The sequence below is a fragment of the Zootoca vivipara genome, chromosome 11, assembly GCF_965207765.1.
Source record: "Zootoca vivipara chromosome 11, rZooViv2.hap1.1, whole genome shotgun sequence".
NCBI classification, from domain to species: Eukaryota; Metazoa; Chordata; class Lepidosauria; order Squamata; family Lacertidae; genus Zootoca; species Zootoca vivipara.
The window spans coordinates 12,500,412-12,644,590 of record NC_142594.1 but is presented as its reverse complement, the minus strand read 5'-3'; the positions used below and the strand labels follow the sequence as shown (position 1 = coordinate 12,644,590).

Below are 144,179 nucleotides of genomic sequence, written 5' to 3'. Positions count from 1 at the left end.
ATAATGGTTTATTCTTATTAGCCATATTAGGGGGCTCTGTTTCCTTTTTCTTATTAGGGGGCCCTGTCTCCTTTCCAATTCCATCCAAACTGTGATTCTCACGTGCTTGCATTTTCTTTGGAAATAAATAATATGATTGAACTTGGTCAGTGTGTGAGCAAAACACGGCTTTGCCCTTTCCCTGGGCTTGCACAATGCTTCGCACAATGGGGTTCAAGGTGCTGCCGGAAAAAAACATAATGAATGTTTCATGATGAAGTATTATTCCTGCCAGATGGCAAAGACATTGCAAAAGGGAACACATAAGGCAGATTTTCATATCAAGGTCCAGTTTATCATATTTAATTTCTCAAGTAAATTGGGATTTGACCACAGAGGCTTTAAAAGGGAAAAAGAACAACTTCAGTTTTTAATTAAGCTTTGTTTTACATACTGTTTGCAACTTCACCTGTAAACGGTCTAATTGCTTCTTGCAAGCTCTGATAGGTGGATTTTCTAAAGGATATCATCTCTGCGATTGTTCCCAAGGCTTTCCAAGTTTATCTTTTAAATAATAGTTTAAATTATTCCCCACCAAATGAAACAATGCCTATGAACTGAGGCACCTGTTGTATATTCTCCTTAGCAATATGGGAAGGGGTGTTTCTGGTTGGCTGATTCATGCAATATATTCCCTGTACAAGGCTACTTTCCTTCATTCATTTTGCATTTCATAGAATGCTGTTCAAACTGGGTCAAAACTCAATTAAGATTGGTCTGTGTTCATAATGTGCCATGTGCCGGTGTATGTCTGCAGCACAGTTTTATATTACCACACAACCAAATCCCCCACTTTTTTTTCATAGAATCATAGAGTAAATCACCAACTCTCTGCTCAGAGTTGAGAATCCAAAGATAAAATCCAGAGCATTCTCAATTACTGTCTATTCATCCAAAGGCTGGTGTGGATTAACTGGTCTGGATTAAGCCTTGGTCTCTGAAAATCCAGAGCATCCTCAATAGTCTCTGATTGAAAACCTCCAGGGAGAGTTTCATCGTCTAACTTTCCTTACCATTGCGCAGTCAGGCGGAGTCCCCCCAGCCCCCCAGGGCAGCCCGGAGTGGAATAATGACACAGGACCACGTATTTATGGGATTAAAAATTGGCCACAACTTTATTAAAATTCAGATGTAGGAAGACCTTGGCGCAGGCATTGGGCGTATATCCCTCCCAGCCCCCAGCAGGGGGTGGGGTGATCTTCAGGGTTGTCCAGCATGAGTGGGGGTTGGGCTAACTCTGGAGAACATATGTTCAAGCAGATAGCCCGCCCCCCCGATCGCCGCCGCTGGAAGGGGGGGGCAATAACCAGCCAAGTGGCATCGCCAAATGCCCCCCCTTGATGCCCGATTACGGGAACCCTGTTATCGCCGCCGCCATAGGGCGGGGGGTCACCGCCCCCACGCCCCTCCCCTTTATGTAAATGACTAAAGGATTCCGCCCAAGGCCTGCATCCGCCAAAGTTGTGACGAATTGCTACGGGAAAGGCGAAACCTGCCAATGCAGGGAAAGTCCTTTCCAGCCCTTTAACAGCGACCGGTCGTAGCAGCGCCTGCGTGCGTGTACGCCTGTGGAAGAAAAACCTGAAACGCAAGAAGCCTGTGGAAGAAAACCTGAAAAGCAAGAAGCCTGTGGAAGTAAATATTTTTATTTTTATTTTTCTTACTTTATTTTTATTTATTTTTTATGTTTTTTTATTTTTTATTTATTTTATTTTCTATGGACCTGAAAAGCAAGCAAAAGGTTAGGGAGTGGAGGGTGGGAAAGCTCTGAATCCGTCGGCTGCTTCCCAAGAATGGCTCCTCTTCTTTGTGTGCAGGTAAGCCTACCTGATCCTACCTGGCCAATCCCCCTGGCACGCCCCCTTCGGCCGGATTGGTCGGCTGATGGAGTGGGCGGTGACTCCAGCCTCCAGCCTCAGGTAGGCAGTGCCAGCCTCCAAACTTCCAGGTCTGCCCTAGGGTTCCCAAGGGGGCTGCACGCGACTGCGCAAAATGCGCCTCCCCTTTATGTTGGGGAAGCGGTCATTATGAATTTCCTCCTAAAGGTTGCTCCAAAAATTTACCTTCCTGTAATTTAAGCACTTGAAACCAAGCCCTGCCTTGTGGGCTGTTATGGGACAGCCTTTCAGAGATCTGTACAATGTACCCCTTCAGTCTGCTCTTCTACAGGCAAAACGTACCAGTTTCTTCAACGTTTCCTGCTACAACTTGTTTTCCATACTGCTTGGCCCTCCTTGGAACTTATTCCAGTTTGTCTACAATATTCTTCAAAAGCCCATCCTACTGTATATTCAAAGCAGTATTGTACCACTTTGAACAGTCAGGGCTTTCCCTCAAAAAATCCAGGGAAGTGTAGTTTGCTAAGGGTGCTGAGAATTGTTAGGAGACACCCCCCCCTATTCCCCTAAGAGAGCTACAATTAACAGTAGATCCCTCTTCCCAGTGAGTTCTGGGAATTGTAGCTCCGCAAGGACAGAGGGCAACACATTAGCTCTCGTTGTAGAAGCAGGAGGAGAATCCCAATTTCTCCCCAACTGAAAAACAATAAAAATTTGTAAAATGACTTATTAGCCACAGTTTGGGAACTCAATTGTGTCACCACGTTAGTAATGTTGACCCGAGTTGGGGAGGATGGGTATCTTTGAAGGAAATAAGACTATTTGTGGATAAAATACCACCTACGGCGAAAAATATAACAAGCACTGATGATGACTGACATTTCTGAGGCAGCAAAAGCTCTTCTTGGAATGTCAGTGCAACAAGGAAACCGATAGCAACAGCATGAAATAGGAAGGCTGATTACATGTCAGTTTTGAACGTCACATTTCATTTTGCTATTTAAATAGTGGGCTGGATCAGTCCTCCAAAAGTCATCAAAAGTTTAGGCAAGAGTGACTGTGCTAATACTTCATTCTGACAATATTTTTACAGCATAAAGTCATTTAGCACTATGGCTGCAGCACCTGGGGGCTGTCAATACTCCCAGGAAGGCAATTAACCCTGTAGATTTGTCTCTGTTACTGCCAGTGATACAATGAAGATTGGGACATTACAGCTATAATCCAGCAATGGAGCTCACAAACACCAATGCCAGCCTTCGCTTTCTTGCTATGGCAGGAGAAGGTAGCCTGCATGCTTGGCCAACATGCCACATAGATGAAGTCAGAGGAAGCATGTTGCTTCTTTGGGGCTCCAGATCTGAACCAAGGTGCACAAATGTTCTGGACCTCATAACAAAGAGCTTTCAATAGCCTTCAGAACTATAATGCCATTACTGGCATCTGATAAAGAGCAAATGAGATGGTTTTCCATCCATGATGCAAGTGTTCTAGCTTAGATGCCTAGAAATTCTGATTTAGGTCCAGGTCCAGGTCCATTTCAGTACACCTCTTCTTTAAAGACATCACTTTACTAAGCAAAGTCAATACAGACAATAGAATAATAGAATTGTAGAGTTGGAAGGGACCCCCCAAGGATCATGTAGTCCAACCCCCTGCAATGTAGGAATAGGAGTATAATAATTTGGCACACGCCTTGTGTCTGTTTTTAATTTGTTAGTATCCTTCCTATATTCAGGATATAGGATCCTAAGGGAATTATACCCAGCCATTTCAGAATTACCCTCCGTTAGGGATGGGGCACAAACTTGCTTTGATTTGCATCTTAATATGAGCTTCCCTGATTTGTAGTTGCCCAAATACATTTTAATATACATTTTAATAATTGTGCCATGAGAAACTGCTCAAGTGCACTTTGCAGATGAAAATACTTTGCATTACAGTGCTAGTCTATATTGCTCCCAAAACAACATGTGAACCAAAATGGACTTTTTCCAAATTGTGGAAGGCTGTTCCTCAATTTATTTATTTATTTATTTTTAAAAAAATAACTGTCCAAAATGTGTATATCAGGGGAGGGTATGTCTAAAAATGCATTTATTAGCCAAAACAGCATACAGGAATGCATTGTATTAAGAGAAATTGATTGCAACAATGTGCATATTAGGAGACAAGGACACTAAAAATGCAGATGACTTTTCATGAGGACTTATTGAAAAAGAATCGCAACTTGATGTGGAAATGTGATGAGCTTGAAGTAGACCAACTGGAAAAAAACACAGAGTTGACAGATTTATCCATCTCTACCCTCAGTGGACTGCCAATCACATTAAAGACATACCATATGCCTACTCTTCAGTTATTTTTCCCTTCTGGAGGGAGAAGGGAACTCTGATTCATCCACAAATTACTCTACATGGCTCTGAGAATATTTGCACCAACTTTCATATATATATTATTATTTTGAAGTGATGGGGTTAAGGAAGCTTTCGTATGAACCAGTACGATTTTATTTCTAGGACTGTATGCCCAGTTGGACTCAGCTCATAGCTCAGACATATTCCCACATACTATTTACTTGCAACGTAGGTCTTCCTTAAGGGAGTCTGATGCGGGAGAACCGGAATGCTATAGTGGGCTTCCCCTAGGCATCCAGTTGACCACTGTGAGAGCAGAACGATGTGCAAAAGACAGAATGGCACACGCCATAGATGAAATGTCAGAGCATTAAGCACGACTAACCCAAAATTAACATTTCTAAAATGCTTGCTGAAATCAAAACGTCTTCACAGCACGCCAAAATCCGCACAGTGTTGGCATCTGCCTCACCGCTGCTGGGAGAGTGTTTCATAATGCAGGGACTACTGTGCTGAATCCTCTCTTCTGACTACAGAGAGGTTTGGTGTAACATTCATGTTTTACTGAGCGGTATATGTTCTGTCCAGATGCCATTTTTTTTCTAATTCTGGATGTTTCCTATAGCTCACCTGTCAATGAACTTCAGAGGTGTACTATTAAAATTTGCTATATCTACACACACACACACACACACACACACACACACACACACACACAGAGAGAGAGAGAGAGAGAGAGAGAGAGAGAGAGAGAGAGAGAGAGAGAGAGAGAGAGAATCCAGCAGTTATGAGTTCGTTGAACAAGAGCATCATTCAAATATACAGAAAGCTATTGACAGGCTGCCACCAAGTGGCAACAACATGAACTTTGCTTTTCTCACCACCACCACCACCACCATCATTAAGAACTGGTTGAGGTGGAACAATTCCAAACCACCCTTTTGAAATCGGATTGCATTTGTAGGATTCTTGCCAAGATACTATGAAATAAGTTGAGCAGAACCAAAATCCAGGTCACAGGCTAGGTGTACAAATGTCCCCCAGGCTTGAGGTTTCCCAACCCTTTGAAAGGTAAGGAGGAGGTTTAGTTATTTTATTTGTTTTTTGAATGATTCCACCAGGCCCCCTGTAATTTGAGCATCACTGCACAAGCCAGGTTGATACTGGAGTCAATCGGAAAGCTTTCATTGTCAGCCAAGGCACCATGCACGCATCACACCGATTCAATGAGCTCTGGGATCAAGCAGTATGTCACCTGCCCACTCAACGTATTTGTGATGAGAAAGCATATCCAGATCTGTATCTATTCATGAAGCTGCCAGAGCCAGACAGGGAAAAGGTAAGTAGATTATTTACTATGCATAGTTATCTAAGATCTAATTAAAATGCCTTCTCCTTCTCTATAGTATTGAGGCCCTTTAACCGAATATAGACAACATTATACCAGTAGTTGGGATTCAGGTAGTCTGGATGCATTCAGACATCCAAGGGCCTCACACCATCTCTCGCCTAGGGCAGTTGTCGAGCCAGCAGGAAATCACACCGTGCAAGTTGGAGTTAAACTCTTTATTAGCAAGAACATGATCTGTACAGACTTGGTGGAATGTCAGGCCTAAGGAGCACGGCAGCTCATTCCCCATGGATTAGTTGCCAAGATGGAAAGCTCCCACCTCCCCACAGCCATCTAAGTTCCCTCTTCTCCAGGGCTTTCCCCAAGTAATCAGAGAGTGTGCCTGTGTGATGCCAACCTCTTCCTCTGCCCTTTTCATGCCACTTCTGGTTCTGAGAAACCAAAGGGGGGCGGTCACCAACCAGACCCAGCTCTGCCTCTTGGCCTCCCTCCTCTCCTGCTTCAGCTTCTGATTCTGAACATCTCTCTGCCACAGACTCTTCCTGCTCACTAAACCCTGTCCCCTCTCCAGCTTCTGACACATCCTCTCCCCAGTCTCACCCCTCTTCCCCCTCTGACCACCCATCGTTTCCCACCACCAATTCCCAGGCTCTGAGCCTTCTTCTTTTGGTGGTTCCCCAGCTGGTTCCTCCCACCATTCCTCTGCATCCAACCAGTCCATGTCAGTAGTGCAGACAATCCACCCTGGTTCTCATCCAGAAGGGCCTTCCGCCCACAGTTATCATGGGCTCTCACACCCCACATGGTGGCCAGTAACGTTCCTTCCACATCACCCCCCCCCAACCAATCAACATATATTCATCCAGGCCAGGGGGCAGGGTAAAACAAAGACTATGGAATTAGTGTCTATGCCCGCATGGGGGGACCCCATGGAGACCCCTCCCCCAATATATATGAGATGTATGCAGCAACCAAAAGGTTCGCTTTGAATCGTATTTGTAGCATTTGGAATCTGCTCTCTCTTGTTCTAATTTCATTTGTTGTTCAGGTCTGACTGCTCAGTTTCGCCCCCATTGGCTATAACAATTGTAACTAAAAACTGGTAGTATAACCAGTGGGGGGTTTTCAGCCGAAACTCACCAGAACTTACTTCCAGCTCCTCTCAGGTGTACCATGATAAAGAACAAGAGAGGAGTTAGTGGCGAGTTCCGGCACCTCTTTTTCTAGAAAAATAGCACTGGGTATAACTATTTTCCTTTTCACATATATGGATGACGTTTGCAGGCAAAGGAGGCCTTCAAGAGTGGATTAAGTCTGCAAGTGTCAGCCAGCTCCATTCAGTTTTTGTACCGGGAACCTTTTAAGTTTTGTTCTGTTTTCAAAGAAGAGGTTTCTAGCTTCTTCTTCTTTGTCTGCCAGAAGTGGATACAAATTGTCAGCATGGTCACCCCTTCTGAGAGGCTGAAACCAACCTGCCAAATTTCAGAAAGATAGGTGCTGTAGTTCTCCCACAAGGGCAGACTTTACCATTTGGGGTAGGTAAAGAGAAATCACATGCCCTCCCTAGGGTTTGTTTTTTGTTTTTTGTCAAAACTGATTGGTTTGAAAACTAGGAACATGGGGGAGTGGCCTCAGAGTAAGAAATCTGCCAAAGTCCAGACAAAAAAAACCCAGGAGCTATAGTGGTGATTTTACCTTTGATATAAAAAAAATTGGGGGGCTCACCTTTTTTTATCTTGCCACCCTATCAGGAAAAATAATTATTGGGAAAGAAGTCTACAACTAACACTCTGATAGCCTGAAAATCAGAGGAGAGTGACTCAAACAAAGAACAACTTTGTTTATTTACTTCAACCTCTGTCACCAAATCACTGTTCCTGGAGTGACCTCAGAAAACAATCCACTGTGACTGAAAGCTAGACCTTCCCCCACCTTCCCCCCTCTCCTGTTGGATTCTGGGCACTTCCTCAGGCAGATTTGTTTTCAGTTCCTCTGAAAAGGAAAGGAAAAAAAGCTTGTGCATGTAAGATTGTGCTCGGAAACCACAACTAATCCAGAATGTGGCAGCTGGAATAATGACTGCGAGTAACACTGGTCCTAAAGGATCTACATTGGCTATCAGTACATTTCTGAGCATACTGACACGGGTGGTGCTGTGGGTTAAACCACAGAGCCTAGGGCTTGCCGATCAGAAGGTCGGCAGTTCAAATCCCCGCGATGGGTTGAGCTCCCGTTGCTCGGTCACAGCTCCTGCCCACCTAGCAGTTAAAAAGCACATCAAAGTGCAAGTAGATAAATAGGTACCACTCGGTCGGGAAGGTAAACGGCATTTGCGTGCACTGCTCTGGTTCGCCAGAAGTGGCTTAGTCATGCTGGCCACATGACCTGGAAGCTATACGCCGGCTCCCTTGGCCAATAGAGTGAGATGAGTGTCGCAACCCCAGAGTCAGTCACGACTGGACCTAATGGTCGGGGGTCCCTTTACCTTTACCTTTACGTTTCTGAGCACAATTCAAAATGTTGGTGCTGACCTTTTTAAAGCCCTAAACGGCTGAGGTCCAGCTGAGGTCCAGCTCCAAGGGGTTTTTGGCAGTTCCCTCACTGAGAAAAGTGAAGTTATAGGGAAACAGGCAGAAGGCTTTCTTAGACCCACCAAGTGTCCCTATTTTCCAGGGATGTCCCTGATTTAGAGAAGCCATCCCGGTTTCTGATTTGATCCCACTTTTCCTTAGGATGTCCCTATTTTCACTGGAGAAATGTTGGAGGGTATGCGTTATCTGACCCCCAAAGTTTCTGAAGGCAATCCTGTATAGGGAAGCTTTTTTAATGTTTAATCTTTTATTATGTTTTTATATATGTTTTAGATATTATTTATTATGGTTTTTATATATGTTTTTATATATGTGTTATATATAGCTGCCCAGAGTCCCCCAAAGCCCCCCAGGCAGCCCCCCAGCGGAATGATGACACAAAACCACGTTCTATGGGATTAAAATTGGCCACAACTTTATTAAGAATTTGGCTCAGGCATTGGGCGTATATCCTTCCCAGCCCCCAGCTGGGGATCTGGGTAATTTCAGGGTTATCCAGCATGTGGGGGGGTTGGGCTAGCTCTGGAGAACATATGTTCAAGCAGATAGCCCGCCCCCCTTCGATCGCAGCCACTGGAGATGGAGGACAATGACAGCCTATTGCGTATGGTCAATGTCTCCCCCTTAGCCCCATTTACAGGAACCCTGTTATCGCCGCCACAATGGGGGTGGGGGGTAACCGCCCCAGGCCCCCTTATTTATGTAGATGACTAAAGGATTCCGTCCAAGGCCTGCATTCGCCAAAGTTGTGACGAATTGCTATGGGAAAGGCGAAACCTGCCACTGCAGGGAAAATTCCTTTCCGGCCCTTCAACAGCAGCCTTGCCGTAGCAGCGCCTGCGTGCGTGTACGCCAGTGGAAGAAAATAACCTGTAATGCAATCATTAATTGATTTTTTATTTTTGGGAGTGGAGGGTGGGAAAGCTTCTGGAGCTGTCGGCTGCTTCCCAGGAATGACTCTGCTTCAGCCGTGTTCAAGGTAAGGTTACCTCCTCCTACCTGGCCAATCCCCCCCCCCCGGCAACGCCTCCCCGAGCTGGATTGGACAGGTAACTGCATGAGCGGAGATCACCAGTATCCAGCCCAGGAAGGCAGTGCCGGCCTCCAAACTTCCAGGGCTGCCCCAGGGATCCCAGGGGGCTGCGCGCAACCGCGCAAAATGCACCTCCCCTTTTATGTTGGGAACATTCATTATGGAATGGGATGTCCCTATTTTCATCAGAGAAATGTTGGAGGTATGCCTTCTCGGTGGTGGCACCCTCCCTGTGGAATGCCCTCCCAGCAGATATTAAGGAGATAAATAACTATACAACTTTTAGAAGACATCTGAAGGCTGCCATGTATTGGGAGGTTTTTCATGTTTGCTGTTGTATCATGTTTTTATATGTGTTGGAAGCCGCTCAGAGTGGCTGGGGCAACCCAGCCAGATGGATGGGGTATAAATAATAAAGTTGTTGTTGTTGTTGTTGTTGTTGTTGTTGTTGTTGTTATGTTTTGAGGGGGATCAATGCAAAGGGTTCCCCAGTCTTCTGACCTAAATGTTCTCACACTGCTCACACTCTTTAAATGGCAATGCATATTATTTTGTTGCCAGACTGAGGGACCCTTCTGCTCATATTTTTTTGGGGGGGGATCCCGGATATCTGTCTCCAAGTCCTGCCTTCTTGCACCACTATCTTCCCCCCTCCAAATGGCTATAATACATTAGCCTACATATTAAATGTCTGAAAAACCTCCTGGGTTATAGTGTGCTTCAAACAAAGGACTGGCAGATCCTTTGACAACATTGTGCAGTGCAAAGATTGCCCAGTGACAGTCAGGTTGGAAACAATTCCACAGATATAAAAATAGAAAGGCGCGTGAAAATGAAAACCCTCCCTTTCCTCTCATGTCATTGCATTCAACAGTTCAGGAGCTGCGGCTAAGTTAGAACAGTTATTGCTGGCCCTGGAATGTCGATATTTGACATTCAAGAATTTGAATTGATTCTTAAAGCGCCGGGTTGAAGGACAAATGCAATGAAAAACCTCTGAACAAAAAAACCGGTCAGAAAGGCATCGCTCACATCCTTCTGAACTCCTGGAGAATCTTTTCATAGCTAATGCTTTTATTTTGCACTGAATTTCCGAGACCTACAACAGTTTTCCTCGCTCTTTTCTTTGGGCACATGTTCAGGGTAGTTTGATGTAGATGAGCGGAAGCCTAAACCGTCTTTGATCATCATAGAGGCAAACAGTTGCAATCAAACTGCGTTTGTGGAGGCATGAATGTACTGTCCTGTTTGTGCTGCGTTTTATAACGTATGATCAACCGTTTTCCCCACGGGTGGCTAGCCAGATAGCTTTGTAGTAAACTGACCTCCACAGAAATGGGTCTAATATCAATCAAGAAGGATTGCTAGAGTCCTCAGAAATATGATGGATGACAGCCAGGTGTGTGGAGGACATTCATGGTGGCAGGGACCTACTCTGGGGGTCATTTTGGCTTTAGGCAAATAACATTATAATTCTCTCAGGTATTTTAACAGTTGCATAGGAAGTCAGATCACTGGCCCATCTTGTTGAGTACTGTCTACACTGACTGACAGTCGCTCTTCAGGATTTCAGACAGTTAACCTGTCCCAACCCTAGCTAGAGATATTGAGGATTGAACCTAGGACCTTCTGCATGCAAAGCAGATGTTCTATCACTGAGCTATGGCTTGTCCTGTTTTACCTCCTCTCCAGTTGCTGGATTTGCTCTGCCACCTGCTGTTTTAGACTCCTAGATCTGATGGCTGTTGTTGTACTATATAGATTTTTTTTGTTTCTGTTGCATTGTTGTATTTTTGGGTTTTTATTGTAAACTCTACTATCTAAACCAGGCATCCCCAAACTGCGGCCCTCCAGATGTTTTGGCCTACAACTTCCATGATCCTTACCTAAGAGGACCAGTGGTCAGGGATGATGGGAATTGTAGTCCAAAACATCTGGTGGGCCGAAGTTTGGGGGTGCCTGATCTAAACTTACCCCAGAAACCTTTCTTAGAAGAACATTGAATAAATAAATAGTCTTGTGGAAGGCCCTATTTGAGGGGGGGAGGCTCCTTTTTCACAAGAGTTCTTAAAAATACTGATATATGGATGTGTCATTAATATTACAGATTTTGGATGTTTGCTACCTTTTCATAGAATCAGTTGGAGGGTACCCTGAGGATCATCTAGTGATCCTACCCTCTGCAAAGCAGGAATATGCAGCTGTCGAACCAGCAACATTGGCATTATCAAAACCACGCTCCAACCAACTGAGCCATCCAGCCCTACCTGAAGAGCTTGATACAATTACCAGCAGTGGGAAATTGCAGGCTTTATGCCACAGTTGTGAATTCATTCATTCATTTATTCATTCAGTTATGTTGATTATGGCATTTATAGCCCACCTTTCCTCCAAGGAGCTCCAGGCAGTGTGCATGGCTCTCCCAACTCATATGATCCTCACAAGAACCCTGTGAGGTAGGTTAGACCAGTGTTTCTCAACCTGTGTGCCTCCAGATGTTTTGGGACTACAACTCCCATCATCCCTAGCTAGCAAGACCAGTGGTCAGGAATGATGGGAGTTGTAGTCCCAAAACATCTGGAGGCACACTGGTTGAGAAACACTGGGTTAGACTGACAATTGATGACAGGCCCAAGGTCACCTACTGAGCTACAAGACCAAGTGGAGATTTCAACCCTGGTCTCCCAGGTCTTGGTCCCAACATTCTAGCCACTCCATCACACTACTAACATGCAAATGACTTGTAAATACTACAGAGACTACAGTAATTCACATTTGGTTGGGCTCCAGAAGCCAGCCATTATTGACATTAGACATCACTGAATTTTCTGGACTTCCAAAATTGAATTGTTATTAGTCAAGAACTGAAATATCTGTGGGTTATCAGGCAGGCTAAATGGTTCTTAGCTATCCTGTGCACTACATCTTCGTATTATTATTATTATTATTATTATTATTATTATTATTATTATAAAAACGATTCTTCTAATTTTGTATTGCACTTAAATCCTTAATCCAAGTGGTTGCTGTCTTTGGTGTTTCTCCCCTTTGGGGGTTTCATTTCTTCCGCTGCAACAAGGCTTCCTCCATAACAGCCATGTTTGTAGGGGGTTGGACTAGAAGACCCTTGGGTCCCTTCCAGCTCTATGATTCTATGGTGTCATAAATAAATTATATCTGAGGTTAGGCTTCAGATGTCTTGGATAAATTATGTCTTGGGTTAGAATTCAGTAGTAGGAATCCTTGAGGGGAGGTAGTATTTGTTTGTGTCAAATAAATATAGAAAGGCGAGAGAGGTGCTGAATAACTTTTCAGGAATACGTTAATCACGAACAGTACTTTTCGCTCAGCATTGGCTGTTCCTTAAAAGACTCCGGAGAGCTTGTAGGCATCTCACATTCATCTTTCATTTTTTGCAGGCTTTGTGTTTTATCTTCAGCTATTTGCTGTCTAGCATGCGGTGCAATTCTTCTCTCCACCCACCTCCAACTCCCAAATCTAAACACCATGTTCACTCTGAGGAGGATTACAGTTTTATAACTGCAATTATAGGCGCCATTGCACAGGATCCAGCTGACGAGAAAGAGAAATGCTGTTTTGTGAAAATGTTTAAGAAACACAGGTTTACAGTCTGTCTCCCTATGGTGGCAACATGCAACATCTGAACAAGCCAGTTTGAAAAACCTTCCTTCTTTTCAAATGTAATAAGTAGCACTGGTCCCATCAGTGGGCAGAGTGAGACAGTAGCCTGGGGCAACAGACTCTGGGTGCTCTGCAAAGGCACCAAATTGCCAGTTATAACTTGCCACTGTATTTTTACTGCTGGGAGGAGAGGTTTGTGGGCTTTTCTGCCTCAGGTGCCAAAATACCATGGCTGGCCTGGGACTCTATGCACCTTGAAGAGGAGGAGTGAGGGGGTCATTTGTTGCTCGAGTATGCATGATCATTTTGCATCAGCAATCATGAACACTCAACACAGAAGCAACAGGTAGCAGACAGCTGAAGCGAGAGGAGAATAATGAGCAATCGGTTTTTTCAACAACAAAAAAAGGACCAGGATTGCTCTGCTCACTATCTCCAGCAGTTTTCAGACTTTCCTTTTATGACAAGGTGGGGCAGGCCTGGTGGGAGCATATGTGGCCCTCTAGACCTCTCTCTCTCTCTCTCTCTCTCTCTCTCTCTCTCTCTCTCTCTCTCTCTCTCTCTCTCTGGCCTTTGGGAAGAGACCCCGGGCACATTCCTTAGCCACCCTATATCCCTCCAGGCCACACCCCTCACCAGCATTGCTTCATCTCTTCTTGAGCATTTCTCCCCCCCCCCCCGACTGACATGTGTCCTTGAACTCTGATAATGGCTCTTCCTTGCCTGGATGGAGGGCAGAGAGGGCTGCAGAGAGTAGCCTACCATACAAAGGTAAAATTTACATCCATTGCTCTGCTCGCTTTTGTCTCTGGCTCCACCCACCCGCCATGGACTGGTCGAACGCAAAGGAATGGGGGAAGAAACAAGCTGGGGAACCCATAAGGGAAGAAGGCTCAGAGCCCGGGGATTGGTGGTGGAATGACGGTGAGGGAGAAGAGGGAGCAAACTGGGAGGAGGAAGTCTTGGAAACTGAAGAGGTGACAGGGCTTAGTGAGCTGAGAGAGCTTGTGGCAGAGAGAAGCCCAGAAGCAGAAGCAGGAGAGTGGGAGGAGGGAGGCCAAGAGGCAGAGATGAGTCAGGCTGGTGAAGAGTCACAGGTGTCTCCCCTCCCCCTGGTCTCCCAGAACCAGGAGAGGCATGAAGCAGGAGGAGCAAAGGCAGGCATGCGGGCACAGTCTCTGGTTGCTTGGGAAACACACTTGAAAGGAGGGGACTTAGGCAGTTGGGGGAGGCAGGGACCTTCAGTCTCAACAGCTGCTTCATGGGGGCAAGAACTGATCTGCTGTGCTTGTCAGGCCTGATCTATAGCCCATCATGACCAGCATCCTGTATCTCGCAGTGTCTAACTATGTTAAAGCAGGGTGTGAAGACAATTTCCCTCACCCACACTTTATAATGGCAATTGCTATTTTCTAATCCCTCCCCCTCCCATTCTGACTCTTCTGTTGGAGGCAAAGGGGCAGCTTTCAAGGTTGCTACCTGTTTAGTCATTTCATAGCAACAGTGGCATCTGCTTGGAAGAGTGTGCATCTTCCAGCCAGAAGCCGCGATTGAAGTGATCCATAACTGGGTTCAGGGTCACAGTCTGACGACACTTTAGCAGTCTCTCCTCCCAGGAAAACCACAGCCATAACAGTTTGTCCTTATTTGCCTAGCAAAAGGAAACCGCATCACTTCAACTGCATCATGCAAGCACATGCATATTGCTGAAAAGCAGGGAATAAGAAAGGGAAGCTCTGTCGTCGAATTGAAGCGACACAAACTCAAGGAACAATAGTAAAGAATATTGGCAATCAGATACATATGGTAGTATTTGATAACTATTGAGAAATGGTTTGTAATGTTCCCACAGGGTGTCTTTAAGCACCTCTCCACTACTCAGTGATTAAAGCAGTTCATCTTCTCCAATAGAGAAGGCTTAACACTGCAGTCCTACACAGTTACTCAAAAGGACAGATGGCTTAATCTGTAAATTTTAGTTTTTCCACTTTTTACGCTTAGGTTCAGCCCTCCACATGTCCACATCAGTAGTGATTTGTTTATTTTTAACATTCTTGTGAAAATGAATCAATGGATTTCTCCTAATAAATGCTTGCTTGCATAGAATATTGCCTAATATGCCTCTTTTGCAAGGCAATGTTCCCAAACGGGATAGCTCAGTTGGTAAATTGGTAGAGCATGAGATTCTTAATCACACGGTTGTAGGTTCAAGCCTCGCGTTGGGCAAAAGTTTCCTGCATTGCAGGGGTAGAACTAGATGTCCCTTGGGGTCTCTTCCAACTCTATGATTCTATAATGCACTTTGGTATGTTATTTTCACCCATACGTGCAACTTTACCCTAGCGCATGCATTTTTGCACCCATTACTTTGCTGGAGAACTGCCTTGCCAAAATTGGAAGTGCAAATTTTGAAGAAGGGCTGTGTATTGTTTCAGAAACTGAAAATAAGATGGGTTCACCTTTAAAAGTGGTCTGAATTGAATCTCTCCCCCATCCCTGCTCTAAGGTAAATCCCACTGAATCCAATGGGATTTACAGGTAAGTGTGATTCAGATTACAGCTTTAAGCATTCAGCACAGAAACAGTCTTTCTTTGGTGGTTCCATTGCAAGTGTACCCTTCAACAATTACAATTATCTGGCAACACAGTAATTGCAGATTAAGGTATCCTATTCCTAGGGTAATGGAGATGAGCATAGGACCCGTGTTTCTTCAGTGGAACAGCTGAAAGGGGGAAAGTTTTCCCTCCCTCCCTTACACACACTCTCTTTCTCTCATCCATCAGTTAAATTATACCTTTGTGCGAAGTGTTCCTGCTCTCTACTTTTTTCTTTGTTTGGAGATATCTATTCAACAGTGTTTGTAGAACCATCCCTGAGTCAATTGCATTTGAGAGCTGCCAAGGGCACAATTGGGATCTCAAGCAGAGAGAATGGGAGGGCATGCTTGCTTTTTAAGCATCTGAAATATGAACAGCTTAATCATGCATCTGGTAATTAATTTGTAATTAGGCACAAGGAGAATGTTAAGATTTGCATGGTGGGAAGCATGGGATGTGGAGAGAGTTCGTGTTTCGTATTCCCAGGAAGCTTCCTTATACTGAGTCAGATCATTGATCCCCTAGTTCAGCATTTTCCACACTGACTGGCAGCAGCTGTCAAATGTTTCAGGCAGGCTGGAGATGCTGGGGACTGACCCTTTCTGCATGCAATGCGGATGCTCTGCTACTTTGCCTCAATCCTTCCCCAAAGGCCTTTCATTGGGGTCTGAGGGCCAAACGCACCTGAGAAACTTCCTTCTTTCATCCAACAGTCTCTACAATTCTGATTCTTTGAGAAGATGGCTATGTTTTAGTGCGCGTATTGTTTCAGAATGTGCAGTTCAAGTAGATTTGCCCTTTATGTGGGAACCGAGGTGAATTTCTCTCTTCCCTTCCATAATGCTGACTAAATGGCACATATTATGCAAGAAGATTCCCCTTTACAGTCCCTTTTATTTTCAGTGACTTAAAAGCTTGAGTGACTTAGTTGCTGTGGTAGTCTTCCCTGAACCCGAGAGAGAGAAAGCAACATCTTGTCTCCTTCATTCATTTTTTATATGGGAATATGATGTTGGAGTCTCATGAAAGCTGACCTGATTAAGAATTAGCATGCCTTAAGTGCAGTTGCGTACGGAAAAGCAGCTTCCTTAAAAGAAGATTAAAATGGGACATGGTATTATTCATTAACAAGGGGCTCATTGTTCAATGCCGAAAATCTTGCAGTTGCTTTTCTCCCACCCGTTCAGTCAAAGAGTGTCTGCAGATAGTGTGGCTAAATGTGGTTTAGTCTAGGGATGGGGGGACCTGTGACCCTTCAGACATTGGATTCCAACTCCCATCATCCCTGACTATTTGCCATTCTGGCTGGGGCTGATTTAAGTTGTAGCCCCGTAATATCATCTTCCTAGCTTGTGTGCCCTCCAAGCCTTCCATGGTATGGGTTAAATTTACCTCCCTGCAATGCCAGCTGCTTTACGTACTAGATGAATGAGCAGCCCACATCCTTCATCATTCGATGCTGAACCTGGTAGCGTGACCTTTTCCTGCATATTGGCAATATGGCCTAAGAAAACTAGATTGTTTTGAATAGTCGTAGATATACCCACGATACACAGTAAAGCTGGTGGGTGGATAAAATGTGGTTGAGACTGCTGGAATAGTTTTACTTGACTTGGTGACTCCTGAGAGCAATTGCCACCGGGGATTTAACCAATAGTTGGTTCAATGTCAAGAAGGCAGATTCTGCACATGTAGAGGGAAGCGAGGGGCAGGTAGGAGAGAAGGAAAACTGTGATCTGAAACCTCCGCTGCCTTGCAGGGTATCTTCAGGAGAAGAAATGGCTAATGACTTACTAAATGCTACACAAATCCGGAGTGGAGTCTCTAGGATGGTTGGGTGGCAACTTGTACTCCTCCTTCTGACAACTCCTGCAACCAAGCTGGTGCCAAATTCCTTGCTCTGCTTTCCATCAGCACATCACATGATCTCCATACACACTGCCCAGGCTTGTGCCCAGGGCTGTCTCAAGCAGGTCGGGCGCCCTGGCACCATGGCGCGGAGATCGCTCCGGCGCCCCCGCCCTGGTGGGCGGGCGCAGTGCGCAGCACGGCTTTGCCACACAGCGCCCCCTGCCGGCCCGGCACCCTGGCGCCCCGCGCCACCGAGACTACCCCTAGAGCCAGGCCTGCTTGTGCCCCAAGGAGGTCACTTTGGTCCTGCTAACATAGTGGCTTGACTTCATCCCCAGAGGCACAAACCATTGTCTCTCAAGACAGAACTGAAGCCAACAATTCATATTCTAAGCAGCAATGCCCCAAATGGGGGGATAAACCTTTAAGATCTTGAAAGAAGCTTTGACTTGAAGAGCCACAAAAACATGTTGTAGCTTGAATCAAGAGCTATGAAGAAAACAGTGTATTGAACCCGGGACCGTCTGCATGCAAAGCAAATTCTCTGCCACTGAGCTACAGCTCTTCCCCAGTAAGCTGTAGGAAGCCTTTGAACTAGATTCCCTGGATGTGGCTTTGCTTTCATCCCATGATCTCATTGTGTGTGGATGGCGTCCTTGGTGAATGGAAGCCTTCCACAGGCAAGAACACTTGAGGAGACAGATTCCGTTTTGCAAGAGCTTTGGGTGAGCTGAGAGGCAGAAAATGGCACTAACCGAGCACTTAAATTTAGCACCAGCCGTTTTCATGTGCGATGTTGAACAATTGCTTACACATGAAAGTATAAGCTATGTTTCAGAAGCCCAGGGTTTCTCTCTTTAAAGAGATGATTGATCAGGGAACTCAGTATCTAACTGGAGAAAAGAAAAATAACGATATGTTTTCTACCTACCTAACAGAGCTGCAGTAGTGCAGTGTGGGTTCAAACATCATCTCAAACAGAAACTCAGTCACAGGACAAGGCTATGTCTGCTCAGAAGTAACTTCTTACTCCCAGGTAGGAAGGTATCAGATTGCAGCCTAAGTAGTTGTAAGAAAGACACTGGTTATACCCATGCTATGCTATGCAACAATCCTATACCACTTTATTAATTATTATTATTATTATTATTATTATTATTATTATTATTATTATTTTATTTATACCCCGCCCATCTGGCTGGGTATCCCCCACTACACTGGGCAGCTTCCAACAAATACCAAAATACATTAAAATGTCAGATTAAAAACTTCCCTAAACAGGGCTGCCTTTAGGTGTTTTCTAAATGTCAGGTAGTTGTTTATCTCCTTGACCTCCTACTGCATAATGCAGTGGCCGTTGGCATCTCTGAAGCGTAATTGCATCTTTGGTCGGTATTTCTCAAGGTAGAGCAGTTGTTTAGAATTGAAAGCTCATGACAGTCATGGCTTTTCAAAATGAATTCCGGAATCTATAGTTTGTAAAAGGTGCTGAGAGTTGTTAGGAGGCGTCTCACAGTGCTACGATTCCCAGAGTGATTTAATTATCAATCCCTCATTCTTAGGAACCCTGGGAATTGTACCTTTGTGAGGGTGAACTGCTTTCAATAATGTATTTCAGGTGAGAGCAACCTTTATTCTGTTTTTAATCTGCTGGGAGCCGCCCAGAGTGGCTGGGGAAACCCAGCCGGATGGGCAGGGTATAAATTATCCTCCTCCTCCTCCTCCTCCTCCTCCTCCTCCTCCTCCTCCTCCTCCTTGTGGCGGGTGCACAGTCCCTTGGGGTAATTTGGAAGCACCACAAACTGGTGATGCCAGAGTCAAAAGTGTGAAGCCCAGTGCCAAATATGGGTAGGTCCATTTTGTTTCTCTCTCGCCCACTTTCCCCATATTATTCCATCCTTAACACCAAATGGAATCGGACCAAAGGTCACATGAGGCCATAGAGCAGCCAGCTGCTTGTCTCTGTTTTATCCCTACAACTTTTAACTTCAAATGCCCTTGGCTTTTAACTTCAAACGCCCTTGGCATTTATTTCAAAAATGAGTATCAGGCTCCAAAACTTGAATTATACACTAGCAGCTACATTACTAGAGAATTTGAGTTCAAAGATACCCAATAAGCAGTGTAGTTTTGCCATCGAGCAGTGCATTTTTGAAATATTCAGTCTGCCATCTGGATTCAAAATTGTGTCCAGATGTAGCCAAGACTAGATGAAAACTTGCTCCTTGATCTCAGGAACCATCACACAAAATTTGGTGATGATATCTTAAAAGAGGTGTCCAAATGCATAATGAACAAACAACTTTTCAAAATAGATTTAGTAGATTAAGCTAAAGATGACAATTTCCCATCTGTATCAATCTGTGTCACTTTACAAAGCCTCTCTAGATAACTGGGATTTCAGCTGCACACTCACATCGCCTACACACCCACAATATAGTGGTTCTCTTCTCTTTACCTAGTTTATGACCTTATAACACTTCAGAACCTCCCAGGTTATAAATGTCATTCCTCTAATTCACCTTAGTACAATGGCAAAGTTAGATCTATGCTTCTTGCAGTGCCTTAATAAAAAAAATATATATATTCACCAACAGATCAAACACAGCTAAGCCTGCCAGCACACCATGAAATACTGCTTGCAGGAAATTAAAATTTCTACGCTATCTTCCATACCTCCTTATAGGCAGAGATACTGTATTCTTTTCCAGGTGATAAGAGAAAAAGAAAAGGTCTTGAAACTAATTACTTTAGTACACTTCTTAGGGGGGAAGGATGGAGAAAATAAAATGAAACCTGTCTGGAGAAGTCATTCAAAAGACTGAGACGCTGTGGTTGTTTTAGGAAGATTAGTCAAAGAGCCAAGTTATATAGCCCATTGTCCAAAAAAATGACTGGCAGAAGAAGTAAAAAAGAACACCAGTAGAAAATCCATTCTTATTTCTAAACAATGTTTCCCTGTAACTTTTCCCTGAGGTTCAGTTTGCTGCTATATATTAAAAGGTCTTGCCTTAACTTGGAACATTTACCGAAAAATGAAATCCCTAATTTCCTGTAAATATCACAACAAGGCTACATCTTTCTCAGGATGTTTTATTATGTTTTTATAAACACAATAAGCCGCCAAGAGTGCCTGGGGCAACCAAGCCAGATGGGCAGGGTATAAATATTACTACTACTACAACAACAACAACAACAATAATAATAATAATAATAATTTATTATTTATACCCCCCGCATCTGGCTGGGTTTCCCCAGCCACTCTGGGCGGCATCCAACCGAATATTAAAAACAGTACAGCATCAAACATTAAAAACTTCCCTAAACAGGGCCGCCTTCAGTTGTCTTCTAAAAGTAAAATAGTTTTTTTTTAATTTATTTATTTATTTATATAACAGAAAATAACAAAAAATAGTCGAAAAGTAATAATACACTTACATTCTTGCATGTCCATCATTTACATCGTACAAACAAATCTATATCGTTATTGTTCCTAATAGCAATTTTCCAAAATTAAAATCCCAAAAAAGCTAATACTTGGCGGTTGTATCGAGAAGGAGAAAAGCGATGAAGAGAGAGGAGAAAGAAAGGGAGAGGGAAAAAAAGAATGATAATAATAATAATAATACTATTATTAGTAATAATGTTGATAATTATCATAGACAAAAAGAAAATCAGCAAAAAAAAAGGAAAAAAGAAGAAGAAGGAACAGACAAAGGGAAGAGGGAGGTAGAACCTAATTGACTGATTCAACAGTCATACCTTACTTAGTTACATTTTCATCTTCTGTCGCTTCCACCACACTTTGCACAGAATTTCACTCTTCTATATTTCTATATCTTGTCCTCTTGATGTTTGTTGCACTGACTTCTGTTAACAAGACAGAAGCCTTCCCATTCCTACACAGTTATTGTAAGCACAGCCATGTTCTATTGCCCATTCCTATTTTCTTTAAATAGTCATTTAGACACTCCCACTGTTCCTTAATTTTATCTCTAGGTTTATTTCGAATCAGATCAGTTAATTTTGCTAACTCTAAATATTCGCAGAGTTTATCAACCCATTCACCTCTCGTTAGTGTCCTAGGTTCCTTCCATGTTTTAGCAATAATCATCCTTGCTGCTGTTGATGCATAGAGGTATACATTAGTCTTATCTGGAGGTATTTCATTATTAAGAATTCCTAATAGATAGGCTTCTGCTTTTTTTTTAAACAGAACTTTAATTAATTCTTGGATTTCCCGGTGGATCATTTCCCAAAATGTTTTAATTTTAATTTTTTTTAAATAGTTGCTTATTGCCTTGACATCTGCTGGGAGGGCGTTCCACAGGGCAGGTGCCACTACCAAGAAGGCCCTCTGTCTGGTTCCCTGTAACCTCACTTTTCACAATGAGGGAACCACCAGAAGGCCCTCGGTGCTGGATCTCAGTGCCCAGGCTGAACGATGGGGGGGGGGGGATATGCTCCTTCAGGTATACAGGACTGAGGCCATTTAGGGCTTTAAAGGTCAGTACCAACACTTTGAATTGTGCTTGGAAACGTACTGGGAGCCAGTGTAGATCTCTCAGGACCGGTGTTATGTGGTCCCGGCGGCCACTCCCAGTCACTACTACTACTACTACTACTACTGGCATTATTGCAATTTTCTGTACTCAACGTGCTGTTGCTTGTTGCTTATCTGGACCAGGGTGTAACGTTTCAAAGAATCATATAATTGTAGAGCTGGAAGGTACCCCAAGGGTCATCTAGTCCAACCCCCTGCAATGCATATAAAAATAGATCATCTCTGGATTAAAATATGGGGATCCAAAACACACACACACACACACACACACACACACACACACACACACACACACACCTATCCCTAAGATGCATTAAAGCTTTAACCCAGCTATGATCGCCTAGATGTTGTTGGCCTCCAACTCCCATCATGCTTCACCAATGGCCCTGCTGGTTGACGTTCATGGGAGTTGGAGTCCAACAGCATCTGAAGGGCCACAGCTGCCTTATTGCTGCAGTTACCCGTAAGAGCCATTCAAGGACTATGGGGTAGTACAAACTCTGGCTAGGATATATCCTCATTCAATAAAATGTCCACAGGAAGTTCCTGCATGTACACATGGAAGCAATAACCCTTCAAATGATGTTCCCACCATGCACACTAATTGAAAGAGCTTTTGATTGACGGGGGGGGGGGGGCATTGTTGAAATGTTTATGATCAACCACAAGGTGTCACTCAAGTGCTGCGGGGAACACAATGCACACAGCAACTCACAGAAGGGACAGAGAAACCTCCCAACACTTGAGCCGTTTCCTCTGGTATTTGGTTGGGGGGTGGAATTATCCAGGTCTGTGGTATGACATGCATGAAACTACACTTTTCGTACACGAAGAAGCAAAAACAGGAAAGGGCCAGGTTGACAGACTGACTACAGACATTTTCAGATAGATAGATAGATAGATAGATAGATAGATAGATAGATAGATAGATAGATAGATAGATAGAAGAAAGAAAGAAAGATTGACAGACACAGACATTTTCCAGAATGATCTGGAATGTCCACATTGGAAACAGGATGATGAACTATATGAAACTTTGACATCATTCAGGCAGGATTTGCTTATGCTCTGAACATGAAGACCTTTGACAAGGTGCCCCATGATATTCTTGTAAAGAAGGTGGTAAAATGCGGGCTAGACAATGCTACCATTCAGTAGATTTGTAACTGGCTGGCTGCCCGAACCCAAAGGGTGCTCATCAATGGCTCCTCCTCATCCTGGAGAGTAGTGACTAGTGGGGTGCCACAGGGTTCTGTCTTGGGACCAGTCTTATTCAACATCTTTATCAATGACTTGGATGATGAGCTTGAGGGCATCCTGAGCAAGTTTGCAGATGACACCAAATTGGGAGGGGTGGCTAATACCCCAGAGGACAGGATCACACTTCAAAATGACCTTAACAGAGTATACAACTGGGCCAAAGCAAACAAGATGAATTTTAACAAGGAGAAATGTAAAGTACTACACTTGGGGGGGGGGGAATGAAAGGCACAAATACAGGATGGGATACACCTGGCTTGAGAGCAGTACATGTGAAAAGGATCTAGGAGTCTTGGTAGACCACAAACTTGACATGAGTCAACAGTGTGATGCAGCAGTTAAAAAAGCCAATGCAATTCTGGGCTGCATCAATAGGAGTATAGCATCTACAAAAAGGGAAGTAATAATACCATTGTGTTCTGCTCTGGTCAGACCTCACCTGGAGTACTGTGTCCAGTTCTGGGCACCACAGTTCAAAAAGGATACTGACAAGCTGGAACGTGTCCAGAAGAGGGCAACCAAAATGGTCAAAGGCCTGGAAACGATGCCTTATGAGGAATGGCTTAGGGAGCTGGGTATGTTTAGCCTGGAGAAGAGAAGGTTAAGGGTTGATATGATAGCCATGTTCAAATAGATAAAAGGATGTCATATAGAGGAGGGAGAAAGGTTGCTTCCTGCTGCTCCAGAGAAGCGGACACGGAGGAATGGATTCAAACTACAAGAAAGAAGATTCCACCTAAACATTAGAAAGAACTTCCTGACAGTAAGAGCTGTTCGGCAGTGGAATTTGCTGCCAAGGAGTGTGGTGGAGTCTCCTTCTTTGGAGGTCTTTAAGCAGAGACTTGACAGGCATATGTCAAGAAGGCTTTGATGGTGTTTCCTGCTTGGCAGGGGGTTGGACTGGATGGCCCTTGTGGTCTCTTCCAACTCTATGATTCTATGATTCTATCAGAAGTACTTTAAATTGAATTTGATGGGGCTTATTCAGTGGGATTAAGACTGCAGCTTTACAATGCAATCCTAGTGCCAAAATATGGAGGTTGGGAGAGGGTAGATTGTGGGATCTCTCCCTCCCCACCCCCGTTAAAATGACCTTAAACCAATAATAATAATAATAATAATAATAATAATAATAATAATTTATTATTTATACTCTGCCCATCTGGCTGGGTTTCCCCAGCCACTCTGGGTGGCTTCCAACAAAGATTTTAAATACATTAAAGTTGGATAGTTACAATGGAATGGTCTCGGTGGCGAGGCGCGCATTTTTCTTCCTATTTACATATGATTATTACTTTGTCAAAATATTTTTTAAAAAATTAAAAAGAATGTATAAAATGTAAATAAATGTATAAAATATAAATAAAGGAATGAAAAAATAATAAATAAATATTAAAAAGATGACCTTAAGCCAGCACAATTTTCTTACCACGGTGTATCGACTTACCCCAACTGAGGGAAGGCTGAAGAAGTTGGCAGAAGTTATCTCAGTGCGAAGGGCAGAAAAGGTTTGTGTCGGGGCAGCGAAAGAGTGGGTTGGGTTTGGGGAGGAGGATAAAACAGCTCCCTGTACCAGTGGCGGACCTACATTTTGGGGGGCCCTGAAGCTTGAAGAGTTTGGGGGGGGGCTTTGCAACCAGCAACAAGATCTGGGTAACCCCTGTTGTCTTCTTCAACAAGGTTGTTCCTCGGCATTTCGCCACACCTGTGCTACCGACTCTCAAACTTTGGGATTGTTGAAATAGATACAACAACAACAACAACAACAACAATAAACAATTTGAGCCGTGACACTCAGATTGGGTCTACTAGGCCTAAAAAAAGAAAAAGGAAGCAATGTGGACTAAAGTTGCTTCTGTGATTAGCAGCCCTGAAACTTAAGCTTCCTTAGTTTCATAGTAGATCCGCCCCTGGCCCTTTGTTAATTGATCCTGCCTACAAAGCAATTAACACACACACACACCAAAAATGCAGGTGTGACCAGTGCTATTTTTTTTTTCTAGAAAAAGAGGTGCCGGAAGTCACCATGAATGCCTCCCATGTTCTCTTTGTAATGGCAATGGCGCCCACCTGAGAGGTGCCGGAACAGAGTTCCGGCAAGTTCCGGCTGAAAAAAAAATGCCCTGGGTGTAACAAAAATTCACCCCACAGGGGTTGATGGAAGGACACAAAATGAAAGTTTCCACCATCCTGGTCTCACACAGCTATGTTGGTGGAGGATCGCCCTGCTAAACCCTCAATTTACAGTGAATTCAAAAGTCTTGCAGGCCATGTGGTGCGGTCTGCGAATCTCCTCAGATTTGCACACTGGGCTGACTCCAGTTTTATCATCATGCAGACACAGCACTCGCCCTCCCATAGCAGCCCTCCGACCTTTGTGGCTGGTGGGCATTTTATTTGGGAAGGGTTGCCACAGGGAGGATCGCAGTGGCAAGAGAAACAGCGGTCTTATCAGGAAAGTGCTGGTTGCGGCCTACAGCCGCCATTTTACTTCCCCTCACAACGTCCCAGGGACCTGATGTTTGAGTCTCATTTTCAAAAGAGGGTTTCTTGCTATTAGATGCATAAAACCACCTACAATTTCACTGGAACCCGCTCATTTCCACACTCAGTTGAAGTCATTTATGGCAGACATTTATTATTATTATTATTATTATTATTATTATTATTATTATTATTTACAGCAAAGTAGTCCCACTGGCAACAGTGAGCTGGTTCTTGTTAAATCTGAGGAAGGGAGCATTAATTCTTTCACATCCTCAGTAGTCTGTTGCCGTTCAATGTCAAATCTTTAAAAATAAATATCATCATGCGGGTTAGAAAGCTTAGATTTTGCTGCTATTTATTTTGGTTCCTTTCCTATCAAAAAGTAATCAAAAATTCCTGAAGTTTCATTTGTCCACATCACACCCATTGTGCCTTCCTGCTGAAGTTGCAACAAATATTCTGCTGAAAGACAAAAGTGCATATCCTGTGGGATCTGTGCAACGGTTTCTTTTTGAGTTTATCCTCTCCATTTCTCCCTGCTTGCAAAAATAAAAGTTGAAGGCACTGAGTATTTTCCTTGATCTAACAGCCGCCTTCTAGCAAAGGCAAGATCAAACAGTAGGAAATTTGTATCACTCTGTGAACACAGCAGTGAGTATGGCAGACATCAGAACCAGGGAAACAGGAGAGATAGAAAACCTAAATGCAAGTGAAAGGAGGAGAGAAAATGAGCTGGATCTCAGCACCTGCTATTCCAAACTGAGAGGAGATATTTTGATTTTCTTAGATATTGGCAAAGATTGGCTCAGACGTCCTGAAATCTCCTTGACATACGTGAAAAATGGACAATTAATATTGTTCTCACAAAGCTGTAGGCTTTGCCACTTGGACAAGAGGACCTTCAGGGCACATTCAAAACCTATGATTCTAGGGTTGTAAACTAAAAGAGTAGATTAATGGATTTGGAGAATGTCACATATCCTCAATCATTGTAACTCTGCTTTCTAGAGATATTGAAACTTCCCAGCTTTGCATTGCATTGCACTGTAGTTTTACGAAACTGTGTGTGTTTGTAGAACAATGTTGCAACTCAGAAGACAGTACAGCATGTTCGTGGTTTTTATGGTTGTGGTTTGTAGCCATTCAGTAAATGCTATGACACTTACTGAAATGATGACACTCATGCATCCCTTCTGTATAACCATTTGGGAGGATCCCTTGACTCATCAACATACAGTGGTGCCTCGACTTACAGCTAGTACTTGTATATGTGGCTGTCCCTTAAGCTACTGCCGTATTAGGCTTTTAAACCCAGCTGCATGAGTTATGCACCGGGCTCAATCAGTTATAAATGTTATGGTGATTTTATTCTGCTCAGATTCTGAGACAGCCAAAGGCCCGATAATTGCTTGGGGAGAAAGCGCCTGGAACAAGTAACCTGTTTGTTGATTTCAGTGAGATATAAATATGTAGCGATAGTTTTAATATAGAGGACATGCTGGATGTCTATTACCGCGACCTGGCATGCTCCATTATTTCACTTGTACAAACAAGACGGGCTTTTCATCAGCAGTTGTGTTGGAGGTGGAACGGCGTTTCATTGCTGCAGTTTGGAGATATTGGGGAGTCCTATCTACATGTTGTTATATCCATGCTAACATATGGTTACCAGATTTTTTCCTCAATGAATCTGGGGACACTTTTCTTTCTTTCTTTCTTTCTTTCTCTTTCTTTCTTTCTTTCTTTCTTTTGAAGCTGAGTAGCAACAGGGAATCTGTAGTGGGGATGGTAAGGCAAAAGACCCTGGACCCAAGCACACATGCATATTGTATAAAGGTGCAAAGCCCTTCTTTCGCACCCTGTGAAACATAAATGCACAGAGTGTTTTTTTTAAAAAAACCTGGGCAACAGTTGCCTGCCCACAACTCCCGAGCCTCCCCTGATCAGTCAAAACAAAGGGGGAAGGGGGCAGGAGATCTGTACCACCAGACGTCCCCGGTTCCCCTTCGGCAGTGGCGGCGGCAGCAGCAGCCTCGGCTCTGGCTGGCTTCAGGAGCTGCTCGCTGCTCACTGCCCGCTGCCGTGGCACCCACCATTTTTCCTCTCTAGAAGTCCCCATATGAAGTGTTGCGCTCTGGGCTGCTGAGGCTGCCGCTGCCATGTTTCCCAGGGACAGATTAGCAAATCTGGGGACATTCCGGGGACGGAATTTGTCCGGGGACAGATTTGCAAATCCGGTGACTGTCCCCGATAACCGGGGACATCTGGTAACCCTATGCTAACAAGAGCAATTCCCAAGGCATTAAGGGAGAGAATTAGGGCAGGATGTGGAGGGCAGACACGGAACTCCCCTTCATGCTAACATTTGGTTGTGCTGACAACTGTTGCCATAACTACTCTGATACGGAGCTCATTTGCTAGGAGAATTTCAGATCAGCCGGAGCTGGCGATTGTGTCCATTCCACAGCAGGTATGTGTGTGTTCTTTTCCTTGTCACGTCACCGGAGTGTTTCGAAACAAGTTGGAATTGTCAGGGGTTTTATGTGCCCACTTAAATTCCGCCCTGAAGCAGAGAGAGGGAATATGCAACCTCCTGCAAATCTAGGATGCTGTGGAGGTGACATTAAATCAACCTTGCAAATAAGTCCATTAAAAGCACGAGCTGCAACATGTTCTTGGCACAAGTGTATTGTGTGTTTGTAGTGGTTTTGTTCTGTGTTATGAATGGTCCTGCAATGGGTCCGCAATACCACCACATCACTGCTGTCAGCCATGAATGCACTACTGTTGTGCCAAGAACTTGGGTGACCTGGCTCCATAATAAAATACTTAGGGATACAACGTGATGGATGCAAAGGTGCTGGAGGATTGCATACAGAACCCAAGAGAAAGACTTGATCAGCCTTAGATGTTTTACCAACGAAGTGTGTCACAGTGACCGGATAGGGCTACTTCAGAGTAACGACTCTACACCGCTCTGCATTTTATCTTTTTATTTGTGCTGTGTATTTACAGTGCTAAAGGTGGAGCTATTTACAGAGACACAACTTCTCAGCTTGAATCAGTACCTCCGAATGGCGTTTGGCGCGTCTTGCGCCAGCATAACAACTTGGGGAGACCCATCCTCTTCCCCCGACGCTTTCTGCGAAGTTCCGGAGTTGGGGGGATGGGTCTGCCCCCCTTTCTTCCTCCTTCCTGTCCCACCTGGGACGATGGCTCTTCTACCCTGCCAGAGCCTTGGACCCCACTTCCTGTTTCCCCACTTGAGCTGGAGCTTTCCCTGCTTTCAGTCGTGCTCTGGGCTGGGCTGGAACTCAGGAGGGGAGGGGCTTCGCGATATCCCTTGCCCCTCACAAAGTGCACTCTCTTCTAGGAAACAGAGACATGGCCGCTATGACACACACCTTTGCAATATCTTGCTGGACTATTGTAATGTGCTTAGGCATAGAGCTACCCTTGATAACAATCTAGAAATTCCAGTTGATCTGATTTTTGTTGTTTAGACGTTTAGTCGTGTCCGACTCTTCGTGACCCTATGGACCATATTGTTAACTGGCACCAGAGGCTAGGACCAAATTTTGCCACTTTTAAGAGAGCTTTACTATTCATTATACATTTGTTTTCTGGACTGAATTCACAGGACTTGTTTTGACCATTAACTCCCTAGGAAAAGTGAGTCCAGGGTTACCCAGCGAGCACATTTTCCAATCAGATTCTCCACAGACATTAAGACCTCCAGGCAGTCATAAATTATCTTCCATAAGGTTGGCTCTTTTTCTGATTTATTTATTTTTTGTCATGATACCTCTTTTCTGGCATACCTCCTCCTATGAAGTCTTGCAGAGTTTGATCACTACTGTTCTTCCAAAAGTAGGTCAAGGCCATTTGTCTCAGCAAGCCTTCAGAGAACAACATTAATCTATGTGCTCTTTTTGGGTTTGGGGGTTTGTTTTGTTTTGTTTTGGGCAATACTTTTAAATACTTGTGATTTGGGGGGGTTGTTATGTCAAAAAGAATGTTGGTTTTAAACATGAATCAGGGTTACGTATTCCAATTTCATTGTTTGTCATTGTAAGCAGTCTTGTGGGAAACTGAAAGGGAACAATCGCAACTACAGTCATACCTCGGGTTACAGCCGCTTCAGGTTGTGTCTTTTCGGTTGCACTCCGTGCCGAACCCGGAAGTACTGGAACGGGTCACTTTCGGGTTTCGGTGCGCACGCATGTGCAGAAACGCTAATTCGTGCTTTGTGCATGCGCAGAAGTGCCGAATTGCAACCTGCGTGTGCGCAGACGTGCCTCCCGCATGGATCACGTTCGCAACCCAAGCGTCCACTACAATTAACTAACTAAAGATGGCTAGCATCCTTTGACTTCCTCTGGCTCTTCTTGAGCTAGTTAGTGGCATCTCACCCCCGCAAGAAAATGTCTTTACCTACAAAAACCCATGGCTGAGTGACACAAAGTACTCCCAGTGCAAAAGGAATAAGGGAACTGCTTCCTTGAAGTGGAACTTTGTCAAAGAGCGCACAGATTAGAAGCTGTGTCCTAGGATCCTCGCTGTTCCAACAGTGAATTTTGATCTTGAAGCCAGCCTTCTATGGCCCTTCAGATATCTATTTCTCCATTATATAAAAACTAAATATAGTTCTGAAAAAAGCCTCCACACCGAAAGTCTTTGTTGCTAAGGGTTTCTTTCTATTTTTACACAGATCATATGCTGCCTCCCATGAGAAAAGGGAATTCCTGGCCAAGAGTCTAAAGTTTCTACTTTTTTTAAAAAAAAAGAAAAGGCCACAGGGTATCAAACTTGCAGATATGACCACTTAGACCTCATTTTCAGAAAGAGTTGCCACTAAGCAATTGAGCATCTGACTGTTCTCTGCTTCTACCAGGTCCCCCACCCACGCACCCACATACATTGCATTTGTTATTCATTAGCTGAAGAGGATTCTAACATTGTCCTTCTAATTTAGGGAAATTGCATTTTCCCAACCCACATTATTTTAGGGAAATGGGATTGTGTGCCACCACCTGGAATTGTTCTTGCACAGGGACAGAGAAGCAAGTTCAGTCTGAGGCCCACATTCCCATCAAGGCAATGGTGGGCGGGGCTAGAAGCAGAAGTGGGTGAGGCAACTTTGGAGCTTCCCCTAGGCACCTGATCGGCCACTGTAGAGACAGATGTTGGACTAGGATGATGAACCCCCTCTATCCTGTATCCTAGCATGATCAGAATTGAAGGGCACATTTCAGCCAGGGCAAAACACTCAGTGAGGATACAAAGTAAAGATTGCCAGCTGACTAAAAAACCTGGCCTAGCCTGTATCTTGGGCTACAGAAACTGGTAGATAAATCTTTTCATCACACCGTGATAATATTTATCACAGCCAATAAATGTTGCTGCAGCCTCTGTTGAAGACCCAGTGGCAGGAGGTAGTTCAAAAGTTGGCAATCCAACAATTCTATGATTCCACTATTTTCCTCCAGATGCAAGCATTAGCCAGTGCCACTGGGATAAGAGAATTTGAAAGTATACCTTGGAGGGAATATGAATGGGCTGACTTTGGCTTTCCCTGAAAGTTTGAAGGGATATGATGAAAGGATTGCCAAAATGAGACCCATTTACATCTATTGCACAAGTAAACAATATACAAACTGAAGCCTCAGCAAAGAGAGGCAAGATAAATGTTCCTCTTCTTCCCTCTCAGGACGACAAAACATTCTGTGGGGAGTGCCAAAATCATTTCCACCTTTGTGCTGAATTGTAGTTCTGAGGCCATTAGTCCTTTTGACTGAGCGGGAGAAATTACTTAGCCATTCTGTCAAACCCTTCCTTCTTATATCTCCCCACCCCACCCCACCCCCGATGGCTCTTTCCATCAGCTGGCAATCAAATGTGATAGATGGAGTCAAGCTTCTTAGCTTTTGCATCTGTGCATATTAGCAGATTCATGGAACCATAGCTTCATCCATCATTTTTTAAAAAAATCTCCTTTCAATGGCTCCTTATTAACAGCTTTTTCCACAGTGAACCTCCCCGAATCAAGGACGAAATTACTTGAGCGCCCCCAAGCGTAAAAGATAAAGATGGTTAACTGGGCAGAGCTTGCTCTCACTTAAACCTCAGAAGCAGCTGGATCGTGGAATCGTAGAATTGAAAGGGGCTATGAGTGTCATCTAGTCCCCCCGTAATGCAGGAATCTTTCATCCAATGTGGGACTCAAACCCATGACCCTGGGATTAAGAGTCTTGTGTTCTACCGACTGACCTGTCAATAGGAAAGGGAAGGTGCTTGGCCATTTGAGGCAGGAGGGTCATTCATTCATTCATTCATTCACTGGGCATAAGAAGAGCCTGCTGGATTAAGCCAATAGCCCATCTAGTACCACATCATCTGCCACCACTGCCTTCTGTGGGTGTGAGTTCCAAAGCTTCACCATGTACTGCATGAAAGAGTAGTTTCTTTTATCTGTTCTGAATCTTCCAACATTCATTGGAATTCCACAAGCTCTAGTGTTGTGACAGAGGTCTGTCTAGTGTTATTGGATAGGACACAAGTGAAGGTTATCTGATAGGAACCCGGGTGCAACGTTACACAAATGCTATGGCTTCCAAACTACTGTGACCAGGATCATTGTTTTTTCTATGTCAACATTTAGCTCTCCCCCCCCCACATGAATCTACTCTTTCCACACGACTTCCCATTTGACTAAGTGTTGGATCAGATGCTCAGCAGCACATCGGGGCCTATTAGACCCATTGAAAATAATGGTTATGGTTGCTGGGTCCATTAAGTTGAATGGGCGTACACTGAACAAAACTTAGTTTGATACAACCCTAATTCTCCAAGTCTATTGGTAGGATAGTATTTATTCCTGTGTGCAGGTAACCCTGCCTTAGGCTAGGCAGGGACAGTAGGTAATCATCACATTCTATGTGTTTTACAATCAGTTGTAATCTGAATCAGGATATCAGTTCATCCCTCTTGCCTCCACCTCAACACAGAAGTAATTTTATTAGCCAAAATATCATGCCACCTATTTCTCACGCAACTAGTCCATTTCTAGAACTGATTCATCCATCCCCTCTTATTTGAGAAATGTCATCTTTATATTTTAAGAAACGGCGCACAATGCCCTGCTTGTTTAATTTGCTCTTTGCTCATGACATGACAAGCTGCATGAGAATAGTAACTAGAAGTTAACTAGTGCACAAACATTTCAAAATACAGATTTTTGTTTCCCTTGCTCTCTCAGTAACTCTGCAAGAATATAATTACTTGTCGGCTAAGTGCCCAGAATTTACCAGAGGCAAAGGATGGCAGTTTCCAGGGAGATGAGTTTTGTTTTTCCCCCATGGGAAACGAGTTTGGTTGATAGTTAAAAATATTCATAATCTGAGAACTGAACGAACTTCAGTGCTTGGATAAAAGACGTAATTCAAAGGACAAGATCACCCAGTCTATGGATACTGCCCTAGGTGGAAAAGCTGTCTGAGTTGACTTTTTGATCACTACTTTCTTTACAAGAAAGAGAGATTCTAACTACAAGCAAAATGACACTCCACTTCATCTGAACAGTTGGATACCTGAAAATGGTTGCAGGGCGAATCTGGGTTTGAGGGGAGCATTCAGCATTGCACCCTCTGGTGGACACCCTTCTACAGCAGTGACCCCAAAAGTCCTAAATACACTTCAGTGGTGCCTCAACTTATGAATTTAATCCGTTCCGAAGGCACCTTCATAAGTCGAAAAATTCGTAAGTCAAAAAACGCCTTTGGAAACGCGATTTCCCATAGGAATGCATTGGAAACGGGAAAATTCGTAAGTCGAAGCAACCCTATCTAAAAATTCGTAAGTCGAACAATCCCTATCTAAAACCGCCTCGGTTTTCTTTCGGATGTCGAGACATTCATAATCGCGCGGCCATTACCCCCATTCGTAATTCAAAAAAGTCGGTTGTTGAGTCGTTCATAAGTCGAGGTACCACTGTATTTAGTTTTCATTTGCATTGGCTTCTGAACCATTTCCAGGCACAACTCAAAGTGCTTGATTTTACCTATAAAGTCCTAGACACCTTAGGACCAAGTTAGCTGAAGGACCATCTCTTCTCAGGTGAACTTGCATGAGTACTACCTTCAACATCTGAAGACCTGCTCCATGTTTTGTCACCTCCAGAGATTCTCTTGGTGGGGAGGTGAGGTTGGGCCTTCTCAGTTGTTGTTGTTGTTGTTGTTGAGTCGTCTTAGTCGTGTTCGACTCTCCGTGACCCCATGAACCAGAGCATGGAAACTCTCACTTTCTTCTCAAAGCTTCTCCTTTTTTATGTCCATGGAGTTTTCTTGGTAAAAATACTGGAGTGGTTTGCTAGTTCCTTCTCCAGGTGGATCAGATTTAGTCTAAACTCTTGGCTATGACCTGTCCATCTTGGGTGGCCCTGCACACCATAGCTCATAGCTTCTTGTAGTTATTCAAGCCCCTTCGCCATGACAAGGCAGTGATCCATGAATGGGACCTTCTCAGTAGCAGCACCCAAATTATGGAACTCATTCCCAAAAGAGGTTTAGCATGCACACCTTCCCCTAAGCCACCCAGGAAATTATAGTGGTACCTTGGTTCTCAAACTTAATCTGTTCTAGAAGTCTGTTCCAAAACCAAAGGATTCCAAAACCAAGGCATGCTTTCCCATAGAAAGTAATGCAAAATAAATTAGTCTGTTCCAGACTTTTACAAACAACCTCTAAAACAGCAATTTAACACGAATTTTACTATCTAACGAACCATTGATCCATAAAATGAAAGCAATAAACAATGTACTGCAGTCACACAATCCATCAATCAGTAACTGAATTGGGTTCCACCCAGTCACAAAAACAAAAAGAGCCTCAAAAACAAAAATGCAAATAAATAGCAAAAACAGACAGACCTCAGCATAATACTCAAAACAGAAGTGTGGCATTCAAATCGGAAGCATAACACTCAAAACAGAGCATGTTCGGCTTCCGTAAAAAGTTCGCAAATCAGAACACTTATTTCTGGTTTTGTGTTTGGGCTCCAAGTTGTTTGAGTAGCAATGCATTTGAGAACCAAGGAACCACTGTACTCCGGTGAGAGACTTACTTGGAAATCTAAAGGAAAAGACTCTTGAGTTTGGTTGGGAGGACATCAAAAAAACATTATCAATGGAAGTGACGCTGCATAGAAGCAGAAAGCCACTAGAGGTCATCCTCTCCCTTCATTTGAGTGTATGTGAGACATTCACATCCTTTACCTTACATTTTTATTTTGCAGTTAACAATCTGGCCATTTCAGCCTCTCTGAAGGCCCATCCTCTGTGAAAGATTGCCTCCCCCCCACCATCAGTCAAGATTAATAGTTCAAATCATGTGATTTGATGCAGCTGCTTTTGTTGCCTTGGATGTAGAATGGAGTTTCAGGAGTTTCTTGCACTGAAATTCACCAAGAATTATTTGAGATATCGAAAGCATTTAATAGGGCAATAAAAAATTTTTTTAAAAAAATAAAATAAGTGTGTCTTCTCTTTGTTTCTTTTTTCATTACTGAGTCAGGATGAGGCATCTGTGGCTTTCCAGATGTTAACTGTTATCAGCCCCAACCAGCATGGCCAAAGGGCAGGGATGATGTGAGCTAGAGTCCAACAAGAGCTGGAGCACCAGAAATTGCTCATCCTTGTTACAAAGGAAATAAAATTTCATTGCATCTTTCCTTCCCCTTCCTGGTTATGCAAACAGAAACACACTGCATACGGGAAAGATTAAAGGTGTGTGTGTCTCATCCCAGCTCTGCACTGCAAGGACGTCCATGTGTTGGTAGCTGTCAATTATAAGGAGAAAACCTCAGAAAGGTCAGGAACACACCACCCACATATATAGCAGGAGATGTAGCAGAGAGTGCCACGCTCAGTTTTCAGCCAGGATGACGTATAATTTGTTACTGCCTGCTGTTTGCAAACCAGTGAGCTCGAATGGCCAGGTTTCTGTCAATAGCAATGTTTCCAGCTTGTCATAGGCAGATACTGTTGTTTCTAGGAAAAGAAGTAGATGAATGGAATGCACATAATGAATAGGTGGTTGTCTGCAATCTGGCAGCAAAGAGGGAGAGATAGGAAACAGCAGCATCCCATCAGCTTTGCGGAAAGCCCAGCTCCAACTGACTTATCCTCTGCATGAAACTGTTCCTTTGCCAGCTGATAATTTCTTTCCCCCTCTTTGTCCATTCCCCTTTTATTACATCCTGTATTTTGGACTGTAAACCTGTGGGTATTTTTAAATTATTTTTGTTGATCTCATACAACCTGTTTGGGGAGCCATTTTGCTGAAGGGTAGGGTGAAGAAGGTGAAGAAGAAGGTGAAGAAGAAGAAGAAGGTGAAGAAGAAGAAGAAGGTGAAGAAGAAGAAGGTGAAGAAGAAGAAGAAGCAGAAGAAGCAGAAGAAGCAGCAGAAGAAGAAGCAGAAGAAGCAGAAGCAGAAGCAGAAGCAGAAGCAGAAGCAGAAGAAGAAGAAGAAGAAGAAGAAGAAGAAGAAGAAGAAGAGCCACGAGTTTGACATTGGTTCAACACCTGAGCAAGTTGGAGGTATGCTAGGTTACAGTGGGTGCTCTGCATTTGTAGCCCTTTCCCAATTAAACCAAAAACAAAAAAAAACAAAAAAAAAAACCCCAAACCATCAGAAAGTATAATTCCATAAAAGGAAATAAAAGGTCACAAGCCCACACTAGACTGGAAGTGGGGGAAATCTTGTTCAAATAAGATCAGTCACAACGTGGCATATGACGTGCAGATGAATTACATGCCCAACTGGCCTCACGCAAATTAACTTTCAGTTATGAATGGGAGTAATGGGTCCAGATGTTGAGTGTAAAGAGTTACATCAAATGTTCAAAGGCATGTTAGGCTTTAGCATTACAGTAGAGTAATCATGGTTCCAGCAACCACACTGCCCTAATTCAGGAATGAGATGGCATATTAATAATAACACAAGTGTATTTATGTAGCATTACCCCTAAGTGTTCAAAACACTTAATATAGATAGATATACAGTGGGGTTTGTTTGTTTAAAAAGAAGCATTGGTATTAATATCTAGATTGGGGCTTGTCAACCTGGTCCCTACCACCTGCTATTGGGCGTTCCAGATTTCTAGGTAGGGGGTTCTACGGCACAAGCTGAATCCTCCTTCCATTGAGCACTGGTGGGCGGTAAGGAAATTTTACCGTCAAGAAAGATGCATTAGGGGGCGGTAGGTATATAGTGGAAGACAGGAGTGCCTGGCGTGCTCTGGTCCATGGGGTCACGAAGAGTCGGACACAACTAAACGACTAAACAACAACAACAACAAGGTATGTTTAGCCTGGAGAAGAGAAGGTAAGGGGTGATATGATAGCCATGTTCAAATATATGAAAGGATGTCATATGGAGGAGGGAGAAAGATTGTTTTCTGCTGCTCCAGAGAAGCGGACACGGAGCAATGGATTCAAACTTCAAGAAAGAAGATTCCACCTAAACATTAGGAAGAACTTCCTGACAGTAAGAGCTGTTCGACAGTAAGAGCTGTTCGTCTCCTTGCTACCAAGGAGTGTGGTGGGCTCTCCTTCTTTGGAGGTGTTTAAGCAGAGGCTTGACAGCCATATGTCAAGAATGCTTTGATGGTGTTTCCTGCTTGGCAGGGGGTTGGACTGGATGGCCCTTGTGGTCTCTTCCAACTCTATGATTCTATGTATAAAAAGGTTGACTACCCCTGATTTAAATTAAAGTGTCATGGGTGCCAGCAACAGCAACATCACATGACAAAAAAATCTCTGTCTCTCTCCCTCTTTAGCAAGGGTGCCTAACTCCTGATATACCCCCACATGCAAGTGTTTCTGGCCCCTGATATCTGACCAGCCCTCCCTCCTCCTTCAAAGCTGACACAGCACAGGAAGATTTAAACCTCTCCACCCAGCCAATGTCCTCCCCAGTCATCAGGTTGTTCATTTGATGAGCAGGGAGCAATGATTTTTTTATTTAAAAAAACCACCACCCAACCCATGGAGGGGAGGGCAACCAAGATGATCAAGGGTCAGGAAACCAAGCCTTCTGAGGAACAGTTGAAGGAGCTGGTTATGTTTAGGAGACTGAGAGGAGAATTCTGAGCATTCTGTTTCCATGTCAATCTGCAACCAAATACATACTGCTAAGCCATTCCTAGGGTAGTAAAATGAGATCGGCCTAGTGAATTCTGGTTTCAGACAAGGGGTATTTCTAGCCCTACCTGTAGAGCTCAGGGATTGAACCTGGAGCCTCCTGCCTGCAAGGTGATACTCTGCTACTTCCTTCCTCATGGCAGCCTCCACACCCACATCCTCAAGGAGAGTCCAGTCTATTACGACAGTCACAAAACAGTGAGCTACTAAAGGGCGGTGTAGTGGTTGGCACATTAGCTGGGAAGACCTGTCTGAGCCTAGTCTACATAAGAAGAAGATCATGTGCCAGGCCATATCTGTCCCCCTATTGTCCACCCTCCTATTGTATTCACAAATCCCACATCCGGCAAATGATGTCATCACTCATGCTATTATGGGGTGAGGGAGAGTTCTGTGCTCTCTGACTTTCCTGATCCACTTTGCTCCCAAGGAATTAAATTCAGAAGACTAGTCAAATATATTATGGAGCAATGGAAGAGTTCCCTAAGTAGGTATAACTTTGCATGCGTTTAGATAAGAATCAGACCAGGTGTTTAGTCAAATCAAGCCTCTGTACTTTCTGAGTCACAGCCTTGAAAGGCAGCAACAAAGTCTTGTGGGAGGAAGGAAATTCCTTAACTCTAGTTCCTTGTTCCCAGATAATATGGCAAGGCCTAGCTGTGTCCCAGATTTTTATGTTTACTAACAGAAACACTGTTTGTGCCGTGTTGGATGTTACAAAAGCACCATGAACACTGCTAGAACCAGTGCTATTTTTATAGAAAAAGATGTGCTGAAACTCAACATAAACACCTTACTTGTTCTCTTACAATGGCAATGGCAGCTGCCTGAGAGGTTCCAGAACTGATTTTTGCTGAGTTCCAGCTGAAAAAAAAGCCCTGGCTAGAACAATATGGGATTTTGCTATCCACTTCTTAATCAGATTAGGCTGCACCACTATGCCTGCTTAACCAGGGGAACATCCTATGGAACTGAACTAGACGTAGTTTTGAATATAGATGTATAGGATTTGTTTGTTCATAATCCACACTTTTTTATATGCCTGTTGTCTTTGTCCATGGAGTTTTCTTGGCAGGGATACTGGAGTGGCTTGCCAGTTCCTTCTCCAGGTGGATCACGTTTAGTCAAAACTCTCCACTATGACCTGTCCATCTTGGGTGGCCCTGCATGGCATAGCTCATAGCTTCTCTGAGTTATTCAAGCCCCTTCGCCACGACAAGGCATTGATCCATGAAGGATCAATGACAAACCTAGACAGCATCTTAAAAAGCAGAGACAAAGGTCCGTATAGTTAAAGCTATGGTTTTCCCAGTGGTGATGTATGGAAGTGAGAGCTGGACCATAAAGAAGGCTGATCGCCGAAGAATTGATGCTTTTGAATTATGGTGCTGGAGGAGACTCTTGAGAGTCCCATGGACTGCAAGAAGATCAAACCTATCCATTCTTAAGGAAATCAGCCCTGAGTGCTCCCTGGAAGGACAGATCGTGAAGCTGAGGCTCCAATACTTTGGCCACCTCAAGAGAAGAGAAGAATCCTTGGAAAAGACCCTGATGTTGGGAAAGATTGAGGGCACTAGGAGAAGGGGACGACAGAGGACAAGATGGTTGGACAGTGTTCTCGAAGCTACGAACATGAGTTTGACCAAACTGCGGGAGGCAGTGCAAGACAGGAGTGCCTGGCATGCTATGGTCCATGGGGTCACGAAGAGTGACCCCATGGACCATAGCGACTAAACGACTAAACAACAACAATCCACACTTCCATAAAGTATAACAAGGTGTCTGACAACATACATTATGTAATAAAATCAGTCTATAAATAGCAATACAACATCATTTGAAACATCAATAAAACATCAGTAGGTACTGGCTGGTTTAAAAGAGAAATTCATCTTACGAAGGCCTTGTAAAGGCTTCAGACACAGATTTCTATACCACACCATGGTAGGGACATGGGTGGCTCTGTGGTCTAAACCACTGGACTTCTTGGGCTTGCCGATCGAAAAGTCGACAGTTCGAATCCACGTGACGGGGTGAGCTCCCGTCACTCTGTCCCAGCTCTTGCCAACCTAGCAATTCGGAAGCACGCCAGTGCAAGTAGATAAATAGGTATCGCTGCGGCGGGAAGGTAAACGGCATTTCCGTGCACTCTGGTTTCCATCATGGTGTCCCGTTGTGCCAGAAGCGGTTTAGTCCTGCTGTCCACATGACTTGGAAAGCTGTCTGCAGACAAACACCAGCTCCTTCGGCCTGAAAGCGAGATGAGCGCCACAACCCCATAGTCGCCTTTGACTGGACTTAACCATCCAGGGGTCCTTTACCTTTTTTACCACACCATAAAATATTGTTATGTAATAACACATTATTAACGTTACAAACAAGATATAATGTGCCCATTACGTTATGAAAATCATTCCTTAACCCTACCTTAGTGTTATAAACCATGAGTGTAGATCCTTCCCAGGTCTTTTTTAACACAAAGAGAAGTCTCACTCCTTTGATCCTTCCTTGTGCTAACACCCCATAACCCCAGGCTACTACCTCAAAGGAAAACAGACTGACTCAATTAACCCAGTTTAGGAAGTTTGCCCAACTTAATTAGCTCTTCATATGTGCCAATACCAGATGCTTGGAAGCGGGTTGAACACACATCCTAATGCACACGGGTTTAGCTTACATTCTGACACTTGGTAGTCTGATATACAGTTTTATCGCACCAGCGCCCTAATTAAATTCTAACATTTACTGAACCCAGGAACTTAGCACCTACAAACCCATAGGTAGCATTGTTTCTAAGTACTGATCTTTCCAAAAATCCAAAGAAAGACAAGCCTTTGCTGATTTTTAAACAGAATCTGGTATAAGAGTCATTGCTTGGTGGTTCAATAGCTGTCATCCACACAGCCATGACTCAAAGAGCCAACAGCAGCAGCGACTGTTCCTGCTCAAGGAAAATCTCACCTAACCCGGAAGTATTTAGTCTTCTTAGGTCACGGACAAGGTGGATGGGGTCCTGATCCCAGTAACATTCCTGATCCACTGATAGCTATGTTACAGCGTCAAAACATTCCCAGGCTGTGTCAAGATTCTTTTTCTGTCAATATTATTCTTTGGGGGGGGGGGGAATGGAGTCTCACAGTGACGTTGGTTGCAGATCCACAAGGCACAAGGAAGCAAGGAAGCAAAATGCACGATCTTGGATTTAAAAAGGGGCCACAAGTTTACAATCTCCAATTGTACAAGGTCTTTTTAATTGCTTACTCCATTCTTCGGTATTCATATTCACAAGAAGGTAGATGCTGTCTCCTGGTTCGTCATTCGCCCCAAGTGACCCCAAACTGTCTCAGAGCTCAGAAGCAGTTGAAAGCACCATTCCTGATTCCTCACAGCCCCCACACATTAAATGATGCGCCAAGAGAGGCCTCCCAAGGCCCATTAGCTTTGGGTGAGTAATGCCGTCCAGCCCTCAATTCTCTCTGAGACTAGTAGTCCTGATAAGTACATCTATGGAAGCCCATTTCAACTTTCAACTCATGTGTCTGCAAAGGGTGCTCACGCCTTGTCTCTCTCTCTCTCCACCTGAACTGACCCCAACATCTATGACCTCATAATAATAAACATCACTTGCCACAAGGAGTGAGATGTGCAGGGCAGAGTAGGCAAGAAGGAGATGGGATCCCTGAGTAAGAAAACAATTATTAAGTCATAAAGAGGAATGAATGCATAAATGTCAAACAATTTGAGAACTGTTAGAAAGCTGGGTTACCTTATATACAGTGGTGGAGGAAGCCGAAAGGGGTGGGGCGCGCCTCGGGGCCTCCAGAGTCTGCCTGCCTCCTCCCACTCAGCCGCCATACAGCTGGCGGGGAGGCAGCGGGTTTGGGCAGCAGAGACGCGTGGCTTGGGCGCGCTGCAGGCCCCGCGATGAGTGCCACCCGGCATTTTGTTACGCCCCTTAGTGGTGACACCCGGGACGGCCCTCACCTACCGCACCCAATTCCTCTGCCCCTGCTTATATAGGCAGCATATTTCCACTTTGGGATGGCCAACCTGCATGGGGCAGTTGTGGCCTGCTCAGATATATCCTTCATCTTCTGCTCTGTACCATATACAAATCCACACCCACCCCTACATGATGTGAGGGGAGGAGAAAGGTGTGGGATTCTGCCTTTGGCAGCACAATATAGAAATACCCTCTTGAACCAAATGATTCTAGGTGGGGAAAAGTTTTTGCCTCTCCTCCCTTGTTTATCCTCATTGCCTGGGACTCACACTGCAGCTTTTCAAAAGAAGCTCGATGAAGAAATACGTCTGTTGTCATCTTGTTGCCACATCCTCCTGCAAATTTCAGTTATGTGTCCACCCATTTGAGTCCTATAAAAAGCAGGCGTAGGAAAGGCAAACCTTTTGCCTGTCTGCTGCCAGGATGGGAGAAACAAATCCAGCGAGAAACTCCAAGTGTTTCTACTTCTTCCTGCTTGGCTTCATTTCATCCCTCCTCCTTCAGTCTGCATCGGGTCGGGAGCTGCACTTTGTGCTCTTAGTAAGTAAAGGAAAGCAACTATTTCGTTACTACTGTGCATTTGGTTTGTGGGTTCTTCGAGACAAAATTCCTGGGGCTGTGTCCAATTTTAGTTCTACTCAGAGAAGACCCATTGAAAGTAATTGATATGACAAACTTGGGTCCATTCATTTCAGTGGGTCTACTCTGAGTAAACTTAGTTGGAGCCCACCCTTGGTGTGCAGCTCTCCAAAGGTTTCGTGAATTATCTAGACTTTCATGGTTTTCCTCACACCTATATTTACAGGAGTGGGGAACCTGTGGCTCTCCAGATGTTGCAGGATTCCAACTTCCATCATTCTTGACCAGTGGCCATGCTGCCTGGGGCTGATGGGAGTTGAAGTCCAACAACAGCTAGAGGGCCACACTTCAGTAAGACTGTACACTATAAATTAAAAACTGATGCTAACACAATCCGTCGGTCGCTTGAATTATTTTAAGATGCACATGTGTTTAATGGGGGAGCCTATGCCTCTTTAATAATAATAATAATAATAATAATAATAATAATAATAATAATAATAATAATAAGTAAAGGTAAAGGGGCCCCTGACCATCAGGTCTAGTCGTGTCCGACTCTGGGGTTGCGGCACTCATCTCGCTCTATAGGCCGAGGGCAGACAGCTTCCGGGTCATGTGGCCAGCATGACAAAGCTGCTTCTGGCGAACCAGAGCAGCGCACGGAAACGCCGTTTACCTTCCCGCCGGAGTGGTCCCTATTTTTCTACTTGAACTTTGATGTGCTTTCGAACTGCTAGGTGGGCAGGAGCTGGGACCGAGCAATGGGAGCTCACCCCATTGCAGGGATTCGAACCACCAACCTTCTCATCAGCAAGCCCTAGACTCTGTGGTTTAACCCACAGTGCCACCTGGGTCCCCCAATAATAATAATAATAATAATAATAATAATAATAATAATAAATTTTTATTTATACCCCGCCCTCCCCAGTGGGAGCTGGGCTCAGGGTGGCTGACATCAATAAAATTACAATTAAACATAAAAGAAAGAAAAACAATTGATTTAAATGCAGATTAAAATACAATTTAGATTTAAAAATTGTTTTAAAATGCAGCCTCATTTTAAAATGGCCCAAATCAAAACCCAAAGGCCAGGCAGAACAGCTCCATCTTGCAGGCCCTGCGGAAAGATGTCAAATCCCGCAGGGCCCTGGTCTCCTGTGAGAGAGTGTTCCACCAAGTCGGGGCCCATACTGAAAAGGCCCTGGACCTAGTTGAGGCCAGTCTAGCCACCTTTATAGTAAAGAACATGCAATTTGCCTATAGCTTTTAGAGATGTAACACGCATCAGAATGTTAAAGAATATAAAGATAACAATTGAAATGCTTCCTTGCCTTCAAGTGTAATGAGCTCCTCTATAAACAAACTCCAAAAAGCAGCCATTTTAGATTGCTGCCATTAAGATGCTGCTTTATCAGATACATGAGGTTCAAAGGGAAGATAATCACAGCCTACATGTAAATAGATATACAGTTTTACAAGGTGAGCATAGGACGGCATCCTGATAGAAGGGATAAAACAGACTATTGAACCAGCTGAAGTCATGAGGACATAAGAGGCTTGCTGGACAGGACCAAAGGCCAGCCTAGTGTGTCACCACAATGACCAACCTGATGCCATGGAAGGTGGGAGATGACAGCAATAGCCCTCATAATTCAGTTCAGACCCCAGTTTAATGCTTTGGGAAACAATTTGCTTAGGTCTGATTAAAAACAAAGCTTTCTGCTTTCCCCAGGATTCACATAACATCCCTTATTATTTCATGGGCAATGCATACAATAGAGGTAATAGTAAGAAATCTCTGAAATTGCACAGTAAAGGTACCCCTGACCATTAGGTCCAGTTGTGACCGACTCTGGGGTTGCGCGCTCATCTCGCATTATTGGCCGAGGGAGCCGGCGTATAGTTTCCAGGTCATGTGGCCAGCATGACAAAGCCGCTTCTGGCAAACCAGAGCAGCACATGGAAATGCCGTTTACCTTCCCGCTGTAGCGGTTCCTATTTATCTACTTGCATTTTGACGTGCTTTCGAACTGCTAGGTTGGCAGGAGCTGGGACCAAGCAACGGGAGCTCACCCCGTCACAGGAATTCGAACCGCCGACCTTCTGATCAGCAAGCCCTAGGCTCAGTGGCTTAACCACAGCGCCACAGTGCTGGTGCCTTTAAAGCTGGTTTGAAGTGCAAGGCGGATTTGACCGGAGTGGATACATAGGCGTGTTGCATGGAAGCAGAAGAACTTGAATGCCCAGCATTTTACAAACAAACCCCATTAACAGAACTAGCAAATAGCAGATAAGGACAAGGTGATGTATTACTTCCACATCCCTTCCAAAGCAGGACCAGCCCAAGGCGTTTTGCTGTCTGAGAAAAAGAACAAGTCAGTCCCGTCCCGCCCCCGCATTCCACAGGCAGAAGCTGCCTGGCTTGGAAGTTTATTTTTATTTAATACTAGCGTTGGGACAGTATTCTTCACCACATCTAAGGACAGCAGGCCAACTCAAGGGTAGCACAGCAAGCTGCAGTACATACACAACTCCATCCTCCAATAGAGGGGAATGGTTAAGTGGCTCAGGAGGAAGGGGGTGGGCTACCACTGGTGACTCCCACCTACATGCCCCAGGATCTGAGTATTGTATATAATATATATATGATAAGAATAATATTGGAAAAAACTATTTTGAAACCTGCTTAACCTAAATCATATATCCCAGTTTCCAGTGGCCCTTTAAAGTACGCTTCACGCAGAGTATACACAGTCAGAAGTTGACCTGGCTAAGAAAACTCCACCAAGAGCGTAGGGTATTATTTCCCTTATATGAAACCCCTTACTAGCTGCACACTTGTAAAAGTATGCAGATGAAAATACAAACGGTTGGGTTTCTTTAACTGAAAAACAAACTGACTCTAAAGAGACTTTAAACTAAAGATAAATGCTTTCTCCCACTTTCCAAACCTCCCACAAAACTCCCATTAAACTACCCGAGAATTAACAGCAAACTAGCATTATAACTAAGCAACTCTCATACTAAGATTCAACTAAGGAATCTCTTAAACTGAGAACAACTGAGAGAATGATTTATTTAGAGATGAATCAAACTGAAAGATCTAACTAAGAGATGCAGAAGGCCTTCTGACAGAGCCTTATATACAAGAAGCAGAGCCCACGCCTGTGGGCAATTAACAGAAACACCTGTTTCTCTTAAACAGACAGTATTTACATTAGACCGGCTCTAAAGTAACTTGACTATTCAAAAAATCCAACACTGAGTTCTGTGGAAGAAGGCAGGTGGCGGGGGGGACACCCACTAATATTGGCTTTGTAGAGATCAATGATCACTGCTCAGAGCAGCTTTTGAGGCAACTTCGATTGCCTGGAGATGTTTGTTTTCTTTCTCTCATTTTACCCACTCCCCATAACTGCTTTACAGTAGTGGTCAGCGGTGTGGTAGCACTCACCTGATCTCCTGCCGCCCATGTTGCTTCTGCTTACCTGCAAGTAGATCAAAAGGGGAAAGGTGGCAACACAGGAACCAGGGTGCAAACGCGCTGGCAGGAGGCCCGGAATGGCTCTGCTGGTGTGTTTGCATCGCACCAACTTCTCCTCCTCTACCTCCCAGTGAGCTGTAGAAACATGGGCAAAGTGAGGTCAGGTGAGCGATGCCACCTTACCACCTGACTGCTACTGCTGCATATCACTGCTATTACAAAGGAGCTTGCGAGCCATCCAAGTTAAATTCTGGTGATCCTTCTCATCAAGTTGCTGAAACTACAGTAAATTGGAAGGCTAAAATTGTCTTGGCTGAACAGACTTGGATAAATTATTTCAACTTTTCCCCATCGTTACCTCACAGCCTTTCCTAGTTTTCCACTGGCATAATATATTATTAATATTTAGCCCTAAAGTGAAGTTACGTTTTGGTGCTTGCTGAGTCCCGTCCCCCCCCCCCAAAAAAAATTTCTATAATAATTATTAGACTACATAATAATTATTAAACTGCAGTGTGATGCAGCAGCTAAAAAAGCCAATGCAATTCTGGGATGCATCAATAGGAGTATAGCATCTAGATCTAGGGAAGTAATAGTACCACTGTATTCTGCTCTGGTCAGACCTCACCTGGAGTACTGTGTCCAGTTCTGGGCACCACAGTTCAAAAAGGATACTGACAAGCTGGAGGGCAACCAAAATGGTCAAAGGCCTGGAAACGATGCCTTATGAGGAACGGCTTAGGGAGCTGGGTATGTTTAGCCTGGAGAAGAGAAGGTTAAGGCGTGATATGATAGCCATGTTCAAATATATGAAAGGATGTCATATGGAGGAGGGAGAAAGATTGTTTTCTGCTGCTCCAGAGAAGCGGACACGGAGCAATGGATTCAAACTTCAAGAAAGAAGATTCCACCTAAACATTAGGAAGAACTTCCTGACAGTAAGAGCTGTTCGGCAGTGGAATTTGCTACCAAGGAGTGTGGTGGAGTCTCCTTCTTTGGAGGTCTTTAAGCAGAGGCTTGACAGCCACATGTCAAGAATGCTTTGATGGTGTTTCCTGCTTGGCAGGGGGTTGGACTGGATGGCCCTTGTGGTCTCTTCCAACTCTATGATTCTATGATACTATGATACTTTAACATTATTTGCCCTCTTTTACTAGATTTATAGGCATGGTGACAGAAGCCCTATTGAAGTCTATCCTAACAGCCTACACAATGAAAGCGCCTGGTCACAGGGATTTGGACAACTGACTAAGGTTGGTTGGCTTTTCATAAAGTTTGGTTTGGAAATTTTTCAAGAATTAGACTTCTGGAATTTGTACAAAATTTCATTCCTGCTCTAAGAGACATGATACCCCACCCACTGATAGTCACAGACTGCTGTGGGCCATCTAGCCTGACCTGTAGTGATCAGTGCCTGACTTATCCAACACCCAAATCCCTCTGAATGTGCCTGATTTGGCTCAGGACTTGGAACTCAGGTGAATATGGTGCACGACCCTAATAAAAGGGGCAATGGGTCTGTGATATAGCAGTCAAGAACCTTCCAGCTATGGGCTTGATTAGGCCTGCTGGGCCATTCTATTTGGCCTGCAAGACCATTTCACCCAAACTGTCGATCACCTCATGCCGTGTTTTGGGCAGGGATCAGATGCACACAGGAAACCCCATTCACTCTCAAGTGTATCAAATCCCTTTCAAATTCAACCCAACAGAGAAAGGCACCATATTCAAACAGTGCCAAAGGTTGTGCCATGGTTGCAAAGGAACCATAGCTGCCAAGTACCCCGTATTCCCCAGGAAACCCCCGTTTTTCCTTACCATTTCCCAGCGGTCTCCCGTTTGAGCTCCTCTCCCGTAAATCTCCCTTAAATCCGCTCCTGCCGGCAGCCATTTTTCTGGTGTCGGTTTGCCCATCTATGGCGCCGGAAATAGCCGGAAATAGCTTCTAAGCATGTCTGGCAGCCATCTTGGGGGTGGCCACATGGCAGCGGCCATCTTGGAGGTGGCCACATGGCCACCCCTAAGATGGCCACTGCCATGTGGCCACCCCCAAGATGGCCGTCGGACAACTTCCGGTGCAACTTCCAGTGCCGCTGCTGCTGCTGATCCTGTATTTTTCTGCGGGAGACTTGGCAGGTATGAAAGGAACCATCAGGAGCACAGTCCTGACCAATCCTTTGCAGCCAAGTCCCATGTGAAGTTGAGCCAAAGAACCATCAGGAGTGAACTGCCAACTGTCCATTTCCAGCCACAGCTTTACTTTGGGTGCTGTTTGTACTCGGCATCTTACCTTGTCATGCTGCTTTCAACTGGAATCAGATACTCGGGAGCTCTTGCTCACTCCAAGCATATCCAGTTCCCGCCAACCACAGTGCAACAGGGGGAGGCACCAAATTCAAATGGCACCAAAGGTTCAACTGTGGCTCCAAAGGAACAATCAAGAGCAGATTCCCAATGGTGCATCTGCAGCTGTGGCTTTAACTTTTTCACATCTGACATCATACGATGTCAGGTGCTTGACAGGTGGGCAGCCCTACCATTTGCCAACCTGGCCCATTGTTTCCCAAACTTAGGTCTCCAGCTGTTTTTGGACTACAACTCCCATCATCCCTAGCTAGCAAGACCGTTGGTCAGAGATGATGGGAATTGTAGTCAAGAAAGTTTGGGAAACACTGGAGGAATTGCTATGTTTGGATCTGACACTCTGGCAGAAATAAAAGCAGTTCCCTACCCCTGCTCTGAAATGTTTATTATTAAGAGCAAAAGGGTCACATGGTGGTTCTACCTGCATGGGAAACTGATCCCCTCCAGCCTCTGATCCTTTTTGTCACATTTCCTGCAATCGTCCCCTAGGAAAGCAGGAGGGGTGGGTAATGCTTGGCTCTCCACAAGGGCTGGAAAAGCCATAAGACTGGCTTCGAGAGGAAATCATGTATCTATTGTTGCTCCCACAGATTGGAATGCAGCAGCATTATGAACTTGGACAATACATAAAGAAGAGATACTCAAACTTCCTGAGTGCTGAATATAAACGAGAAGAGGTGGGTTCAGGAACTTTCAAGAAAGAGATTGGTGTGGTTCATAAGAACATCAGATTCTGAGAAAACCCAAGGGGTGCTTTGACATTATTCAACAAACATTCCAGCGGTGTTAATAAGTCTCCTCTGGCAATGGTTGCCACTACGGTATGCGTGTAGCATAGAGGAAATTTCTGGAGTAAAGCTTCTGGTAAGGTAAAGGTAAAGGGACCCCTGACCATTAGGTCCAGTCGTGACCGACTCTGGGGTTGCGCTCTCATCTCGCATTATTGGCCGAGGGAGCCGGCGTATAGCTTCCAGGTCATGTGGCCAGCATGACAAAGCCGCTTCTGGCAAACCAGAGCAGCACATGGAAACGCCGTTTACCTTCCCGCTGTAGCGGTTCCTATTTATCTACTTGCATTTTGACGTGCTTTCGAACTGCTAGGTTGGCAGGAGCTGGGACCAAGCAACGGGAGCTCACCCCGTCACAGGGATTCGAACCGCCGACCTTCTGATCAGCAAGCCCTAGGCTCAGTGGTTTAACCACAGCGCCACCTGGGTCCCTGATGATATTCAAAGGGAGGCATTCCTTTGGGTTGGCAGCAGACAAAGCACGGCCCTTGGATACTCTTATTCCTCTTCATCAGTGGAGGGCTCTGCTAGAGAGGATCCCTCAAAGGCAACCAAGAAGATGCCCTCAGATCCCAAGGCACCCTCCCATGTCTAATTAAGAGGTTTCTGAGTCCAGATCCTGGGTCTTGACACACTCCCTTAATCCTTTCTAGATTTTGATCCAGAGTACCGAAACTGATCGAACCATTATGAGTGCCCAAGCAAACCTTGCTGGTATGTATCCTCCTACTGGTGATCAAATCTGGAATCCTAAAATCCTGTGGCAACCTATCCCGGTGCATGTTGTACCAAAGGAAAGCAATCCGGTGAGTACCAGAGTCACAACCAATTTTGTCTGCCTTCCAGGCTCTTCCTCAGAAACCTAATATACTGAAAAGTGTGTGCAAATGTTTGTTTAAAATAAACATTTTCCTTAATCAGAGATTCTGCAGCAGATAGAAGAAGCACATTGCCATTTGTAGCTCATTTATTTGTAGCCCTGCCTTACTTTCTGCTGAAGGAAACAGCATTTGAATTTAGGATTTGGGTGCCAAGCTCCCTTTGAGGATGAGTTAATTTCTTGACTGACATAGCGAACTGTCTGGTCCTTGTGCAGGGACAGTGAACAGCTAGCTGTTGGCTGTGTTGCAGCTGGTGTGATGTTGCAGGGCCAATACCAACAGTGATTTAAATGTGTACATCAAAACCAGACAACTCTGCATCCACTGTACCGCTTTCATCAAAGGATAATGCTGCAGTTTGTACATGTATATAAAGCTATAAACAACTTTCTGCCTATTACTATCATATTTTTTCATACAACAGTAGTACCGACTGGACTTTCACAAGCACCAAAATATATCGAGCTGTTTCAGAGCTGCAAGGAGCTTTGGCAAAGATCCAAGCAGTACCTTACGCCACACTGTACGGTGCTACAGAAAGCATGCAGTATCTTTTCTTGCTTTGAGGTTTTTGTAGCTTTGGAGACTAAAGGACATTTGGGAAGAGTTTTTCTTAAAGGCACAATGGAGACACATGTCTCCCTTGCAAGTCTTGAATTGTTTTGAGGAAACAATTTGAGGTTCTCCCTTACAACCCATTCCCAGCACTATCCTGATAGGCAGGTTATTTCCCAGGGCGAACTAAGAGAGTTTCATCAGTCATCATCACCATCGCCTGTCAAGTAACAGGAGAGCCAGGAATAATTAGCTTTCATTTTGATGCCTGTTGGTTGCATGCTGCTGCAATTCAATTGGGCAAGAGCTACTACACCAGTCATGCCATCAGCAGGAAGGCGGGGGTGGGGTGGACGGGACTCTTCGATAGCATATAGATCAGGGGTAGGCAACCTAAGGCCCAGGGGGGCCGGATGCGGCCCAATCGCCTTCTCAATCCGGCCTGTGTGTGGACGGTCTGGGAATCAGTGTGTTTTTACATGAGTAGAATGTGTCCTTTTATTTAAAATGCATCTCTGGGTTATTTCTGGGGCATAGGAATTCATTCCCCCCCCCCCAAAAAAATATAGTCCAGCCCACCACATGGTCTGAGGGATGGTGGATGGGCCCACACCTGAAAAAGGTTGCTGACCCCTGGTATAGATTGTGACATGGCTCTGCTACGATTCCTAGAGTTTCCTGGGAAGAGGGATTGACTCTGGGAATTGTAGTTTTGTAAGGTGAATAGGGGTCTCCTAACAAATCTCAATACCTGTAAGGGGGGAAAAGTACAGAGAACCGCCCCCTTGCATCAGAAGTAGCTCCTCCCCAAGCAGCGATGGAAGCGAGGGCTCTGAGGAGGCTAGACAGGAAGTGGAGAGAGAGGGCCAGGGCTCCAGTAACATGAGAGAGCCCCGGCCACACAGGAGTGAGGAGAGGGAGGGGGAGAAGGGAGAAAATGAAAGCCTGGAGCGTAGACCCTTTCCTCCGGTTCCGGAATCACGCAGGAGAAAGAGAGGGAGGAGATTCACTGTCCCGAGGCCACTATGTTGGAGAAGATCACGTGGGGGGGGGGGCAGTGCCGGATTCTGCATCGGACTGAGCAGACATGTTTTACATACCCAGCTCACTGTAAATAGACTGCACTAATAAAAACTGTTTAAAGACAAGCATGCGGAGCGTCGTTACTCTAGAGTAGTCGCAAGAACCTCTGACAATACCCTTAACAAACTACAGTTCCCAGAATTCTTTGGGGGAAGCCATGGCTTTTAAAGTTGTGTAATTGTGCTTTAAATGCATGGTGCAGGTAGGGCCTGCCTTACTTCCTCCTTCTCTCCTTCCCTCTCACTCACCCTATACAGAAAAGGGCCCATATGCTATACAGTACCCACAGTCCAAGAGAGGATCATTTTCATATGATATTTTTTTTTAAGCATATGATGAGTGGAAGAAAATTCATTCCAAGCCTCTGCTCCTGAACTACTAGCTATTTATCTAGAACAGGCATCCCCAAACTGTGGCCCTCCAGATGTTTTGGCCTACAACTCCCATGATCCCTAGCTAACAGGACCAGTGATTGGGGGAGATGGGAATTGTAGTCCAAAACATCTGGAGGGGCGAAGTTTGGGGATGCCTGATCTAGCATGCGGTGACAACAGCACCAGTTTTTCTAAAGGATGCGGAGAGCGGTGTAGGGATGGGTGAACTTGCATATTTTGCTTTCTCTCAGTTTCTCATTTTTCCTTTTTTTTAAGATTTAAAAATACCTTTATTTCAAATAAAAATTTAAAAATTATTTACATCAGGTCTTTACAAATGTAAACAAATAAAATATATAACAAAATACATCAAACCAAATTCTCCAAACTGAAATTATACATACCAAAATCATGTCTCGAGATGTATTCCATTTCCACAAATAAACAAAGCTTCCAACCCTTCTCCATCATATCTAGTTTCTTTTTTGTTGTTGTTGTTGTTTCCCACAGGTTAGTTTATGTCGGCTTTACGCTAGAATTTTTCCTCTCTACTCTTGATTTCATTTTTTATATTTTACAGATATCGTTCAAGTTCTGCCAGTAGAATGTTGTTGTTGTTATATGTTTTTAGATACTCTCTGAAAATTTTCCATTCCTTTGATACCTTTTGATATTCTATGTCCCGCACCCAGCCCGTTAATTTTGCTAACTGTAAGTATTCAATCAGCAGGGCTTGCCACTCTGTTATGGTAGGGGGCAATTTGTCTTTCCATTTCCTTGCAATCAGGATTCTAGCGGCTGTCAGGCTGTACATCATTAGCGTTCTGTCTTCCCTTTTAAAGTTATTGGGTAAAATGCCTAGGAGGAATATTACAGGTTGTTTCTTAAAGGTTGTCTTGAATAGTTTTTTGATTTCATTATAGATTTTATCCCAATAATCTTTAATTAGATCACATGTCCACCACATGTGGAAGTACGATCCAGATTCTTTCCCGCACCTCCAACATTCAGGACTCCTCCCTTTATACATCTTTGCTAGCTTCTGTGGGGAGAGGTGCCACCTATATAGCATTTTCATGCTATGTTCTCTCAATGAATAGCATGCCGTGAATTTCAGATCTTTGGTCCACAGCCGTTCCCATTGCTCTGTTGTTATATTATGTCCACAGTCCTGCGCCCATTTAATCATGACCGTTTTGGTCAATTCCTCTTTAGTCTCCCACTCTAATAGGAGGTCATATATCCCTGAAATATTTTTCTTTCTCTTTATTAATAATTCTTTATTAATAATCTCGATGTTTCTTTAGCCAATCCATTTCTAATGTCTACAGCTAATTTTTGGCACAGCTGAAAGTACTGGAGCCAGTCCGTCATCCTTCCTTTGATGTCCTCATAATTTTTTAGAGTTATTTCTCCATTCTCTATTTCCGTAACCTCTCTATATGAGGGCCAGCTCCAATCCATGTTCCTTCGTTTGACAGCAATGGCCTCTGTTGGGCAGGCCCATAATGGAATTTTAGGTTCTAAAATTCCTCTGAACTTAATCCAAATGTTATACAGGGATTTCCTTATGGTATGGTCTAGAAATCCTCTGTGTGATTTTATTTTCCCGTATAACAGATATGCGGATAGATATGCATATCTGTCAGTTTCTCATTTTTCCAATCTTAAGCTCAGTTCTCCACCCTTGCACATCAGTTTGCCATTTATTTATTTATTTAAAAAATTCTCTTTAAAATGTATCAGATAAATTCTCCATATTTTCCCATTTTTCTATGCCATTTTGTCTAAGATAACATTTTTAAATGCATTTTCCACTGATACCATGAGTTTTTATGCTCAGCATGCTAGTAAATGTCTTTTTGTACGCATTACTTGGCTGGAGAACTATATTGCAAAATTCAGAAAAGTGTTACTTTCTGAGGCCAATTGTCTTTCAATTTATGTATTTAAGTGCAAACTGAGCCAAATTTCTTCCCCATCCCTAAAAGAGGAAGTAGGCAAACTAAATAAATAAAAGACCTAGGAGTTATTTAGGAGAGGTGAAGGGGAGAAAGGGAGAGGAACAGCTCAAGTAATTTGTGTTGTGTCAGGTAGATTCAGAATTTTAAATTTTTTTGTGCTTTTATTCAGTCAGGTTTTTAACACAATTTCCTCAGTTTTGTGCAAATTCATTTTGCTCCTGTTAACATGGGAACATTTCTAAAGGGAAGTGTTGTGATATGCCAATGAAATTCAAAATTTCAAGTGTTTTTATGTTGTATGTAGTTTGATTTGATGGTCTGATGACAAGATACAAATAAACAAACCTACCAAACTATGGTTTATATGACATTTGGGAATCTAAATTCAACAAAAACAGAAAGGGGTGGAGTCTAATAATTGGCAGTTATCCACAAGTGAATCTCTTAGACCTATTCCTGGTCATATAATCTGTGCTGCGATGAACTGTAGGCCTCAATCAGGTTTCCTCAACCTCGGCCCTCCAGATATTTTTGGCCTACAACTCCCATGATCCCTAGCTAGCAGGACCAGTGGTCAGGGATGCTGGGAATTGTAGTCTCAAAACATCTGTAGGGCTGAGGTTGAGGAAGCCTGGCCTCAATTGCTGCTCCTCAGGAAATGTGATGCTGTCGGCGCCGCCATTTTCTGGTGCCCATAGAAGGGCAAAGCGGCACCAGAAAAATGGCCGCCGGGCAGAAGCCAATTTAAGGGACAATACCGGGATTTTCCACCAAACGGGAGACCGCCGGGAAACGGTAAGAAAAAAGGGGTTTTTGTGATGAGTAACAAGTAACTAAAGAGTTAACTGTGTACTGTAGCACCTGACCACTGAGGAAGATCATGTTACAGAATGTACCAGAAGTGTTTCTGTATGTTGCAGTTGGTTTCGTTTCTGCCTGGGAGACGGTTGCAAGATGTCTGCGCTCTCACCAGGTTGTTTGTTATTTTCTCTCTAGAATAAGCTTAAGTAGTTATTAGAACACTTTGGACTCTGTGTGTTCTTAAGAGGCTTTTTATCCAACGGCTATACAAGCTTTCGCTGTGTGAGAAGAAGAACTCTGCTGTGTGTGTTTTACTGCCAGCCCGGTTCTACGGAAGCAGAGAAGCGGAGAGGAAGCGCGCCGGGCGATAATCAGAGGCTCCTAATTGAGTCATAAACAACTCAACGGAGCCCTATACCCGTCACAGGTTATGGGAGATAACAGGTCATGGACTCACCTGTCACAAGTTCTGGGTGACAGGTTATGGGTCATAGAACCTAATCAATCACCAAAGCAATAAAAGGTGATTGCAGCTGTAAAAGCCTTGGAGAAAGCCGGTGTAAAGAGCTAGCTGGGAGAAACCTGTTGTTTTGCAGTCGGCAATCAATAGATGCACTCGCTAGCAGAAAGACCCTGTACCAGAAGGCTGGGATCCGCAGTCTACCCGGAGGAGCAACGTGAGCTATTCTGAGTGAGTACACAGACACGGAGCCCGGGGGTGGACAAGATGGCGGAGCAGCTACAGGAGTCATTTGTCGTGCCGTTCCAGAGGTTGAATGGCGACAACTATGCAGAGTGGAGAGAAAGGGCCAGAATGTGGTTGCTAGGAAAGGATTTGTGGACTTGTGTGTTAAATCCTCCAACCCCTGTCGCTGATAATTCAGCAGCTGAAGCACAGAGGTTTGCAGCAGAAACCAGGAAAGACAATAAGGCTCTATGTGCCATTGCCATGAGCTGCGATACTACGCAACTGCCCTATGTGCAAAATGCTGAGAATGCCAAGCAAGCCTGGGACAGTTTGGCAGATGAGGAACTGAGACGCCAGAAAGAATCGGCTGAGAAGGGGGGCCGTGGGCGCAGAGAAGCCAGTGGGGGTGCAGTAAAAAGCACTGAGGAATCCACTGTGAGTGCGTGCGCAACAAGGCTTTGCTATCGGTGCCAGCAGCCTGGGCACGTAGCGAGATTCTGCCCAGCTCCGGAAGCAGCCAAGGTCACTCAGCCAGGTGCCAGGCAACCCAGCGGACGTGGTCGTGGGACCAGCCAGCAGCGCCGAGGCAGAGGACGTGGGAAAACTCCAGATAAGCCTGTCAGCCGTCTTTCTGCTGCCTTAGCAACGATTCGAAACAAAGGACAGGACAGTTTCACTTTTATTATCGACTCAGGCAGCACCCATCATCTTGTACCGCCTTCAGGACAGATCCTGAACTGCAGGCCACTTGAAGATGAAAAGAGCCTGCATCTTGCTGATGGTTCTTCTGGAACAATTAAAAGCAAGGGTGTTTTTTATATGCAATGCTTAGACACTAACCTTGATGTTTATGTTGTACCAGGCATGGAGAATGGTCTTTTAAGTGTGTCTTGCTTATTGCGTGAGGGCTTTGAAATAAGTTTTGCTAATGGTGTTTGCAAAATTGCCAGAGATGGGGCTGAGCTGGTAAGCGTTACTGTTGGGTCTGATGGTCTGTTTGTCCTAGATGGGAGGGGGCAAGCAGGTGGAAGTAACACTGGTGATGCTCAGGCTAAAAGTGCCAATACCCCAAAGGGCACAGAGGGCGCCATCCATAAGGATTGTATTCATGCTTGGCACAGAAAATATTGTCATATGTCTTTTCCTTATGTGCAAAAAGCCCCTGATTTTGTCAAAGGTTGCAGGTTCAAGCCATGTCAAAAACACCTGCAATGCCGCGCATGTGCGAAAGCGAAGACGAAGAGATGCTCTTATCCTAGGTCTGAGAGGAAGAGCACAAAGCCATTTCAGTTAGTGCACTTGGATATTTCTGGGCCTATGTCAACGTTAAGTTTAGGTGGTTCAAAATATGTTTTGTGTCTTTTGGATGATTTCAGTCATTTTTCCTGGGTCATAACACTGAAAGAGAAGGGGGAGGCTGCCAGAGTGATACAGGAGTGGGTAGCCGAAGTAGAACTACAGTTCTCCGTCACTGTCCAGTGTTTTCAGAGTGACAGGGCGGGAGAGTTTTTGAGTGCAGAACTACAAGGGTTTTTCCGTAGCAAGGGAATTAGGCACAGAAAAACCGCTCCTTTTAGTCCACAGGAGAATGGTTTAGCTGAAAGGAAATTTAGAACGCTGTCTGAACTGGTGGAGGCAACGTTGTTTGATGCAGGACTACCCCAGAAGTTTTGGGGGGAATGCTATAAATTTGTGAATTATTGTTCAAATCGCGCTTTTAATTCAGTTGTGGACAACACACCCTACTACATGTTGTATGGCAAAGTTCCGAAGGTGCACTATTTCAGAACTTTTGGGTGTGAGGCTTGGGTTCTAATTCCAAAGCAGAAGCGCAGAAAGGGAGGATCAAGATCCAGGAAAATGATCTTCTGTGGTTACGAACCAAACTCAAAGGCTTGGAGGTTTGTACCAGCAGAGGGGGACCAAACCCGCGTTCACATTAGCAGGAGTGCTACGTTCTGTGAACAAGAGGGCTGGAGACGCATTCATGCTAACCCCGAAGTTCTTCTTGACTGGTCTTCAGGTTTTGACCAGGAAGAGGAAACTCAGGTAGCTGATGCTGGAGTTCCAGGTGCTGCAGGACCAGATCCAGGTCAGGCAGCTGGTCCAAGTGGTGTAGCTCCTAAGGAAGTGAAGCAAGAAGTCAGAAGCGCACCGACTTCACCCCAGGTCAAGCCTGGGAAGTACAGCAAACGTGGTAGGTCACCCACTTCACCCAAAGCAAGCCCAGAGGGGGCTGCAAAGCGTAGTAGGTCTCTTGACAGTGCTGCTAGTCCGAGAGAGCCACAGTCAGAGACAAGCAGTTCAGATTTAGAGGGGGAAGATGTGGGACCAAGGCGTTCAAAACGCACCACGAAAGGTAAACCACCTGAAAGGTTTACAGCTGTCAGTGTATGGGCGAACCTAGCAGTGTGTGAGCCTGAAAGCTTTGAAGAGGTGCAACAGTTGTCAGTGGAGGAAGCTAGTAAGTGGAAAGTTGCAATGGAGAAAGAGTTGAACTCCATGCAATCTCTTGGTGTGTATAGCCTAACACAGTTGCCAGAAGGCAAGAAAGCAGTCAGTTGTAGGTGGGTCTACAGGCTGAAACCCACAGTGACTGGAGAGCCTCAGTACAAGGCTAGATTAGTGGCTAGAGGTTTTACTCAGAAGAAAGGAATCCACTACACAGATGTCTTTAGTCCAACTTCGAGAGCGGAATCTTTCAGGATGCTTTTAGCGACTGCAGCGCAGAGAGGCCTAGTGGTCAACCACTTTGATGTGGACACCGCTTATTTGAACTCTGACCTCCAGGAGGAGTTGTACATGTTGCCTCCTCCAGGGTTTGAGAGTGACGTGCCAGGTCAGGTGTGGAAGCTGCACAAGTCGATCTACGGTCTGAAGCAATCCGCTAAAAATTGGAATTCATGTCTTGATTCTGTTTTGAAGAGCCTAGGTTTCAGGAAGAGTCTAGCTGACAGTTGTCTGTATCTCAGAGGTGAAGGAGAACAGCAAGAACTGTTGCTTGTCTATGTTGATGACTTGATCTGCTTAGCAAAGAGCCAGATGCAAGTGCAGAAGTTTGCAAAAGAGCTAGGCAAGAGGTTCAAACTCAAGAATCTAGGTGCAGTGAATGTTTATCTAGGTGTGCAGATAGACAGAACTGAGGATGGAAGTTTTTTGCTCAGTCAGAAAGGCAAGATTGAACATTTGCTTGAGAAGTTCAGAATGTCTGACTGTAAAGGGGTCAGAACACCCATGGAGACAAACTTTGTGAAAGATTCACAAGTGAAGGACAAAGTAGCGTTTGAGAGTCCTGAAGTGTTTCAGTCAGCGCTAGGGAGTCTGTTGTATTTGTCACAATGGAGCAGACCAGATATTGCTTTTGCAGTCAATTTGCTCAGTAGAGAAGCATCGAACCCTAGCGTGCATGCCTGGAATGGCATTAAGAGAGTGCTTAGGTATTTGCAGGAGACCAAAGAGTATTGTTTGGAGATGTCAGCGCAAGGTGAGCCACAACTCACTTGTTTTGCAGATGCTGATTGGGCCAATCAGGAGGACAGGAAGTCAGTGACTGGTTTGGTAGTCAAGTTTGGAAATGCCCTGATTGGTTGGCGGTCGCGCAGGCAAAGCCTAATAGCAATGTCTTCCACGGAAGCCGAATTCTGTGCGTTGTCTGCGACATGCACTGAATTGGAGTACTACAGATGTTTGGTCCAGGAAATCTGGGGTGATTGTAGCCAGCCCATCACTGTTTGGGGCGACAATCAACCATCTTTGAGACTGGCGGAGTCTGGACAGTTCAAGGCCAGAACCAAACACTTAGACATCCGCTTCCGAAACGTATGTCAGAGCATACAGGTAGGCTTGGTGAAGTTGAGGTATTGTCCAAGCCAAAAGAACCTAGCAGATGGGTTCACAAAACCCTTGAGTTTCCAACGGCATGGGGAATTCTGTGAAGGGTTGGTTTTGGGGTAAGTTTGGATACCCGCTATCTCCAGTGTTCAGGTGAGAGGGGGTGTGATGAGTAACAAGTAACTAAAGAGTTAACTGTGTACTGTAGCACCTGACCACTGAGGAAGATCATGTTACAGAATGTACCAGAAGTGTTTCTGTATGTTGCAGTTGGTTTCGTTTCTGCCTGGGAGACGGTCGCAAGATGTCTGCGCTCTCACCAGGTTGTTTGTTATTTTCTCTCTAGAATAAGCTTAAGTAGTTATTAGAACACTTTGGACTCTGTGTGTTCTTAAGAGGCTTTTTATCCAACGGCTATACAAGCTTTCGCTGTGTGAGAAGAAGAACTCTGTTGTGTGTGTTTTACTGCCAGCCCGGTTCTACGGAAGCAGAGAAGCGGAGAGGAAGCGCGCCGGGCGATAATCAGAGGCTCCTAATTGAGTCATAAACAACTCAACGGAGCCCTATACCCGTCACAGTTTTCCCGGCGGATACGGGATACTTGGCAGCTATGCACTGGGGTGCCAAGCCCATGGGACGTACTTGCATTTATGGTGGGAATGCTCAGAGGTTAAATGCTTTGGGGATATAGTATTCCATGAAACTGGAACTATTATAAGGTGCCAAGTGACACCTTCTCCACAACTGGCAATATCTCCTTTATTCACTGAGGATTACACTGCTTATGTACATTAAGGAATTAGTTGGGCACTTTCTTATTTGCAATTCACAATTGCAAAACTCTGGAGGGACTTGATATGAGCGAACCTGGACATATTGTTACCGGGGGTGTTTTTTTGGGGGGGGGGGTGACATTCAAATTAAGAGTGCTTAGAGGCCAAAGTAAGAAAGATAGATTTATTTTGGTATGGCATGGTTGTGCAATGTATGTTAATATACAGGAACATGGAAAGTCTCCATATGCAGCTTCTAAACAGATTTGGATTATTTTGAGTTCCATAGGGGTTCAAATCCACTTTATAGTGTTTTCAGTTTTGGCAACCCTATGCCCGCTGATGAAAAATGGAAAAATAAAAATAAAATAATTGCTCAGGTGTTTATTTGACGTATTTACCTGAGTATGTCCCCCAATGAAGTTGTTTAGTACGTGCCTGCCCAGGGAGATAACTCTATTCCAAACTGTATTTGTTGTAGTTATATTTTGCTTTCCTTTTTATGTGGTTCATGACAAAACGTATCTTATTTTCCTGCATGTTAAAAATAAGTTAACATTTATTTTAGGGAAAAAAATTATTAGGCTAAGCAAAAAAAAAAACCCAAGTCAGTTCTCAAAGTAAGACCAATGTTGCAATATGTCATTCTGACAACCAGAAAATATCTCAGTGATCATCTTCACTTTATTCTGTTAGTATATTAACAGCATGCCTATTCTGAAGCAGGTCCCATTCAGTTCAGTGGGGCTTACTGTATGTGTATGGATGGCAGGATCACGAAATCCTATGACTTCTAGCCAATGAACCGCTACAGGTTATGAGACAGGTATAATTCAGAAATGGCATCATTGTGACAAACATCAATCCTACATAGAGATAAGCACTCTACAAAAACCTAGCCGAGAAGCTTGAAGTGAGACAGAAGGCAGTTAAAAGTTGTGTTGTTGTTTTTGTTTCAGAAATTACGCTATCCAATTTTTAATTGTCCACGCTATAAGGAACTTCTGAGGGAAACGATGGAATCAAGTGAATTCAAAGCCAAAATTCACCCATACAAGGTACACTGTGCAGGATTGGGGATGGATATTGTGTCAGCAATATTTCCACTACAGCCTAGACCCAGACATTTCGAACTCTAGTGGGTAATTGCATTGCTGTTAGATTAGACCTCAATTTATCAAAACCTGCTTACTCAAAACAAGAGTGATATTTCTATATGTAAAGACCTATGCATGTCAAATAAACACAGACCCAGTTCAGATGATCAGTTCAGATGAGCAATTTGCCCGCACATTCTGTACTAACGCCGCCACCTCTTCCTTCCTGTGTTAGCCAGGAAATCTTCAGTCAACCATAATCTCTAATTATGTCCAAACTGAGAAATTAATGGTTACCAGGTTCGGAACAAGCCAGGGTCTTAAACTAAGGTTGCCATACATCCAGAATCTCCCAGACATACCCAGAATACAGTCTCACCTTGGTTGTCGAATTTAACCCATTCAATTGGAAGCCGCATCAGACGTTCGGCTTCCAAAAAACCTTCGCAAACCGGAACACTCACTTCTGGGTTTGTGGCATTCAGGAGTCAAAACATCCCAGTACCAAGGCATTTGACAACAAGGTACGACTGTACTGGTTGGAAGCAGTGTCCGGGCGGCAAAATGTCCGGGAAAATCTGTACATATCTTAAACCATGCTTTGATGTTGGTTTATATTGCATTTTGGGGCCTGTTTATCTCCTTTGGATGGAATGAGAAACTATGGTTAATTAAACTATTGTTAATTCTGGGGTAAATTGTGGTGCACTAAAAAGGGGGTAAGGAAGGTGCTGTGTGCCCAGGTTTATATCTCAGATATATAGATATATATATATATATATATATATATATATATATATATATATATATGTTTATATCTCAACTAGTTATTAAGCCAAGATATGATCAACTGAAACAAGCCACAGTATTAGTGCAGAGCCTATGGCTGAAATCCTCCACACAGCCTGCAATAATATATAAGGTGGATATGAATGTGACTTACCTATATGGAGAACTGCAGCCTATGAAAACTTGAGTGGCAAGTGACTACATTCTACAGATGTATCCATGCTTAACAGTGTGCAGAATCATAAACTATGCGATGAAAATATTAGAAAATCTTGGTGTCTGATTTGCAACTGAAGTATTCGTGTTCTCATTTCTTTTCAGGATTTTATGGAAACAATAGGTTTATATTCAGGATATGACCCTCAAGTTCTCATGTATTTGGCCAATTTCAAAATGTGGCACGTACAGGATACTTTATTCTGTGAGGTATTTTTCTCAGTTTTTTTTTTAAAATCTTTACAGTTTTATTAAGTTCTCCCATCAGAAAAGGTAAAACCCCTGACTTATAATTAAATTATTCTGTGGCACCTAAGAAAATTAAAAGGAGTGAAGGGGTTCCTCTACAAGTGCATAATAGTTAAAGAAAATATGGAATGTTTTGTCTACATGTAAATTTTATATGGCTTAGAAAAGTGATGGGAAGGTGGATATTTTTGCAACTCATTAGAATATTTTGTCAGATAAGGGTAGGATTTCCAGAAAATGGTAGCAGGTACTGGGGCTGTTCAGATGTAACAGTAAACCATGGTTTGGAACAGGATAATCTGTGCACACACCCCCATGTGTTGCTGGTCTACATCTTCCCCTGCTTTCCTAATGGGAGCTGGAGTTCAGCCGTATCTGGTAGGTCACAGATTGCCCATCTCTGATTTAGCAGACAAGCACAAACCATAGTTTGCCTTTTCAGAGAATGGCAAGCTATGGTTTGACATTGAACCAAGATGTGAAGTTCAGAGAGCAACGGGAGAAAAGACAGCAGGGAGGTGAAGGGAGAGATTGTATGAGCTTGAGTCTTATTATAAGGGCATTACATCTCAACAGACATTTGGGGTTACATCTCAACAGATCCAGTCTATGGGACCTCAATCTGAACTGAATGAAAACTTGCTCAGACTTAAAAGCAAGGCCAGAGACGGCAAAAATATAAAGCCAGATAGAGCTTTATTGGCTCTTCAAATCACCTGATCCTGCCTGAATGCTTCTGATCATCAGCACTGATCATCACCATTCTCTCTGCCTTCAAGTTTCCTTGGTAGCTGCAGAGAATAAAGCTGCCAGGCCTTGTTTGCAGACTCCCAAATTTGAGCCCTCCAAAGCCTTACTAGTTTTTATTCCATCGAAGAACAAGGACTATATCAGGGGTCCCCAAACTAAGGCCCGAGGGCCAGATGCAGCCCAATCGCCTTCTAAATCTGGCCCGCCGACGGTCCAGGAATCAGCATGTTTTACATGAGTAGAATGTGTCCTTTTATTTAAAATGCATCTCTAGGTTATTTGTGGGGTCTGCCTGGTATTTTTACATGAGTAGAATGTGTGCTTTTATTTAAAATGCATCTCTGGGTTATTTGTGGGACATAGAAATTCGTTCTTTTTTCCCCCCTTCAAAATATAGTCCGGCCCCCCACAAGGTCTGAGGGACAGTGGACTGCCCCCCTGTTGAAAAAGTTTGCTGACCCCTGGACTATATCAACCATGTAGTTTGCAACAGTTTTTTGTGGTATGGTTTTTGTGTGCAGGAGAGCAAGGTAGAATCCATACTGTGATTTACTACTTAGAGGGATCCTGGGATCCTGCCAGAGTCAGAAAGCAAATCCAAGTGTGACATTGATGGCCGGAGCCCTGAGGTTAGGGATGGGTGAGAAAATAGTTCAGTCTGCATTTTAATCTGAATTTACGGAATTTGCACTTCCTGAAACAATACACACACACACCCCAAAAAAAGAAACAACAGCCCAACATGGCAATAAAAATGGAGCTGCAAAGGGAGGTATTTCAAAAATAAGAGTAATGTGCTTCTTTCTATTGCAGTCTGTTCACAATTTGACACTTCCTGTGTGGGCTACTAAAGAGGTAAGGGCAAAACTAGCTGAGCTGACCGTGTTATCCTTGTCGTCGTTCTTTGGGATTTACAAAAGAGAAGAGAAGGCGCGGCTGCAAGGAGGTAAACAAGGCCCTTTCATTGAGGCACTGTCATTGACTTCTCTTGCTGTGCAGCACACTGTAGCTGAAGCAAGACAAGCCTTAGGGCAGTGATGGGCAACCTTTTGAGCTTGGTGTGTCAAAATTCACCAAAAAAACAAGCATAACTCAGGTGGTGTGTCACTTCGATAAAAAAACCATAATTTCACGATATTTATAGTTTAAATAACAAAAATGTATAATTGTAATATATAACTGTATTTAATAAACCAAAAACTAATTATTTAACCAAACCAAACCAAAAAACCCTTATTTATCACAAAGTGCCCAAAGTTGTTGAGCTTTTTGGGGGGAGCTGCTGACCAAAGTTTTGGAGTTGTTTTTTGGGGGTGCAAAAGTTGTTTTGCTTTTTGGGGGGGGGTGGCCCAAAGCTGCTGCACTTTTTGGGGGGAAAGATAACAGAAATAAATGACAAATAATACTTTTCGCTAGAACTAACACGCAGCACTGACATAGTCTGCCAAAGCACAAAAAAACCCCAGCACAGAACAGGTTAAAAAACGAACGCTGTTACACCCAATCATAGTCTGCCAAAGCACCAGAAAAACAGCACAGAAAGGGTTAAAAACCAATCTCTGGCTACCAGCAACAACAAAAGCGGAGACAAGCTGTAGGAGGAGCGGGAGAACAAATGGGGGGAAAACAACAAAAACAGCATGAATGGGCCGAAGGGGCGCGTGCCAGCAGTGAGGGCTCTGTGTGTCATGTTTGACACGCGTGTCATAGGTTCGCCATCACTGCCTTAGGGCTTGGATGCTCTTAATTGATGTAACTGCTTAATCGATATATATAACTTAATTAACAAACAAAAAAAGTCTTAGTGGGTTGATCAGTGCAAGCCAATTTTAATCCGTGAGGGAGAATCTTAATTGAGGGAGCAGTATATTGGGGGGCACATGTTCATTTTGTTTCTGCTGTTTTATTGTGGAGTTTGCTGGGCTTACAACTCATCCTTGCCTCTCCAGTTGAAGGATGCAGGCTCTGGACAGGGGTGGCTAACTGGTGCCCCCCCCCCAGATGTTGTTGCACTCCACTCCAAATGCAAGAAGCATCTCCTGCAACACTAACATATATAGGATAAAGCAATCTCTCAGGTATCCTGGTCCCGGCTGTTAAGGACCAGTACGAAAACATTAAACCTGGCCCAGTACCATGGTAGATCCCTCAGTGTAGATCCCTCAGCACAGGTGTTATGTGCTGATGATAGGTCCAACAGCTGCTCACCTGGTGAGGCGGGGACACAGCAATAACCTCCTAGCAGTAACAAGAATGTATGGGTTAGGGTATTTTTTCGTATATATTCATATATACTTTTCTACACATTTTTGTGTCTATTTATTTTTCTTCTTCTCTTTTTCTTTGTATTGCTTTATTTCTTTATCATTGAAACCTTTTAAAGAAAATTTTCAAGAAAATATTCACACACACACACACACACACACACAAAAGAGTCAGCAACAACGTTTGGGCTGTGTGGTGCACCAGCAGAGAGACAAACTGGCACTCCCACCAGGGACCCAGCATCAAACTGGCACTGTGTCACTGCTGCCGGGAAGTTATTGCTGTGGCTCCGCCCCACCTGGTGAACCACTCCTGTACAAGTTGCCCCAGTTAGCATCCTAACTACCATATTCTGCACCGGATGCACCTTCCAAGGCAAGCCCTGGGGCACCCCCATAGAATGCATTGCAGTTTTTAGAAAGCCTGGAAGTTTTTAAAACAACTGAATGGGCAAATTATTAAGTGTCTTTTAACTGCAGCTAAAACAAACCATTTGGAACTTGGAAACAGCTTTCCCAGTTTTGCGGATCCATCACCTATATGCCCAGTAGATTGTGCAAGCTGATAATACCTCAATGCAAACAACATGGTTATGATGTAGTATCCAACGCCCACACAACCTGAGGCACGGAAGGAAACGCTCAGGTGTTGCTTGACCTGAATTTCATCTCACTGTATTAGACGAGCGTTCCCATCACTGCACTGACATTTCACGTGGCCTCCTAATTCAAATTATTGGCTGCGTTCCTAGATTCCTAAAGTGCTTACCTTTGGCTGGATCATGCCCCTTACTTCTAGCTTTGCCTTAGCTGCATTGCAGTACTTGTGTTTATATTATTTCAGCACACTCGTGATGCTGCAGTAAATGTATTTATTTCTAAGTATCTCATTATCATTTTTTTTCTAAATCTGTAGTTGGCTCAGGAAAGATAAATATGTTGTAGTGATGAAAACTAAACAGTCTGCGATTGTTTACATTTGATATATAATTTTCTTGAAATGGGAAATTTCAAGTCGCATCTTATTGGGGTTTTTTTGGGGGGGGGGTTGTATATAAAAGTATTTCTATATGCCCTTATCCTAAAATATCCGGCTGGTGTACCGCATTGAAACATGAACACCATTTTAAAAAAAATTAAAAATGCAGATAATCGCTAAGGTGACCGGCTAAAAATAAAAATTAAACAGCTACAAAGACCTGTCAGCATTAAAAGATCTTCATGAGAAGCCTGAAACTCAAAAGTGAGGGTGCCTTCTGAGTCAGCATTGGACCAGCTTTGATAAATGCCCTGACTTCTAGTTGAGCCCAGTTGAGTTTCTGTAATGTAAGGGACCGTTAGCAGTGGTCCTCTAAATGATCTTAATCATCTTGCTGGGATATAAGGGCTGGAATTAAACTTACTAAACTTTACATTTGCAGCTGGATTTGAGCACCAGGGTCCGTGTGAGTTGTAGAGAGTCCATTTAAGTACACACTGAATTATCATGATCTCTGGGCATAACTATTTTCCAATGAGAATCGCAGTTGAAAATAGCATCAGTATTGGACTCACAACTCACCCAGGGCACTTACTAATTGCATGCTATCAGTGATAGATGATTGGATTTGGAATTATATCATTTTGAGTGCTTGTATCCCATGCTATAAGGACATAGCTGCCGCTCTTGGCGATTTTTCATTTCAAATAGAAAGAGGCAACAGGAAGACAATCTAGCAAAACTATTCTAGTAACTATTGACAGTTTTTAATTCAAAGCTATAAAACACATCAGACTTGGAGTTAAGTACTGTACTGATAAATTCTGTTTATTTCAATTTAGAGAAACAGGCTGCATCCCTGTATGCACTTACCTGGGAGTGAGTCCACAGATCTCAATGGGACTTACTTCTTGAGTAGACATGTATAGGAATGTGCTTTTAAACATCTGCTTGACCCTCCTGTTGACCAATGAATAACAAGTATTAATTGATTAAACTTGTACACTGCCCTTCATCCAAAGAGCGCAAGGCAGCTCACAACAAGAAAATACAAAGCAACAACACAAAATACATAATACAACAAAAACAAACCAATATAACCCCCCCCTGAAAACACATTATAAAGGACATAGAATGTTTAATCATCCAAAGGCCTGGTTATAGAGAGACCCATGCCAATTTTGGTGGTGCCCTTGTTAATTGGTGGAGATTGCATAATTGGCTAGGATATTATTGCCATTCTTTATGATATTGAATCAATTATTTATTTATTTTGCTCCTTTCTATGCTATCCTATATAGAAACCTCACACATTACAGCACAATCCTAACTTTGACTACTCAAAAGGTCATTCCTCTTTAAATTCAATGGGCTTACTGCCAGATCAGTGAGATTCAGACTGTAGGTTTAGTAATTTTGCAATCCCCCCCCCCAACAATCAATATCAACACTATCTCATTTATACTAAGGTCTCCTCGTGAAAAATATTCTAGAAAAACTCTCCAGGGCTGCCAAAGGTTCAGAAAAGAGGAAAATGCTAGTCTATTCTGCAGTAAGTATATTTCTCCCAAAAACTTTGATTGAAGTTGTGGTCATAGTTAGGCTGATCAATCTCAATTGGAATTTACAGTGTAATCCTAGACAAGCCCACTCTGAAGCAAATCCCATTGAGTTCAATGGGCCTTGCTCCCAGGTACGTGGGTATAAGATTAAAGCATTAAGCAGTTTAAGTCTGTGCAGGATTCAGCACTGCATCAAATTGGCTTTGATGTTTAAAACCCCGAGATCCTATTCACTCTCTAGCAAGCCTAAGACCAAATGTGCTTGTCAGAAGCTGGAAATGAGAAAATGGGCCTATCTCTCTGTCTCTGTGGATTCAGCTAGAGCAGGGGTGGCCAACTCCCAAGAAACTGTGATCTACTCACAGAGTTAAAAACTGGCAGTGATCTACCCCCCTTTTTGGGGTTCAGGTCAAAGTTGAGTTTTTTCAGGGAGGAGGTAAAATGTTGAGTTTTTCTTAGGGGAGCCACAATTGTTCAGCTTCTTTGGGGGGAGCCAATGATCTACCAGTGATCTACTGCAGACATCCAGTGATCTACCGGTAGATCACGATCTACCTGTTGGACATGCCTGAGCTACAGTATACAGCTTCAAATTAATCGTTTTAAGTGTGCTGTAAAGTGCATTATACAAATGTGACACTAGATGGTGATGGTGAGCTGTGGCAAATTCTATATATTTTTCAAACTTTTAAAAAAAGGATTTTCACAACTTTTTAATATGTGTCTAGATTCTCTCTGTGTGTGTGTGTGTGTGCGTGTGTGTGTGTGTGTGAGAGAGAGAGAGAGAGATGGAGAATGGGTGAAGGAAGAAGATATGCTACACATTCTCAAGTTTGCTGAACAGTGTTCTGCATCTAGCAATTAATAAAAAGGTTTCAAATTACCGTAGCAATATCACCAATAGTTACCTTTAGAAGCTACCTTCATTCACAATACTTTACAGATGTATGTTTGGGTTTATTTTTCACAGCACGACACTACACTTGGTGCCTTGCAGATGGCACTCAATATCTACAACGAAAAGCTGCCACCATATGCAGCTTGCCAGTTTTTTGAACTGTATCAAGAAGATAACGGGCAAGTATTCTATTGTTTCCTCAACAATTGCAACTTTTTCCGTTGCAAATTTGGGAGGGGGGGTGAATATGTGTGCATTCAAATTCTTAAATTACATCCATGCATGGACAGTTCCCCCAAAATGCATGAAGCTTAAAGGTAGGGCCAAAAATCACAATGGCGTTTTGTCTACCTAGCTTTTTAAATTTATTTATTTTTAAATCTCTTAGTGACTAATGTGGTTAAAACATGGACAGCAATATAGATAAATAAGCATAGCCTAAAATATCAGCAACCAAGCTCAGCACCAAACAAGAGTCCTTAGGAGTGTGTGTCAATGTCAGGGCATCTCAGCCAAAAAGGGCCTGTCAGAGAAGCATAGAATTGTAGAGTTCGAAGGGACACTGAGGATCATCTAGTCCAACCCCCTGCAATGCAGAAATATGCAGCTGTCCCATATGGGGTTCGAACCTGCAACTTTGGCTTTATCAGCACCATGCTCTAACCATACCTGCCAAGTCTCCCACTGAAAAATGCGGGATCAGCAGGGGCGCGGCACCGGAAGTTGCGTAGAAGCAACTTCTGGGGCCGCTCTTCCCATATGTGGACACCGGAAATCAGGTAGAGCAGCACCGGAAGTCGCTTCTACGCATGCCCGGCAGCCATCTTGGTGGTGGCTGCATGGTGGTGGCCATCTTGGTGACGGCCGTCGCCATGCGGCCACCACCAAGATGACCGCCGGGCATGCGTAGAAGCAACTTCTGGTGCCGCTCTGTCCGATTTCCGGTGCCCACACATGGGAAGAGTGGCACCCAAAATGGAGGCTCCCTGGCAGGTAGCAAATCCGGGGGATTTCCGGGATTTTTCTCCATTCGGGAGAACAGTGGGAAACAGATTAAAATCCGGGGGTTTCCCGCGAACAACGGGATACTTGGAAGCTAAGGCTCTAACCAACTGAGCTATCCATGCACATCTCGCTCACCTCACTTCGGAAGCTGGGGAGAGCAGGAGCTGAAAATGTATTTCTATAAGGATCTTAATAGCTGGGTACCCCCCAAAACCCATTTAGTTTAAGCCCAGACTATTGTAATAACTGAGAGTTTTTACGTAATTGCCATACATTGCCATACATTGCCCAGGTCAAGACTTGAGATCTGCTTTTGCCCATGTGGTATTACAGACTCTGGGTTTAGTTGTTCTCGAATAATTGTGGCTGTCAAGGCCTTTTCATTTCATTCCTGAATAGCTCTCCTCATATTGTTATAATTTAATTTATGCTACATTTTCCTTCTTCTTTTTTGGTTCTGCAAACCAGAGAGCAAACCGTTGAAATGTATTTTCGGAATCACACTATGAAGGACCCCTATCAACAAACCCTTCCAGGTTGCTCATCTGCGTGTCCACTGCCAAAGTTTGCTGAACTGGTTTCCCCCATCCTAGTAGACGACTGGGCCAATGCATGTGGGAAGGTAAAAGGAAGAAAAGGTATTGTAATTTCCTTAGCTAGCCCACATGGTCATCAGTACAGATATGGCTGAGAGCTGTATATTGGCTACCAATATGAAAGCAGGGCTGGATCTACACTGACCTTTTAAACGTTATTAGAACAATATTAGATGTACCTTTCTAAAATGTCACAGGGCACACTGATGAATTAAAAACGTTCCTACCTTGTTTCCTCCATAACAATGCAGTTTCCATTACTGCTGGTTCCTGGTTTCTCTGCAGCACTCTTTGGTGTCACATTTGAATAGCACATTATTAATGTTACAAGCAAAATGTAATGTGACCATTACGTTATGAAAAGCATTCCTTAATCCTTCCTTAATGTTAACCATGAGTGTAGATCTGCCCAGATGTGAGCAATTGATTACTCAAGGCAAAAGTGTCCACAATTTGGGCGGTGTTGCTCCAAAAAGCATTGCCAATTAGTTTTGTTTGTCCTCCAGTGACGTCATCACGTTGACAAATGATTGCACTGTGATTTCATCCTGTTTCATTGTATAGTTCCCCAGCTGGCTGGTGATCACTCAGAAAATGCAGTAATCAGAAGCCACAAAGGCTAATTGTGGCAGCAGGCGGGAGAGGAAAAGGAACAATAAATATGAGTGAAAAATCACACATGGGTGTCGCAGTTTGGGGGGAAAGAGGCAATATTGTTAGCTCAACAATAGTGTTATGAGTTTGGAGGGAGGGGAGAGTAGGCTGTATGCCAAGACCGTTATAACCCCTGGATCAAGTAAGTGTTAAAATATAACCCAGGCTACCTTCCTGATGAGGTGATCGCCTGGGGGATGAGCCATTAAGGGGAACAAAGGAAAGGGGCTCTGTGCGAGGTGGCAAATTGATGGGGGCCCTCACTCAACTTGTAGTAGTTAGAAAGACAAAGTCAGAGCTGAGATCAGAGAGTGCAGGAATGTGAACTAGAAAAAAAGGAGCAAGCTGGAGAGAGAGTCAGAGCAATGTTTGATTTCTGCTTGAATCCAAGACTGCAGTTATGGGAGAAATGAACCTATTAGGGTGTTAATGCTGCGAACCCCTCTATCATAGGCTCAGGTTGTATATATCTGTAAATAAACTATATACAGTATCATAAAGAAAACACACTCTCTGCTGTGCCTCGTTCCAAAGGAAACACGAAGCCTAGGTAAGCACCTGGAACCCCGGGAATCTTGCATCACTCAGAGATTGGGGTGGCGCACAAGAACATATATCAAGCCTCTTTAAATGTCTCAATAACCTCTACATTTTAATCAAGACTCTCCAGCCAGATTGTGTGATCAAAATGCACTATAAAATGGGCATACCTAAGGGCAGGTTGTTCTACAAAAATGTGTACATTAGGCATACAAAAATGTGTTTATTAATAGAAATTCACACAAAAATGCTGACAGGTTTTTATCAGGATTTTTTTTTTAAAAAAAGTGTGTTTTTAAAATTGCTGCAGAAGTGTGGAGAGCTGAATTTAAACCTGGGAAAATGAGAAACTAAGAGAACTGAAACTCACAGTTCCATCCACCCCAGAACAGATTTTCTAACCACTTGCTCAATATTGGTAGCTGAACTGGGGGTGGGGGGAAGAGAGAGACACAAATGCCAGGTGCAGCACCTGTTTGTCCCTGTTCTCATCCAGCCTGATTCTGAGCCCTCTTCTCCCGATATAGGGCATTGGGCTATACAATCTACAGTTTACCCATTCTATTTCCCCCCCCCAAAATTTTTAAATTCCTTTTATAATAAAACATATAACAAAACACAACATGCAAACACAAACTATAAAAAGAAAAACAATAAAAGAACAATAAAAAACAACAATACAAATACCTTGTCTACTTTACTTAACATTGTTATACTGACTTCCTGAGATCCCCCCTCCCTGATTCCATTCTAAACTCATCTTTAGCAATTTTCATAAATATATCTTAAACCATTTTCAAAACTTATAAATTATCTCTTCATTATCAATTTCATTATCACTTTTCTCTTCATTATCAATTTCAACATTTATTCCTGACCTATAATTATTTCAAACAACATTATCTTCTATTTCACCCCCCTAGCCTAAAGCTACTTCCCAAAAATATCCATAAATTTAAACATTTCATCATTTTACCTAATAGCATTTAAACCTTTTGTTATCTACTTCTACCCCCTCCTCCCCTGGTCTCAGAGTCTCCCAGTCAATTCAGCAAGTTCCATAAAGCAGCCCAGTTTCAAACAATCTTTACCTATCAGAAAGAAAATATCCATTTTCCTTTGTCATCCCACTCCCAATCTAACACATTTAATACCCACGCTTCCTTCTTTCCCCCTGGTGCCCCCTATTTCTCTAGATTCTGCAAATTGCCAACCTCTGATGTTAACATTTTCCAATCCTCTTACTAATTTCTACCTCAAAAAAGGGTCTTGCTCTCTCATCTGTGAGGGAGCAAGATTCCTTAATGGCTCTTGGTAACTTATTTTGGTCTCTCGGCTCATGCTATTGATTTCTATTCCCCTTGGATTCTGTCCCACATATGGATCCTGTTCTCCCTCTCTCACTGAGAGAACAATGTTCCATGCTGGATCTTGGTAGGTTTTTACCACAACTTGATCTTTTCCTTCCATTTCTTCTTTAAAAACATTTACATTGTCCACAACAGTTAAATGTTCAACTTTCTTTTCCTTTCCTTTCCTTTCGGGGATATCCATTCGTTTTTCCTTTTCCACAAAAAATTGGTTCATCCTTTCAATCTGTAATCTGTTCTGTTGTACCTCGCTTCTGATTTCCCATAACAATTTTAAGACTTCCTCTTGAAAGACAGGTGTTGTTTTGTCTGTTGGCATTTTTCAAGTTCCAAATTTCACGGGCGCAGCCAAGGTTGGAAAACAGGAAATGGTGCAGTTTATGTCTCCAAACTTAAACAAAAATTGTGTCCAAACTGGCTGCAAAGTATCATTATAAATTCCTCTTAGTTACTTTATACCCTTGTAACCATTTATGAAGAGAACAGTTACAGGTCTTATTCTTAGCTGTCAAATCATTTCTATTCTCCTCACTGCTAGCAGGTCACAGTCTTTAAGAAGTAAACAAATTCCTTTCTATTGTGACATCATATTGGTATCTCGCTGATCCATCCAGGATGCCGATTCCAGCGTAAAAGGTGGATTTCCCCAGTCCAAAATAAAACTTTACAGGGATTTTGATTAAATGCAACTATTCCCCCCTTTACCCTGCCTCAAGGGGAGGATTTAAGTCCAATCTTTGGAAATTTAAAAAGTTCTAAACATCTTTCCGGCTTCGCGAAACGTAACTGCTTCTCAGCTCTCTCAGTGGGGGAGATCGACTTTCATTTTTAGATCTCTTTCCCGTGGCCAAATTCTTCAAATTTTAATCCAATAAATCGCATTACTCATGGTACAGTCCTTGAATTTAGAAATTACTTTGGAATAATTGACCGCTGGTGCCACTCAGTCTCACAGCTTTGTGCCGTCAGAGGAAGCGTCTTTGTCCGATGTGCTGCAGCTCCGACCCCCCTCGCTCTCAGGGGCTCAAAAGAGAGCCTTACCAGGGAGGGGGGAGCCCGCTTTCTGCGCCTGCTGGACGACCATGTCCCCCAAACGCTCTATTTGGGGTTCTTTAGGGGGTCCACTGCGCTGGAGTGGTTTCCCCCATCTCTGACGTGCCGAGGTCCGCTCCGCCAAACAGACCTCCGACTGTGATGGCCACGCTGTCAACCGGAAGTCCCAGTTTACCAATTCTAGGGCTGTCTCAGAGCCTTTAACATGACTTAGCTGGATTAAATAGCTATTTTGCTGCCACAAAATCCAAAAGCCAAGGAAGGGAAAGATGAAAAGGTTGAGGGGATAAGTAAAGAATATTGCAATAGCCTTTTAATTGTTTCTTACAGGAAAATGTTCCCAATAAACCAGTAAATAAATAAATGAGCCGGCTTTCAGCCTGTGTGGACGTTGTGCATCAAAGAAAGAAAGAAAGAATATGCCTAACTGGAAAGAAGCGGGATGGAAGAGTAAACTGAGCTTCTGGAACATCTTGAAATGTGACACTGCACTCAACAAATCCCAAATGAAGGATCTCTTTTAAAAGGCTGAATTGGATTAATAATAATAATAATCCCGCTGCCTGGTAACACTTCAACAATAAAGATTGCTTTAAATAATAAAGTGGGGTTTTGGAGTTCACTTATTTCATAGAATCCAGAGAGCCGAAAATGCCATCTAGAGAGTGCTGTTTCTTAGCAAGTGGCTTCCATGTAGGGAAGGAAGTTTGTGTGGGTTCTGCTGCAGGCAGCAGGAGAGATCAGGTGGGAAAGCCACTTTGAGAAGGAGCAGCTTGCACCCTGCAGCCAAAGGCACCCCACCCCTAACTTATCCTGGGAAGATACAGTCAGCCCAGTATCTCCATCTTCTCTCCTCCTGGGCCTTTTCATTGCTTCTCCTTCTTGCTACCCAACCTCTCTTTCTTCCTGCCTCTGGTTGTCCAACACCCCACCCTCTGACAGTCCTGGATCACTCTAGGACAGGGGTGTCAAACTCAAATTCATCGGGGGCCGCATCAGCAGTTTGGTCACCCTCAAAGGGCCGGTTGTGTCTGTAGGACTATATGTCCACTCTTTATTATCATAAATTATTGTCACTGCATTCAATTATTACTGTTTTTTGTAATAATGTAAGCTCATTCCCGCCCCCACGCGGATCACATTCCTGCATCGTGGCGCGTGTGTGGGAGGGGATGTAAACGAGGGAAATTTGAACAAAAGGTGGGGTTCGACGGCTTCCGGGTGGGGGGGCTCAACTAAACCTTCAGCAGGAAGGAGAAAGCCACTGCTGGGATTAAAAACCTGCAGATGGAAAGAGGGCTTCCCTCTCCCGCCCTGCGCACACCCAAACCCCGCTAGGCAGGATGCCACACGCTGCAACCCACCCCATGCTTTGGAGAGGGGCAGGAACATGCAGTGCAGCGCCAACTCCCTGCTTTGCTTTTGCATCCTCCCTCCTCAGCGCCAGAGTCCCTTCCCCTCGCGCTGAGGGAGGGCAGCAGATTTCCCTAGGAGGAAGGCGGCGGCAGCCCCAGCGGACGTGCATCTTTGCCTCAGAGCTGCTCTTCCCCCCACCCGCGCTGTTGTCATCTTCGCCGCCGCCTCTCCCTACCGGGACTGCAGGCAGAGGAGGCTTGAAAACCTCCCCCCCCCAAAAAAAATCCCCTCCCACCTACTCAAACCGCGAGGCGACTCCATCTGGAGCCCTACATCACGAGGGGCTGAGAGGAGGCGGCAGCAGAGCAGGAAGAGCAGGAACCCGTGCCGCCGCCGCCGCCTCCCTCCCGGCCTCCCCCCAGGGAGCAGCTCCGCCGGAACTGAGAAGCCAAAGGGCGGCTCGGGGGTGGGGGGCAGAGCAAAAGCCAGGCACCCTCCCGAGTGTCTATGAGGAGAAAACAGGGGAAGAGGGAAGAGAAACCCGGCTCCATCAAGAGAGCGGCTGTTGCGCTTCGCCTACTTCCCCCTCAGGCTCACTCCGCGTCCCTTTCGCCCCCTCGCTTGCCCACCTCCCGGATGCAGCTGAGGAGAGGAAGGGAAGCGGCGGGCGGCGGCTCCCCAGTGCCGCCTCACTCGCTCTCAGAGACAACAGCAAAGCCCGCCCAAAAAAAATCCAGCGCTGCTCCGTCCCGGCACCAACTTTGCCGGCGGCGCCTGTAGGGCTTTCCTACCTCCTCAGCGGGCTTCCTCCTCCTCCTCCTGCATCTCACTTCCCCGTCTGGCCACTGTGCCACCGCCTCCCTCAGCCTCATTCAAAATTGAAATTCCCTGGCCAAGGCCGTCAGCGCGGCTCCAGCGCCCGGCCTCCGCCTGCAGCCCCACCCCCGGTTTTGACCCTCGGCCAATCGCAGGCACCAGAACTACTGTCAGTGGCTATTGGCGGCGGCTACGCGGGCCACATGACAAGGTCTGGCGGGCCGGATTAGGCCCCCGGACCTTGTGTTTGACACCCGTGCTCTAGGTCACCTCACCTGACCCACAGCAATCCAGGGCTGCCTCCATCTGATTCAGGTGAACCCAGGAAACCGGTGCTTGGCGGGGGGGGGGGAGGTGACCTACAGTCAAAATGAGAACCATCTCATTCTAAAACAGGAAATGTACTGTGCTGCAGAACATTTATAATATTCCCACATCTATTTGCTCACCAAAAAATGATTCAAGAAAAAGAACTGTTCTCCTATCTTGATTGTTCTTCTGGTGATATAAATAAACTATGAGATTGTGCAAGTCTTGGACAAACTCGCCCAACTGAGCAACCATTCATCCTTTGCCTGCTGGATGGGCACCAGAATGTGATTCCTTGCAGCCTTACAGTCCAAAGACAACTGCCAGTTGTTGGAGCTGGGGGTGGAAGGGCAGGGAGCAAGTTGCCTGCAGCTGTTCCTTCTCTGGCCAGTTGGAGGGGTCCAGGCTCTCTTCCATATTGCCATGACATTCTCCCTGCCCCTCTTGGCAGCAGTGCCACTACGTTTGCTGATTTATTTAGAAGATTTTCACCCCACCCTCCCCCATTGGATCAAGTGGTCCTCCAGGCAGCTAGCAAAAGACAAACTTCAAACTCATCCAATTTAGTCCTTGGGCTGATGGGCGGGGGCCAGAGTGTGATTCCTTACAGAACAATTGAGATGGCAGGGGGTTGGGGGTAAGCTTCCTGCAGCTGTTCCTTCTCTGGCCAGTTGGAGGGGTCCAGGCTCACCTTCAAACTGCCATGATGTTCTTCCTGGAAGGCTGAATGTGCAACCTCCCCCTCACCCGTGGTTCCCTGGCCATTAGCAGAGAGCGGAGTTTCCTTCCTTTTGAAGAAAAACCATGGGGCACATCCTCCTAAGTTCTGGCATCTAAAATAAGATAATCTTTATTGTCATTGCCCCCCCCCCAACGGGAACAACGAAATTACTCGGCTGCTCCATCCACTCAGATAAGGCACTCCGCATAAATTTAAAATAACCACAAAACATTAATTAAGCAATACAATACGAAATGTCAAGTAAAAATAGGATGACTTCTAAGTCCAGACTTTCTATTTAAGGCCGAAATTGCTCTAGAGAAGAAACTGTTCTTGACATGGCTTGTTCTCGCCTTCATTGTTCTGTATCTCCGTCCCAAAGATACAGAACTGTGTGGCAAGTGTGGTCCTCCAGCCCCACAGAATTTGGCACTTCCTCCTCGGTTTTTGACTATATTACAAAAAGCCATAAATTAGTAGCCATCAACTTAAACTTCCAGGTGAATTTTAGGGTCTCCTCCCCTTTGTTGGCTCTTTATAAAGCATGGCTTTTTCCCTTCCCATCTTCACACACAGACAAAAAAAGCTATTTCATAATTACTGCCAGGGCTGAAAGGTCCGTTTTTGTGACAGCAGCCACTCTCCTCCTCTCCTACAAAGCTTTGGGCATTATAGATGACGCAAAATGGGGGCTATTATTTTAGATGTGGTAAACTGTGGCACTGCTACTGGTGAGCACTCCCTCCTAAGACACTGGCAGGGCTGCCATATGACAGATGGCCACCCAACCTCTGCCTAAATACCTCCAGTGAAGGAGAGTCCACCACTTCCAAGGGAGTCTGCTCCACTTGTTGAACAGCTTGTTGAACAGAATGCTTGTTGAACAGCTTTTACCATCAGTCAGAATCTCCTTTCTTGTAACTTGAAGCCATTGGTTCAAGTCCTACCTTCCAGAGCAGGAGAAAACAAGCTTGTTTCCTCTTCCACATGACAGCCCTTGAAATACCTGAAGATAGCTCTCGTATCTCCTCTCAGTTTCCAAAAGGCGGTGCTTTTGGTGGAGGTGCCAGTACTCGTCTCTTTATAGAAGCTAATGTTCAATTCTGATAAATTACATCAAATTCTATTGTCTCTGAAAACCAATACACTTTTCAAACCATTTCACCAGGTTTACCGACACGGAGACAGAAATCCCACTTCAACTTTTCCCACTAATGAGGTCAAAGAAGACGTTTGGCCAGGAGGATACGGACAGCTCACAACGGTCTGATAGCTGCTGTTAGAAATGAAAGCATGCTGTGATTGATTAATTAAATTAATTTCTTACTTATTAAGATACTCATTGATCAAAGTAGATTATAAAGGAAGGTTTTCTTTGCTTGTTTAATTATTTTATGTAACAGGATCTACATACTGCTCAATTGTCAAAATTGCTATGTGGTTGCTGAAGCATTGGAGTAGCTTATTATTTATTATTGCAGGCTCTCATGAATTCCTGTTTCAGTGGAAGAGGCTTGAAAATAAATAGAATTTATTTGCAGCCCATTGACCCCAAATTAAAAGTTATGGAATGTAAAATACATAAATTCATTTTGAAAGATAGAAAAGCAATCATACATTTAGAAATTGTGCGATCTGCTTAGTATTTTTTTTAAAATATAGCTGTGCTGAGATATGAGACCTGCCACAAATTTAGGTTTAAACCTTCCTGTTCTCTTGATGCTGTGAAAAGGAATAGGCCAAAATTCCATGCTTATTTTTTTTTTCACGATGCAATTTGCAACCAACATTGTTATCCTGCTCAGTACTGTATTCCATTATCTTATGAAATTGTCATAGGTAGCCTGGAAGGGCAGCACAATCTATCAATGGGTTCTATAGGCACACTTATGTTCTTGTTCCCACAGAAAGGAAATGCAGCAGCAATACAAATTGGGCCAATTCATAAAGGAGAGATATAAGGGCTACTTAAGTGATGACTACAAGTGAAATGAAGCAAGTATCGGAGCTAACACGAGACTTTCCCCCTGTTCATTTGGCAGTAAGGTTTATGGAAACGTAACAGATGAGTTCCCCCCATGCTCTTTAGATCAGGACAAGCAAATACAAGCAGAAGTGGAGAATGTGTGTGGAGGAGAGGGAACGCCGAATTATTAGAACCCGTTGGGGTTCTAAACTTACTCATAACTGCGATCCCCATGTGCCCCAAATCTCCTTGTCCAGCAGCAGCGGCAGGGACTGTTGCCAAGTATCTCCATGCTTCCTCCTCCCTACAATGGCTGTTATCAGCATGGCAGCAGAGGAAAGAAGGTGAAGGCCCCTCTCTTTCTTTTCCCATGTCCTCCTCTATTTTGGTCCTCTCTGACCCACCCCCAATATTGTTGTAACATCCCCTGGGACCTTACAGTGAAGGGCAGGGAATAAATTAAAATAATAACACTCACGACAAAAAGAATAACAACCACACTGGGGAATAAGCCCCAGAAATCATTGACATTTCCCAGCATTTGGTGATTGAGGAAGACAGAGAAGGGGGTTCTTCACTGGCTAGGACTAAACCAAAAGCTACAGAAGGACTGGGTTCCAACGCTCGCCACATTTTAAGGCACACGTTATGAACTGCTATGGTTTGTATTCTGAGAAAATGAATTGTGAAGTCCAGTGACATGACTCACACTTTCACATATCCACATGAGTTCGTCAGCCCTCACAACAGAGTGAACATGCAGGAACAGGTGGCTTGTCAGTCAAATCTGCCTCATGACTCCTGGCAGAAGTTGGGTGAAAATATTCACCAATGATTCTCAAATGTTGTTCTTTCTTCTGTTTCTCTTTGGGGTGTATGCTTAATGACCGAGCCATGTCCAAGTCTCCCCAAGAGAGTATTTTACTGGAATTCAAATCAAATTATACCTTCTGTTGTAGGATCAAAAAAGCAGCACTCTCCTATAACTACACTTTTCCTTTTCTCTACTCTCTACATTTATGTCCAAAGTACAGATCATGATTGAACCATTATGAGCGCTCAAGCCAATCTGGCCGGTCTTTTTCCTCCCCAAGGTTCCCAAATCTGGAACGCAGACATCCCTTGGCAACCAATTCCAGTTCATACTGTGCCTCATTCAGCGGAAAAGGCAAGGAAGCATTTGGCGTTCCTGAAAACTATTCAGTGGAAACATTGCAGCCTTAGAGAGGAATGTTTCCCTTCAGTATATCTTGAAGATATAGAGATATTGATATTAAGAGAGTTCAGGATATGTATGTGTGTGTATGTATATATGTATATATATATATATATATATATATATATATATATATATATATATATATATATATATAAACATGTCTTGGAGCTGTGGTGCTAAGTAAGAGCCATAATGCAAGGTGGTGTCAGAAATCTCAGATCCCAGCCTAGAAAAAACAAGGGTCACAAAAGTTGCTCAAGCAGTCATTCAGGCAGATACAAACAAAAAGACACAGAAGCAGTAAGAGTGGGAAGTTAGATGTTCTTAGTCCTAGCTGGGGGGTGGGGTGGGGTGGGGGGCGTGGAATTGCTATCACAGTAGGTTAAAGATAAAAGGGAGTGAAAGGCTTTGAATGGCTCCTTGATTTCACCAGTATTTGTCTCATCACTAAGGTCTCCTTGTAAGAGATATTTTGGTTAAGATGACAGATGCTACTAAGGCCACTGATGGAAGAAAAATGTTAATGTATTCGGCTGTAGGTATGAACATTTTAAATTGACCAAACCTGCTATAGTTCACATTTTTCCTGCTCCTTTCTAGCTCCCCTTTCTATTTGGCGACACTGTTTGTCTACTCAATTCACATTATGTTCATCACATATTTTAAAAGTTGAGTTGAACACCACTTTTTAATTTGAAGGAAAAGCAGCTGTGCCCCTGATCCTGCGACCCTGCCCTTCTGGTCTGGATTGGGCTCCACACAGTACATTGTACCTTGGGAACACATGGGGAGGGTTTGAGGCAGGAAACCTGCACAGCCCTACAACTCAGATCAGGTGTGATGTGCCAGATCAGAACAGTCACACTTCCAGATAGGTGATTAATGTAACATCTCAGTGATATTGAAGGCCACATCAGGGCAATCCCCAGGTGTCATGAGTATAGCTTAAAAGACAACCAAAATGCAAAAAATAGAATAAAATAAAAATTAACCAGATTCTTGGGCTGGGAAGAGGGAACCTCAAGTAGGGGTGTAACATATCCATTTCTGTGCTGGCATGTATTTGTTAAACAAGTGGCTCTCTCCATTTCACTGCTGCTAACATTCTGCATCCCAAACCACAATTCATTCCCCCCCCCCAAATATGACAGGTTCTTACATAATTAAGGTTGTCATGTTTTACTTCTCTCTTGTGCCTTGTAGAGCTGCAGGGCATCAGGATGTTGTTGTTGTTGTTTAGTCGTTTAGTCGTGTCCGACTCTTCGTGACCCCATGGACCATAGCATGCCAGGCACTCCTGTCTTGCACTGCCTCCCGCAGTTTGGTCAAACTCATGTTTGTAGCTTCGAGAACACTGTCCAACCATCTCGTCCTCTGTCATCCCCTTCTCCTAGTGCCCTCCATCTTTCCCAACATCAGGGTCTTTTCAAGGGAGTCTTCTCTTCTCATGAGGTGGCATCAGGATATTGATGGTCTATTGACTCCCAAACTCCAGATGGGACCCCACTCAGTAGTTTCATGTAGATAGTCATGCCATCAGCAGGAAGGGGGGGAAATGGGACTCTTCGATAATACAGTGGTACCTCGGTTTATGAACACGATTGGTTCCGGAAGTCTGTTCATAAACTGAAGCGTTCATAAACTGAAGCAAACTTTCCCATTGAAAGTAATGGAAAGTGAATTAATCCATTCCAGACGGGTCCGCGGCATTCGTAAACCGAAAATTCGTAAACCCAGGTGTTCGTAAACCGAGGTTCCACTGTGTATAGATCAGGGGTAGGTAACCCAAGGCCCGGGGGCCGGATCTGGCCCAATCGCCTTCTCAATCCGGCCCGCGGACAGTCCGGGAATCAGCCTGATTTTACATGAGTAGAATGTGCCCTTTTATTTAAAATGCATCTCTGGATTATTTGTGGGGCATAGGAATTCGTTCATTCCCCCCCTATATATATATATATATAGTCCAGCCCCCCACATGGTCTGAGGGACAGTGGACTGGCCCACGGCTGAAAAAGGTTTCTGACCCCTGATGTAGATGTTAAATGAAATGGGAGGGAAATCAAAGCCTGTGCAACCCCACACTGGCAACTACACAGGGCCAAACAACCCCCTCCCTTGAGGACCACCACCTTGGGAAAAGACCACCTCAGTAAGAACAGAAGCACTGCAAAGCTCAGAAAAATACAACAGGGACACACACTCTCTACCTTATCCTAAAGCACTGAGTACATTTGAGTAGGCATGGAACCTGCCATGAAAACCTTTTGGGGGCATATAGATTACATGGGTGGGGTAGGAGTTTGGTTTTTTTGCGTACTTAAAGTCCAGGATTTCTATGTAGAAGTGTAAGAGGGAATGAGCTACAAATGTGAAGAAACTACATGTTAAAATACTGAATTATCTGACTGTCTAGAACCAGCCTGAGGATCCTACAACTCCTAAGTTGTGCATTTCTTTCTTTTTAAGCTCCTGGTTGCATAATTGTGAAAAATAGATATTTCACATGTCATAGGCCATAATCAGAGGACTTGTCTAATATGGCATCCATAGAGCTAACAGGGTCTGAGATCAGAACTTGTGTGCGTGTGTGTGCGTGTGCGCACGTGCGCAGACACACTTCTGTAATGAGAGTTGTAAGGAATTCTTTTCTTTCCCTTTATAGCACGATATCACATTAGCTGTCCTCCAGATAGCACTGGATGTTTTGAAACCACATCTGCCTCCATATGCCGCTTGCCAATTTTTTTGAACTATATAAAGAAGACGATGGGTAAATATGAACTCACAGGTGAAATAGCCAGCAGTGGTTCACTGGGTAAACTTTTGCAAATTCACTCAGCTTCTCAAACCCACAGTGAGTGCAGTATTTCTTTTCTCAATTTGTGCACTGTTAAAATGGGTCAAAAACCAGTTGCATTCCCTCTGTGTTTGAGCCTGAAGTCCAGCTGTTCAAAATGCTTTTGAATTATCATTTCATAGTTGGGCTGAGGTGTGCGTGCCTTTGAAAGACAGAAAGGGCTGAGCCACACTTTGTGCCAGAGTTTTTCAACCTTGAGTCCCCAGATGTTGCCTTCATCTCTGGAGAGCATTTTAAGCAATTTGCTTGCATGTATTTCAGCGTTCTGCCACTGTTACATAGACCCTTCATTGGCTAGCAATACATAACTCCACCCATCCATTATCTCAGAGCATTTATTTTAGAATGGAAGTTTTCTAGTGATCCCGGGGCAATATATGGCTGCATCTTATGAGAATGACCACATTGTAGTCCAATCAGGGGGCGACCTGACTTTCTTCTTTGCAGTCAGTTCACCATCGAGATGTATTATCGGACCAGTACTGATTCTCCACCTGAACAGCTCATTTTGCCGGGCTGCGAAGTGGCTTGTCCCTTGCAGAAGTTTAAAGAACTGGTTTCTCCTGTCATACCAGGGGACTGGCAAGCAGAATGTAACAGTAAATGAGAGGTAAGATAGGGTGGAAACAAACGCACGTAAAACAGATGTGTCATCATTCAAGATCCCAGCTTGACCTTCCTCTCAAAATCATAATAATAATTAGTGGGGCTGGACTGTTTTAGGTTTTGGGAATACAGCTTCCACCCCCACCTTCATCCTGCCCCACCCTCAAGACACTGGAAAGCAGGCTTCCCTGTTATCCTGGGAACTGTAGTTCATTAAGGCTGTCAGGAATTGTAGCTTTGTGAGGGGTAAAATGCAATTCCCAGTGTACTTTGGAGGACGTCACTGTTGGGAGGAAAGCTACAACAATTGTAATACGTTACCTAAAAATGAGGCAAGGCAGTAGATGCAAAGGCAGCCTATTCTTCCTCTTTACTGATTCCTACTTTCTTTTTTTTTTAGTAATACTTATTGGTAAAAAAAATTCACTTCCTTTCAGGCTTCAATTCCTTCAGGCGTCTTCTCCAAGTTTATTTGGAGTCAGTATGTTAAGTATGAATGAATGAATTTATTAATACGGTCACAGACCAGCATCAACACGCACAATATCACAGATCATAAAACATAACAAAAATACAAAGGGCAGAGTGAATATAACAAGGCTTTAAATATAAAATTAAAATTACTTATTAACGAACCCCCTGTAGTTAACATTTAGGGGTTGGATCATTATGGGATACCACTTGCTTCCTGCGATTGATTGCAGACACACAAAATTTGGCTACATTTAATGTAGTCTTGGGATTCTTGTCCTCTAGCAGTAGTTTTAAACTATGATGTTCGGATTCTTTCATGAACTTTTGCAAGACAGGTGTAATAAAAGTCAAACGTATATCTTCATACAAACGACAACGTAAAAGTACATGTGAGGCAGTTTCTATGTTAAGTAGTGTTAATTTCTTCTTAAGCAATTTCTGTTACCCACTTTGCCACAAGTACTTTTAAGGTAGTTAACAAAATGCAATACCCCACCCCAGTTATCCTCAAACAACCCTATGAAGTGGGCTAGACTGTGTGGCTGGCCCAAGGTGAGCCAGTCTGCTTCATGGAAAAGTGGGGGATTTGAACCCAGGTCTCCCTGGTCCTAGTCCTGCACGCTAACCAATACATCACCCTGGCTTTCATGTACTATAGATGGACATCGATCTTAAAAGGAATGCAAATGTATGCATAACTTATAAAGACTATCTGCATATTTCCCAAATATATATTTCTAAATGTGGGCAGTGTTTTTGACCTTTCTGGATGTTGCTGTTATCTCTCATCTTCTACCAGGATGAAATGGAAAGTCAAATAAAGGGCAAATCAGCAAATTAACATCCTCAGGGAGGAAACTGGAGAGTGAATAAATTGTGGGACACCAGCAGCACTACATGACGGTTGATGCTTTCATGCAGTCCTCCTCATCAACATTTTCTTCTTCCCAGTGATAATTCTAATCAAATAAAAACCAGGCAAACAAGTTGCAATAAATTAGTTTGAGCAAACACCACCAACTGCCACATCATTTGCAAGTCAATGTGTATTTATACGCTGCTGAACTGTAAATTCTTGGGGTCGGGGAAGCCTCTGGGGGTGAGGGGAAGCAAGGATTTATTTTGCAACATTACTGGCAAATATAAGGGTTAGGATAAAGCATTCCCAAGTGCTACTGAGCTTTATTATTATTATTATTATTATTATTATTATTATTATTACCCCACCCATCTGGCTGGGTTTCCCCAGCCACTCTGGGTGGCTCCCAACAGAATATTAAAAACACAATAAAACATCAAACATTAAAAGCTTCCCTAAACAGGGTTGCCTTCAGATGTCTTCTAAAAGTCAGATAGTTGCTTTTTTCCTTGACATCTGACGGGGGGGGCATTCCACAGGGTGGGTGCCACTACCGAGAAGGCCCTCTACCTGGTTGCCTGTAGCCTTACTTCTCACAATGAGGGAACCGCCAGAAGGCCCTCGGTGCCGGACCTCAGTGTGCGGGCTGAACAATGGGGGTGGAGACACTCCAATAATCTTTTTCAGTAACCCATTTACCTATTTCATGCACAAATCCTGTATTCTTCAAGCACCGCTTTCATTTATCCAACTGTTGGATAGGCCAGAAGGTTTGAATTCTGACAACTCATCTAGTGCAGTAAACAATAAATACAGATCATTCATGGGGGCGGGCAACCTGCCAGAAACAATAAAGGAAAAACATTGAGAAAGGAGGGCTGTGCTACCAGGACAAGTTGTACAGGATCTCAGCTTATCACTGCAGTTCTGTTCAGTTTCTACAGCTTTGAAGTGCCTGATCCCATGCCAGCTGCAAAGGCTGTTCCAGCTCCCTCCTCCCTATGTCAAAGAAGATGTGCGGGTGGGGAGAGAAACATATTGTTGCATGTCACCCCAATCACTGAGAGGAGTGAGATTCCAGGGGTTCCAGACACTTTCCCGGGGTTCATGTTCCATTCAGAATGAGGTACAGCAGAGACTGTGGTGTCTTTACGATATATGGTTTATTCACATATATGCAACCTGAGCTTACGATGGAGGGGCTCATGGCATCAACACTCCGAAAAGGTCTTGCTTCTCCCATTGCCACAGTTAAGAGCAGTAGATTCTTAATCTGGGGGACCGGGTTCGTGTCTCCGCACCTCCACATGCAGCTGCTGGGTGTCCTTGGGCTAGTCACACTTCTCTGAAGTCTCTCAGCCCCACTCACCTCACAGAGTGTTTGTTGTGGGGGAGAGGAAGGAAAAGGAGAATGTTAGCCACTTTGTGACTCCTTAGGGTAGTGATAAAGCGGGATATCAAATCCAAACTCTTCTTCTTCTTGGTCTGAAGCAGAAATCAAGGGTCCATACTTAGGGACATTACCAAGAAGCTGGTCTGACTATTCCAGCAATGGAATCCTTGCTGGATCCAGCAATTAGAAGGGACTCATGCATACAGCCTAACCCTGCCAAAACAACAGCAGCAACTCACAACAATTCTAATGGTTTGTCCTGCTGGCTTTCAAGCTGGCTTTGTCAAAATCAGTGTCAACTTGTCCTTTTTTAATGTGTTTCCCACACACACAATGCTGATAGCCTTGAACTTGTTAATGTCTTTCACCTGCATTTTCCAAATTACTAACAGCCTCCAGCTTTTTGAGGTTGTAAAAGCATTTTGGCTCTGGTGTGCAAATAATTCAGATTCTATATTCCTGAATTCAGTAGTGGCACAACAACTATTAAAGATGCCCTTTCCTTCTCTCTGTGGTGGCTTTTATTTACGTGGACGTTGCCACCCTTCCACCTCCCTTTAGAGTTCTCAAACAGAAGTCATTTATATAGGTGGTTTTTGCAGCAGGTAATTGTGTTAAAATCTTCAACTGGTCATCAAATTGCATTGCACTCTATAAACAACTTCCTCTGTTCTTCTGAAAAAGTGGTATCAATATGTCCATAATGAAAAATATTCCTGAAGCGCTCAAGGAGTTGCTACTGTTTTTCCAGCAATAGAATTTGCAGGGAAAGAGTCTGCGTACTTGTATACTTCTGAATTCAATGAATTTCTGGATTCTACTAATTACAGAAACCAATAAGTTTATCCTATCAAAAAACAATTGCGGTCTTTTCATGATTAACCTGGGTGTGCTGTATTTAATATGGAGGATAACAGGACCCCTTTGGGCCATAATGAATGACCCCAATGAAGCATTTAGAACAAATGTACACACTGATTGGGTGTCCTCAAATATCTAAACTGATGAAACTGTGGAAAAGAACTTACTCACTAGATGTCACTCTACTCCTTCAAATCTCAGATTGTGGTTAAGTCAGCCAGGGATGTTTTTCACTGTGAGTTAGAATCTCCACACAAAAAAACAAGGAATATTCAGTGTTATGTTGGAGGGGATGCCAGGAAACAGGGAATTATGTTCATATGTGGTGGGGGTGTAAATGTGTACAAATATGTACATTTTTTTGGCAAGGGGTGTTTAAGGAAATAACAGAAATCACTGAGTTAAAGCTGACCGAAAATCCAGAGGTAGCATTATTACCAATTTACGATGGTGTGGAAGGTTCATAGGCTATGAAGGACATGCTCACAAATTTATTGGTAGCTGCACGAATTATTATAGCTACGGTAGGAAGTGGAAGGGGCAAGCAGAATATAAAAGGGAAGAATGGTATAAAGAGATGTGTGATATAGCTATTAATGATAAAGGTAAGATGGGGAATATGCAGGAGAAATTATTTTGAGGAGATATGGAGGGGGTTTGTAGAATTTGTACTGTTAAAACGGAAAGGGGTCAAACCATCGCAAGAGGTGTTGAAATTTTGGGAGGTTGGATAGTTACAATGGAATGGTCTCAGTGGTGGGGTGCACAATTTTATTCTTATTTATTTATGATTATTACTTTGTCAAAATAAATAAAAAATTTTATAAAAAACCCACACAAAAAGAAAAGGGGAAAAATAATCTCCACTGTTCCCCCATTCACATTTAATGGGGAAGCTACGTAACATAATCAAATATTTATTCTCCTGTGTTTTCCCTGTGCTTTATCCAGTTTCTTTTGAGAACTCACAAAGCCTCTTTTTTCTTCTTTTTCTTCTTTTCTGATGGGTGGGGTGGAAAACTGAACAGTAGTAGCATGATTGCTGCAGGCATAGATTATTTTGGCAAGGTAGTTCCACCCTTTCTGAAGGGACGTAGTTTTGACATGTGCGCCTTGATCCAAACAATTCCAATGTGCTCCAGTTCAGGGGGACAGATCTGGGGACAAAAAGTAGCCTGTTGGTTCCTGCTTAATTGTTTTAGATAGATACTTTATTGTCCTTGTACATAGTACAATGAAATTGAATGCCGTCCCATGAAAACAAAAACAAAAACAAAAACACAATTACCGGTACAGCCACACATACATACACACACACACATCGCAACTCCCCAATATCATATTATTTAGTTACATATTATTGGAGCCTCAGCTTCAGGATCTGTCCTACCAGTGAGCACTCAGGGCTGATTTCCTTCAGAATGGATAGGTTTGATCTTCTTGCAGTCCATGGGGCTCTCAAGAGTCTCCTCTCCAGGGGGGAGAGCAGCGAGAGCGACGTTGCGCCCCAAAGAACCCCGGGTCGAGCATCCCGGGGATGAAATTGCTCAGCAGAGCCCCAATCCGGACTCCCCAACTCTCCGGTAAGCTCTAATAAGAGCCCCGGAGCAAGAAGGGTAGTAGTCACGGGGGGCATCTTGAGCGACAGCGTTACCCTAACGGAGTGAAGCTCCGAGCCGGAGGCTGAGAGCGCTGGATACTTCCAAAGAACAAGCTGGAAAAAAGACTGTGAGTAAAGGATTTAAAAGCATTTTATTGGATTATAATTTGGAAATGGGAGAGAGAGAAAAACGGAAGCCACCTCCTCCCACTGGTAGTTTTAAGAAGCAGTTAATAAAAGTACCCGAAGCCGAGATCAGAAGTTTCTTTTTAATATAAAGATATCTTCAAGGACTTAAAAAAGATTCTCCCCTGGAAGCAGGGTAAAAGGGGAGAAGGATATTGATGATTAAAATTCCCGACAAAGAGAGGAATCAGAATTGGGAAAAGCCTATTTTTTCCCTGGAGCCGGCAGCCCTGACAGATCAGTGAGTTTATTAGGATATTATAAAGGAAAAGAAGGAAAAGAGTTTTTGACTTTCTGGAATTCATATGTTAAATATTTGTATAGAATTTAATGTAATAGGACTTTGAGAAGATACATTGCAGCCAGTTTTGTGAAAATGCGGTTGGGGAAATAAGTAGTGACTATTTCCCGTCCTCCAAGACAAGTTTTGACCTTGAAAGGACTGGAAAATGTCAACAAAAGTGTATCCACCTGGGTTTCAGCAAAATGTTTTGAGAAGCCTGTGGGAACTGAAAACTGGAATGTACCATGACGGAATACAACTGCAAGAAATAAAGCAGCAACTACAGATGGAGGACACTAATGATGGAATACCAGACGAAGACAGTACAGAAATTGAATCGAAAGACAGTGACAGTGATAGTGTAAACCAAAATGAAGTCCACCACGAAGGAAAAGAGGAATACGTACAACAAGAAGGCTTGAGGAATATCCCTCTTATGTGGAGGGAAGGACAGGAACTTGTAGGAATTCAGAACAAGGAAAAGGACGTTCAAAGAAGTGGGAAAATCCCGGGGGGGGGGCACAATGATTGCTGGGTTGTAAAACATTGGAGAAAGGGGGTGGGATGAAAGGAGAATGGACATTTGATTACTAGGACTGATTAAAAGGACTGAAAACTGGACTGACGATTATGGAACTTGCTAGAATGGAAGGGGTTAGCTGGGAATAGGGGAAGAGAAGGTATATTAGAGGATAGTCTTATAGTGAATTAAAATTGGGAATGAAAAAATGGTTTAAACGTTATGGAGGTTTTTGGAGGAAAATTTAGGCAAGGGAAGAAAACAGATTTTGAATAGGTTGAATTAAGATATGTTATGAAAATGATAATATTAAATTTAGAATGTTGTAAGAAGTTATAAGAAAAAGGATTAGTATATTTAAAAGAAGGTTAGAAAAATTGGCAAAAAGAAAGGGGACAATGATAAGAAAACTGTTAAAGGAGAATTTAAAATGAAGACCGGGGAAGGGGGGAGGTAGGGGAAGCCTTCAAAATAATGTTTATGGATAATGAATGGATATGGTATTTTTCTTCTTCTTTTTTGTTTTTGTTTTTCTGTTTTTCTTTTCTCTTTTCATTTTTTGTGGGGGGGGGGTGGGGCTTTTCTTTTTTATAAGATATGTATAGATAGATAGATAGTTGGGTGGACTCCCTCCTTAATCTTCCCTCGCCATCCTAGAGCTTCCTGGTGGCAGGAGGGGGCTCTGGGGGGGGAGAGGGAGGAGGGGACAAACCCAATTATAAAATGGACCACCTTCAACTATCCACTTTGCATGGGACTCTCTCGTGGCAGGAGTGGGCTCGTGGGGGGGGGTAGAAGAAGAGGGAGAATATGTTATGTACGTCTTGCTTTATTGTGTAAAATTAATAAAAATTATTATAAAAAAAGAGTCTCCTCCAGCACCATAATTCAAAAGCATCAATTCTTTAGCAATCAGCCTTCTTTATGGTCCAGCTCTCACTTCCATACATCACTACAGTACTGGGAAAACCATAGCTTTAACTATATGGACCTTTGTTGGCAAGGTGATGTCTCTGCTTTTTAAGATGCTGTCAAGGTTTGTCATTGCTTTTCTCCCAAGAAGCAGGCGTCTTTTAATTTCGTGACTGCTGTCACCATCTGCAGTGATCATGGAACCCTAGAAAGTAAAATCTCTCACTGCCTCCATTTCTTCCCCTTCTATTTGCCAGGAGGTGATGGGACTACTACCAAAGGGTAGTAGTCAACTACATTTTACTCAGAGTAGACCAATAGAAATTAAGGCTCAGGTAAATTAATTTGAGTAGGTCTGATTAGCATTTAGTTGAATGGCACCCAGAGAATCTTACCTTAAAGATAATCAAATTTATTATGGCATAAGAAGACACTACGGTCCATTTCATTAGATGCATCAAATGCTATCCTGAGTTTCAGAGGTGTGTGTGTGTGTGTACACGGACACACACACACACACACACACACACACACACACACACACACACACACACGGCTTGTGGAAATAAGATGTAAACTTAGTGAGAGGACTTTGGTATATAAAGGTTGGTTCTGTTGCCGGCCCTACTATTGGGCAGAATTAAACAACCACCTCAGCCAACGGTTACGATGAGTGGGGCGTGATGGTGAAGTGTTGATGGGCAAGGGCTATGCGGAACTTAAAGAACTTTTTTCTCACTTGCCTTTATAATTTTAACTATATGCTCCTCAGACTCGTTGGGCAAGGCTCCCACCTTTGACATGAAGCATTTTTGCTTCTTCCTCCCTCCTTGAAACCTTAAACCTAGGAAGGGCCTGTGTAACCCACTGCTGTGCATTACTTTAACAAGGGCAAACACATTCATTAGGAGAGGTGAGGCAAAGAGCAGCCACCATTATGGGCAACTACCTCAGAAAGTTTAGATATGCCCAATGTTACCTTTCTGTAAGGCCCTGAACCTTTAAGTGCAGGTTGGTAGTGAGGCTTCCCTTAAACTTTCAAAATGAGTTATGAATTTCCTCAGCACTGTAAGATTCCCTCTTTTTTTGGTTGATATCTTTTTTGTTATAAAGGGCTCTAAATTTTAGTTCCTGAGCATGATGACTTTTGGGGAAACTGCTGTGGAGCTGAGGTGAATGTGAAGAAATTGTTTCTGCTCCTGTCAGCGTGAAGCTCAAACTTCATGAGGCCACATCCCAAAAGATATTTCTGTGGAAAGATTGTCCTATATGTTATTAATTTCACGACACTTCTGTAAATGATAGCATTTTTGTTAAATCCTCATTGATGTATTGATATTTAAGATAAGTCGTGACCGACTCTGGGGTTGCGGTGCTCATCTCGCGTTATTGGCCGAGGGAGCCGGCGTACAGCTTCCAGACCATGTGGCCAGTATGACAAAGCCGCCTCTGGCGAACCAGAGCAGCACGCAGAAACACTGTTTACCTTCCCACTGTAGCGGTACCTATTTATCTATTTGCACTTTGACATGCTTTCGAACTGCTAGGTTGGCAGTTCATGTTATTTACCTCTGTATAAAATCTTTGCTATGAGTCCCTCCAGACGAGATCCTAAACCTTTGATAAACAAACTAAATAAGTTAAATAGTTACATCTGTATGCCAAGCCTTCTGAGGTAAAATGGTGCCGCTACACATCACTAAAATCATATGTGAAAGCACCCCCACTTTGTTCTTATTTTCATTTATTGAACATACGTGTACGGAATCTTAATTAATGGAAATGATTATGGCAATGTGCCCTATCTTTAGTGCCATGAAATATAATTTTCATTTCCCTCAAACAACCAGGCACACTCAGTTCCTCTCTTGCAATTCTTGGTTGCCCTGTATTAGCTAAAGGGCAACATCCTGACCATAATGGATGCCCATGATGCTCTGTAGCCAATGCAGCTTCTGACTTTCAACTCTGAAATGTCTGTGTCCAATTTCCGCTCAGGGCAAATGTTACTATGGTCCATTGGATGTTGGGTCTGTTTCTACAATAGTATGTACGTCAGCTTTTTAACATTCTCTTCTTCAATGAACACTTGATCTATGGAGATAATGGTATTGTGTTGTGCTGATGTCCTCCTTGACTGACCATGCTGTGGAACCGTAATGCCCATGATTATTTGCCCATGCAAATACTTCAACTGGCCATGAGATTATGCATCTGTGCAGAATATCTTCTTCTTCTTCTTTTTAATCATTTTTATTGTTTTTCCATATACAAAGTTATAAACAAAGAACTGTAAAGTATATTCATATAGAGATTCCTCCGAATCTCAGGACTTCCCCCCATCCCCACCATGGGGTCCCATTTTAAACATTTAATAAATAAGAAGACAAAGGGAAAACAATTTAAATAAGATCCAAAAAGAACTCGAGGAAAAAGAAAAAGAATTAGTAAAAAAACCCAAAGATACTAAAGTGGCATCTGAAATTAAGATTCTGCAAACAGAGTTATCAATATTAACGGGACAAGAAATGGAGAAAAAAATTAAGTGGGCCAAACAAAGAAATTTTGAAATGGGGGGGAAAGTGGGGAAGTTATTGGCTTGGCAATTAAAAAAGAAACAGAATGAAAGAATAATCACAAATATCAAAATGGATGGGAAAAATTGGGTTAAGAGAGAAAATATACATAAATGCTTCATGAAATATTATGGGAATTTGTATAAAGGAGACCAAATTAATGAGAAAATGATAAGAGAATATATCAGAAACCATAAGTTAGAAAAGATAAGGGAGGAAGAGAAAGAGAGGTTAAATAAACCCATTTCCTTGCAAGAGGTACATGAAGCAATTGGGAATTTAAAAGCAGGGAAGTCCCCTGGTACGGATGGGCTCACTAGCCAGCATTACAAAACCCTCAAAGAAGAAATAGGAGAGACTTATGTGAAAGTAGTCAATAAAATAATGGAAGAAGGGAAAATGCCCCAGTCTCGGCAAGAGGCTTTTATAACTCTCATACCGAAGGGAGACAAAATGGATTCAGTAGAGAACTTTAGGCCCATTTCCCTATTAAATGTTGATTACAAGATATTCGCAGCAATCATGGCAAAAAGATTAAAGGGGGTGCTAAATAGAATCATAGAAAAAGAACAACAAGGATTTCTCCCCCAAAGGAGGATGAACAATAATGTTAGAATTCTGATCAATTTGATTGAATACCTTGATTGGAACCCTGGTCGGGAAGCTGCCTTGATATTCCTGGACGCGGAGAAGGCATTTGACAATGTCAACTGGGAGTATATGAAAGGAGTAATAAAAGAAATAGGAATAGAAGGGAATTTTTTCAGAAGTATAGATACAATTTAAAAAAAACAAAAAGGAACTCTGATAATAAATGGAGACCTCTCCGAAGAAATTGAAATATCAAGGGGCACCCGGCAGGGATGCCCACTCTCCCCCCTCCTTTTCATCCTAACAATTGAAAGCCTACTGAAGGAAATAAAAGAAAGCGAGAGGATTAAAGGAATTAAAGTGGGTAGAAGTACATATAAAACGCGAGCTTTTGCAGATGACGTCATCATAATTTTAGAGGATCCTCTAGAGACAATAGGGCATTTGAAAAGAGTTCTAAATGATTACGGTAAAGTATCGGGCTTTAAAATAAATATGAACAAAACGAAAATTATTACAAAAAATTTAAGAGAAAAAGGGATAAAAGAATTGAGGGAAAAATCAGGATGGGAAATTGTAAATAAAGTGAAGTATTTGGGAATTGAAATTACAGCCAAAAATATAAACCTATTTGAAAATAATTATGGGAAAAAATGGAAGGAGATAGAGAGAGAGTTAGAAAGATGGAGTAATCTACAGATGACGTTATCTGCAAGGATAGCGGCGATCAAAATGGTAATATTACCAAAATTATCATTCTTATTTCAAATGCTCCCAATTGTGGAAAAAAAGGAAATTTTCGAAAAATGGAGGAAAGGGTTGAGTAAATTTATATGGGGGAAGAAAAGGCCAAGGATACAATACAGATTGTTGACTGATGCAAAGGAGAGGGGAGGATGGGGGGTCCCAGACCTAAGATTATACCATGCGGCAGCAAGCTTGGTGTGGCTAAAAGAATGGGTAGAATTGGATAATAAAGAGATATTAGACATAGAAGGGTTCAATAATATTCAGGGATGGCATCAATATTTATTAGAGGGGGGGAAAGGCGGATATAAAGAATTCACGAACCACGTGTTTAAAAGATCTTTATTAAAAATTTGGTATGAACATAAAAATATTTTGGAGCCGAAAACGCCCTGGTGGGCCTCCCCTATGGAAGCAACTGAACTATTCAGCAAATTCAGGCAGGGTAGATGGCCGACGTATTCGGATATCCTAGAGAGAGAGGGAGAACAATTAAGATTAAAACCATATCAAGTATTAAAACATGAATGCATGAGCTGGCTTCATTATGGCCAGATCCAAAGCTTATTTAATAAACATTTGAAAATTGGTTTTCCCGAAAATAAATCTAAATTGCAGGAGATATTATTGGAAAATGGTGGAAAACCAATGTCAAAACTCTATGCTTACCTTCTCGAGTGGGAATTAAAGGATGAATTGGTAAAAACCACGATGATACGTTGGGCCCAAGACTTAGGGAGACCTATATTTAGTAACAAATGGGAAAGACTCTGGAAAGAATGAATGAAATTCACGGCGTGCTCAGGTATTAAGGAGAATATTCTTAAAATGGTTTATAGATGGCATCTAACGCCGGCCAAAATTGCCAAAATACACAAAAATGATTCCAACAAATGTTGGAAATGTAAAGAGAAAATTGGTAATTATTACCACTGCTGGTGGCAGTGTGGCAAGGTTCAAGGATTTTGGAACGGAGTATATGAAAAATTGAAAAAAATGTTGAAAATGACGTTCCCCAAAAACCCAGAAATATTTTTATTGAATATGATCCCAGAAAATATTCCCGAAGGAAAGAGAAATATATTATTATATGCTAGTGCAGCGGCCAGACTATTGTTAGCTAAAAATTGGAAGGGTGAAAAGATGCCGACAATATATGAGTGGCAGGAGAAATTGGTTGAATTCATGAATTTAGATAAAATGACCACAGCAATAAGGAACATCCCCAAACAGAAATGTATTAAGGAATGGAAACAGGTAGAGGACTATTTAAGAAAAGAGAATTTTAATATAGATCTGGTGATATGCTTATATTGAAGATAAAAAACAGGGAAAAATTAATAATAAATATAAAAATTAGCAGTAGGAATTTAAGGATAATCCAAAAGAAGCAAGAATTTGGGAAATTTGTAAAATAAAGCGATGTATGAACAGTGGGAAGTTTTTTCTTTTTCTTATGGCAATTTCCAACTTTTAATCTATAATTTTCCTTTTCCCTTTTCCTTGTTTATCTTTTTATCTTAGGATTTATAATTCAAACCTTAAGTTTATATGATATCTTACCTGGTACATTATTATAGGTGTCGATTTCCGTTATGTTATATCATTGTGTATTATCAGTTATATTATTTGATATGTTAAATTGTAAGACTATTGAAATGGAATAACATTTCAAATTAGTGTTTATATGTTCTCTGTCTTACTATATATATGTGTGCATATATATGGTTACATATATATAGCTCTTCCCCCCCCTTTTTTTTCTTTTTCTTTTTCTCCCTCTTTTTTTGCTATTCTTTGTTGTTGTCTGAATGTGATTTTTTGCTAATTTGTTATGTTGTGCCTTTGTTTTTGGTTAAATGAATTTCATATTGTACCTTGTGTTTGTATAACCGAAATAAAGTTTATTTTTAATTTTTTAAAAAAAACATTTAATACTGTACTACATATTCTTCCATACTCCAATTTTTATATCAAACCATGTTATCCATAATAATTTTAACACTACAGGGAAAGTTAAAATTCTGCTTTTGTTTCCATCTGCTTACAGTGGTTTCCTAAATAGCTTATAAATTTTTCCCATTCTTTTATAAAGTTTTTGTCCTCTTGGTTTCTGAGTGTTCCTGTCAGTTTTGCCATCTCCGCATAGTCCATCAGCTCAGTTTGCCATTCTTTTCTGGTAGGGACTTTGTCTTCTTTCCATCTCTGGGCTAGTAGCATCCGGGTGGCTGTTGTTCCATACATTAAAGTCTTCTCTGCTCCTTTGGTATGTCGGTACCTATAGGTAAAGGTAAAGGGGCCCCTGACCATCAGGTCCAGTCGTGACCGACTCTGGGGTTGCGGTGCTCATCTCGCTCTATAGGCCGAGGGAGCCGGCGTACAGCTTCCAGATCATGTGGCCAGTATGACAAAGCCGCTTCTGGCAAACCAGAGCAGCACACGGAAACACCGTTTACCTTCCCACTGTAGAGGTACTTATTTATCTACTTGCACTTTGACATGCTTTCGAACTGCTAGGTTGGCAGTTCATGTTATTTACCTCTGTATAAAACCTTTGCTGTGAGTCCCTCCAGACGAGATCCTAAACCTTTGATAAACAAACTAAATAAGTTAAATAGTTGCATCTGTATGCCAAGCCTTTCTGAGGTAAAATGGTGCAGCTACACATCACTAAAATCATATGTGAAAGCACCCCCACTTTGTTCTTATTTTCATTTATTGAACATGCGTGTACGGAATCTTAATTAATGGAAATGATTATGGCAATGTGCCCTTTCCTTAGTGCCATGAATTATAATTTTCATTTCCCTCAAACAACCAGGCACAGTCGGGTCCTCTCTTGCAACTCTTGGTTGCCCTGTATTAGCTAAAGGGCACCATCCTGACCATAATGGATGCCCATGATGCTCTGTAGCCAATGCAGCTTCTGACTTTCAACTCTGAAATGGCTATGTCCAATTTCTGCTCAGGGCAAATGTTACTATGGTCCATTGGATGTTGGGTCTGTTTCTACAATAGTATGTACGTCAGCTTTTTAACATTCTCTTCCTCAATGAACACTTGATCTATGGAGATAATGGTATTGTGCTGTGCTGATGTCCTCCTTGACTGACCATGCTGTGGAACCGTAATGCCCGTGATTATTTGCCCATGCAAATACTTCAACTGGCCATGAGATTATGCATCTGTGCAGAATATCTTCTTCTTCTACTTTTTAATTATTTTTATTGTTTTTCCATATACAAAGTTATAAACAAAGAACTGTAAAGTATATTCATACGGAGATTCCTCCGAATCTCAGGACTTCCCCCCCATCCCCACCATGGGGTCCCATTTTAAGCATTTAATACTGTACTACATATTCTTCCATACTCCAATTTTTATATCAAACCATGTTATCCATAATAATTTTAACACTACACGTAAAGTTAAAATTCTGCTTTTGTTTCCATCTGCTTACAGTGGTTTCCTAAATAGCTTATAATTTTTTTCCATTCTTTTATAAAGTTTTTGTCCTCTTGGTTTCTGAGTGTTCCTGTCAGTTTTGCCATCTCCGCATAGTCCATCAGCTCAGTTTGCCATTCTTTTCTGGTAGGGACTTTGTCTTCTTTCCATCTCTGGGCTAGTAGCATCCGGGTGGCTGTTGTTCCATACATTAAAGTCTTCTCTGCTCCTTTGGTATGTCGGTACCTATAGGTAAAGGTGAAGGGGCCCCTGACCATCAGGTCCAGTCGTGTCCGACTCTGGGGTTGCGGCGCTCATCTCGCTCTATAGGCCGAGGGAGCCAGCGTTTGTCCGCAGACAGCTTCTGGGTCATGTGGCCAGCATGACAAAGCTGCTTCTGGCGAACCAGAGCAGCGCACGGAAATGCCGTTTACCTTCCCGCCGGAGCAGTCCCTATTTATCTACTTGCACTTTGATGTGCTTTCAAAATGCTAGGTGGGCAGGAGCTGGGACTGAGCAACGGGAGCTCACCCCGTTGCAGGGATTTGAACCGCCGACCTTCTGATCAGCAAGCCCTAGGCTCTGTGGTTTAACCCACAGCGTCACCTGGGTCCCGTTGGTACCTATAACTCCAAAAAAAAAAGTTTCTGCGTTCTTAACAAAAGTTATTTTAAGCACTTTTTCATTTCATAATATATCATCTCCCAGAAAGCTTTTATTACCTTACATGTCCACCACATATGATAAAATTGTACCTTTTTTTCTTTACATCTCCAGCAGATATTATTACTTGTCCTATACATTTTTGTACGGAATATCTTCTAAATAGGTTTGGGTTATTGTTTCCACCATCACTGACATACCTTCACCCTGAGTAACAACCAGTGTGGTGGGCGAGTGGGATGTTTCTCCCCTCCTGGCAGCAATACCACTATGTTTGCTTATTTATTTAGAAGATTTGCACCCCACCCACCACTGGATCAAGCGGTCCTCAAGGCAGCCAGCAAAAGACGGTAATCACATGAATGCATATACACAAATTGAGCTGTGGATGGATAGGGGTTGGAGTAAGCTTCCTGCAGCTATTCCTTCTCCGGCCAATTGGAAAGGTCCAGGCTTACCTTCAAACTGCCATTATGTTCTTCCTGGAAGAACATAATCTCCCCATTATCTTTGGTTCCCTGCCCATAAGCAGAAACCCAAGTCTCCTTCCTTTTGTAGATAAACCATGGGGCACAGCCTCCAGGAAAGTGTGGTCCTCCAGCCCTACAGAATTTGGCATCTCCTTCTCAGTCCTTGACTATATTACAAAAATACATAAATCAGTAGCCTTCAAGTTAAACTCCAAGATGAAATTTAGAGAGAGTCTCCACCCCTTGGTTTGCTCTTTATAAAGCACAACTTTCCCCCTTTCCACCTTCACTAACTAGGTAATTCATAATTACTGCCAGGAGCAACGGGGTCAGTGATGCTTCTGCGGCACGGTTTCAATAGTTGTGGCTTCGCCTTCTTCAGCCTGTTCTTGGGTCTACTTCTCCCGAGTATCACAGGAAGGGAACTGAAGTATGTTGTATTGGTAAGCGTGAGGTCTTCTTTTCATTGCTAACAATGGCCTTGACACTGTAGATCTTTGCAGTTCTTCTTTCTAAAAGTATGTTCCTGTGAATGATTTTATGCAGTTTGACATGCTGAGCAGAATTTTTTTCAGAAGGTTTGTTTTTATGAGAAAATTTCTGTGGTTTTTCTCCCCCCCCCCTTAAAAAAGACCACTTGGAATATCCCACCCCCATCCCCTATTTCTAACCATATTTTGTGGTTGCCATCTTTCCATTATTCCCACCCCCCACAGTGCTTTTGAAGAATGATGCTAGAGAAGTACTTCTAAGTACCACCACACACAAATAGCATTGTTTAAAGGAAAGGGTATGAAATGTCTATATAGAAACCAGAGCTTGAACAAAATACTGTCTAATTGAATTTAAACTCTCAATTTTTCTGGTCAGCTTTATGAAGAACACACAATGGGCTTGTAAGTGTTCAGTCATACAATATTTCACTTGACATCTGAATGTTAACGCCCAACAGCGAGCAGATTTTGCAATGCATGTTTTCTGAATATGAGAAAATGTTGTATTCCCTTTTTGCTTCCTTTTTCCAACTGTACAGCACTAAGGTTCCACGCAAACTATCACTTATTCTTTGCAGCACACAACAGTATTATTGACAGTCTTCCTTTTGTAGATACCCACCCTCAAAGTCTGTTAGCTCTAGAATAGGGGTTCCCGAACTATGGTCCATGCCCTTCCTTCAGGTGGTCTGCAACATGTCCTCATAATGATTTTGAATACTTATTTTATTTCTTCCATTGTTTTTCAGTTTGAATTATATGAAATGCAAAGTGTAGTACAATAAGATATAAGACATGAAAGAAGCACTAAAAATAGAATTAAAAATTATACAGCACAGAGTGGATTGCAAGCACTACAGTAGTCAAGAAAACCATTAAGACCAACAGACGTTTTCAAATGGTCCAGGAGAAACCACTTCTCTAGAAATTCCTTATGTACATTGTGTTCTCCTCTCAAAAGGACAAAAACTAAAATCGAAATACAGCTGTATTAGCGAATCCCCTTCAACTTCTCACCCTGCACAGAATTGCAGAGGCACAGCACTGCTAGGAGATATTCTGGCAGCTTTTTCATAGTGCATTTCTCTGATAACGAAGGCTATAATATTATAGGCACTTACTTAAAAAGCAGGACCCACTGAAGTCAAGTCATTGGGGCTTCTGAGAAGACAGGCATAGGGTAATGTTGTGAGAGGGCCGTGTGCTCCAGATTTAGAGCTGCGGCAGGGCAGTTAATACTTAATTCCAACAGATTGCATCCAGTTCTATTTTCTCTGAAAACTAACGCAATCTTCAAAACATTTCACCAGGTTTACCGGCATGGCGACAGAAACCCAGTTTCAACTTTTCCGACTAATGAGGTCAAAGAACACGTCTGGCCACAAGGATATGGACAGCTCACAACGGTCTGATAGCTGCTCTAAGGAATGAAATCGTATTTTGTTTATTTGTTTGCAGGCTCCAATAGTATCAGTGCCCATTTCAGTACAATGTACACAAACAATAATATAATTTATGTACGGTCCACTAACCCAAATTACAGAATGTAAACTATATAAATTTATTTTTTATTAAAAAAAAAAGAATCAAAGAGCAATCATAGACTAAGGTAAATTGCAGCATTTAGAAATTTTGCAACATTCTTTCCTTTTGCTGCTATTGAGAATGGGTTCTATCTCTCCCCCTCCCCAACCTGAGTCCTTATAATGACACTTCATCGTGAGGTAGTCTTTAAATATTGCTGTGGGCGAGAAGGGAAAGGCCGTGCATCAAGCAGGAAGTAGAATGGCAACAAAACATTGTTGAGAAGAAGACAAGCTGATGCCACCATCATAAGCCCCCACCCAACTCCCAGGCTGCAGAAGTTGCCAAAATGCAGCCCCCACTATCACAGTCTGCAGTTGGGACTGTGAATTTAAAAGGCTTTCTTAACCCAGCTCTAGAATGATGTCAGTGATGTGAGAGCTACAGCCGTATCAACACACATTCATAATTTGTTACAGAATCTGGTCCAGTCCCTTTTTTTTTTTAGTCTTGGAGACCTGCCACAAATCTAGATACAGATAGGTAGCAGTGTTGGTCTGACGCAGTCAAAATAAAAATAAAAAATCCTTCCAGTAGCACCTTAGAGCAGTGTTTCCCAACCAGTGTACCTCCAGATGTTTTGGGACTACAACTCCCATCATTCCTGACCACTGGTCTTGCTAGCTAGGGATGATGGGAGTTGTAGTCACAAAACATCTGGAGGCACACTGGTTGGGAAACACTGCCTTAGAGACCAACTAAGTTTGTCATAGGTATGAGCTTTCGTGTGCATGCACACTTCTTCAGATAGCTCATACCTATGACAAACTTAGTTGGTCTCTAAGGTGCTACTGGAAGGATTTTTTATTTTTATTTTGACAAATCTAGATGTTAACCTTGTTCTCCTGATGCTGTGAAAAGGAACAGGCCAAAATTCAGAGCCTAGCTTTTTCATGATGATGTAATGTACACCCAACACTGCGATCCTAGAATACACAAAGTGTTCCTTTATCCTTTGAAATAGTCAGAAGTAGCTTGGAGGGGGCGGTAAATTGCATCAATGAGTTTTACATGCATACTTTTTCTTTTTCTTTTTCCCATAGCGTGGAATGCGGCAGCAATACCAGTTGGGTAAATTCATAAAGGAGAGATATAAGGACTTTTTAAGTGATGAATACAAGCGAAATGAAGCAAGTATTGGAATTAACTCCCCCCTGTTTTCTCAGCAATAGCATTTATACTAATATAATGTTAGGGTCAAACTATGGATGAGCGTCCCCATGCTTGTCGGATTGGGACAAGCAAATAGAAGCAGAAGTGTAGTGATTTCCACCTTGTGTTCAAAATTTACTCATAATTGCAGTCCCCACAAGCCTAGCAGCATCCGCGGTGACTTTCCATCTCCAACCTTTCTCCTCCCTACCATGGCTACTATGTTCACCTTAGGGTGAAAGGCAGGGAATAAATTAGACGATCAACAACAACCACCCTGCCTTGGGGAATAGGCACCACACCCTGTTGACCTTTCACAGGATTTCCAGTTAGGAGATGGGGCACAGACAGAAAAAGAAGACAGCCGTCACCAGAACAGCAACCCTGAAAGTGGGTTGGTGTGGGTATGCAAGTTAGTATTATACCTTCCCCTGTGGAAAATAACCATCTAGGATCAAAACAGCAATGCCATCCTGAGCCACTCTTTCTTTCTTTATTCCTCCCCAGATTTATGTCCGAAGTACAGATTATGATCGAACCATTATGAGTGCTCAGGCCAATCTGGCCGGTCTCTTTCCCCCTAAAAAAAACCAAATCTGGAACAAAGAGATCGCTTGGCAACCAATTCCAGTTCATACTGTGCCACTTTCAGAGGAAAGGGTAAGAAAACGTGTGGTATTTTTAACCTTTTCCGCTCCCAGTTCAATGGAAACATGGTAACCTGAGAGGTGAATATTTCACTGAAATAGAGAGATAAATAGAGATGAGACAAAGTCTTGGAGTTGTGATGCACAGTTAGAGCTTCTATTTGCAAAAACCAGCTGAGGGCGCCCTAAATTTGGACCGAGGCCATGGGCATGGGGAAGTCAGTCTGTGGCATCGCTCGGAGCTTAAATGCATCAGCAGAAGTTGCACTGTGCATTGAAATCCCTGCTCAGAGGGGCACACTTGACCCTTGTTGCAGTCACACTCAAACTCTGAGTATGGAAGATAAGGAAGGGAAGTTTACTGTGTGAAATATTTGTTGGCTATGACAGCTCTTAGGTGCAGCTGAGGTAAATGTACAAAGAACCATGCTTGCTCTTCTATCTCTGCAGGAGAGAGAGAAAGGAAAGATAATTCCTCTCAAAGGTGGGGTGAAGAAGGAGGAAGTGAGGTCAGCAGCCCTGAGAGTGTCAGCCTAGCATCTGAAGAAAGGACAGCACTGAAAGTCTAGCGAGCATGGAAGCTCTTCTTTCTATCTACTTTCTGTCGCCATGCAAACCCACCAAGCCTTTAGCACAAGCCACCCCTGACCAAGGCAACTTTTTGCAACAGAAAATGTGGGAGTTGTAATCCCATGCTTCTGACTGCTTGCTCTTCAAGCATCTTCCCACCTGCCACAAAGCACAGGATGTGTGACTAGGACCTCAGGCTATTAATAATAATCTGAATTTAGGATGGACATATGTAATATACACAGGCAGGTGATAATATGAGGAGGTCTTTTAGCTGATTATGTTTCATTTCATTTTATTAGTTGTTGTACTATCCTGTTCGCGCTGCATGTCCAAAATTCGGTAAACTTCTAAAGGAAACTTTGGGATCCAAAACAGTCCAGGAAAAACTGAAAAGTCACATGGTAAGAAATGGAAAGGGAGAGTCTTATGGCTGCAATCCATGCGAGTAAATCCCACTGAAATCAATGGTGCTTGCTTCTGAGTAGACATACCTCGGAATGTGCTGCAAATGTCTGATATGACAGCCAAACGCCTTTCGTTTCTTGATGTGGCATCGATTATAAACCTGTTTTCTCATTATTAATTTGTTATTGTTTTGCTTACAGGTCTTTTTAGCAGTTGTGCAAGTCCAACTGACTTCCCTGGGCTGCTTAAAACTAGAGATGAATCAACCGTCCCCAAAGGGACTCTCTTATCTCTCTGAAATTACAACCTGTGCAGTGTGCAGCCTTGAACAGTGTTTTATTTTTCATGTTCCTGCCTGCTTGTAAAATAAAGGGAGAATCATTTTCCCCAAAAGGGGCAATAAAAGAGGTCTGGGCGGATTGCCTTGTTGGCTGTGCAGAGCAGGCAGTGGTGCTGCCATGTTTTCAGGGGGCATGTACAAAATGCCCACTGCCCCATCCCGCTCCATTTCCTCCCTCCCTCCACCCCTCTGCCCTGGTTAGTTACTACTCCCCACAGCCTTTTCACTAGCAAAAGGGAATGAAGAGGTCTCTTGTTCTTTCTTTGGGGGCAAAAATGAAAGAGAGTGGGGTTCTTTTGTCCCTTTCCTATCCTCTTTGAAGTGGAACAATAAAACTCAGGACAGATGTAGAAATGTCCAGTCACAGACAGCCCACGAATGCTACTGGAAACTCCCCATTTGCAGGGGTTACGTTCCTGGCCCCCATGCGCATTCCTGGAGCATGCATAAGCCCGCCCCACCTCATTAAACCCCATTATGCCCACACTCCAATCCCCATTCCATTCCCTCTTCTGGCCACGAGGTCCGCAGCAATGAGTTTTTACGCAGAGCTGCATTAATCGGACACACGTAAAATGGTCTCTGCCTGTACTATTTCACAGATGTGGAACACTGAGGTTGGTGTCACCAAGCAACACTACCACCAGTAATTAGGAGCACTTGTTTCTTTCAATATTTCCAAAGCATCCAGCAATTTCCTTTGACCACCTGTTCCCACCTGTGGAAAGGAGGATTGCAGAGATAAAACAGGCTTTGGCTGAATGGGGATTTGCCAACGTGTGACAGCATCCCACCTGGAAGTAGTAAGAGGTTGGAAGTGTCCGTATTGGCAAAATCAAGTTGACTGGAGCTCAGCAAACCCACCATTCATATCCTATGTCTCCAAGGCAATCTAAACCTTTCCCATCTCGCAGTTGAAATGACGATTGCATGGGTCTGCCTTTGAAGGGTCTTCCGAAGCTGCAACCTGACTGGTGCAGAACAGTGGCAGTCAAATTTATTTCTGCTGCTGTCTTCAGGGGCCATTGAGCATGCCGGTTGCCTACTGAAGCCTTGTTTGCCAACAGCTTTCAATCCCCTTGTGCTCCTTTCAAGCTCTGAAAGCCCGCCGTTTAATCCTGTCATCCAAGATTGGGGGCTACTGCAGCACCCCCCACATTATGGAACTGGCAGGGCAAAACATCGCCCCATTAAAAAACGGCAGTCACTGCAGGATCAGGCCCTACCATGCATTTGCACTTACTGATTCATTAATCCTTCTGCTCTTTATCTTTCAGTCACTTCTAGGTCAAATGGCAGCTAACCTGGGATACGAAGTGACAGATCTTCTGGATTTCAACAGTCACAAACTCTGGAATGCGTACGATGCTTTACTTGTTCAGGTAATTCCTAGTAAACCTATATGAAACTCATTCAGCCCCAACAAAAAAGGCCAAGGGGTTTAGGACGAGGTGGCATGTGGCAGATAAAAGCCACACTTGTGGCAAGGTCATGAACGATCCTGCTTTCAATATTATTTGTGCTGGCTGTAGGCTGTTGTAACCATAGTAGCAGAAGCTGCAGTGGTCCAAGTTACTGTTTACATCGAGGATGAGGAACCATTTTCAGTTTCAGGGGCACATTTGCGTCTAGGAAACATTCCAAGGTAGGACCACATATCAGTGGTGGTTTTAGGGGGCAAGGTTGTGTAGAGCTATAATTTTCCTTTTTCCCTGTGTGCAGAAGGATGGTTTACACCCACCCACCCACACCTCTCTATCTCCATATAAGAGACATTATCAGAAACCAAAGACACATTTCAGCAAAGCTAAAACACCCCTTTAGTTAGGCAGAGGCCTATTCTCCCCCCCCCAAAAAAGGGGGATCTTCCAGATTGAGTTCATCAACGCAGTTGGGGCTGTGTTTTTTCTTTTCTTTAACCACCACAGACATGGGGCTGGGAGAGGAGACCTATGTAGTCTAATTCTAATCCTACAATTGTGGAAATTTATTTAGACCAAATCCCCACTCGTCGTAATATGGTTTTATTGGGCGGCTGTGAGCCATTTTGTGTGGGCCCCAATGTGTCATGGAATGGGTTTTCCTATATATAAACATGAAGGTCCATGAAACAACTGAACAGATAAGAGTGAAAGAGCAAAGGCATGGCTGATAGATGAATCACCACCTGCTTTTATTTCTTTTCGACTGTAGAAAAAACATAACCAACCAGTACCACGCTGGGCTACGGACGAAGTCATGGACAATTTGAAAAATCTTTTGGCATTTTCCATAAATGCAATGTTCGGGATACACAAAAGAGAAATGAAATCACAACTACAAGGAGGTAAGAAAAAGAAAAACCCACAATTTTCTATATAAAAATAAAAAATCCTCCCAGTAGCACCTTAGAGACCAACTAAGTTTGCCATAGGTATGTCATATAGGGACCCAGGTGGCTCTGTGGGTTAAACCACAGAGCCTAGGGCTTGCCGATCAGAAGGTCGGCGGTTCGAATCCCTGCAACGGGGTGAGCTCCCGTTGCTTGGTCCCAGCTCCTGCCCACCTAGCAGTTCGAAAGCACATCAAAGTGCAAGTAGATAAATAGGGACCGCTCCGGCGGGAAGGTAAACGGCGTTTCCGTGCGCTGCTCTGGTTCGCCAGAAGCAGCTTTGTCATGCTGGCCACATGACCCGGAAGCTGTCTGCGGACAAACGCCGGCTCCCTCAGCCTATAGAGCAAGATGAGCACCGCAACCCCAAAGTCGGACACGACTGGACCTGATGGTCAGGGGCCCCTTTACCTTTACCTAAGGTGCTACTGGAAGGATTTTTTATTTTTATTTTGACTGCGTCAGACCAACATGGCTACCTACCTGTAATTTTCTATATGACATGCATATTATCTAAAGCAGGAGCAACTAACTTATCTTGGTTCAAGGGCTGCATTGAAGGTTGGACACACAGAGAGACCAAGTGCTGCATGCCTCATGTGTAGACACAAAGGCTGGATCTAGACTCATTAAAGAAACGTTTCAGGAAAACGCATTATAAAGCTTATAGTGGGAAGTCACATTGCCAAAGGGTCCAACTCTACAGCTCCATCTGGTGTCCCAATGTTATAGCACATTTAAAACTTTCTTTCTTTCTTTCTTTCTTTCTTTCTTTCTTTTTCTTTCTTTCTTTCTTTCTTTCTTTCTTAATGTAACTGAGTCCAAAGTCACATTCCTATGTGTGTATAGACCAACTTAGCACACATATAGTATACCCCTCAACAGTCCCAATTGAACTGGGAGTATTACTAGAATGTTAGAACTTCTCTGCCCCAGCTGGGGAGAAATGTCTTTGCCAATTTGCTTTAACAATTGGTTAAAGATAAAAAGGGCTTCTTGGTTTCACCAGCATTCGTATTCTTTTCCATCACCATTAAGGTCTCCTTGTGAAAGATATTTTGGATAAGATGACAGAAGCTACTCAGGCCACTGATGGAAGAAAAATGTTAATGTATTCAGCTGTAAGTATGAACATTTTAAATTGACCAAACCTCCTATAGCTCACATTCTCCTGCTACCTTTTGGCTCCCCTCTTTAAGCCGTCTATTTGGAAATGCAATTTGTCTACTCAAGTAACATTAGGCACATCAAATCTTTTTAAAACAGGGTTGAAAAGTGCCACTTTTTGCTTTGAAGGAAAAGCACTTATGCTCTTGGTGAGTCGCCCTACCCTCCTGATCTGGATTGGGCCACACTCTGTACATTATCTTTTGGGGGCTGTGGGGAGAGATTTGGGTAGGAAAACTGCATAGCCCTCCAGCCCAAATCAGGGTCCCACCTGAAATATACTCGGAGTCGAGAGTGAAGTTCATGCTCTTTATTCAGCTCATATTCATCAAGGAGAAGAAGAGAAGACGAATGGCTCTTTTCCCAAAACCATCTGCTTATATACATTATTTACACAATGGGCCTTGCGTGATTGGCTACTTCAGGGCTACACCTGTGGGCCAATTATATTGTGGATTGACTTCTGCCTGCAGCCTGATTGGCTGCTCCTACAGGCCAATCAGGTAGCAGATTCACTTCTGCCAGCCGCCTGATTGGCTGCTCCAGCAGGCCAATCAGGTTGCGGATTCACTTCCACCTGGAGTTGGATTGGGTAGCTCCCGCTGATTCTGAATCCTATTGTTCTAGGATTCAGCTCAGTACATAACACCACCACAGCTCATGTTCCTGCAAAATAAAAGTAATTACACAGAGAAAGAGAGAGAGATGATTGACATAAGGTTTCATTGATACTGAAGGCAGCCCCAGAGCTACAAATGTGAAGAAACTACATGTTAAAATACTAAATTAGCTGACTGTCTGGAACTAGCCTAAGGTCTTACATGCCCATTTTGTTGCACATTTCATTCCCTTTAGTGCCTGCTTGGATTATTTGCAAGCGTGATCCCTTTGCAGTATCTCATGTCCTAGAGACCATAATGAGGCCTTTGTCTAATATGGCATCTTTGAAACTAGCAGAGTCTGAGATAAGAACTCTCTTTCTATACATTCATATATACCAGGCATGTCCAACAGGTAGATCATGATCTACTGGTAGATCACTGGACGTGTGCGGTAGATCACTGGTAGATCATTGGCTCCCCGCAAAGAAGCTGAACAACTGTGGCTCCCCTTAAAGAAGCTCAATATTTTACCTCCTCCCTGAGAAAACTCAACAACTTTGATCCAACTACCCCAAAAGGGGCCTTCCTCCTTCCTAAAAAAAGCTCAACAACTTTGACCTGAACCCCCAAAAAGGGGAGTAGATCACTGCCAGTTTTTAACTCTGTGAGTAGATCGCAGTCTCTTGGGAGTTGGCCACCCCTGATATATACACACATGTACACACACACGCACACACTTCTGTCCTAAAAGTTACAATGAATTCTTTTCCCCCCCTTTTATAGCATGATATGACACTAGTTGCTCTCCAAGTAGCACTCAATGTTTTCAAAGAACAGCTACCTCCATACGCCGCCTGCCTATTTTTTGAGCTACATAAAGAAGACAGTGGGTAAATATGAACTCGTATATTCAATAATTAGCAGTGATTTATTGGGTAAGCATTTGCAAATTCACTCATCTTCTCAAACACAGTATTTCTTCTCACAATTCCTGCACTGCTGAAATGGGTCAAAAATCAGTTGCGTTCCCTCTGCGTTTGAGCTTGACATCCGGCTGTTCAAAATGCTGTTGAAAAATTATTTCATAGCTGAGTGTCTGAGGTGTGCATAACTTTGAAAGACAGAAAGGGGTTGAAAGGGTTGAGTCACACTTTGTGCCAAATCTACAATATTGATCATTGATGCAGAGCTGAGAAACCCCAGTTAAATCATAATTACTTGAAACAGCAGGTTAGAACTGGGCAACATGGAAAACAAGACTAAATACCACAAAATATCCAATTTCATGAAAGGGTTTTATAAACCACATCCAAAATAATAGTGCAGTTCTAGTCACCTTTAATGGGTCATAATCCCCACTGGGACTCACCTCTGAGACAACATGTGTATGATTATGCCTCAACGCACTTACTAGAGAAGAATCCCAACTGAACAGAATGAAATTTACTTCTAAGCAACTATACCCATAATAGCACTGCCTGAAGGCTACATTCCTGGGCTTACTTCAGAATAAACCCCATTGATATCTGTGGGACATATTTCTAAATATATATGCATGAAATAAATCGAACAACCAGGCGGCTTGTGACAAAGGGTTGGTTTTGCTTCTTTAAGTAAATCCCATCGAGATGGTTTGCATTCAGTCGAGAAAATCAGCAAGTTGTCTTGAGCCTTCCGTGGTTAGCAATACAGAAGTCCGCCCATCTTATCAGAAGAGTTCTCAGAGCAGTTCTTATGAAATGGAAGTGAGGCCTGGGTGATATATGGCTGCATCTTATGAAAATGGCTACAGAATGCTCTTAATGACCTAAATTTCTTATTTTCAGTGAGTTCACCATTGAGATGTACTATCGGGTCAGAAAATATGATCCACCCCATGCTCTTGTTTTGCCGGGCTGCGAAGCGGCTTGTCCCTTGCAGAAGTTTAAAGAACTGGTTTCCCCTGTCATACCAAAGGACTGGCAAGCAGAATGTAATAGTTAATGTAGGATGGCATCAGAAATGAGAGGTAAGATAGGTAGCAGGGTTGAAACGAACACATATAAAACCAATGTGTCAACATTCCATTTGTCAGCTTGACCTTCCTCACAACACCCCTATGAGGTAGATTAGGATGAATCGCCCAAGGTCAAACGGTGCACTTCATGAGGCTACCTTTGACTGTGACTCGGAAACTGCAACTAATCCAGAATGTGGCAGCTAGATTGGTGTCTGGGAGCGGCCGCAGGTACTGAAAGACCTACATTGGCTTCCAGTATGTTTCCAAGCACAATTCAAAGTGTTGGTGCTGACCTTTGAAGCCCTAAACAGCCTCGGCCCAGTATACCTGAAGGAGTGTCTCCACCCCCATCGTTCAGCTGAAGTCCATCTCCGAGGGCCTTCTGGTGGTTCCCTCACTGCAAGAAGTGAGGTTACACGGAACCAGGCAGAGGGCCTTCTCGGTAGTGGCGCCCTCCCTGTGGAACACCCTCCCATCAGATGTCAAGGAAATAAACATCTATATGAATTTGAGAAGAGACATTAAGGCAACCTGGTATAGGGAAGCTTTTAGCATATGATGTCCTCCTGTGTTTTTATATTTTTTTGGAAATCCACCCAGAGTGGCCAGGACAACCCAGTCAGATGGACAGGGTACAAATATTATTATTATACAGGTACACAGATGTATACATAACTTGTAATAACTATATGTGTATTTCCCAAAAATATATTTCTAAATGATGGCAGTGTTGTTGACCTTTTGACATGTTGCTATTGTCTCTCATCTTCTACCAGGGTGAAAAGTAAAATCAAAGAAAAGGCAAATGAGAAAATTAACATCCCCAGGAAGGAAAGTGGACAGCAAATAAGTTGTAGGACACCAGAAACACTGCGTGACACTTGATGATTTCGTGTGATTCTCATTATTAGGATTTTCCTCTTCTCAGAAATTATTCTGATCAAATAAAAACCAAATTGGCTTGAACAAACACTGCCGGCTGCGGCATCATTTACAAGTGAATGTGTGTCTATATACTAAATCTAAGGCCGGGGGGGGGGATGAAAGCCTGGTTGGAGAGCAGCAATTGATTTTGCAACCTTATTGACAATACAGTATTTTTAAATATTGCTTTTTTAAAAAAAGTTCAAATGTGCAACTGAGCTTCGTATTTTTTTTAGAAGTCCATTTATCAAAAATTGTTAACATATTTTGGGCATTAAACCCATATTCTTCAAATACGCCTCTTATATAACCGTGAAACTGAGCACTTGTAGAGTTCCCATTCATTTCAATGGGTGTTAGGACTTTTGAAGTCCCTGCTCCCATGCAAGGCGTACAAGTTTTCTGGCCCCCTCCTCCCTGTTGCCAAATAAGATGAAAAAGAAACATAGGGATGTTTTGTCCTGCAGACCATTTGCATTTCAAGCTTCCTACTCAACTGAAACTGGCAGGTGCTCCATCAACATCATTGTCACCTTGACCTTTAGATTTTTATTTTGCTTAATGCTGGTAACCTTGAACTTGTTTGTGTCTTTAACCTGCATTTTCCAAATCATTGACACCCTTAAATTTACTAATGTTGTCAAAGCATTTAGACTCTGTCGTGTTAGGGTAAATAATACAAATATTCTATATTCCCGAAGTCAACGATGACACAGCTATTAAAGATGTCCTTTCCTTCTCTGTTAGCTTTTGTTTGTGTGACTCTTTCTTCCCTTTCACCTCCCTTTAGAGTTCTCAAACAGTAGATATATAAACACACACACACACACACACACACACACACACACACAATGTGTACATTTACTTGTAATGGGTTAAACAATGAAAGGGCAGTTAATCATGTTAAAATCTACAACTGCTAATCAAATCATATTGTGCTCTATAAATATTTCCCTGACTTCTTCTGAAACAGTGGTTATCAGGCTGCAAGCAAAGGATGCAGAACAAATGTATATAGTGAATGGTTATTCCAAATCGTTCCAAACTGATGAAACAGATTGTAAAAAAACAAAACAAAACAAGTTAATCACTAGATGCCATTATTAAAATATCAGACTGAGGTCAAATGAGGATGTTCCCACAGAACTTTACTCCAGAATTTCCACTTTCCTCCCACTCATGTTTTATGGGGAAGTTATATGGCATTAAAGGGAGTTGGTAGTGCTGTGGTCTAAACCACTGAGCCTCTTGGGCCTGCTGATCAGAAGGTTGGCGGTTTGAATCCCCGTGACGGGGTGAGCTCCCATTGCTCTGTCCCAGCTCCTGCCAACCTAGCAGTTTGAAAGCACACCAATGCAAGTAGATAAACAGCAGCGGGAAGGTAAACAGCGTTTCCATGCACTCTGGTTTCCATTGTGGTGTCCCGTTGTGCCAGAAGTGGTTTAGTCCTGCTGGCCACATGACCTGGAAAGCTGTCTGCAGCCTGAAGTGAGACGAGCACCATACCCCATAGTCGCCTTTGACTGGACTTAACCATCCAGGGGTCCTTTACCTTTACCTTTAGCTATATGACATTGTTCTTCTGTGATTTCCACCCCCCACCCCCCTGTGTTCTTATGGTTTCTTTCTAGAACTTGCCCAACCTGGGGTTTTTTTTGGGGGGGGGGGAATAGAACGGAACAGTATCATGATCTCCACAGGTGTAGATCAGTTTGGCACGGCGGTTCTGCCTTTCTGAAGGGGCGTAGTTTTGACACATGCACCTTAATCCAAACAAGTCAATGGTGCTACAGTTCAAGAGAACATATCTGAGAACATATTTGCTGTGGCAAAGTCAGTCAGAGATATTAGTGTTTACATGGTGGCAGCAGAATACCAGTAGTTGGGAGATGGTTTGAGGTCCTAGAAACCTGGAACTGGGGACCCTATAAGGCAAATAGGGGTTGAGAGAACCTTTGCCAAGCAAAGGGAGATTGGTGATTTGAATTAAAGTATCCTCTTGCTCCTAAAGTGGTGGACTTGGGCAGGGGGGGAGGAGGTGCCTGTTTGTCAGGGGCTTTGGGGGGGCAGGCAAGCCCGGCCCTCACCTGCATGACAACAGGTGTAGGGTGAGTGGCTATGGGGTGCCCAAAACAGCTTCATGGGCCAAATGGGAAAGTCTGATGGGCCAAGAATAAATAATTGAAAAATCACCTCAGAAGCTGGTGGTCTCTTGCTTTGCCTCAGGGAACAGTACAATCACGTAAAAGGTTAGAGGCAACCATGAACACAAACGGCAAATGGACTTTTAACATAATTTAGAATAAACACCACAAATATAGAGAAATATTATAACCTCTATCACCCTAACAACCAGGCACACTCAGCTCCTGCCTTGCCGTCCTTAGTTGCCCTGTATTAACAAAGGAGCATGATTGTGACCATAATGGGTGACTATGTCCTTTCAAAAAAGCTCTCACCAAGTTACCTCACAAAATACTCCTGAGTAAGCTTAGCAATCATGCAATAAGAGGGGAAGTCCTCTCGGGATCAGGATTCTGTTAAACAGCAGTATTAGGGGTGAGCAGTGAGGTGGCAAGATCAGAAGAATATTTATTTGCATTAGCCACTAGCCATAGCAATAAAATGCAATGCAATGCAATGTACTGTACTGTACTGTACATAGAGGCGATTAAAATGTTCAGGGTTGTTAAACCCAAAAGAGATTGTGAAGAGCTTCAAAAGGACCTCTCCAAACTTAGTAGGTGGGCAATAAGTGTAAAATGCAATTGAGTGTAAACAAGTGGAAAGTAATGTATGCTGGCATTAAAAAAATATTAATTTCACATTTATACTTATGGGGTCTGAACTCAGGAACAAGACCTTGTGGTTATAATGGCTGCGTACCCAGTCCTGGGATGGGTGGTGGTTGTGTCTCTTAGTGGTGGGCTCCGAGCCTCAGGGAGCAATGCTGGAATGGGCGGTTGGCAGTAGAGGAATCCCCAGGTCAGCCACTTGGAATGATGGGAGTTCCCACTAGCTATAATTTGAATTCTGGCCAGTCATTTGGAATACTGTGTACAGTCACTTCACCTCACAAAAGGGTATTGCAGAGTTGGAAGGGGTTCAGAATAGGGCAACCAAACTAATCAAGCGACTCACCTTATAAATATAGTGGCTAGAGAACAAGTTTCTTCATCACTTTCTCTCCTAACAGTAGAACTCATGGACATCCAATGGAGATGAATGCTGGAAGAATCCAGAGTAAAAGTAGATCTGGAGATGCAATGAGGTTCTATCGTATGCGGTAGACTTGTAAAAGGGTAAAAGAGTACCGGAAAATAATTTATAATGAACTGAAAAAATGTTTTAAAGTACATCCCCCCCCCAAAAAAAACCAGAGTACTTTTTGTTGGGGATAATTCAGAAGGAAATTCCCAGGTGTCAATTCCCAGGTGTTACTTATGTATGCCACTACTGCAGCCTGTGTTTTGTTAGCCCAAAAATGGAAAATGTGTGAGGTCCCAGCCAAAGAAGAATGGCAACTGAAACTGATGGAACATATGCAGCTTGCAGACTTAACATATAGAACAAGAGGAGGGAGAAATGTTGTTTTCTGCTGCTCCAGAGAAGCGGACACGGAGCAATGGATTCAAACTACAAGAAAGAAGAATCCACCTAAACATTAGGAAGAACCTCCTGACAGTAAGAGCTGTTCGACAGTGGGATTTGCTGCCAAGGAGTGTGGTGGAGTTTCCTTCTTTGGAGGTCTTTAAGCAGAGGCTTGACAGCCATCTGTCAGGAATGCTTTGGTGGTGTTTCCTGCTTGGCAGGGGGTTGGACTGGATGGCCCTTGTGGTCTCTTCCAACTCTATGATTCTATGATTCTAAGAGAACAAGAAGAACATACGTTTATAGAAGACTGGGAAACCTTTATTGAATATCTGGGTGAAAATTGTATATACTTAAAAACGCTGGTAGCATTAAGATAAATTCAACAGTGTAAATAAGTTTTGAGGGATGTAACAATGGAATATTCAGCGGTTTAGGTCATGCAGGGATGTATGGTATGCAAACTGAATCACGGAAGAAGAAGAAGGGGTTCCCATAGGAGGCAGCCATGACAACTTAGATGTCTAAGTCGAATTTCTGCTAAGAGCTAATACCACTATGGCCCACTCAGGGCCGTCTCAAGCAGGTCGGGCGCCCTGGCGCTGAGGCACGGAGATCGCTCTGGCACCCTCGCAGCGTGCGGCGCCACCGGGACCTTACCTAGAGCCAGGCCTGGGCCCACTGGTGGTTGTGTCCCCTTGGCAATAAGCTTTTTAACGTTCTCTTGTTCAAGGAGCACTTAATCTATGGAGCTAATGGTATTGTGCCGTGCTGGTGTCCTCCTTGACTGACCATGCTGTGGAACCTTGGTGCCCATGATTATTTGCCCATGCGAACACTTCAAGTGAGACCGTGAGATTCTGTGCATAGCTATCTATGCAGAATATCTTATCGACACGCTTGGGCTACGGTTGCTCCCATCACTTTCATTTCTGTACCTCGGTGCTGGGTGACTTACTACGCTCACTAGCAACCAGGAACACCAATTAGCAGAGACTAGAGTGTCCTTCCTTTTGGAGAAGAATCATAGGGCACAGCCTCCGGGCATCTGCTGGGTGGCGAGTGTGGTCCTCCAGCCCTACAGAATTTGACCCCTCCTCCTCTGTCTGATGTTCTTCCTGGAAGTCTGAGAGTACAATCTCCCCATTATCTTTGGTTCCCTGCCCAATAGCAGAGACCTAAGCGTCCTTCCTTTTGGAGAAAAACCATGGGACACAGCCTCCAGGCAAGTGTTGTCCTCTAGTTCTACAGAATTTGGCATCTCCTAATATAGTCCTTGACTGTATTACAAAAATACATAAATCAGTAGCCTTCAAGTTAAACTCCAAGGTGAAATTTACAGCAAGTCTCCACCCCTTGGTTTGCTCTTTATAAAACACAACTTTTCCCCTTTCCACCTTCACTAACTAGGTCATTCATAATTACTGCCAGGAGCAACGGAGTCAGTGATGCTTCTGCAGCACGGTTCCAATAGTTGTGGCTTCGCCTTCTTCAGCCTGTTCTTGGGTCTGCTTCTCCCGAGTATCACAGGAAGAGAACTGAAGTATGTTGTATTGGTAAGCGTAAGATCTTCTTTTCACTGCTAACAACAGGCATAGGCAAACTCGGCCCTCCAGATGTTTTGGGACTACAACTCCCATGATCCCTAGCTAACAAGACCAGTGGTCAGGGATGATGGGAATTGTAGTCCCAAAACATCTGGAGGGCCGGGTTTGCCTATGCCTGGCTAACAATGACCTTGACAATGCAGATTTGTGCAGTTTCTCTTTCTATAGCCTGATTCCATGAATAATAATGTGCATTTTGTACAGCCGAGGTGCAATATCCTTTTTTCAAAGATGATTTCAGATATTTTTATTTTCTCATCCCCTCCCCTTGGGGGGGGGAGGCAGGCAGGGAGGAAGGCCATTTTGCACAATTGTTTCTCCCTGAAAAACAGCTATCTTTATAAATTCACATTTTTCTGAATTTTGCGATGTAGTTATCCAGCTCACATACAAAATGCATTATATTGGGGAAGCAATCTCCATGCAACCTTCAGAGGCAACCCTTGTGCACTGCATTGCAATAGTCTATCCTGGAGGCAACCAGAGCATGGAAACATGAAAAGTAACTTACAGTACCTGTGTTTCTGGTGCCTGCATTGCCTGCACTCAGATGTGATACAAAACTATGGTTAAGTGCTACATGAATGAATATTGGGTTTGTAATTCCCCCATTCCCTTTCCTCCTCCAATGCAGCTGGAAGCATTTACTTCCATGTTTGACTAACTGCAGTTTATCGTTTTTGTCCAAGCTGAGACGAACGGTGGCTGGTTTTAACAGTGCCTTGCCCTAACCAGCCAACTTCAAACCCATAATGAACACTATCTGTAACTCCCAGTTTAGACCTTGGTTGAAAAAGGAAGCAAATGTTTCTAATTTTTTCCCCTTGCAGTTCCATGGGAGGAAGAGAGGAATGGAGAAGATTTGTGCAGATATTAAACTAGCTTTCCCTAGCTTGCTAGGTAAAGGTAAAGGTACCCCTGACCATTAGGTCCAGTTGTGACCGACTCTGGGGTTGCAGCGCTCATCTCGCGTTATTGGCCGAGGGAGCCGGCGTACAGCTTCCAGGTCATGTGGCCAGCATGACAAAGCCGCTTCTGGCAAACCAGAGCAACACATGGAAACGCCGTTTACCTTCCCGCTGTAGCGGTTCCTATTTATCTACTTTCATTTTGACGTGCTTTCAAACTGCTAGGTTGGCAGGAGCTGGGACCAAGCAACGGGAGCTCACCCCGTCACAGGGATTCGAACCGCCAACCTTCTGATCATCAAGCCCTAGGCTCAGTGGTTTAACCCACAACGTCGCCTGGGTCCCTCCTAGCTTGCTACCCTATAGCTATTTTGGACAGCAATTCCCATCAAACCTCGCCAGCATGGCCCAAGTTCAGGGATGATGGGAGTTGTAGTCAAAAAAGCGGGGAAGGAACCAGGTAAAGTAAGGCTATACTAAATCACAGCGCTTTGAGAGTGGGTGTAAAAATGAGGTTGTATTGCATTATCTTGATAAAAAGTGTTGTGGGTGCCAGCAAAAAATGGCTGAAGCAGACAGAGAGAGATGATGATCATAATGACCCTCTCAGTAGCATCTCACAAAAACACACTGTCTGAAGGACAGGGAATTAAAATGTCAAATCAAACAAGTAAGTAAATAAGCCAGAGCTTGAGCAAACATTTGTTTAAATGAATTTAAACTCTGGCCAGCTTTGTGAAAAACACACAGTGGTCTTATAAAGTGTTCAGTGCATGGAATATTCTGCTTGAATCTGAATATAAATTCAAGAGACAGAGAGCTGATTTTGCAATGTATATGTATTTTGAATATAAGAAAACGTTCCATTCTTTCTTTGCTTCCTTTTTATGGATAAACACCAGTAAAGTTACATGTAAATTTTTACTTATAATTTGCAGTGCAGAACTGTATTCTTGACAGTCTTTTATTTTGTAAATCTGTTATCTCTAGAACAGGGGTTTCCAAACCCATCACTTTTATTCAGGTGATCTGCAGCATGTCCTCATTAAATAGTCATATTGATTTTTAGAGATATGGCAAGAAAGCGAATGTCTAATTCAGGTAAATTGCAACCAATTCTAGTTTCTCTGAAAGCTAATACAGTCTCTGAACCATTTTACTAGGTTTACCGACATGGCGACAGAAGCCCCCTTTCATCATTTCCCACTAATGTTGTCAAAGAAGATGCTTGGCCACAAGGATTCGAACAACTCACGAAGGTTTGATAGCTGCTCTTAGAAATGGAAGCACATTTTGTTTGATTTGTTTACATTTATTTCACGCTCACTAAGATACTAATTACAGTAATCAAAATATGCAAAAGTTTTATTTTTATTTTATTTTTAAGTTAACAGAATCTAAATACAGATGTTAACCTTGCTGTTCACCTGAAGTTGTGAAAAATAACAGAGCTTAGCTTTTTCATGATGCTGTGATGTACAAGCAACATTGTCATCCTAGAATACACAAAGTCCTTATCCTCGGAATGGGCAGCAAAACGTATCAATCAGTTTTACATGCATACTTTTTTTTCTTTTCCCCTCAGCTTGGAATGCAGCAGCAATACGAATTGGGCCAATTCATAAAGAAGAGATATAAGGGCTTCTTAAGTGATAACTACAAGCGAAATGAAGCAAGTATCGGAGCTAACACGAAACTTTTCCCCTGTTCATTTGGCAGTAACATGTAGGGAAACATAACAGATGAATTCCTCCCATGCTCTTTGTTTAATTTCCAAGCAAAGGGTCTGCTGGTTTCTCTTTAAGGTTTCCAGACTCAAAAGAGAGCAGGGCAGTTAAAGGCACAGAAGTCCTGTCCTCTATTGAGTCTGGCAACCTGTTAGGACGCCGACAAGTCAGTGCGCTGAAGAGCAGCAGTCAGGGCCAGATGCAGCCGAGGTACGTAATCCAGGTCAAAGCCAGCAGTCAGGGTCAGATAAGGCCGAAGTAAACAGTCCAGGTCAAAGCCAGCAGTCGGGTTCAGATAAAGCCGAAGTACACAGTCCAGTCCAGGTCAGTCAGGAAGCCGAGGTCAGGGGAGCCAGGAGTCAAAATGCTGAAATCAGGAAGCCGGGAACAGGATTAGTCAGGAGTCAGAATACAGGAATACACACACTATGAGTGATTCAACTTATGCCTTCAAACGCGGCAGTTGCAGACACTGATTGACTCTTATCTTGCCTTCTCTTAAGTATCTGACTCACTCCCACGCTTTCTACGAGCTGCAGCTGTTTCTAATTGCATCTTTCGTTTTTCCGCTCGCCGTTGTAGAGCTGTGAATGGGGGGGTGAGGGGGCTGGCTGGTCCCCTCCCTGACTGGGGCCTGCTTCTGACTCAACTTCTCCCTCTTCCTTTTCTGAGGAGTGCCTCCACCATAGCTGCCAAGTTATCCCTTTTTTTAAGGGAAATTCCCTTATGCTGAATAGGCTTCCTCAGGAGAAAAGGGAAAACTTGGCAGCTATGGCCTCCACCAGTCTTCCCCCGGCATGAATTCCTCACATTCCTCTGTGGGTGCCACTTCGTCAGGGGGGCTATGCCACCACTCTTCCCCCTCATCTGTCTCAACCCTGACACAACCCTACGAGTATCTCGGTCTCCATGCTTCCTCCTCCCTACAATGGCTGTTATCAGCATGGCAGCAGAGGAAAGAAGGTGAAGGCCCCTCTCTTTCTTTTCCCATGTCCTCCTCTATTTTGGTCCTCTCTGACCCACCCCCAATATTGTTGTAACATCCCCTGGGACCTTACGGTGAAGGGCAGGGAATAAATTAAAATAATAACACTCACAACAAAAAGAACAACAACAACACTGGGGAATAAGCCCCAGAAATCGTTGACATTTCCCAGCATTTGGTGATTGAGGAAGACAGAGAAGGGGGTTCTTCTCTGGCTAGGACTAAACCAAAAGCTAGAGAAGGACTGGGTTCCAACGCTCGCCACATTTTAAGGCACACATTATGAACTGCTATGGCTTGTATTCTGAGAAAATGAATTGTGAAGTCCAGCGACATGACTCACACTTTCACATATCCACATGAGCTCGTCAACCCTCACAACAGAGTGAAGACGCAGGAACAGGTGGCTTGTCGGTCAAATCTGCCTCATGACTCCTGACAGAAGTTGGGGGGAAATATTCACCCATGATTCTCAAATGTTGTTCTTTCTTCTGTTTCTCTTTGGGGTGTATGCTTAATGACCGAGCCATGTCCAAGTCTCCCCAAGAGAGTATTTTACTGGAATTCAAATCAAATTATACCTTCTGTTGTAGGATCAAAAAAAGCAGCGTTATCCTAAACAACACTTTCCTTTTTTTCTGCTTTCTAGATTTATGTCCGAAGTACAGATACTGATCGAACCATTATGAGCGCTCAAGCCAATCTGGCCGGTCTTTTTCCTCCCCAAGGTTCCCAAATCTGGAACAAAGAGATCCTTTGGCAACCAATTCCAGTTCATACTGTGCCTCGTTCAGATGAAAAGGCAAGAAAGTGTGTGGTATTTTTAACCTTTCCTGCCCCCTGTGCAATGGAAACATGAGCTGGATCTAGACACATCAGAGAACTGTTTCAGTTTAAAGTGTGGTAAATTTAAACAGGGAAAACAGGTAGAGAAAAACAGGACTCCATATTGCCACCTGGTGGCACAATATTATATTGCACATACAACACATATAAATCACTTTTTCTTTAACATTCTAGCTAAATCCATGGTACCCTAAAAGAGAATATATGTGTGTGTGTGTGTGTGTGTGTGTGTGTGTGTGTGTGTGTGTGTGTGTGTGTAAACTGGGCATGTCCATTCCTGACCAATAGCGTTGAAATTCAGACACAAAGCCACATGCGAATAAGAGAGTAACCTAAGACACTTTCTGTACACAGATGTCACACCTGGGCCACGTAAAACCCCCAAAACCTTGTGTTTCAGACAACACACAACTCACCCAAAAGTGCATGCTGGGAAATAGGACCCAGAAGCTGACAGTTCCTTTTCCAAGGGTGGGGGCCAAGGAATTTACATTTACATTTACATCCCAGGCTTGATTATTGTAACTCGCTCTACGCGGGGCTGCCCTTGAAGCTGACCCAGAAACTCCAGCGGGTGCAGAATGCCGTGGCGAGGCTCCTTACAGGGTCCCGGCCGCGGGATCACATTCATCCAGTGCTTTACCAGCTGCACTGGCTCCCGGTGGAGTACAGGATCAGGTTTAAGGTGCTGGTTTTGACCTTTAAAGCCCTATGCGGCTTGGGACCCTCGTATCTACGGGACCGCCTCTCCTGGTATGCCCCGCGGAGGACCTTAAGGTCCACAAACAACAATATTCTGGAGATCCCGAGCCATAAGGTGGCTAGATTGGCCTCTACTAGGGCCAGGGCTTTCTCAGTGTTGGCCCCAACTTGGTGGAACACTCTTTCACAGGAGACCAGGGCCCTGCAGGATTTGTCATCTTTCTGCAGGGCCTGCAAGACAGAGCTGTTCCACCTGGCCTTTGGGTCGGACTTAGTCTGACCCCTGTGTTTTTCCTCCCTCATGGCTTGAATTTGTGGACTACTCGAAATGAGGCTGCATTTTAAATTTTAATACTGTATTTTGGTCTGTATTTTAATTAATTGCTTTTTATGTTTTATTGTAATTTTATTGGTGCGAGCCGCCCTGAGCCCAGTTTTGACTGGGGAGGGCGGGGTATAAATATTATATTATTATTATTATTATTTACATTTACATACTAGGCCAAGCCAAGGCCTATAGACTAGACCTCGGCTCTACAGCCTATAGACTAGGCTGAGTGGAGCCTTGGGTGGGGGGTGGGGGAGGAGGGGCCCGAATAGGTCATGCGTTAAGCCAGGGTGGGGGGAGTCACAGGGATGACCCCAGGGGTGGGGGGAGGGGGGACAGGATACCTCATGGGTCGTGATAGGATGGGAGGAATCACAGGGATGAGACACGACAACGGGGGGAGGAGAAAACACATAGTCCGGGGGGGGGATGGACATATCCTCCCCCTTTCCAGGGAAACAAGGACCCTGAGTCAGGCACAGCAACGCGTGCCCGGGCCAGCTAGTGTGTGTGTGTGTGTGTGTGTGTGTGTGTGTGTGTGTGTACTCTTTTAGGTTGTGCCTCGCTAGACGAATTTAATTCGTTCCACGGGTCTTTTCTTATAACGAAAAATTCGTCTAGCGAATCCCAGAGGAATGCATTGAAAAAATTGTTTAATTTTTTTTTTGCCCATAGGAACGCATTAATTGAATTTCAATGCATTCCTATGGGAAACCGCGATTCGCTAGACGAATTTTTCATAAAACGAATTCGTCTAGCGAGGCAACCTCCACTCGAAAAATCCTTTCGTTAAGCGAAAATTTCATTAAGCAGGGCATTCGTTAAGCGAGGCACCACTGTACCATGGATTCAGCTAGAATGGTAAAGAAAAAGTGATTTATATGTGTTGTATGTGCAATATAATATTGTGCCACCACACCACACCACACACGCACACATATATTAATAGAGAGAACACAGACCTGTTCTAGGTATAGACAGGTATATATTAAGAGAGTTTGAGATATATATATTAAGAGAGAAAGCTAGAAGGCTTAGACCTGTACTGCAGGGTTGGAGGTGTAATGCAACAGAAATCAGACTGCAGCCTCAAGAGTCTCAAGATTTAAACATTTTGCCGCCTCCCAAAGTATTGAATGTGTGAAAGCAACCTCAGACTATTAATCACAATCCAAATTTAGGAAGGACACATGGATTATGCACAGGCAGGAGACCTTTCTAGTTAGTTAATACATTTTATTTATTTGCTCTTATTTTAGTTGCTGTATTATCCTGTTCGCGCTAAATGTCAAAAATATAGCCAACTTTTAAAGGAAACTTTTGAATCCCAAACAGTCGGAGGAGGAGTGAAAAAGCACATGGTAAGAAAGGGAAAGGTGGTAACTTTAAGGCTGAAATCCCTGCAGGGCAGTCCCACTGAAGTCAATGGGTCTTACTTTTGAGTAGACCTCCTGAGGAATGTGCAGCAAATTGTCTGATTTGACAGCCAAACCGTCATAGCGCCAGACTATAAACCTGTTTTCTCATGACAAATTTGTCGCCACCATTTTCTTCCAGGTCATTTTTATTAAAAAAAAAGTAAAAAGTTGTGCAAGCACTCCTCTAGGCTGCTTAAAACTAGAATCAACTGACCAATAGGGAAAGACTTTATCTCTCTGAAAATGCAACACATGTACTTGCGTATGTAGTTTTGAAGTGTTTTATTTCTCTTTTTCTTACTTGCTTGCAGAATAAATAGAGAATAAATTTTCCCAAAAGGGAAAGATGTCTGGACAGATTGTCTTGTTGTTTGGGCAGGGAAGACAAGAGCACTTCCAGATTTGCAGGGTCCAATGTCAGTGAGCTCTCTGGGGGACTCCCCCGCACCACTTTCTCTCCCCCCACAATAGTCCTGATTGCTTACCCCCTTCCCTTCTTAATAGCAGAAGGGAATGAAGGGTCCCTTTCGCTTTCTTTGGGTGGCAGGTTGGAATAATAGGAAAGGGCCCCCATTTGCTCCCTTCCCATATCTGGGAACTGGAGAAACTGATCCTTTAATTCTTGAAAAGCCTGTACAGTATTAAAGGACAGGGGAAAACTTTGACAAATCATAACACGCCAGTCACTGCAGGAACAGGCGCTATTGATCCCTGTGTATCCATTCGCACTTAGTGATTTATTGATCCTTCTGGTCTTTATCTTACAGGAATTTCTAGGTAAAATGGCAGCTCACATGGGATACGACTTGAAGACGGCCCTGGATTATAAAGAGCTCAAACTCTGGAAGGCATACGACGCTTTAGTTGTTCAGGTATTTCTAATAAACCTTTTTTTTAATTCATCCTACTCCGATAACAGCAAAATAATAGGTTAGAACAAGGTCCGGCGACCAAAGGCAAATGAGAGCACTTCATGGGGCACAATGATTAGCGACCCTGTTTTCAATACTGCTTGTGTCACCATAGCAACAGAAGCTGCAGAGTGGTCCAAGCTACTGTTTAGACCCCAGGTGAGGAACCTTTCCCATCCAAAAGGCCTCTGTTTTCTTGCAGACTAAGGTTCAGGGCTGCCAGTGTCTTGCTGTCTTCACACACACACACACACTGTCCAGGATGTCATCACCAAGCAGGGGTGCCATCGCAAATAAAATATGGGGGGCAGCTAAGTCCTACCCCCTATCATCAATCACATGGTGTGGCACACGCATGCCATTTGGGGGGCAATGCCTATCAACTTTGGGCCTGCCGCCCTCAAATATTTTATTAGGGGGCCCGAGGGACCTTGGTCCCTACAAGTTGGCTCCTATGTCACCAGGGAAGGGAGAAGGGAAGAAATAAATGCCCCCTTCCATAATGAGCTCTGTGGCACAGACAACGTGTCACCTGTACTTGGCCGCCTCTTTAGTTATGGAAAGGCCCATTCTCCCAACAAAGGAGAATCTGTCAGGCTAAGCTCATCCATCTTGGTTGCCCACTCCAGCAGTCATTTTATGTAAACACCAGAGTCACAGGGTTTGGGAGGGGGCTCCAAAAACCTATTTAGTCTAACTCTAATCCAGGCACCCCCAAACCTGGCTCTCCAGATGTTTTGGGACTACAACTCCCATCATCCCTAGCTAACAGGACCAGTGGTCAGAGATGATGGGAATTATGGTCCCAAAACATCTGGGGGGCCAGATTTGGGGATGCCTGCTCTAATCTTACAACCACAGAAATTTATTCAGACTCAGCTACACTCAGTCAATTATATCATTATAACTGTGTTATAAACATGCGGCACCATTTTTTTTACCCGTGTGTAGATCCAGCCCCAGCCTCCTCTCATTATAACGTGTTTTCATTGGCTCTGGTTTTAGTTGGTGGTTGTGAGCCACTTTATGATAGACCCAAAGGTGGCATGTAATGGGTTTTCCTAAATATAGATATGAAACAAGAGAACAGGTACAACTGTGAAAGCGGGGGAGAGGCATGGATCACAGGGGAGGTAAACCCTCTTTTCACCCCTAACTGTAGAAAATTCATGACAAGCCTCGACCAGACTGGGCTGACGACAATGCCATGGACAGATTGGGAAAGCTTTTGGCCTTTTCTTTAAATGCAATGTTTGGGGTACACAAAAGAGTAGAAAAATCACGACTACAAGGAGGTAAGGGGGGGGGGAATTCAATATGACATGCATGTATCCTTGTTCCTCTCAAGGGACACGTGACTATGTGTGCAAAAGCACATGAATGTGTGTAATAATAATATATTATTATTATTATTATTATTATTATTATTATTATTATTTATACCCCGCTCATCTGGCTGGGTTTCCCCAGCCACTCTGGGTGGCTTCCAACAGAAGTATTAAAATACAATAATCTATTAAACATTAAAAACTTCCCTAAACAGGGCTGCCTTCAGATGTCCTCTAAAAGTTTGGTAGTTGTTTTTCTCTGACATCTGGTGGGAGGGCGTTCCACAGGGCAGGAGCCACTACCAAGAAGGCCATCTGCTTGGTTCCCTGTAACTTGGCTTCCTGCAGCGAGGGAACTGCCAGAAGACCCTCGGCACTGGAGCTCAGTGTCGGGGCAGAATGATGGGGGTGGAGACGCTCCTTCAGGTATACTGGACCGAGGCCTACCTCTGCACCTGTCCACCATGGGCCTAAGCTGTTCCCTTCACCATCCAGAGAATGAGGAGCAAACGCCTTTGCAGTTGCCAGCCTCTGCCAGGGAAACAGGCTCTACAACATGTACTGATCACATTATTATTGGTGACAGTGGTTGTGATTGGAGGGCATTGCTAGGATTCCATATCACCTTGAACAACAACAACAACAAAGTTAGATGTTCTCAGTCCCAGCTTTTTTGGCGGGAGGGAGGAGTCATTACAGTGATAAAGGGGAGTGAAAGGCTTTGAATGGCTTCTTGGTTTCACCCGCATTTGTATTCTTTCTCATCACCATTAAGGTCTCCTTGTGAAAGATATTTTGAATAAGATGACAGAAGCTACTCAGGCCACTGATGGAAGAAAAATGTTAATGTATTCAGCTGTAAGTAGGAACATTTTTAAATTGACCAAACCTTCTAGAGCTCACATGTTTCCTGCTCCGTTCTAGCTCCCCTTTCTATCTGGCAACACTCTTTGTCTACTCAATTCACATTATGTTCATCACATATTTTAAAAGTTGGGTTGAACGCTACCACTTTTTAATTTGAAGGGAAAGCAGCCACGCCCCTGATCAGCGCCCCTGCCCTCCTGATGCAGATTGGGCCCCACGCTATACATTGTACCTTGGAAACACATGGGGAGGGCTTGAGGCTAGGAAACCTACAGAGCCCTCCAACTCAGATCAGGTGTGCTGTGCCACATCAGGGTCCCACAATAGTTGCTCTTCCTGCAAAACAGAAGTGGAAATCTCACACATATACAAGATTAATGCAACATCTTGCTGATACTCAAGGCAAACTCAAGGCCATCCCCAGGTCGCTTAAGTATAACTTAAAAGACAACCATAACACAAAAGAATAAAAAATAAATAAATAATGTCAACTAGATTCTGGAGTCTTTCTAGGGCAGAAAGGGGAGACTCCAAGTGTCTTGTAACATGTTGTCAATTTCAGTGCTGGCGTTGATTTGCTAAAGAGCCGGTGTGGTGTAGTGGTTAAGAACAGTGGACTCCTAATCTGGTGAACCGGGTTCGCTTCCCCTCTCCTCCACATGCAGCTGCTGGGTGACCTTGGGCTATTCACACTTCTCTGAAGTCTCTCGGCCTCACTCACCTCACAGAGTGTTTGTTGTGGGGGAGGAAGGGAAAGGAGACTGTTAGCCGCTTTGAGACTCCTTAAGTGGAGAGAAAGGCAGGATATCAAGTCCAAACTCTTTTTCTTCTTCTTCTTTCTCCATTTGGTTACCGCTCACATCCTGTATCCCAAACCACAAATCATTCATTTTTTCAATATGACAGGTTCTTACGTAATTCATGTTGTCAAGTTTTACTTTCTTATTGGCTCTGGATATAGATGTGTGCCTCCTCCCTCCCCTTAGGGAGTAGAGTTGCATATTGACTCCAGTCCAAAACGCTTAATAACCCTACTAGTAGTTTCATGTAAATGTTAAACACAATGGAAGATAAATCAAAGCCTGCAGAACCCCACCTCACCAAAGCACCACCTTCTGGGAACAACCATCCGAGTTGGAACAGAACAACTGCAAAACAACTCCCCTTACTCCCAACTCAGATAGTCTCTCCGAAGAGACTGGTGGCAATAAAAACCCCTGAGAGATCAAGGAGATCCAACAGGGACATACTCTACCTTTCCATTGTTCATACATAGGACCTGCCTGTGCAATCCATTTTAGGGCAGATAGATTGCATGACTGGAGTACACACATTTTATGTACAATATGCGTATACAGTCCTAGATTCATATGTAGAAGAGTGAGTAGCATAAACTTTATTTCAGGTGGATGTATGCTGAATGAAGCACAAATGTGAACTAACTACATGTTAAAAAAATACTGAATAAATGTTTGAAACAAGTTGGAAGGTCTTTCATCCCCGGGGCTGCACATTTCATTCTCCTTAAATTCCTGCTTGGGTAATCTTGCGAGAGGGGTCCTTTTGCAATTAAATCCATCGCATGTCATAGACCACAGTGGAAGACTTTGTCTGATACAGCATCCTTGGAACTTAAGGCTGGCCCAAGACATTTTGGCACTTGAGGTGGACCACAAAATGTAGTGAAGATCTGCATCAGGAACAAAGGGGCAACAAAGATCAACATTGTTACCTGCCGCCCCTGTGCAACTTGCCACCTGAGGCAGTCATCTTACTTTGCCTCATGGGTGGGCCGGCCCTGCTTAGAGCTAACAGTATCTAAGTACTCTATACACAAACACACTTCTGTCATGGGAGTTGTAAGGAATTCTTTGTTTTCTTTTTATAGCATGATGTCACACTAGCAGCTCTCCAGGTAGCATTGGATGTTTTCAAAGATCACCTACCTCCCTTCGCCGCTTGCCATTTTTTTGAGCTACATAAAGAAGACAGTGGGTAAGTATTGATGCATAGATAAAATAATCAGCAATGGTTTATTGGGTAAACTTTGGCAGATTCACTCACCTCAAACCTGCACAGAACACAGTATTTCTTCTCATAATTTGAGCGCAGCTAAAATGAGTGAAAAAAAAGTTGCGTTCCCAGGCTCTCCAAGTGTCCCTATTTTCCAGGGACGACCCTGATATAGAGAAGCTGTCCCAGTTTCTGATTTGATTTGATCCCAGAACTTCCCACTTTTCCTTAGAAAGCCCCTATTTTAATTAGAGAAATGTTGGAGGGTATGGAGTTATCCGACCCCCAAGCTGTCTGAAGGCAATCCTGTATAGGGAAGGTTGTTTTTAATGTTTAATGTTTTATCATGTTTTTATATATGTTGGAAGCTGCCCAGGGTGGCCGGGGCAACCCAGTAAGATGTGTGGGGTATGAATTATCACCATGGAAATGGGACGTCCCTATGTTCATCGGAGAAACGTCGGAGTGTATGTGTTCCCTCTGTGTTTGAGCTTGACAGCCGGCTGTCCAAAATGCTATTGGAAATGTATTTCATAGGTGAATGGCTGAGGTGTGCATGCCCTTGAAAGACAGAAAGGGATTGAAAAGGCTGATCCACACTTTGTGCTAGAGTTCTTCAACCTAGAGTCCCCAGATATTGTTGGACTACAGCTGCTTTCATCTCCAGACAGCCATCAGAGTTGTTGTCCAGCAACATCGATGGTCTTAAAGCAGACATCCCCAGACTTCGGCCCTCCAGATATTTTGGACTACAATTCCCATCATCCCTGACCACTGGTCCTCTTAGCTAGGAATCATGGGAGTTGTAGGCCAAAACATCTGGAGGGCTGCAGATTGGGGATGCCTGTCTTAAAGCATAAGGCAACTGCTTGAGCAACAGTTGCATTTTGCATTTACGTCCTTCAGTGTTTTGCCACCTCTACACAGATCCCATTGTGTTGCATGCAAAGGTGTGCTAGAGAGGACAGGTGGGGACACGCTTGAATTGCAGGACAGATACACTGAAGGACTGAAATGGAGTGGATATTGCCAGACAGCAGCAGTGCACAGCAGGGGCAGTGGGCAGCGGGAGCAGGGGTGGAGGCCAGGCACCCACAGCAAAATATTTGTGGGTACCTGGCCCGCCATAGCCCCCTGGAGTTAGCGCCAATGGCCCTGGGCAATATATGGCTGCATCTTATGAGAATGACCACATAGTAGTCCAATCAGGGAGTGACCTGACTTTCTTCTTTGCAGTCAGTTCACCATTGAGATGTATTATCGGACCAGTACTGATTCTCCACCTAAACAGCTCATTCTGCCGGGCTGCGAAGCAGCTTGTCCCTTGCAGAAGTTTAAAGAACTGGTTTCTCCTGTCATACCAGGGGACTGGCAAGCAGAATGTAACAGTTAATGTAGGACGGCATCGTAAATGAGAGGTAAGATAAGGTTGAAACAAACACGTGTAAAACGGATGTGTCATCATTCAAGATCCCAGCTTGACCTTCCTCTCAAAATCATAATAATTAGTGGGGCTGGACTGTTTGAGGTTCAGGGCTTTAGGAATACAGCTTCCACACCCACCTTCATCCTGCCCCACCCTCAAGACACTGGAAAGCAAACTTCCCTGTTATCCTGGGAACTGTAGTTCATTAAGGCTGTCAGGAATTGTAGCTTTGTGAGGGGTAAAATGCAATTCCCAGTGTACTTTGGAAGACGTCACTGTTGGGAGGAAAGCTACAACAATTGTAATACATTACCTTAAAATGAGGCAAGGCAATAGATGTAAAGACTACCTTTTCTTCCTCCTAACTGATTCCTACCTTTTTAGTAAATATTTTTTGGTAAAAAAAATTTTTAATTAAATTCCAACCTTTATAACATACACAGTCAAAACACACTTTCACATTTTCTCTTATTTTTGTCGACTTCCAACCCCATTTTCCATGGAGTTGCTGTTTCTCCCCTTCTGCTACACCCTATCTTCTAGCTATCAAATGAAAGCCACAACATTATAATCTAATTCCTTCTGTTGTTCATAGCTCAAACCCTGCTGGTGAGTTCATCATACTATAACACTTCTTTATTTATTTATTTATTTATTTATTTATTTTTTAAATAAAGTCTTTATATAGTCTTTATACACTTCTTTAAATAGTCTGAAAAAGGCATCCGTTCTTCCATAAAAACACTCGTCTTTAGATTCTCTGAATGCAAATGTGTACATAACTTGTAATGACTACTGTATCTGCAAATTTCCCAAATATGTACAGTGGTACCTCTGGTTAAGAACTTAATTCGTTCTGGAGGTCCGTTCTTAACCTGAAACTGTTCTTAACCTGAAGCACCACTTTAGCTAATGGGGCCTCCCGTTGCCACCACACGATTTCTGTTCTCATCCTGAAGCAAAGTTCTTAACCCAAGGTACTATTTCTGGGTTAGCAGAGTCTGTAACCTGAAGCGTTTGTAACCTGAAGTGTTTGTAACCCGAGGTACCACTGTATTTCTAAATGTTGGCAGTGTCATGTTGCTGTTGTTTCTCACCTCCTACCAGGATGAAAAGGAAAGTCAAATAAAGGGGAATCAGCACATTGACCTCCTCAGGAAGGAAACTGGAAAGCAAAGTTATAAAACACCGTCAAGACTACATGATTGTTGATGCTTTTGTGTGGTCCTCATAATCAAGATTTTTTTCTTCTGGTTGAGAATTCCAATCAAATAAAATCAGGCACATAGGTACACTAGATTAGCTTGAACAAACACCACCAACTGCCACATCATTTACAAGTTTAATGTGTGTCTATAGACTTAATCTAATTACTTGAGGGTGGGGGAAGCAGGGATCTATTTTGCAACCTTACTAAGGGTTAGGAATATATGGATATTCCTAATTCCAAACTGCTGCAGAGTTTAACAATCTTTGTCAGAACCCCATTCATCCAAAATGGTTGACACGTTTAATATAGTACCCCAGGCATCCCCAAACTGCGGCCCTCCAGATGTTTTGGCCTACAACTCCCATGATCCCTAGCTAACAGGACCAGTGGTTGGGGAAGATGGGAATTGTATTCCAAAACATCTGGAGGGCCGAAGTTTGGGGGTGCCTGTATTACCCCGTACCGGTCCTTACAACCACAGCAGACACTGCAAGTCTGCAATGGTTTGACTTCACCCCTGAAGGCACACTCTTCAATTGTCTTCCAAGGCAGATAGCTGCCAACAATAACTTCAGTTGGCACTGTTATTTATCCAACTGTTAGATTAGTCAGATGGTTTGAATTCTCACACCCCATCTAGACCCAGCCGAGAGTCACTGTACAGTAAAAACACTGACAACTAGCCAGAAACAATAAAGGAAAAACAGGAAATGGAGGGGTGTGCTGTAATCATCACACTAGATGTCCTGTCAGGACAATCTTTGCAGGATTTCAGGTTATCACTGCAGGTTTGTTCCATTTCTACAGCTCCTATCGAATGGAAGCTCTTGCACAGCTCCCACAATTTCAGCGGGGCTTAGACAGGACTTTTGAAGTCCCTTCTCCCATGCAATCTGTACAGGTTTTCTAGCTCCCTCCTCCCTGTGCCAAATATGTTGAAAAGAAACATAGGAATGGTTTGTCCTGCAGGCCATTTATTTCCCTTTGAAGCTTCCTACCCAACTGAAACTGACCTGCGTTTTGTGCATCAGTAGTGATTTAGTGATTTAGTCAGGCTGGCCACATGACCCGGAAAAGCGAGATGAGCACTGTACCCCATAGTCACCTATCCAGGTCCCTTCCAACTCTATGATGTGGGTTAATCAGTTAAAGTAGGCATCGCCAAACTTCGGCCCCCCAGATGTTTTGGACTACAATTCCCATCATCCCTGACCACTGGTCCTGTTAGCTAGGGATCATGGGAGTTATATGCCGAAACATCTGGAGGGCCGTAGTTTGGGGGTGCCTGAGTTAAAGGGCAGTTCATACCCTCCAACTCCCGGTAAGAAAAATCCGGGATCAGCAGTGGCGCAGCACCGGAAGTCGCTTCTACGCATGTCTGGACATAGAAGCAACTTCCAATGCCGGCGCTGCCCAATTTCCGGTGCCCAGACATGGGCAGAGCGGCACCCAAAATCGGTTCTGCACATGTCCAGACATGCGCAGAAGGAGCCTCCCTGGCAGGTAGGAAATCCGGGGGATTTGCGGGATTTTTCTCTATTCTGGATAACAGTAGGAAACGGGTTTAAATACGGGTGTTTCCCGCGAAAAACGGGAGACTTGGCAGCTATGGGGCAGTTGCAGTTAACCATTTTCAAATATTCAGTTGGTCGTCAAACCATATTGCGCTCTATAGAGTTGGAGTTCATATGGTTACCTGTGGACTTTTCAGAATTAACCAGGGTACTTAATGGAAGATAACAAAACCCATTTTGGCCATAATGAATGACCCCAAACAAAGCACGCAGAACAAATACGGTCTATACAGCGAATGGATGTTCCAAAACATCCAAAACGATGAAACTGTGAAAAGCAACTTAATCACTAGATGTCACTCTTCTTCAAATCTCAGATTGCGGTTAAGTCAAATAAGGATGTTTCCACACTTCACTCTAGAATTTTCCCCCACACTCATTTTTATGGGGAACTTACATGACATCATCAAATCTTTCTTCTCTATTGTTTTGTTTTTTCCCTGTACTTCTATGTTCTCTTTTGAGTGCTCTCAAAAGCTGACTGGACAGGGTGGGCTGGATCTCTGCAGGTGTAGACCAGTCTGCCTTTGAAGGGGCATCGTTTTGGCATGTGCACCATAATCCAAACAAGTCAGAGAGGCTCCAGTTCAGAGGAACAAATCTGAGGTGGAACAGGGAATGACATCCCACCCTCCTAGTCAAGGCCAAGTTGTTGTGGCACCTGAGGCAGAAAATCCCAGAAAAAACGAAGGGTCGTCATAGCACAGCAGGGGAGAAGCTATGGAGACAGTGAACGTCACTTCTCAGGAACCCTTCATAGCCGCTTCCAGTTAGCATAGACAATACCCAGCTTGATGAAACAACAGCCTGACTCACTATGAACCAGCTTTCTACGTGAGTGTGTTTCCTCTTCCCTGGTAGTAAAAAAATACAGCAATAAATTAAACCACAAACAGTTTGCTGCCCATTCGTGAAACTGCCTCCCTCTGCCTAATTAAAGGACCGACTCTGTAGCCCTTAGCCATCCACTGCCACGTAGAAACGTTTAATACATATTTTTTTTTACTGCTGTTTGACCTGCTGAGCTGAGGGACGTTGCTAAACTAACCCAGCTTTTTAGCACAACATTTCCTGCTGTTAATTGTCTCTCGTGCTACACGTTTTTTTGATATTTTAGGACTGGCAATTTGGTCATTGTTAGCGAAGATCAGAAGGCCCCTTAATGACATCCTTATTGGATTATCGCAATCTGTGGTGTGCGGTCAGTGGACTAGAAGGACTGGGTTGGCCCCTAAACATTGCTGGCAAATTAGAGGATTAAACCCTGGCACCTCCTTCCCAAAGCCTAGGAAGCTTCTGCCCAATTTAGGGAGGGAGGCGTGATGCTCACTTGCGGTGTCCCAACATCACAACATCACTCTCTCAAGCTGGCCTCTCTGGCTCTGTTTCCCGACGAAAAATATCACGGCTGATTGCAATGCATTTATTTCCCGACAAAAATAAATAAATCACCAATGATTGCAATGCAGGGTTCTGCCTCTGAAGAGCCTCCAAAAACATATACGGGGTCCTCAATCACACCCCTTGCAATGAACAAGCAGCACGCAGTCAGTGAGCACTAAGCTACCTTTTTGCACCCAGTGACTCTCTTTCCCAAACACTAAATAACTGAAATAGGTGCCCCTGCCATGTTGGCACCCCAGGCAATTTCCTTGCTTGCTTTTATGGTTGGGTCAGCCCTGAATACAGTCAGCCTGATTTACACATGTCCAGCTGAAGATGCCTTTATGCAAGTCTTCTGATCCCCAAGACAGACATTTGCCTCCTGCAACTGCTGCTCCTCCAGACAGGTTTCTGCTTAATTGTTCTAGAGCAGGCATCCCCAAACTTCGGCCCTCCAGATGTTTTGGACTACAATTCCCATCTTCCCTGACCACTGGTCCTGTTAGCTAGGGATCATGGGAGTTGTAGGCCAAAACATCTGGAGGGCCGCAGTTTGGGGGTGCCTGATCTAGAGGCTATCTGGAAAACCACCCTCTGTACCTAAATAACACCTCTTGAACAATCAGGAAAAATAAAAAGGCCAAAGAGTTAACTGGCCACAACTGCAGTAAGGTTTTAGTGGTGTGGTGGTTTTAGGCATGTTCTCTTCAAAATAAGCCCCAAAGAATTAAACGAGTCTGAGCAACAACTTCCACAGGTGTCACCTGTTGCCATTTGCAGCAAAAAAGAACCAAGGGTGGCATTCAAGTTTTACTCAGAGAAGGTTCATCTAAATAAATGGCTCTAACCTAGTCATGTTCATTAATTTCAGTGGATCTACTCTGAGTCAGATTCAGCTGAATACCAAATAATCTTGTTGCACTTAAAGACTTGCAAATTTATTGTGGCATAAGGGGCCATTCAACAGATGCATCGAGAGTTATCCTGAGCTTTATGTGAGTGAGTATCTTATCTATCTATCTATCTATCTATCCACACACACACACGGCTTGGGTGAGAGCCAGTGCTGGATTTATGTAAACAAGCTATAGCTTAGGGCCCCACTCTCTTGGCAGCCCCCCAAAAAATTAAAGGGGAAAAAACCTGAATGTACATTTCCAAAATATAAGATAAAAAACCAAATAAAGTAAAACCTACATGCAGCAACAGTGTTTTGTGTTGTGTGGGCTCCTATGATGTAACTAATGAGCCCCGCCTGCTAGCCTGCTCTCTATAATATCACTGGTTTGCTCATTTCTATACAGTGGTACCCCGGTTTACAAACACAATTGGTTCCGGAAGTCTGTACTTAACCTGAAGCGAACTTTCCCATTGAAAGTAATGGAAAGTGGATTAATCCGTTCCAGATGGGTCCGCGGCGTTCGTAAACCAAAAATCCATAAACCGAGGTGTTCATAAACCAAGGTTCCACTGTACATTATAGTCCAAAGGCTATTCATCGGGAAATAAGGATTTATTTTAAGTTTTTCATGAGTGCTAAAACTCAAAGTTTTTTTTAAAAAGTGGATTAATCCGTTCCAGACGAGTCCGTGGAGTACTTAAACTGAAAATACTCAACCCGAGGCGTACTTACACCAAGGTATGACTGTATATAGGGTGCCTACATTCTGCATGGACTGGTTGCATGTCAACATGTGCAAATGGCCTTAGATACCTATTAGGTCCATAAATTACCATATAGCATATATTCAACACAAAAAACTGCAACAATTTGTTGTTGACAAAGGACAGCTGGATATATAAAGAGCCCCATTACCTTCAGTAGCTTAGGGCCTCATCAAGCCTGAATCCAGCCCTGGGGCGAGCATAAGTGCACAAAGGACTAGATCCTTACTTCTTCAGCTACAGTGGCCCAGGTGGAACTGATTTTCTTGGCGTTCCCTGTTAGAAATGCCTTAACAGCAGAGGGTGGGAAGTGGCAACAACTGATCTTCTATAAACGAGGCTCATTACTTGCAATAGATAGCAAATGGGGGAAACGTATAAAACGACTGCTGCTGGGTAGTTTTCTCTTGGGTGGTGGAATTTCAGAAGTAACATTAGCAGGATGTGGTACTCCAAAGGGCTTGGGTGCTTATTGTTGTGTTGCGTGATTGAGAGTGTGGCTTGTGCTACTACGGGGGAGTCTCCGAGGCACAAGCCCATCACTGGGCAACTGCATAATGGAGCTAGCGAAGAATCTTCAAGGCAAGCTGATGTGCCTTCTCCTAGGCAGCCCTTGACTTGGTCACCCGCTAGCTCTCTGCGACATGTTGCAGTGCAATGCCACGAAGACGAAATGGTGATAGCCGTTCGCAGAGATCTGTTTGGGTCCGAGCAGCTGATCCAAGCAGCTGATCTCCACTTAGGCTTGCAAGGCTGCCGATACACTTCTGCTAATGCTTCTGACTTGGTTGTTTTTGAGGTGGGGCTTCAAGAGTGTGGCATTAATCTACAGGTAATGTGAGACTTGTGTACAAATAAGATCCTTCTTATGTTTTATTCCTATATGCACTTACCTTGGAGTAAGTCCTGTTGTACTCAGTGGGGCTTCCTACTTTGCAGAGTTATTCCTGTGGGAGTTTCTGCCTCAGGTGCAGAAATCTCTCTCTCTCCCCGGCAGAATAAAGTGTAGCAATAATAAATTACATAGTAATTTGCTTCCCTTTTATGAAGCAGCTGCCTTATTCTGCCTAATGAAAAGGCTGTCCTGTCCTGTAAACAGCACTTTGGGGAGCAATTTGCAACTGAAAACTTGTGCTGGGCCCTGCAGATGTGTCTTCTCTGAAAATTAAAGTGATCACATTACATGTGCTTGTTTGAATGCATTATTAGGGATGGGGAAATATATCAACCTGAGATTGTTTCGGTTTGTTTTTTCCAGCCCCAAGTTCAGCTCTCCACATTTCCACATAAGTTTGTGGGGCTTTTTTTTTAAGCTCTCACATTTTAGTGTTAATTTTGTTTTGCATTTGTGCAGCACAGTTTCCCCATAATGCAGTTTTGTGTCATTTTCACCAATGTATGAATTTATGTGCATACTTCACATTAGTGTTTGCATTCTTATACACATTACTTGACTTTAGATTTGCATTGTGCAAACTCCAAAGGATAACTCTCTTTTCGTTCACATATTGCTTGACAAGCGTGAACTGGTTAGTTTCATCTTGAAACACAAGCTGATTCTAATTTCTCCTCCATCCCTGGCCAGGCGTGTACTGTAGTTTCTTGAAAATGCAGCTCACCAAAGTTATGCCAAAATTAAAAAGTAGCCTGACCTTAGTTACGTTCACTCCCCAGCCACTTTGTTTTAATAGGTAACGGGCAATAACTCTGAACAATAAAAATACAGAATATTGAAACCTGGGTTGCTTTATTCTTCCAGACAACAGCAGACTCCCTGGTCTACCGCACAAGACTGTACTATAACCCAAGCTCTGCAAGCGGCCCTGGAATTGCAAGGAACAGCTCAGTAGAGATCCCTATTGAGTGCCACTACCCTAGGTGAGCATCTTAGGCCACAGTTCAGTATCCCACTTGCATGTCAACATCCACCGAGTTGTAATTTATTTATTTTTTGCTTTTTAGGGAAGATAAGGTGAGCAGCAATGGCACCAAGCCTATTGGGGTTCCTTTTACTTCGACAAAGTCTGCAGAAGGAGGGTTCCGCTTTTCCCTGCGTCTGATGACTGGTAAGGGAGATTCCAAACCCTGAAGAGGACAGTTGGTCAGATACTATTTTAAGTCTCCCTCTCTCCTCCTCCTCCTTTCCTTTCTTTGTTGTGGGTGACTATAGATGACTGGAGTGCTGAGAGGAAGTCTACTCGATATTGGCTGGGCGACTATCTCCATATCCAAGCAGATGTTGAGAGGCGAGAAGACCAGTTACCTCTCAGGCTATTAGTTGATAGCTGTGTGGCCACACAGATGCCAGAAGAAGATGCCAGCCTACAATATGCAATTCTTGACTTTCATGGGTAAGATTGGGGGGGGGGATAGAGAGAGAGACACTGACTGGAAAAGGGATTATGTTACATGCCACCCCAATTTTAGATCAGTGTGTGACTCCAGGAGTTAAGTGATGGCTCCCTCTGGTGAAAAACGGCATAGGGATTTTTTTTGGGGGGGGGATGTCTATTACGGTAGTGACCCAATCCACACAGGCAGCAGAGGATCTCTGTCTGCTTGCCCACCTTCAGAAGAGATTCACACAGAATCACTCCTGCCTCTACCAACCTAGAATCAATTAAGGCCGCAATCCTAACGCAACTTACCTGGGAGTAAGTCCCTTTGAATGCCTTTGAGTGGCCGTGGTGAGGATTGTGCTGTAAGGCTGCGGTTCTACACACACCTCCTCGGAAGTAAAAACACCCAGGGCTTGCTTCTGCGTAAACATACATAAGATCAGGTTGCACGTTTTAATGGGGCCCTCCATTCCCAAATAGTTGCAGCACTGGAATAATGCTCAAGCGTTTTTATTCTTGACTGTACCGTCTTTGGATCCAGATGCCTGGTCGACGGGAGAATTCATGATGTGAAATCAGCCTTCAAAATCCCAAGACCACGCCTGGAAACCCTCCAGTTCACCATAGAAGCGTTCAGATTTGCTGAGGACATAAGGAACTTGGTGAGAGGACTCCTTCGTCTCACTAGCTTCCAGGGCCAGCCCTACCATTGGGCAGAATAAAAGTGATGGTGAGGGTGTTGATGGGAAAGGCCAGTGATCCACCCTCCGCCTCCTTAAGAGTGCCTGCTGCTGTCCTTAACAGCGCTGAAGTAAGATTCAGCTGGCCATGCAGGCCACTTCTTTCCATGAAGGCCATATTTTGTCTTGTCCCTGGACAACTGGCCCTGCTTACCTTTTTCATTTACAGTGAGATGGTAGCATCCCCCCCCCTGACCCTGTTTAATTTCCCTTCAAGATCTACATTGCTTGCCATCTGAGAGGCGTCACGACCGACAAAGGACCAGATCCTCTAAATAAAGCTTGTTCGTTCAACAGCCAAAGAAGCCTGTAAGTATCGCAGCATGCGTCATGGGAAAGACAGGACTTTGAGGAGTACTAACGTGACCTTTTCGTATGTATCAGTTGGCTACCAGTAGAAGGCTCCGAGGACATCTGTAACTGCTGTGAGACTGGGAACTGTGCATCATCTAAAGGATGGCCCAGCACAAACAACCCCAGCAATCGCCGTACACCAGAACAGTGGAAACAAGTGACTTCGGGGTCAGGTATGCTCTAAACCTGGGCGGTGGGGGAACCTGTAACCCTCCAGGTGGTGTTAGATTCTACCTGCCACCAGCTCCTTCCAGTATAGCCAGGTATAATGGGATTTGGGTCACATCTTACATCTTCCCCCAAAGCATCCCGAGAACTATAGTTTGCTAACTTTGTTTGGGGGTGGGGGGTAAACTGCAGTTCCCAGGATTCCTTGGGGGGGGGAGCCATGGGCTTAACACCAGTACTGAAAGACCTACATTGGCTCCCAGTACGTTTCAAAGTGTTGGTGCTGGCCTTTAAAGCCCTAAACAGCCCTGCTCCAGTATACCTGAAGGAGCATCTCCACCCCCATCATTCAGCCCGGAGACTGAGGTCCAGCTCCGAGGGCCTTCTGGCGTTTCCCTCAGTGCGAGAAGTGAGGTTACAGGGAACCAGGCAGAGGGCCTTTTTGGTCGTGGTGCCCTCCCTGTGGAACGTCCTTCCATCAGATGTCAAGGAAATGAACAACTACAGTGGTACCTCGGGTTAAGTACTTAATTGGTTCTGGGGTGCCATCCGCACCCCAAAAAGTACTTAATCTGAGCGGCGATGGCACATGTGCGTGAAATGCTGATAGAACGCTGCTGTGCATGCGCGAACTGCACAGATCGGTTCTGCGCATGTGCACGCCGTGGAACCCGTTGGGAGCCGCCCAGAGTGGCTGGGGAAACCCAGCCAGATGGGTGGGGTATAAAGAATAAATTGTAAGTACATAGTATGGATGTAACATTGTACCCAAGCAATAACTGGCCTGCCACAGATTCCCGCCCCCTACTCTGAATTTAGTAAAACAAGGTAAAGGGACCCCCTGACCATTAGGTCCAGTCGTGACCGACTCTGGGGTTGCGCGCTCATCTCGCATTATTGGCTGAGGGAGCCGGCGTATAGCTTCCAGGTCATGTGGCCAGCATGACAAAGCCACTTTTGGCAAACCAGAGCAGCACATGGAAACGCTGTTTACCTTCCCGCTGGAGCGGTTCCTATTTATCTACTTGCATTTTGACGTGCTTTCGAACCGCTAGGTTGGCAGGATTTTCTGAATTTACTCTATGGCAATAGCTCAGCTACTGAGAACTGCAAACTACACACTAGCTGGATATTCTGGAAACTTCTGCATTTCTAAACTGAGTGGGAATGCTTGAATGTTGCCATAAGTGATGCTAAGAGCTAAACATTTCCCATATTTCAAAGGTAAAAGCTATGTGCATGGAATTTCAAAAAGGTACAGTATTTTTTTCCACATTGCACAAAAAGCTTGTGGGACCAGCTCTTGCCTTTAACACCCGGGGATAAGCTTCCTTTAAGGCTCTAAAACCCGTTCTGTTGTTCGCTTCTAGCTACCGTTGGCATCTCGGAAGGGGAAGCTGAGGCGGACCTTCTGGTGGGACCTCTCTTAATCCTTGATGCTCCTTGGGACCTCCAGAAAGGGGACGTGGGAACAACAGACATGGGGGCCCAAGGTAAGAAAGGAAATGGCCGAACCAAAGGCTTGTGCTATGATAAAGTAGGGGTGGGGGAATCTGTGGCCCTCCACCTAACTTCATGCAAGTGGGGAAATCCTGGAAGGGGGCAAGAAGGGGGAAATTGCAGAGGAGATGGTCAAAACAGATGAAGCCATGATTCGCTCTGCAACCATTCAGTTCAGACTTCTGGCGAGAATGATCAGTTCCTTCCCAGGCAACCTCCTAAAGAAGACTGAATGGAGAAGTGGAGGTGCAGAGAGAAATTGGGGGGCTCCAGGTGTGCAGCCCCCCAACAGAGAAGAGGCAGTTCTCCTTGACATCTGAGGTTTTCAGGATCCACCCTATTCCTGTGACTGTAACTTGTTTTAACTTTTTAAAATACTGAATTTTGAATTGTTGCCACACACCCACACACAGCCCCGGCACTTGGTGGCGAAAGCCAGGTAACAAATTTCATTACCCTCTCGTCTTCCTGTCTATGTGGCATTCCTAGAGAGCTTCAAGCCACTTACCAATGGAAGCCTCTCATCTAAGCCTCACGATGGGAAGAAATGATCTGTTTTCTTCACGTTTTTGTGAAACATATTTACTTTGGTATTGGGGGAATGACCTTTCTTGAAGGTAGGGCTATTGATGTCACACGGCCTGGAGGCTGAGAACGTGCTATTTGCATGAAATGTACTTGTCTAGAGGCTACAACATACCAAACGCTTCCTAGTTCTACGTTCTCAGTAAATCCTGGAGTTGAAATCACTTGAGTACATAGGAGACTTGTTAAATACTGAAGTTCACTGCTGGGCCAGAAAGTGGAGGAGCTTAACATGTAAATCTGTCTTGTTGTGATTCCTTTCTTAAAGGTGAATCTCATGTGATAGAAGCCGAGGCTGACTCTACAGTTGGACGCCAGTTTATCCTCAAGGCAGACGAAGGACTCGGATGGCTCCTGGATTCCGATGAGGCTGTGACAACAACTGGTAAGGTCCTTTTAGAGAGCCAGTGTGGCATAATGGTTAGAGAGATGGACTAAGACCTGGGAGAGCAGGGTTTGAATCCCCACTCGGCCTTTAAGCTCACCTTGGGCCACAGTCACTCGCCATCTCTTAGTCTAACCTACCTCACAGGGTGGTTGTGAGGATGAAATGGGAAGAACCATGTACACTACTTTGAGATCCTTGGAAGATACAAGTGGCATATAAATGTAATAAAATAGACGGCTTTATATTAGAGAATCCATAGATTTCCCCAAAGGCTCTTACCTCTCAGTAACTGTAGTCATGGCTTCTGCTCCACCTTTTGCAATTTTCTCTAAGAAATCTGCTCCAATAATTACTACAGCTATGGTGATTTTCTTTCCTAAACCCATATACTGGGATCTTGGGAAGTGTTAGGGAGGGTGTCTACCCAAGTAAGTCCTGAGGCCAGAATGGGATAGACAAGTGGGACCTGAAACAAAATGTTGCAGTGTGAATGCTGCTATTTATGATTCAAAAATCACCAGTCAGTCAACTCCAGAGCAAAAACAATCCTCATTTGACTGTTTTTTGGAGGGTATCCCTCTAAAGTTTGTGGATGGGTGGTGCTGTTTTGGCTACATAAGGTCTGGCACTCACGGATTGGAAATACAGTTGTACCTTGGATCCTGAACGCCTTGCGAGTCGAACAGTTTGGCTCCCGAACGCCGCAAACCCAGAAGGTGTTCCAGTTTATGAGCGTTCTTTGGAACCCAAATGTCCGGCGCGGCTTCTGATTGGCTGCAGGAGCTTCCTACAGCCAATCGGAAGCCACACCTTGATTTCCGAACATTTCAGAAGTCAAACGGACTTCCGGAACGGATTTCATTAGACTTCCAAAGTTGTCAAAGTTGTCACTGTAGAGAGGTGAAAATCAGAAGTGTAATGAATGGCTAATTGTAGCTAACACAGAACAAATCAAGATGCAGTTAAAAGCAACAGGAACTGTAACTTCCTTCCTCCTTCTTCTTCTTCCTCCTCCTCCTCCTTTTTAAAGCCCTGTAAAACTTTTTTTAAAAGCAAAATGGTGGCTTTGCCTCTGAGCCTCCAAAGTCGCCGTTCTCGACAAACCCTTTGACAAGCCAATGCCTTAACACTCCTATTCCCTTGACTATAGATGGTGCACCACACACCACACCTGAAAATGTTGTTGCGGCCAAGCTAACCTCTGCTACAGATGAAAGCTTGGGTAAGCTGGCACCCTCTGTGGAGATAGCAAAGTTGTCACTGCAAGGTAATGGACATAATGAATGCATGGCACCGTTTACTAAAGGGGTTGGGTAGCAAACCATGGGAGATGGAGCTCTTGATTTTAATAACTTCTTAAACTCCTTTTAGGCACTGCATCACCGAAGGGGACTGTCCTGGAACAAATCCAAACCACAGCAGCTGCAATCGTGGTGCTTGCCATATTGAGCTGCGTCTTCTAGATATGTGGATAAAACCATTTGCTTGTATATTGAATACTGAGGTTTTTTTCTTGCAGCCTGAAACTGTACAGCGGGCAAGAATTGTGTTTATGTAATGTCTGCTGCACAAGCTTCAAAGCTTGAGGCCAGGTGGATCACCCTCTGCAAGGGCTTAAGCAAAATGGACTACCGAAATGAAAAATAAAACACATGTTGTTTTCAATCGGCAAGTGATGCATAACAATGTGCAATTGATGTTGTTGTTTTTCCCCCATTTACATTGAGGTCTCCTTTGAATTGGATGGTGCAGAATAATAATTATTTACATTAGTTGCTTGACTCACAAAAGCGACTTTAAATAGCTATGATTTTATGTAAAATCTCATCACAGCGAGACTAATAACACAACTTTTCCGGGAAGCCGAACTGCAGCAGAACAGCAGCAGTGCAGCATTCAACTAATACAGGGAGAAATGGAAAGCAATGC

The 144,179-nt window shown here is 43.7% G+C and overlaps 4 protein-coding genes and 1 pseudogene across 5 annotated transcripts; all 5 read left to right on the top strand.

Moving 5' to 3' along the window:
• The first annotated feature begins 42,185 nt into the window (after positions 1-42,185).
• On the top strand, positions 42,186-74,604 carry LOC118091969 (prostatic acid phosphatase). 2 transcript variants are annotated; one of them, XM_035129625.3, is made up of 11 exons: positions 42,186-42,353; positions 47,034-47,129; positions 48,831-48,917; positions 49,682-49,834; positions 60,938-61,036; positions 62,186-62,290; positions 63,893-64,025; positions 67,792-67,874; positions 68,855-68,961; positions 70,256-70,409; positions 74,331-74,604. In XM_035129625.3, exons 1-11 carry the CDS (start codon positions 42,237-42,239, stop codon positions 74,361-74,363), a joined length of 1,167 nt encoding a protein of 388 aa, XP_034985516.3. In that variant the 5' UTR covers positions 42,186-42,236; the 3' UTR covers positions 74,364-74,604. The 2 variants fall into 2 exon arrangements, with proteins under 2 accessions (XP_034985516.3, XP_034985515.3); XM_035129624.3 differs by having other exon boundaries at positions 42,191-42,353; positions 70,256-70,425.
• A 3,283-nt stretch (positions 74,605-77,887) lies between these two features.
• LOC118092146 (lysosomal acid phosphatase-like) lies at positions 77,888-83,851 on the top strand (annotated as a pseudogene).
• Positions 83,852-102,550: 18,699 nt separating this feature from the next.
• Positions 102,551-112,005, top strand: LOC118092147 (prostatic acid phosphatase-like). Its single transcript, XM_035129933.3, has 9 exons — positions 102,551-102,637; positions 103,167-103,319; positions 104,179-104,280; positions 105,902-106,006; positions 106,818-106,950; positions 108,034-108,116; positions 109,548-109,654; positions 110,591-110,772; positions 111,540-112,005. Exons 1-8 carry the CDS (start codon positions 102,557-102,559, stop codon positions 110,745-110,747), a joined length of 921 nt encoding a protein of 306 aa, XP_034985824.3. The 5' UTR covers positions 102,551-102,556; the 3' UTR covers positions 110,748-110,772; positions 111,540-112,005.
• Positions 112,006-118,966: 6,961 nt separating this feature from the next.
• LOC118092148 (prostatic acid phosphatase-like) lies at positions 118,967-130,311 on the top strand. Its single transcript, XM_088654229.1, has 9 exons — positions 118,967-119,052; positions 119,676-119,844; positions 121,155-121,307; positions 123,641-123,742; positions 124,567-124,671; positions 125,873-126,005; positions 126,814-126,896; positions 128,794-128,900; positions 130,155-130,311. The coding sequence occupies exons 1-9, from the start codon at positions 118,967-118,969 to the stop codon at positions 130,309-130,311; spliced, it is 1,095 nt and encodes a 364-aa protein (XP_088510355.1).
• A 6,287-nt stretch (positions 130,312-136,598) lies between these two features.
• On the top strand, positions 136,599-143,930 carry LOC118092150 (zona pellucida sperm-binding protein 3-like). Its single transcript, XM_035129936.3, has 11 exons — positions 136,599-137,008; positions 137,936-138,054; positions 138,139-138,242; positions 138,347-138,527; positions 139,057-139,177; positions 139,473-139,564; positions 139,640-139,782; positions 141,148-141,270; positions 142,131-142,247; positions 143,401-143,517; positions 143,622-143,930. Exons 1-11 carry the CDS (start codon positions 136,619-136,621, stop codon positions 143,711-143,713), a joined length of 1,599 nt encoding a protein of 532 aa, XP_034985827.2. The 5' UTR covers positions 136,599-136,618; the 3' UTR covers positions 143,714-143,930.
• The last annotated feature ends 249 nt before the right edge of the window (positions 143,931-144,179 follow it).

Excerpts from the sequence above, each read along its gene's own strand:
- LOC118091969 (XM_035129625.3), top strand. The coding sequence starts at position 42,237 with ATGGGAGAAACAAATCCAGCGAGAAACTCCAAGTGTTTCTACTTCTTC. Across the intron at positions 49,835-60,937 it reads TACCAAAGGAAAGCAATCCG|AAATTACGCTATCCAATTTT; the intron begins GTGAGTACCAGA and ends TTTTTGTTTCAG. Across the intron at positions 61,037-62,185 it reads CCAAAATTCACCCATACAAG|GATTTTATGGAAACAATAGG; the intron begins GTACACTGTGCA and ends ATTTCTTTTCAG.
- LOC118092147 (XM_035129933.3), top strand. The coding sequence starts at position 102,557 with ATGCGGCAGCAATACCAGTTGGGTAAATTCATAAAGGAGAGATATAAG. Across the intron at positions 103,320-104,178 it reads TGCCACTTTCAGAGGAAAGG|TTGTTGTACTATCCTGTTCG; the intron begins GTAAGAAAACGT and ends TCATTTTATTAG. Across the intron at positions 106,007-106,817 it reads ACGATGCTTTACTTGTTCAG|AAAAAACATAACCAACCAGT; the intron begins GTAATTCCTAGT and ends TTTCGACTGTAG.
- LOC118092148 (XM_088654229.1), top strand. The coding sequence starts at position 118,967 with ATGGCGACAGAAGCCCCCTTTCATCATTTCCCACTAATGTTGTCAAAG. Across the intron at positions 124,672-125,872 it reads ACGACGCTTTAGTTGTTCAG|AAAATTCATGACAAGCCTCG; the intron begins GTATTTCTAATA and ends CCCTAACTGTAG. Across the intron at positions 128,901-130,154 it reads CTACATAAAGAAGACAGTGG|TCAGTTCACCATTGAGATGT; the intron begins GTAAGTATTGAT and ends TCTTCTTTGCAG.
- LOC118092150 (XM_035129936.3), top strand. The coding sequence starts at position 136,619 with ATGTGGTACTCCAAAGGGCTTGGGTGCTTATTGTTGTGTTGCGTGATT. Across the intron at positions 137,009-137,935 it reads AGTGTGGCATTAATCTACAG|ACAACAGCAGACTCCCTGGT; the intron begins GTAATGTGAGAC and ends TTATTCTTCCAG. Across the intron at positions 142,248-143,400 it reads TGAGGCTGTGACAACAACTG|ATGGTGCACCACACACCACA; the intron begins GTAAGGTCCTTT and ends CCTTGACTATAG.